The sequence below is a fragment of the Chanodichthys erythropterus genome, chromosome 16 (genome assembly GCF_024489055.1).
Source record: "Chanodichthys erythropterus isolate Z2021 chromosome 16, ASM2448905v1, whole genome shotgun sequence".
Classification (NCBI taxonomy): domain Eukaryota; kingdom Metazoa; phylum Chordata; class Actinopteri; order Cypriniformes; family Xenocyprididae; genus Chanodichthys; species Chanodichthys erythropterus.
Window position 1 is genome coordinate 6,693,043 of NC_090236.1, and position 144,179 is coordinate 6,837,221.

Consider the following 144,179-nt stretch of genomic DNA (forward strand, 5'->3'; position numbering starts at 1 on the left):
ACCCATGAAAGACTCTAAGCATTCATCGAGTTTGTGCACTGTCCATGTACTTCTGTGTTTATTATGTGCAGTACTTTTGTATGGCGAAAAAACATGTCAACCGTCAAATGACATAAAATCCAGTCTTCGATTTTTTTTTTTTTTTAACGTCATCTTTCTACAAATATCTCAGGATCCCAGAGTCTAATTAAAGATTCAACTGTTTAGATAATTCATATTTAGAACCATTGGTTTTTTGTCAGAGTGACTGTGCGTTTTTTATGTGTCATAACAGAGTTGTTATGTTGTGATGACCAGTCACATGAGTGGGCATGGATGAGTCAGCCCTCTCCAAAAGGCTTTGATCACATGACCGGACGAACCTGAACAAAGGTTCCAAACCACTGCAGTGGCTTTTCAGCTCTCAGAGGGCCTGACTCACTGAGAGCAAGCTGAACACACACAAAAATGCCACTAGGCAACCTTATCTGGTGCGAGACCAGTGTATGGGTCAAGACCAGCAAATCTGATGGACCTTTGGTAATAACTGCACCATGAAATTCAGCTCTGCTTAGTTGAGTTCTTCCTCTGTGGGAGAGTATATGTCACCGCTGTTGCTATTCTTGTTTAGATGAGCTGAATTTGCTCCCCTCGTTCTCTGAAATGGCATCTCGCTCTCTCTCAGGCTTGACAGAATACTCCATGTTTATGCATAGGCTGCCATATAAAACTGCATCAAGGCATTTGTTTTGTTTGCTCTGAGAAAATTATACAATGGTGGTGAAATGAGCCTGAATTTGAGAAGCAACATTTGTTTCGCTAATTATGAAGCTCTAATATTTAGATCTCAGCGTCATTTTATTTAAACAATTCATTTGATGGTAGCATCCTTGGTCTTGGTCATCGTTCTTCTTACATTACTACTTGCACAAAAAACCTAGGGGTTCTCTTTGATTACAACTTAAACTTTTGGAAAGCAAATCGAACTTTTTCCATATATGACATCTTGCCTCTCAGAAATCTCCTCTCACAAACCAAACAGGTCCTTGACATCTACTGTATCAATATTGACCTGCTTTCCATTCCCAGATCTAGACTTTACTATTAATTGTAGAGGCAATTAAGCCTTTACTTTTGCCAGTGTTGTAGCGAATTCTGACCCCTGCCAGATTATTACAACCCTAGTATACATGTGTGGTGTGGGGGTGTGGTTAGAATTAGGGAATTAGGCAATCAGGTATTGACTACAAGGAGGGGGGTAATAATTTGGCAGGTAGTCAAAATTCGGCACAACACCGGTCCTAGCCTCTGGGACAACTTAGCAGTTTCAATTAGAATGGCATCCTCCTTACCTAGTTTAATTTTTTTGCTTAAGAAACATTTATTTTCACTAGCTTTCAACCAGTTATAAATTCATTATTTATTGCATTGTCTATTTTGTATTGTCTTTCTACTCTGCGTGCACTTATGTGAATTGTATAGCACTTTGGGTCAACCATGAGTTGCAAATGTGCTGAAGGAAGTGTGTAAGGAAGGAAGTGCTTAAGGAAGGAAGGGCATAAGGAAGAAAGTGCGTAAGGAAGGAAGGAAGTGCGTTAGGAAGCGCGTAAGGAAGGAAGCGGCTAAGGAAGAGAGCGTGGAAGGAAGTGTGTGAAGAAGGAAGGAAGCATGTAAGGAAGGAAGTGCTTAAGGAAGGATGTAAGGAAGGAAGGAAGTGCTTAAGGAAGAAAGTGTGTAAGGAAGGAAGGAAGGAAGTGCGTAAAGAAGCGCGTAAGGAAGGAAGCGGCTAAGGAAGGGAGCGTGGAAGGAAGGAAGGAAGTGAGAAAGGAAGGAAGGAAGGAAGCATGTAAGGAAGGAAGTGCATTAGGAAGGAAGTGCGTAAGGAAGAAAGTGCGTAAAGAAGGAAGGAAGTGCGTAAGGAAGGAAGCAGCTAAAGAAGGGAGCACGGAAGGAAGGAAGTGCGTGAGGAAGAAAGGAAGTGTGTGACGAAGAAAGGAAGTGTGTGAAGAAGGAAGGAAGCACGTAAGGAAGGAAGTGCTTAAGGAAGAAAGTGCATAAGGAAGGAAGGAAGTGCGTAAGGAAGCGTGTAAGGAAGGAAGCGTGTAAGGAAGGAAGCGGCTAAGGAAGGGAGCACGGAAGGAAGGAAGTGCGGAAGGAAGTGCGTGAGGAAGGATGGAAGTGTGTGACGAAGGAAGGAAGCAAGTAAGTAAGGAAGGAAGTGTGTGAGGAAGGAAGGAAGCATGGAAGGAAGGAAGAAAGTGCATAAGGAAGGAAGGAAGGAAGTGCATAAGGAAACACGTAAGGAAGGAAGCGGCTAAGGAAGGGAGCACGGAAGGAAGGAAGTGCAGAAGGAAGTGCGTGAGGAAGGAAGGAAGTGTGTGACGAAGGAAGGAAGTGTGTGACGAAGGAAGGAAGCGCTTAAGGAAAAAAGTGCGTAAGGAAGGAAGGAAGTGCGTAAAGAAGAAAGTGCATAAGGAAGGAAGGAAGTGCGTAAGGAAGCGCATAAGGAAGGGAGCACGGAAGGAAGGAAGTGCGGAAGGAAGTGCGTGAGGAAGGATGGAAGTGTGTGACGAAGGAAGGAAGCATGTAAGGAAGGAAGGAAGTGTGTGAGGAAGGAAGGAAGCACATAAGGAAGGAAGGAAGCGTGGAAAGAAGGAAGGAAGGAAGGAAGGACAGTGAATTCAGTGTTGAAGCTGAAGTCTGATTCATTGGAGCAATTTGGTTCAATTAGACTCATTAAAATCATACATTTAAAAATGTAAATTTCAGTGCTTGATTAGTGTGTGTGTGTGTGTGTGTGTGTGTTTTTATTTTGCATTTTATTTGCAATGTGTGTTGCACTTTAATGGAGTCATCCTAATTGAGATTTTTGTTGAGTTTATTCCAAATTTGTAGTCTATTTGAACTAAAATATTTGATCATATAATGTACATTTCAACAAAACTGTGCACTGTAATTTTGCTCTTACACACACACACACACACAAACGTTTAATTTTAAAATATAATTTAAAAAATGAGAAAGTCGTTTGGCATTGTGCAGACGTACACATAATTTCTGCATCAACTGATAGAGATGCATTGGATTTTATTACTTTTACAAGAAGGTAAAGGAAGTCCAAAATGTTTTATTAGAAAACCAAATCAGATTTGTGTTCATATATATCATATATATATAAAATAATGCCAGAAACAACATTCTTTAAATCATTATCTTAACTGCTAGAGGAAATAAAGGGCACAGTATTTAACTAACTGTGTGCCTCTCTGTGAAACAGTTTTAACCGGCCACACCCCACTATTCACACACACAAATGTCCCTGGCAGCTCCGCTGAGTTGTTATGCAAGTGTAATGTCTTACTGCTCACCCATATAAGTGTGCCACTGTTTATCACTAACCTGTTCATATTCGCCCTCCTTTATTCTCTTTTCAGCACTACATTTCCTGGATTATCTTTGTAATATTCCACCGACTCTTGTTTGTGGCCCTGGGGCTGGTATTTTCTCTCAGTGTGAGGAGTGTTTCCTGTCAGATTTGTCAAACTTGCAGGCCGCAGACATGACTCAGAAAACACCGTGGCTGTCAGTAACTACGGGTGTGTGTATTGTCACAGGCGAGCTGCAGCCTGTTCAAAAATTTACTGCACCTTTGAAGCATGTCAAGATCTGGCCTGTCCACAGAGGGGTTGACAGTCTGGGACCGTAATAAATATGGCAGAGAATTACATGTAACATGAAATAGAGAGGCTGGGACTCAAACCTGTTATTTCACTTATAAATAATTCAATATAATCTTCCACCTCTCTTATTGAGAGGTGTTTTGTGACCAGTAGAAAGAAAGATGTTTCCCCTATAGTCCAGGAAAAAAAGGAATTCACTTTATACTGTAATGTTTTATTTGATAATGTTTAGCATAATCTCACAAATATTTTAGATTTTCTTGATTTTTATTATGTTGTTAATCAATGTATTCCACGATGCAACATGCTTGACCTGACTTACCATGTGTGACAAATAAACAGGAAGCTATTTTACTTTGTGATTTTTAGCTGTGATTTACGTGATCGGATCTTTAAAAGTTAGGTTTAGTTCACTATCAAATGAAAATCAGCCCAAGTTTTACTCACCCTCAAGCCATCCTAGGTGTATATGACTTTCTTCTTTCTGATGAACACAATCAGAGATATATTAATAAATATCCTGACAAATCCGAGCTTTATAATGGCAGTGAGTGATACCAACGAATCTGAACTGAAGAAAGTGCTTCCATTGACATCCATCCATCATAAACGTGTACTCCACACGGCTCTGGGGGGTTAATAAAGTCATTCTGAAGCGAAGTGATGCATTTGTGTAAAAACAAATATCCATATTTAACAAGTTATGATGTAAAATATCTAGCTTCCACCAGACCGCCTTCCGTATGCATCACTCTACTACACAGAGTCGGCGCCAGAGCAGATCTACTGGAGGGGCATTGGGTCATCGGCGGGGGGGGCACTGCCGTTTGAGAAATATTTTTATGCAGTGGCGACATCATAGTCCAACACAGCAGAAATGCAATAAAAAAGAGAAACACGTTTTATTATTATTATTATTATTATTAAAGGTGCCATCAAACGTTTTTTTACAAGATGTAATATAAGTCTAAGGTGTGAATTTGTCTGTGAAGTTTCAGCTCAAAATACCCCATAGATTTTTTTAATTAATGTTTTTAACTGCCTATTTTGGGGCATAATTAAAAATGCGCCAATTCAGGCTGCGGCCCCTTTAATTGCTCACGCTTTCCGCCCCCTCCAGGGCTCTCGACTCTATCATTGCATAAACAAAGTTCACACAGCTAATATAACCCTCAAAATGGATCTTTACAAAGTGTTCGTCATGCATGCTGCATGCATACATCAGATTATGTGAGTATTGTATTTATTTGGATGTTTACATTTGATTCTGAATGAGTTTGAGGCTGTGCTCCGTGGCTAACGGCTAATGCTACACTGTTGGGGAGATTTATAAAGAATGAAGTTGTGTTTATGAATTATACAGACTGCAAATGTTTAAAAATGAAAATAGCGACGGCTCTTGTCTTCATAAATACAGTAATAAACAATGGTAACTTTAACCACATTTAACAGTACATTAGCAACATGCTAATGAAACATTTAGAAAGACAGTTTACAAATATCACTAAAAATATCATGTATTCATGGATCATGTCAGTTATTTTTGCTCCATCTGCCATTTTTCATTATTGTTCTTGCTTGCTTACCTAGTCTGATGATTCAGCTGTACACAGATCCAGACATTAATACTGGCAGCCCTTGGTTAATGCCTTGAACATGGGCTGGCATATGCAAATATTGGGGGCGTACATATTAACGAGCCCGACTTTTACGTAACAGTCAGTGTTATGTTGAGATTCGCCTGTTCTTTGGAGGTCTTTTAAACAAATGAGATTTATATAAGAAGGAGGAAACAATGGTGTTGGAGACTCACTGTATGTCATTTCCATGTACTGAACTCTTGTTATTCAACTATGCCAAGGTAAATTCAATTTTTTATTCTAGGGCACCTTTAATTATTATTTGCGAGTTTCGTTTTTTTCTTGTTGTTGTTAATTTCTATATCATGTAGCCGTGTTTCCATTACAGATTTGCACAAAACTTTTGCGATATTTTTTTAACACTTCGTTATTTTGGCTTGAAACTTCATTTGTTGGAAATATGAACTGAATTTAGAAATGCCTTTGAAATTAAAAACGTTGCGTTTAATAAACAAAATGAAGGCAGCATTTGGAGTGGAGTCACATTAAAAGGCAGAAAGGGGGGGTGGGGTAAAGTTATTCCCTCTCTCTCTCGAGATCCAGCTCAGTCACACACAGCGTAGGGCTGTCGTGGAGGCTATATGCAAATAAATGCAGCTTACCCATCTCTTACATGTCAGAAATAGTTAATTCACCTCTCAACAGTTTATGCACTTCCAGAAAACCATTAAATAGGCCTATCACTGGTTATAAACATTAGACAACACCAGCCTCCACCATCATCAAAAACACCCCTGGACAACAGGACCGCTGACATAACTGAGGCACGCATTCGGGCAGCAAGTAGCCAATTGGACAAGCCACGCACCAGGCAGAAATGACATAAGCATATCTTACAGGCAGCCAAGTATAAAACACATAGACCCAGCAAACATTCATCAACAATTCTACTGCTTAGTAGGCCTTATCATCAAAGCCAGGGCTGTCATTAATAAGTGAAATGAACGAGTTACCTTCAGAAGAGTTGCAGGCGACGAGTGTTGCTGCTGAATGTCTATGATAAAGACAGACAAACTGAAATGGATTATGCGCGCAGCATGCTGAAAATCAAATGTAACAAGATTACTCAGCGACCAATAAGCATTGACCTATGATGACCAAGCCTAGTAACATGTCATGAACAAAATGTCATGTTTTACCCATTGATTTCATTTTATTTCATTTAAGTTACAGTTTGTACATTTAATATTAAATGAATATTTTTTTTTTTTTTTTTTTTTTTTTTTTAATGCCATGGCCTGTGGTAGGAGGGGCATCAATGACCGCTAGGGGGGGCACGGCCCTCGAATGCCCCACCACAGCGCCGACACTGGTACCAACAGAAGGCCTTTATTAACCCCCCGGAGCCGTGTGGAGTATGTTTATGATGGATGGTGGATGTGGATGGAGACACTTTCTTCAGCTCATACTCGTTGGTATGGCTCACTGCCATTATGAAGCTTGGATGCATTAAGATATTTATTAATATATCCGACTGTGTTCGTCAGAAAGAAGAAAGCCATATAGGCCTACAGCTAGGATGACTTGGGGGTGAGTAAAGCTTGGGCTAACTTTCATTTGAAAGTGAATTAATCCTTTAAATATGTGCCTTTCCATTATTTTCCTCGATTTTCTATTTTTAAACCACACATAACTGGAAAAGACCCGATTTGTCCTCGTGCTTATTTGGGGCGCATCAGAACAGATTAACATTTACACTACAGCTGCATTGAGGTCACGTGTTTTCGTCGTTGAAGTAGATGAATTTTAAAAACTCATTAGACCCCGTTTACCTGTATTAAGTGTCATTTTGCTTCCAGGTGTAAGCGAGGACAGGATGCACACTTTGTTTTTTAAATGTTTTAAAAATAGCAGGACATATGTTCAGTGTAGGCTACATTTCATTTTAACGTTATGTTGCAATCCTATAAGAAATTCCCTAGGATTGGTTCTAAAGTTTGATTCCAAACTGAATCCTATAAAGTTCTCACTGTATATCCCTTTGGACTACACAAAAATTCAGCATAATGACATGTCAAAGTCAGCTCAAAACCAGAATTTCACTAAATTACGTAAGGAATCTCAGAGATCCTTATCCTGTCCTAAAGGAGAGCCTGTGGGGAAATGGAATCCCGTCTTCATTGGCCAACGGGTTGATTTGATGCAACATCCTGTAGAGGATCGCGGCGGCAGCGGCAGACGAACCCGATGCCCTGCAGTTGGTGCCTTCGCTCGCTCGCGCGCCCTCCCGCCCCGCTCCGCCTCGCACTCGACCGAACCCGAGCGCACAGACGCGTCTCCGAACTGTGTGCTCCCGTGAGCTCATGTCATTCCTCCCTCTCCTCTCCGTCATCTCTCACACCGGACCGCGCTCTCCTTTTTAATTCAAGCTGTTGCCACTGAATAAGACACAGCGCGTGGGAGCGAACCGGTGCGCTTTTGGAAACGGGAGATTGATTTCGCTGTGGATGCGTTTATCCGCTGCTCTTCGCCATAGGATTTGATTCGCACATCACGCTTCTTTCTTCTGTCCAGGATGGGTTTTGTCGTGCTGGTGCTTCTGTGCGCTCTCACCGGGCTGGTGTTCGGGGACAGTAAACCCAAGACATGCTCGGACATCAGGCAGTTCTACAACAGCAAGGGGTTCAATCTGAACGGAGTCCCGCAAACAGAAATATCCGGTAGGTGAACCAGTCCTACTGTTGTTCCAGATTTCAGCGTGAATGACAGTTGTGAATGAAGACACTGGGCACAGAGGGAAACTTTAATGCAAGTAGCTACAGTGCGATTCAAATGTATTTTAATAAATATATCAAGTTTCATTCATACACAACACAATGAATTCAAAGTGCAATAATACAGATTTTAAAATGGTGGCAAAGTATACAATTATTCATAATTCCTACTGGTCAACTGTTGTCAAATGATATGATAACATGGTTTATATATATATATATATATATATATATATATATATATATATATATATATATATATATATATATATATATATATATATATATAAACATGTGAGTTTGACATTCCCACAGGTCTTTGGACTTTATCATTTTCCATGACCCAGAATTCCGTAACAATTTCCCAGACTGTTTCTTCTGCTGTCAGTCGGTTTGAGTGTGTGGCATGGTTACAGAGATTTACTGGTGATTATGAGCTTTCTGCAGTCGCTTCTGGTGTGTGTGTATGTGTGTGTGTGTCAGGGTGGAGTATCATCTCATCCAAAGTTGCTCCATGAGGGTACAGTTTTCACTTTTGATTTTTGAGACACAAAGTAAGTTGAAAAGCTGAAACCTCCGGATGTGCTGTGTGGTAAAAGTGCTTTCACACACAGAGAAGACCTTGATTTCTCTTTGTTTCATTGAATTTTTCTATCACCTTAGATACTGTGCTCAGCACTGCAGCCTGAATGTATTTTTACCCATCATCCTCTTGCACATGACGCACAAGCTGATCCCGGCCGGTATTCCCTAATGATCAGAAAGTGTTCTCCATTTAGAAGATTAATAGAGGTGAAAATCCGACGTTAGCGACTGTACGTTAATGTGATGGAGATATTATCCTCATAAACACGCACAGCATGTCCAGACGCATTCAATCAGAGTGATGCATCGTTACCATCGCTTTAATCGTGGTAACATCACCAGTGAGGGCTGTGTTTGGACAGCACACTCTTACACGTCTAAGTGATGGTGATCAAGCCCCTATCCCTAACATCTCAACTAATGAGATTTAATTGAAAGTAATTGTTTAAGAGTCAAGAGTTTCCCTCAGGAGATGTTCTGCTATTATACTGCAGCTTTTTATTAAGCACTGATGTTTCTCTGGCTCTCCACTCAAAGAGCTGACATACTTGTCCTCCCATGCGTAAAACTGCGGGAATCTGATTTTGGTTTTTGTGACTATTAAAGTTGCATGACTGTTGTCAGCTGTCTGAACAGGAAATCTGGACACAAACTCGGATCTTCTTTAGCAGTTTCTGTGACGTTAATGGATCCGCTCGTTCTCGCTCTTTTTCCATTCTTTCCTCTCCCGCTGCCAGTCGGTGATCGGCATTAACCTTAGATGGATGAATTTCATTCAGGCTGTGACTTTAATTTTTGATAGGAAAAGTCTTAAAAGCTTCATTTGAATTTCTAAGGCTGGATTTGAACATTCAGCTGGATTGTATATCATCTTTCGCTCTGACTCATTTGAGATGAACTTGACACCAACCCTGTGAGAGCAACGTTTGGCCCTTGGTCATGTTTGTGAGTGTGTGTGTTTATATTTACTGTGTTTTATCTAGTAGAACACCACAAAGCTCATATAAAAGCAGCTGTCTTCTATCAGTCCCCATGCATTCTCAGAAGTGAGTAATGATATTCCCCTGGTGATCCGAAGAGGGGATCCCACCTCGGCGAACTGTGGCACACCCTGCTAATAGCCCAAACAAGCCGAGCGGCCCACACCAGAGCTTGACTTTGACAATACACAACGATAATCTCTACCTGACCTCATTTCAAGAGTGATTCAGTGACATATCAGGTCAAGATGGCTCCTGTCAGTTCTTGTTAGGCTCATATCAGGAATCATTTTAGGAAGCCAAGCCAAGTTCAACTCATCTTTGTCACAGCGTACTTCTTATTTTCCTTTTTCTTGCTCTCACCCTCCTTGTTTAGTAGATGGAGTTACACCCAACGTAAAGGCTATCATCTTGTAAAATCTTTCAAATTGTTTTGATGCAGTTGAAAACAGTTAGGGAGCATATCATTGCCTAATATGCTCCAATCATAGATCACATTACTGGAATTGTACTTGCAAACACCCCTTATCAGATTAGCGGACAGTCTTATGTTTTTCAAGAACTGGACATTTTGGCGATTATAATATGTGATGACATAAAAAAAAAATCTAATTGGTTGGAGGTGTGGCATTGTAGTCAGTGCAGTTTCTGACATATTGAGCCACGGTTCTCATGTGGCCTACCAAGGTTTAAGCCCAGCCTGCATAAAATGTGGGAAAAGTTGATAATTTATCAAAATTTATCATATATAATAAATTAATTATATTAATCATGAAAATATATTTATATGTACATTTTATGTATAAATATAATCTATATAATGTATATTTTCTCTGTTGCTGGTCTTTATTAGTATTATTATTATTAAAATAATATATGAATTTGTAATTAAGAATTGATCATTTTTATGCTATATGATTATTTATTAATTTATTTATATGCCATCTGACTGAATTCACCTTCTGAACTCAATTCAGTTTCACTCAGATCTTTATTATTATTATTATATAATTTTAATATATATATATATATATATATATATATATATATATATATATATATATATATATATATATATATAATTAAAATATATATTAAAACTATATAATTATAATATATTAATATATAATTTAGAATTTATCTTTTTTTTTTTTGTATTTTTATAAGTTCCCCTTCTGAACTCTTATTATTATTTTAACATATAATTAAAATATATATTATTATAATATACTAATATATAATTTAAGAAATTATGTATTTTTTATATTGTATGAAAGTTTATTTATTTATTTGCCAACTGACCCCTTCTGAACTCAGTTCAATTTCATTCAGTTCTTTTATTATTATTATTATTATTATTATTACTATTTATAAGTTTTAATATTGTATGAAAACAAATTTATTAATTTATAATTTAATTACAAATTAATTTATAATTTATGTATTTACTCACACAGGATGTCACCTGTAGCCTCTCAAACCACATTCACCGTGATGATGACGTGTAGCGCCCCCTAGCTGTGACTCTAGAGTCGGCAGTGGTCGTAAAGCAGCTGTCATTAGTCATGTTTAAGTCATGGACACAGGCGAGCATGAAAGCACTAATGAGGTCCCTGAGCCGTGTCGGGCCCACTGGATGATGGCCGCTAGTGCATCTGCTGGAGGCAAATGATGGTTGCTCGAAAGCAAAATGGCCCATTGTAACATCATAAACTGCAGAAGTTCTTTGTGCATGAATATTTCAATATTTAAGTTGCATGAGTACATTTGCTATAGGGCATGGCACAGAATTCCCCTTTTTATTCATGCTGTGTGAGTGTGTGTGTGCATCCAGAATGCATTGTATTTTGTATTGATTTGTTGTAAGTGTGTACTGATTTGCATTCATTGATTTTAGGGGTCACGCAGCATGCTTTTACAATAAATTTGTGCACTTATCCTCCAAATCCATAGTAAGATGAATCGAGAATGGGGTATTCCTAGACTCACACACATACTCACAGACACAGAGTGAAGTGTTTATAGTGCTGATGCAGTAGATGTTGAAGGCATTAAGCCGTAATCTGCCCTCTGGAGCCTGAAACTCACCACATAGTGTTTGATGTCATGCAGAGCTGAGAAACTGCTCGGCACACTGCAGCAATGAAGGAGGAAGAGAAAACTGATATTGAGACTCTCATTCCAATCTGCCGCTTCTTCTGTGCTTTCTGTCTCTTAAAACAGAAAAAACAGATGGTTGGACTTTAGAAGTTTTAGTATTTTATTAAATTGTCTCTTGATGTTTTGTTCCCTTCCTGATGCTTTGCTGAAATGATTCTTATGGCTAGCAAGCATATGTTGTGTTTTGGATGCTGGTGTGCTGGATAGTTCATCCAAAAATTAAAAATGGTCATCATATACTTACTCTCATGTTGTTCATAACCTGCATGACATACTTTTAGTCGTTCTTTTCCATGCACTTACAATTAATGTAGACTAAAGCTTTCAAGCTTCAAAAAGGTAGCAAAACACCATAAAAGTAAAAAGGGTCCATGTGCAGTGATGGGGAAAGTTACTTTTAAAAGTTATGCATTACAATATTGCATTACTCCCTAAAAAGTTACTAATTATGTTACTTAGTTACTTGGAAAGTAATGCGTTACGTTACTTTTGCGTTACTTTTTCTCACCTGGGCTGAGGTCCATCTCAAAGTCACATGTTGTTTTTGATGCGCATCAAGGAATTTATTCGGTAAAAGTGTTTCCATCAGAGTTTATATGCATGTTTTTGTATCGTGTAAAAATGTATCTGACTCAGTTGAGCTCTTAAGTTTTTTATGCGCATAAAAATAGGTGGATGGAAACATAACTAATGAGTTCGAGAGGAGTTTGATTTATGAATGAATCATTCAGACCTGATTCATTGAAAAGATCCAACTAAAAAGAGTGATTCCCTTTTCATATGAGCGAGAACAGATGTTTTTAATTGAAGAAGGTCACATGTTTGGAATGATGAGGTGGAACAAGGGTGGGTAAAAAATCTTTTAGGATAAACTACATTTTTTAACTATAGCTTAACCAGCATGGCTATCTTTAACAAGGCTGGACCAGTTTGAATTAGCATTGTCCACTTGTCTTTTCAGCAGAGCTGATCTCTTATCATGGATTTGTCTTGAGTGTAATTGTCCGTTTTTAGGGAGACCCTGAGTTTCTTGGTAATTGGTAAAACATAAAACTATGTGTCTATACAAGACCTTGGCCTCTCTCCCAGGATGCAATCCACAGCTGAATATGATACTTCTGAAATCAGATAACACCAGGACAGGACCGTGATGTAAATCTGCAGTCCAGAGTGAGGCTTATTGAATTATCTAGCCACTAAATATGACAAACTGACTCAGATTGTAATACATGCAGTGTAATGTAGTTCTCAGCCTTCCTGTGAGTGAAGGACTTGCAGCCCTCCCAGAGGAGAGAGAGTCCAAGGTGACATTTAGACGAAGACATTTTTGATGGATTTGCTATTGTGTGACATCCTTTGAGGAGAGAGAGAGAGAGATAGAGAGAGAGGAAGGGTCACATTCTACTACCTGTATAAATACATGACATAGACTGAATGACATGGCACATACTGATAAACTCTGAACGTGGCATGGTTGTTGGTGCCAAACCAGCTGGTCTATGTCACTTATGTCACCTAATCATACTTAAAGGGGTGGTTCACTGTTTTTTTTCTTGGCTTGATTGTGTTTATGGGGCGCAGTTTAACATGTCTTAAGGCCTTTGCACAGTCCGAAATTCGCATGTGAAACTTTCGCACGTTAAAAAATAAATTCGACCTCACATTACGTCAATCGCGTTTGCACACTGCCTCCGAAACTTTCGTCCGTCAAAAAAATATTCGGATCAGATTCGATTTTTCTGCGTTTTTCGCATTCGTGGCACGCATTTTGAGAGACGTTTTGACAATTCAGAGCCACCGTACACGAACGCAAAAATCCAGAATGCCATCTGACAAGTTGATCCACATCATCTACAGCACAAAACAGCAGCACTGAATGACAAACAACGTGCGGAATACAAAGAGACTGAATATAAAGACAGATTGTGCTTTATCACGCAGCTCCTTGATGAGGGGAACTCTTCTTTCTCTCTATACAATCTCAGAATTGAATGGACCCAGTATTTTCTCTTTTTAAGAAGAGAGGAGACAACTAAATCATGCTCACTGCTTGAAGACTTCATTTGTATTGTTTTGCGATTTTTTCGCAACACATTTATTTTTACGCATCAGACTCAGTGTGCAAAGGCCTTTAATGCTTTGTTTTTGTTTTTTTAAACTGTATTTTTTATATATTTTACCTTTATTCTACACCGCTGTTTCCATTGTAATTTTAACGGCTGGATTGACTTCCTTCTTCTATGATACCACTCCCTCCGAAAGACGCAATGTGCTCAGATTGGTTAGCTCGCCCAGTGTATTTTGATTCGCTGAAGCATCCGGAAACACCACGCCCCTTACCATTAGTTGATACATGTGCTTCAGTGGAAATGTAAATAATGGCATCCATATTATCAAATTGAGCCCGAATCAGACCCAGATAGCAGTAATGATGAAAAGGGTCAAGCAGAACCTCTTAAAGCACGGTTTATTTCCGGTTGTATTTGTGTCCAAGTGTTTAGATATGCTGTCACTTGACTTGCTGTGATTTGAGTGACTTTGGCCAATTTGTGATGGCTAGAAGACTGGGTCAGAGCATCTACAAAACTGCAGCTCTTGTGGGGTGTTCCCAGTCTGCAGTAGTCAGTATATATCAAAAGTGGTCCAATCCAACAGATGAGCTACTGTAGCTCAAATTGCTCAAGAAGTGAATGCTGGTTCTGATAGAAAGGTGTCGGAATACACAGTGCATTGCCATTTGTTGTGTATGGGGCTGTATAGCCGCTGACCAGTCAGGGTGCCCATGCTGACCCCTCTCCACCGCTGAAAGCGCCAACGATGGACATGTGAACATCAGAACTGGACCACAGAGAAATGGAAGAAGGTGACCTGGTCTGATAAATCATGTTTTCTTTTACATCACATGGATGGCTAGGTGTGTGTGTCGCTTACCTGGGAAACACATGGCTCCAGGATGCACTATGGGAAGAAGGCAAGCCAATGTGGAGGCAATGTGATGCTTTGGCCAATGTTCTGTTGGGAAACCTTGGGTCCTGCCATCCATGTGGATGTTACTTGACACGTACCACCAACCTAAGCATTGTTGTAGATCATGTACACCCTTACAGGTAAATGGTATTCCCTGGTGGCTTTGGCCTCTTTCAGCAGGTTAATGCACCCTGCTACAAAGCAAAAATGGTTCATGAATGGTTTGAGGAGCACAATGAGTTTGAGGTGTTGACTTGGCCTCCAAATTCCCCAGATCTCAATCCAATCAAGCATCTGTGGGATGTGCTGAACAAACAAGTCCGATCCATGGAGGCCCCACCTCGCAACTTACAGGACTTAAGGATCTGCTACTAACATCTTGGTGCCAGATACCACAGCACACCTTCAGGGGTCTAGTGGAGTCCATGCTCACAGGTCAGGGCTGTTTTGGCAGCAAAAGGGGGACCAACACAATATTAGGAAGGTGGTCATAATGTTATGCCTGATCGGTGTAGTCTTTTTTCTTAATATAACATACTTAACTTAATTTAGTTGACTTTAAAGTTTATATATAACATTAGACACCTGTATAACATTAGACACTTGAATATTTTGACGGTTCGTTTCATCCCAATGAAGCTTAATTGGCCCTGACTCTGAGCAAGACTCACACAGTGTTCTCTGGAAAGCAGTTTAATCTTTATAATCTTAACCACATTTTCAGTTAGCCTCGATGATTCATTGTAAATTCATTGCAAAGTACTAAAACTTTACACTGCAAGTATGCACACATTGATCTGTTCAGACAAGGTGTTTGGCTGGTTAGCCTGGCTTAGTTAGCCCCTGCTGGTAGATGCTGTGACTACACCTACACTTTGTGCTTTTAATTAAAAGGGAGTACTTCCATTCCTACAGCTGCCATATTGCAGATTCGCCTATTCATTTTTCAATTAGTGGTCCATTACCTCCTCTTCGAAGCCTGTTTACACCTCAAAGAGAAAGAAATCAAAAACAAATCCACATTTTATGTATGTATATGTTTTTGTTTATGTATTTGAGATGAAACAGGCTGGCATATGGCTCATTTCATATTGTTTATGGAGGAAGTTAGCAAGACGCTTAATGTTACAGCAGTTACGTTATGAAACTGTGATTTGGATGACATTTGGCTGAGAACCTAAATTCAATCTATGACTCCTGATTGCTGTAAATTTTTGAGTTATGACTTAGAATAACACAGCACAGCCAGCACATGGGGTTCCTGTAACGACTTTCTGACAGAACAGCAAGTGTACGAGAGCTTGTGGATTCTTAGAAATTGTCGAGTCTTGTTTTAATTTTAGCATGCCTTAGTCTCTGGCCTGACACTCCTAACAGCAGCCTAACTTTAACCTCTGGAGACTAAGCGCAAAGCTTCTCCAGATTTAACGGACAAATTAAAAGAGTCATTACATGCTCTACAATCTGAAGGAAGTACAGCGAGAGCATTCTGGGGGATTTGGAAGAGCAGTGTAGTTTCAAATGTGAAACTCAATGGGGCTTCCTGTTAAAGCTGGGCCGAACTCCACTTTGGATATTCACAACAGCGAGCTTGCAGTGGGGAAAACGTGTTTGGTTTGGCTGGGCTAACAGCAGCTGTAGGGAGGTGTGGGAAAAGGAGAGAGATTTCACCCCATTCATTATGGGAACATCTGACGTAATAATGATCGCTAAAGGCGCTTATGAGAAACATTCAGCTTGTACAGCGACCTCATAAAAATCACCCAAGCACCAGTTCTGTGGAAAACCTGCAGGTGGAAGCTGGAAAATGACACTTCACAAAATTTTCTCACAGAAAAATGATAATTCTGTCATCATTTACTCACTTTCATATTGTTCCAAACCTGTATGACTCTTGTTTGGAACAAAAAAATAAGATATTTTGGAGAATGTTCTAGCTGTTGTTGGCCATAAAATAGACTGCCATGCCATATTTTGAATGGTTTTTCCATCTGTCATTGTTGTATCATTTTTTTTTTTATTTATTTATTTTTGGATTAAAATCAGAATGCATTTAAATGTGATAAACAAATAGTACATTTTATTCATTTATTTAAAACAGAATACATTTACATGTAGTACAACACATACTATCAGTGTATTGATTTACTTATATACACATACAAACAAAAGAAACTCTAGTTGGTTGCTCAACTCTTCCTATGTAAGTGGGCAGTTCTTGAACAGAAAAAGCTGCAAAGTGGACCAGACTTTGTCTCAAGTCTTGTTACACAACATTGTGTGGGCTGGTTTTCATTATCAGTCTGCAGAAGGAACCAGTGAGAAATAGAGAGATTGTGTGTATCTGTTAAATCCAGCTGACAAATTGGTTACTTAACCCAGAAAACAAAATGTTTTGCAGTTCATAATTTCGTAATGCCATAGTTGTGTAGTTTCCTTCTCCTTTGGCTCAAATATTAATTTATTATGACTCCGTATTTCCGTGCTTCAGAAGATGAAGTGTCTTTGAACAAACAGTGCGCTAATTGCAGGCTTTGTCCTCCCTGAGGCAAACGAGGGTTAAGTGCCGCGTTGACGGCTACGGTGGAGATGGAGAGGGATTTTCATGACTCTAGTTCATGGGTCAGAGTTACTTGGGAATTAACCAAAGGTCACGTTAACTGAATATTTTTCCATCATTGACTGGTTTCTTTTTTAGCAGTGACGGATAAATCTAAAGGCCGTCCGTGATTTTGAGAAATCACACTGAAGCAGAAAGTATACTTTATTTTTTTACGTGTACACACACAGTCAAACGCATAGCCTTGGAAAGTATACTTAATTTGACTCGTTCGCATACACAGGTGTTCAATGCATGCGCAGTTTTGAGCAATCTCTCGCCACGAGTAACATCCCATGTAAATATCTCTGTACTCTTTCATGCTAGAGTTGATAAATGAGGGTAATTTCTAACCTCTTCACACAATCTCTCGTCTATATAGGCCTCCATTTTCGCTGTATCTTTCATGCGTTCCGCTCTGTTCGGTTTATACAGTTTTTCTTCAACTACCCTGTGAAGCCTTCACATCACGGTTGCCACCTTGTGGATAAACTAATTACTGCAAAAAAAATTAAATGTGCTTTTATGGTTACTTAAATCCAGTGGAGCGTGTACAGTACGCACAAACCCTTCTGATGGTGAAATTGGGTAGTTTTTTAGTATTTAAAAAATAGAGATATGCTATTTACACTAAGCAGTTTAAGCAGTATTCTCTGCTCTCAAATGCTGGGGGCGTGTCCGCTGTCGGCGCTGAAACCACACCCACTCGCGAGAGCTGCCGTCGAGAATGAATCCAACATACTAATGTATAGAAACAAAAGAATCACGTTAGAAGGTTGCAAAATTTTAGTTACTGTGGACTACCTACGAATTATAACATAAGCACACAAGGCAATTTACACTCATTAGTGGGCACGTACTGCCGACTATTGTTGAGTCGACAGATGTCGGCGCTGCGAGATAGGAGGATGAAGGCCAGGACGGGAGAGACTCTGTGTGGCCCCATATCAACGGTTGTCGGTGAGACAGGAGGATAAAGGCCGAGGCGGGAGATAGTCTGTTCAGCCCCATTCACCAATAACAGCGGATTATCAGTGAATCCCAGTTGTCTCTGATGAAAGTTTGTAAAACTATCCAGTGTAAAATGATCACTGCAGAGACAAAAGTAATCCACCCCTTCTTCATATCATCATTTTTAGGAAATTTAAATATGGAGACTGAGCTGTTTTGTGTATTACCGCAACAAGGTAATATGCATTTGCGTGACGAAGGCATTACTAGCTAGCAAAATGTAGGCTGTATAACTAATGTTAATGACACTCGAGATTGAGCGGGCCAGCCGCTGTAGCGTTAGAGGCAGCGCCATGCTCAGTGCGTCATCGACAGTTATAGTTTTTTGAAAAAAAAAACAAAAAAATCCTGAACACAGAATTGATGAAAAACTGTATAACGCTCTAACTTTACAATTCAGTACTACATAGTTCACAGTCTTTGTAATGTGTTTCAGCAATACATTTGTAACATTTATAATGTGTTTTCTCAGAATTCTCAGATTTGACTTTACAGGGACTTGAGTGACCCAACCAGATATTGGTGGGTGGAGCTAGTGTACTGTAAATAGAGTTTGCCAACAAGGGATGCTATTTGCACTTAGTTTAAATAGACACTCCGATGTATTTTTTTAATGTATTTTTACATATTGAATTTTGTAATATATTGTGTTGTTCATTTTTGCCCGCACAAAAGCTATTAAAAGTCTTATTTTTATTAAAATATGAAAATTGATATGACAGGTAATAGATTATGACAGAATTTTTATGACCCTGTCCGTCAAAATGAAGTCTAACATGACCTCTGGAATGAACCTTCAACCTTTGTGTTGGCAGTCCAGATCTTTACCATTGAAACCACTGAAATGTGCAGGAGACATTAGATTGATGAAGCACATACTGTGGTTTTATGTCCCTGTTCATTTTCTTTATGGAAAATATTATTTCGTCCTTCCTCTTATTTTTTCTTTTTTTTGACAAAGCATTTCTTGACTGTCTTTTTTGTGAAATTCACCTTTGACCTTTGCAGGAGACCTGTAATTTATTGAGGCATCACAGTACTAGAATACTATTTGGCATAAATATAAAACTATATTTATCACAGTCATTTTTAGTAAAGATGCTCCAATAAATGATGCATTCTGCCAAAAAGTCTCTGAAGAACCAATAAAAGCAGCAACATTCTGCACACATGACATCAGTACAGGTACAGTTCTAAAGCAGGACAGATGCTGTCATCATCTTCATTTGTAATTTCTGCACTGCGCAGGGAATTTCATCACAAATCTTCAAATGCCGTCAGTTTTTTGCATCGTCTTTTAGAGACAGGCCCTCGAGAGAGGGGAGTGAGATATATTTTGTTCTCTGAGTTTGATGAGATTGATGTATTTTTAGATGTGCTAAAAGCTCTGGGCGATCCATTTATTTCTCTGATTCTCTGGGGAAACAGCTAACATTAAGATAACAGCACAAAAAGAAGTATAAACTGTCATCTCATGCAGCAGACTGTGTTTAATTAGAGACAAAGCTGGCGTGGAAATTCTCTCTTGTTTTCTCGTTTGCTATTTTTATTTCTCTCTTTCTCTATTTCTGTTCCTCTGAGCCAAAGTTGTTCATAAATAATACAGATAATCCAGCTTTGTTTTGATGTATATAGTTCATGCTCAGTTGAGTTTGTGTGTGTGTGCGTGTAGGTGTGTGTGTGTGTGCGTGTGTGTACGTGTGTACACAGGCCACAGAGTGTGTTGGACACTTAAGTCACACTTAAAAATGTTTGAGGCGAGCACTAACCCCCTCTGGCACGTCTACGCCAAAAAACAGCACTTGCAAGTTGAGCTGCGCCGACCCGACACAATCTCGCCTCATGTTCACGTTCATGCGAGAGTGACAAAATGCTTTACGGCAATTCAAAAACAATGTATATATTATGAGTTTATAAGACAATTTCGAAAATTACCCACTTCCATCGAGATTTCTTGTACTGTGTTTGCAAAACTACTGTGCTGGTGAGCGTTGTAGTCGTTGTAGTCCAGAGCTGCGCTTGGAGTATTTACGACAGTGTGATTCACTGAAGGAACCTGTAGGGGGAGCTTCGCAAATCTTACCGAGTTCCGCTTTTTTTATTGTTTTTTTATTGTTAGCACAGCTCTGTCTCTTTAAATCCCATGTTAAGTGAAATGACCCTGCTGGAGGGTGATGGCCCACTGGCTCTAAACTCTTTCCGTCTCTGTCTGCTGATTTATATAATATGCATGTTTCCAGTATGATGTCAGAATGAAGTGGTTTCCAGTGGAGGTAGTGCAGCGTGTCACCAGAGTGGATTAGTGGTTTTGTTCATTGGGCATATCAGGAGCAGCTTTCCAGCTTTCTATCTATCTATCTATCTATCTATCTATCTATCTATCTATCTATCTATCTATCTATCTATCTATCTATCTATCTATCTATCTATCTATCCATCCATCCATCCATCCATCCATCCATCCATCCATCCATCCATCCATCCATCCATCCATCCATCCATCCATCCATCCATCCATCCATCCATCCATCCATCCATCCATCCATCCATCCATCCATCTATCTATCTATCTATCTATCTATCTATCTATCTATCTATCTATCTATCTATCTATCTATCTATCTATCTATCTATCTATCTATCTATCTATCTATCTATCTATCTATCTATCTATCTATCTATCTATCTATCTATCTATCTATCTATCTATCTATCTATCTATCCATCCATCCATCCATCCATATAAATGGGACTACATATGTCATGTGGATGTTGAAATATGGATATTAGTTGACAGTAGCAGTTGTAGCTGATCAGGTTGCTCCCAGAGTTTTATGGCAGATGTAGCTGGTCAGTGTGAACCAAGCTTCTCTTAAATTAGTCCAGCATATAGAGGGAATCTGTTTGTCTGGCTATCACCAGACCAAGCTCAATTTTAAATTGAACATTGGTCTGGGGAGTCTGCTATGTTTTTTTAAATGCACAAGAGGCATGATCAACGAGCATTATTCACGCAATTGGATAGTCCTTCAACCAATCAGATCAACGATCCAGGTGACGTACTTTGCAGAGTGAGTACGTAACCTCCAGACAGGTTTAGTTTGTATTGGTTTGTAGCATTGATCAGCGGTTTGCAGAAGCAGCAATGGCTTCGAGCGATTTTTGCAGGTTGTGCAAAAAAACGAAAGTGAGTGGTATTTACACCCACTCGTGCGATTTGTTTGCTAAACTAAAGAAGTCATTCAGCATCGTTGAGAGGTTAAAAGGAATTGGATTGACGGTCGTGCTTGCCGTCGCTTCTCTATCGTCATCGTGTTATACCCGCCAATAGCGAGCAAGGTGGATAAGCCAGTCTGTGATCGGTTCCCGCAAAAGTGTAACAGACACAGTAGAAATGAATGTACAGGTTACCAGACTGGGTTGCCGGGCGAAATCAAATCGCTGGCAGATCAGGCTGGGTTTACCCAGTCTATGAATCTGTATCTTTGGCTGTGAAAGGAGGTGTTCTCCTCTGTGACCCAACCACATGGCATCACTCAACAAAATTGAATCACAAATCCACACGGGAGGAAAGAAAGAAGGGAGATGGATGGGATGGGGGAGAAAGACAGTAAGAAAGAGAGCAATGCTGACACATCAGTTTTATCAATGGTTCTCCTTAAAGTCATTACAGTACATTACATCTCACCACGACACAAGTCCATCTCTTTGTTGCTTTGTATAGAAATAGAGAGCTGATTTACAGTGTATTAGAAAACCTATCCCTGTTCTTTCAGCCTTGTGTTTGAACTTCAAATTTATCTGTAAATAGGTTTTCCATCCACTATAAGTAAGAATACACCTTGATAAGATGGAGGCATACTGTTAAAAATCGGAATGGTGCTGCCAACATGCTTGAGTGCATGTCTTCAATTTCCACGTCTTGGATGGGTCTAATTGACAATTAAGTTGTCAGCAGTTTAATAGAATTTGGATAATGGAAGTAGAAATACTATTTCACTAAAGAGAGATTAATTTTTAACAATTAAACATAAACATCTCTAAATCCATCAGACTAGACCAGCTGGGCCAGTGAAAACCAACTTATTGGCCAGATAAGACCTGCAAACCACTTACACTCTAAGAAGAGTCTGTAAAAAATAGGGTACAATATACTGTCTTATTGTGTTATGAAGGAATTTTCAGTATTGGTTTTGTCGGTTCAGTGTGTTACCGCTGTTGGTGTTTGTTGCCATTGGTCATGTTCAGTTGCGTTTGTTGGGTCTTGTAAGTGACATACTTTAATCTGGTGATTGCCCTTCTTACAGTGACAGGCGAAGACGTCCTGTGCTGCTCTCTCTCTTGTGTAAATGAGCCAGTCCAGCTGTTGGGAATCATAGTGATTAGCATTGTTACATAAGCAAAGTGATTTCTGACTGTTGTTGATTTTGTCTGACGTCAGGCATGACCTATTTTGTTTATGCTGGCTGGGTAGCAGGGTGTTGTGTTTGTAGATGAGAAAAGTAGGGAAAAGGACAAGGTGAAGTGAAATGAGAGAGTAGTGATATCACATACTTGCTCTTTCCAGCTCTGATATTGACCTGACTGCACACAGTATGTGTGCCTGGTGCACACTGTATGGTTCTGGCTCAAAATGATCACTCTTTGGCCCTGTATTAAGATGCGTTTTGATCGATGAGGTAGACTTAACACTGAAAATTCAACAATATTACTGATCTGCCTGCTTTGACACCATTGTATGAGAAATGAACTCAGCTGGATGATGACATCACTGTTTTCTCCAGAGCTGCTGTATAGATAAATGAACTAAACTAATAACTAATGTTTTTTACAGTGGAAATGATTCAATATTGACCTAACTTAAGCTGGACAATGAAGCTATTTTCTTCTAGAGCTAAACAAACTTTGTTACATTATTTTCCTACTATCACTGTGAGTGCTGCTTTGAAACAATCTGCATTGTAAAAAGCGCTATATGAATGAAGGTGACTTGACTTCTGTTTATACCTAGTGCTTTAATCCGTCTCTTTTGTCCACTTTCAACCACATCTGTCCTGATTTCTTCAAGGGGACGGTCAATGGGTGGGTAAATCTATAAGCTTTTCCAGATCTTTTGATTTAATGAACAAAATAAGCTTGAGCAATTTACATATGAACATGACTGGAGACGACGGAAAAACATACGGAGAGCATCAGCTTTTGTTTCTTCTCTGACAACCTCAAGACCACACCAAACGCTGTGAGTGTGTTAGAAATCAGGAATGGCGAGAGAACATTGTGCTTTGTATGTTTTTTGTCTTCAAACCAAACTTGGGTCTTGAGCCGAAAAGTTTAAATCCCGTCTGGCTTGCTTCCCGTAATGTTTACGCATTAGGTCAGTATGTGGAGAGTAAGCGGTCTTTTGTGGCTGTTCGAACACATTTGATCACATGAGCGTCTGCAATACGAAAGCAATCAAGTCTAATGTGTTTTCGACTACCTCTGGAAGTGGACAAGCTCAAAACGTTTTAGACCCTGTTTACACCTGTATTTAGAGTCTTAAACTTGTGATCCGAATGACCAAAATGCATCTTAATACCAGGTGGAAACAGGGCCTTAGTGTGACTTGCTCACAGATGGCCAATGAGTCACCATTGTTAACAATCATGGCATCTGAAAAGGTTGCCCTCCTGCAGTGACTGCTAATATAATATTTATTTATGTAATATTTTTTAAATTAAAATAATGTGTATTTATGTGTACTAAAATATTCAATAAATATATTAATATTATATCACAACATTTTTTATATTGTCCAATCAACTTAAATAATTAATGTGGTTCAGATAACATAATATTTTGAGTTTCTGTATTAACTCATTTTTTTAATTTCAGTGAACTCAAAATTTTAAGGCAGCCAGGTAACTTAGTGTTAAGTTAAACCAACAATTATTTTTTATTGTATATATATATATATATATATATATATATATATATATATATATATATATATATATATATATATATATATATATATATATAGGAAATAAGATAAAACACACTTTCTTTTTTTCCTATTTACATTTATGTTTGTCACTGGACATTAAGATGGGGGAAGAGGATGTTTTAACATGGAACACATTTAAACACATCATCTTTACAAACACTATTCCAGTCTCTTTGGCCAACATGCACACACACAGATCTTTATCTGATTTCTCTCACAATTATCAACATTCTGCAAAAATCAAGCTTGTGATTTGTTGCTTTGTGTTGAATACATGTAGCTCACACACTGAGTAGCTCACAGGTCTCTCTGTGGATGGGGAGTGTGTATTGATATAAATGCTGAAAGGTGGACACTGTCTGGCTTTTCTAGGCTTTAACTGAAGCAACAGATGTGACAGTTATTGATCCTCTTCAGGGATCAGCTAATCCGTACCTGGCTCTTTGAAGCTCATGCTAATGTTACATTTGTGCCATCATGTATGTGTGTGTGTTAGGCCTAGATTTTATCCAACATTGTGAGACCTTTTACCATACTTCGTAAGGTCTTGTCCACATAGTAATACCTGCATTGCCATTTAGACCAGAGGAGACATGTAAAGAGACCAACCACAGTTCATTTAGTTTTAATGCACTATTTTGAGGCTGTATTATCTGCAATTGTATCAGATAGTCAGTAGACAGTCTGTGGTTGTGCTGTCTGAGGCTGAGATTAGGGCTAGATCATTGTGAGAGTTTAGGGAAAGTCTGTGTGTGATTATTGTGTGTTCTGTGTTCCAGGTGTTTTGGGTTGTTTAGTCTAATCTATCATTACTTTCATAAATGATAAGTGTTGTGTGGTTATTGATACACTCGGCTCTGTTTGAAAGCTGACTCATTTCCAATAAGCTGTTTGTTGCATTAATTTGTGATTTTCTAATTTCCAGCCAGCTGAACAGATCCTTTACATCTGCACTGGAAAAATCACGGCTGTTAGATCCAGGTTTTGTAGTTTTTGCATTGATTCGATTCAGCACATCTGATGTGTTTCATGACCACTGATTAGGTTTGAATACAGCACTTTGTTCCTGATAAAGCAGCATAAACCTTAATAAATTCAGCATTTGTAGACCATACATTAAAATGACATCTTTACACTCTTTTTGGAGGCCAAAGATTATGTTGATGTGATATAATTATATCTTATATGAAAAGAGCCACTGTTGGCTGACACTGAGATTGTGAACAACAAAGAATCAAGTTTGGGAATCGAGAACCAAAAGTATTAATTAAAAAAAAAAAAAAAAAAAAAAAACAACTAGATGGTTTTATGAAGTTATTTTCCATTAATTTATGGATTTGTTTATGCATTTATTTACTTGTTCATTAATGATTTTTTTTTTTTTTTGTGATAACTGTAAAAATTATCTTATGATGTATTTATTCAAAGTACCTATAATATACACACAGTATATTTAAGTAGATGTCAGATTTTATTTCAGACCAAATGAGAATAATACACAAATTGGTGTTTAATCTTAATGAAATTCCCATGGTTCATAGAAATTTCCACACATTTCTATGGGATGTTCATCTAAAAGTGGCATGTAAAAAGTGAATAGTTGGATCAACTTAAAATTACTTCGATTGGTTTTCTCAACTTAATTTATTACTTTTTATCAACTCAATTTCACTAGGTCAACCACATTTATATTATTTGTGTTCGTTCAATCCTATTATTTACATTAGTCTTACTTAATTTTACTGCATTCCAACTTAAATGTTAATTTTTCCCAAATAATTTTTTTTTAAAATTGCCTGCAAGTAAAAACCTAAATTTCAAACATAAAATTGCTTAAATGTACTATTTTTCTTTAGCAAATGGTCCATTGTCATCCTACACTCTTAAAAAATAAAGGTTCCAAAAGAGGGTTTTTGAAGTGATGCCATAGAAAAAACATTTTTGGTTCCCCAAAGAACCATTTACTTAACAGCTCTTTAAAGGAACACTCCACTTTTTTTTGAAAATAGGCTAATTTTCCAACTCCCCTAGAGTTCAACAGTTGAGTTTTACCGTTTTCGAATCCATTCAGCCGATCTCCGGTTCTGGCGGTACCACTTTTAGCATAGCTTAGCATGGTTCATTGAATCTGATTAGACCGTTAGCATCGCGCTTAAAAATGACAAAAGAGTTTTGATATTTTTCCTATTTAAAACTTGACTCTTCTGTAGTTAAATCGTGTACTAAGACCGACGGAAAATAAAGAGTTGTGATTTTCTAGGCTGATATGGCTAGGAACTATACTCTCATTCAGGCGTAATAATCAAGGAACTTTGCTGCCGTTCCATGGCTGCAGCAGTGCAATGATATTACGCAGCGCCCGTGAGCCCCTGCTTGCACAGGGAACGTGCCTTGCAACCATGGAGACGTTTGTGAGAGACGCTGCGTAATATCATTGCGCCTGCTGCAGCCATGGAACGGCATCAAAGTTCCTTGATTATTACGCTGGAATGAGAGTATAGTTCCTAGCCATATCAGCCTAGAAAATCGCAACTTTTCATTTTCCGCTGGTCTTAGTACACGATTTAACTACAGAACAGTCAAGTTTTAAATAGGAAAAATATCAAAACTCTTTTGTCATTTTTAAGCGCAATGCTAACGGTCTAATCAGATTCAATGAACTATGTTAAGCTATGCTAAAAGTGGTACCGCCAGAACCAGAGATCGGCTGAATGGATTCGAAAACGGTAAAACTCAACTGTTTAACTCTAGGGGAGTTGGAAAATTAGCCTATTTTCAAAAAAAGTGGAGTGTTCCTTTAAAGAAGCAGTGTGAAGAATATTTTTATAATCTAATGAACCTTTTTTCCACTATAATGAACCTTTTGTCCAGTGGAGAGGTTCCATGGATGGTTAAAGATTCTTTATGGAATAGTCAATGCCAATAAAGAACCTTTATTAGAAGTACTAAATTCCTTTGATAGTGATCCTTACTTGAAAGTGAACTGTCTATCATTTTGGAAGACATTTTTGGAATGATAGTTAACATGTTTGCCATTACTGCTCATGCAGTCCTAAGCTTAGGCTTCATTTATAATGTTTGGTTTATGGATCTTTTTGCATGCAGGGTGCTGGTTGGGTGACAGTGTTCACATTCAGAGGCACAACCGCTGTGCTGTAGTGTTTCACTCTATGTGTAATCCCTCTCTGCTGGGAATCATGGGTTAGATTATCACAGACTTGTATTAATAGACCGTTCCGATACATGCTGGGAGTCTAATGACATCATGTTGTGACTGAGCAGAGATGCGCCATGATACAGCTTGTTAAAGCGGTCTCAGATTAAAGCGTTTCACCAGTGATGAGATGACAATGAATGTGTAGACAGAAACTCAATGGGCCGCGCGTTTGAAAGAAATTCAACTACACAAAGACAACCACACAAAATTCTGACATCACAGTCAGCAGTCAAAGGAAACAGCTGATCTTTGTTTTATAATCTCTGTCTGGGTTTCTTTAGTGTGTATGACAGGTTCTGTAAGGTTCTTAAAAGTTTTAAATATAAACTCTAAAGAAAAATACAACTGGAAAGTGATTGGAAAACAACTGACCCTTCATATACTATTTTAATATAATATATAATATTGTATTGTATTGTATTATATTTATTAGAGTTGTCAAAATTACACACTTCGGTACCAAGTCGGTACAGAAATTTTAAAAATGTGACGCTTTGAGCGTTGTTGAGCGGATTTGTGAACACCTCTGATTGGTCATTGTGTTCACTCCCTCATCAGATATGTCTGTGATTGGCTTCAATGATCAACGCTTGAAAATCATGTTGTAAATAGTCATCAATGAGACTCTTCACTGAGCGCTTACAGAGATGCATACAAGAGCATTTGAAAGCAGGCGTCTATCGCGGACCAGTCCGTTGATAGATGCCTGCTTTCAACCACTCCCGTAGCCAATCACAGACATACATGTTGAGCGCGCGAACACAATGGCCAATCAGAGGTGCTTACGAATCTGCTCAACAGCACTCAAAGCGTTACATTTTTACAATTTCAGTACCGACTTGATACCAAAATTGGTACTTTTGCCAACTCTAGTATTTATTTATTTATTGGTACAACTGAGTACAAAGCTCCTACCCAATAATATGTATTTATTTATTTGTTTGTTTAATTCATTTTTTTAAATTATTATTTTAGGAAAATATTAAGTACAGGGTTTCCACCCTTTTTGATCAATGAATTTTCATGATATTTTTTAATGTTTTGCTTTTTTTCTTTTTTTTTTATGGATTACTGTGGACATTTTCTGTTGTATGTCATGTTCCATGTCCTGGGAATTAAACAATTTGAACAATTGTACTTATTAGTGCACAAAATGTCCTGAAATTTGAATACAAAAAAGAATTTTGAAGAATGTTTTTGAAGAATATTTTCATTCATACAATGAAAAACAATGGGAAACTGACCCACTGACTTCCATTGTACACACAAAAAACAGTGAGACATTTAAACAAAATAGCTTTGTTTGTGTTCCATGGAAGAAAGAAAGTCATACAGGCTTGTAATGACATTTAAAGTGAAGAAATGACAGAATTTGAATGTCTCTTTAAGGAAAAATTCTACAAAAGTAAATATGGCCTTTTTAAAGCTAAACTCTTAACTGCATGACACAGCCTCTTCTGCTTCTCTTGGCATCTGTGTTGATCATGTCAGATTCAGATTCATTCGTTATTGTCCTCGATAGAGGAAATTTGTTTTCACTGACTGTACCAAGAACAACATCCGGCATGCATAATATGCACATACTGCACAAAATACACATGTACATATTGTACACATAAATACACACATAAATGGCAACGGCAATAAAATAGTATGAATTTAAAAATTACGCATTCTATAAATTTAACGCTTATTACGGAGCCTGACACACAAGAAATAAAATTAAATCGTGCACACGATTTACTATTTCGTTCCCTCGATTTATAAATCATTGTGCGCACGATTTAGCCTACTATTTTTTTCCCTGCATGTCATGTCTGGGGCTCCGTAGCTTATAGCTCAGAGTATAAAATTTTTCCCAAGGCGTGATTTTTTTATGGGGTAGCTGTCTGCGGCCTGAGGGCAGAAGGGTGAAACATGAGTTGAGAGGGTGGCTGGGATTTTGTATTATGGTGTTTGATCTATGAATGGTAGCAGTGTCAGTGAGAGCCAACAAGTTGGGAGTGGGAAGACCAATTATTTTATGGTTCAATGTGAAAGTGAGGACAGTTCATGCAGAAGTCAATCCCAGTGTGATGGTGTGTGGTTTGTTAGTGGAGGTGAGGGTTGCGTGAGGGAAGTGTTTGGCCTCTGTTGGGTTTTTGGCAACGACGTGGTGTTTCGTACTGCTTGATGTATTCTGTGTTTTTCTTCATTCTAAGTAAAGACAGAAACGCATAAGAAGAGACACAAAACACAAACAGAGAGAGAGAGAGAAAGATATTGCAGGGTTTGTTTTCCCGTGGGATTAAAATGCCTCTGAGAAATTGAATATCTGAGGAACATCAAGGCCGTAATCCTGTTCTTAGCGGAACACAGAAGCTTCTTCCCGCCCTCTGTTTTTCCTTTGCTCATCTCTCTCTCTCTCTGCATCCATCATCTATCCATCATTCTCTCTCTTTGTCCTTGTGTCACTCTTGTTTTCCTCCATCTGTCCCTCTCATCCTCCTCTTTCTGCTTCTCACTTGTCATCTCACTTTCGTCACTGTCCCTCTTGATTTTTATGCATCATTCTTTATCTAACAATCGTGCAAATTTAATTGAAATAATTTGAATTTAATAAATTATAATCAATTAAATTAATTTAAGTATTAATAATTAAATTCAATTTGTTTTTAAATTTAATAATATAAAATATTAATTAAAAAATATTTAATTAATGCTGCAGAAAAAAAGCAACAAATAAAATCAACAAAATTCAATAATTTAGTTGATATTGATAGAAATGTATATAGCGCAAAATAGAATAAAATTATATAAGAAAAAAAAGTGTATTCTAAGAGAGTAGCAATCAAAAAAAAAATACCAAAAAGGAATAAATATCTGTAATAAATTTAGAAAGTAACATTAATTCTCTCAATTAAATTAAAATGTTCATGTGAATGACTTTCTAGCCCTGTGAAAAGCACTGCATCTACAGTATATTATATATCTGTGTGTATATATGGATTTATGTGTGTGTTTTCAAAAGCAGAGCTGACGTGAGTGGACTTTATTTACATCCTGCACTTAAGCAGGGAAAGAATTCACGCCGTGTTTATCAAACATCTCCTAATCGTGGCCTTTGGCATCCTTCAGCCTCATTGAGGACATAAGCGATCTGTCCTACACACTCCACTGGAGGACGGACAGAAACCGAGGATGGTGTGTTTCTGTGTGCGTTTTCTTTCTCTTTATCTCTCTCACTCAGTGCGTGATTAACTTGAACGATGTACAGTATTTGCACAATGATATATTGCTCAAGCAAATCAGGCTATTGTGATAATACAAACTAAATCAGAATTTTATATGTTCTAAAGAAAATGGGAGGGGTGCTTGTCCATACAAAAGAAAATTCTATTCTTGTCAGGACATTTAGATCCACACAATTTAGACAAACGCAGACCCGCACATAGAAACAGGCAGAAAGCACCTTGTTGTTTACCATGAGCAGATTCAGTCTGGCAGCCGGTAAAGTGTGTTTGTGTGTCATGTACGTTCAGATTAAACTGCCAGAGAACATCAGCTTCATCTCTGACAGCCTGTAATTTTGAACTGAGCTTGTCCAGACAGGCAAGTGTGTGTGGACCTTGTTCTGAAATATGAGCAAGTGCCACTTGCTAAGGCTCAGTGTGACTGTAGTAGTGCTCACACTTAAAGGGATAGTTCATCCAAAAATGAAAATTCTTGTCATTATCTATTTCATCAATTACTCACCCTTGTGTCTTTCCAAACCTGTATGACTTTCATTTATCTTCTGAACACAAATGAAGTTATTTTTAATAAAATCTGAGAGATTTCTGTCCCTCTGTTGAAAGTCTATTCACCCATGCTCAACTGTACTTGCTTGATGTGCGAGATTTCAGCAGTGGCGTGTGACACAATAACTCTTACTTGCCACTTTGGTTGGTAGAATTTTATATATAATATATGCATTTTTCACTTGTAGTCTTTTAAAAAGGCACCTGAATCGAAGTGCAATGTATAGTGTCAAAAATATTGATTTTTCGATACTTATTAATACTGAAATGCTTCCAATACTCATTTTCCACTGAATAGATACACGGTACTAGCTGTACTTTCTCTCTCTCTCATCTCTCCAACAGAGATTTGACACATAAACCCACTTACCCTCACTCACTCATTTCATTTGCTCCGGATGAATATTGTTGGCTTTAGAGGACTTGAATTTCAGCGTGGGATTGCACGTATTGCGTATAATTTTACTCATTCCTGCAGATTTTGTGCTCACACCCAAAGTATTGTGGTAGATTTTCCCCTACGCACCTGATTTAACTTTACCTGTTTACGTGGGGCGTCTCCTAATCGACTCCCGAGCGTCTCCTAATCGACACTCAATATTATACCTGATCTTTTGGAGCGTCTCCTAATCAACACTCAATAATATCCTCCAGAGCATTTCCTAATTGACACTCAATAATACACCTGATCTTACGGAGCATCTACTAATCGACACTCAATAATATTTCGGTCAGCATCTTGACCCCTAACTTGCTGCACAGCAATAACCAGACAGACTCCAGACTATACCTTAGAATATGCTTTATTCACGGCCGGAGGACATCGTATCAATCACAGAGAATCTCACCAGCAAGAAGAATACAACAGTTTATATAGGATGGGAGCATGGCAAAGCATTCTACAATATGATTGGTTCTTCATATCTCAAACCCTCATGTTACTAGGTAAAGCAAGATCTGCCCAAAGCATGTGTTTATTAGTTCCTTGGTTACTCAATATCATGGGGCTATTATATTTAGATAGTTGTCTAGCTGTCTGTTTCATTTCCCCTTTTCTTATATTTGGACATGATTCAGACACACACTGACTTAGGCTTATACAAGGTTTCAAAAGCATATGTTATTCCTGCAAGGAAAAAGAAATGTTAGTTATGATTAATTAAAAAAAAAATTCCATCACAGTATGCACACATAAAGCTGACTCTCAGTACTAAATTGAATTCTTTTACACTGCTTATTGTGCTTAAATTAGTCTAATACACACAAAATAATGTCAAAATGCCGGTCGAGAATTCATGTAAACTTGAGAAAACTTGAGTGAACGTAAACAGAGAAAGAAAAGAGAAAGAAAACCTGTGTAACAATGTAATGGATCTGTGCGTTAGGTCTTAAAGTGACGGCAGCCTAATATACCTGCTGCCAAATTATGAGATAATATTAAAAATATCTATATGGCAGTTTTCCCCCATGGTATTGATGTCATAATTGTGGCCAGTGAAAATGCTGAGTGGCTAGTAACTTTGGAAAACCACTAGCCACAGTGGCTGGTGAGCAAAAAAGTAAATGTCAAGCCTTGGCTGGAACCAATGAGGTCTGTTCTTGTGCATCAAGCTAGTACGGTTGAGTTTGCTTATCAATGTTTGAATGTGAATCCAAAGATAAATGAAAGTCTTATGGATTTGGAACAACATGTAGGTGAGTAACTGATGACAGAATTTTCATTTTTGGGTGAACTATCCCTTTAAGATGCGGTCACATTTACCATTTTTCTGTGAATTTTCACAAGCAAAAATGTAAAAGGAATCCATATGATATGGAATTTTGCATGAGGGCAAACAATTTCCCTATAGCCAGACTTTGCATCAAGTTCAAGTTGGTCACACAAACTTGACACCTTTAACAACAGAATGCTTCTTGATTTGAAAATGACTACTTTGTGAGCTGTGCTTCTCATCGTTACACAATTGACAGTGGACGATTGATATTTTTGCTCCCCAAATTTCTCTAATGTTGACCACATCTTTAGGGTTGGGACATGATTGAACACTTTATAGCATTAATAATATTATAGAAGCTTGGAGTGTGCTCTTTTGAAATGGGCCAATAAGGAACTACCCTACAGACCACCATAGCAACCTGAACACCTTAGAAACAGCATTCTAGCATTTTGGCGGGATTTTTGCACAAACAAGCGCCACCTACACTGTCAGATGATGGAAAAATCTAGTTGGTTTAAATGTTTTAAGTGTTGCTCATGTGTTTGAGTGATGCCGTTTGCCATTTAAAGGCCCTCCAGAAAATCTCAGTTCATTTTGAATTGTTGCCCCTCCAAGACATGTTCTTTATGTAACCTTTGCCTTTCTTCTGACAGATGACTTAAAGAGTCTGACTCACATGTGAGGTCATTCGTTTTTAATGAGCTGTTCGGTTTCTGGAAGGAAATCAGAGCGTTGACGTGTCTGATTTGAAAGCATCACCACCATCTTCTCCATACTCTGAACTTTAGCTTATGTTTTCTGTTTTGGGCGGTTCTATTTTGCGCATGGATCAATATTCAATGGCCAGGGACTTTAGTTGAGTTATTTGAGAATGAGCACTAAACTCTTAAAAACACTCTGCATGCTCAATACTCTTTTGTTTGCATGTTAGATTCAACATACAGAAGTCTTGTTTTTGTACAGTTTATGGAATTTTTAAGTTGATGATTTTGTGCTTTGGAGATTAAAAAAATATGTTCTTCAGATCAGTGTTTTGGTTTTTGGGTTCTTTAAAGCACCAGTAAATGGTTTTCTGAAATACTACAGAATAAAATGTTCCTTATATGGAGTTTAAAAAGGTTCTTCTTTGGCATACGGCTTTAAACCTGAAAGACTTTTTCTTTCTTTTAAAGGTAAAGTGTGTATTTCTTGCCACTAGCGGCACTGAATCAAACCTGTTTGTTTAAACAGCATGACATAGCAACTTTGACTCATCCAATGCCATGATTCGGGATAGAGCTGGACGAGGTAGTCATTGAAACTTGTTTGAAAGCAATAATTATTTATGCAATTTTGTGGCATATAAATGACACACTGTGCTTTTAACATGAAGTCAGAAGGTAAACTGGCAACCACAAACTTTCCAAATTACTGCAAAATGTATAATTGGAACAATGAAGAAATCTCAACCTTCCCATCTGCCCTTGCTAATGAACACCTGCACTGTAATGTCTATTTGCATCATCTTTTTGGTGTATGTTTTGTATAATTTAGTAATGGACATAAACTCTGTGAACTCTTCCATTGTTCATGACGTTCTCCAATGCCCATGAGCGCTGCTGTTTTTCCATCCAATACTGGTCCCGTATTGATTGGCTGCTTTGGAAATATTATATGGAAAAGAGAGGAAGAGATCGTCTCCCGTGTTCCCGTGGCACATGATCTGACATGCTTTTGGCACAACACACATTAGTCAGATTTCAGCTGAGTTAAAAGTGAACTTTTCATCCATTCACTCAGCCAGCTCTTTATGATGAGAGAAAGAGGGAGGGATAAATAGAAAGAGTTGGACAATACATGCTTTGTACACCTCTATGATGGAGGGTAAAGGGTAAAATGATGTAAGTGTGGTCACCTCTGAAATATTCCAAACAGCAGTCTTTATGCAAAAACACACACATGTGTAGTCATACTGATGCTTTTTAGCTAATATTTGAATGACAGAAAACTGTTATCCAGACTGAGAAATTTCACCAATAAGTCCTGGCAGGTTTTCAACTCCTCAGCAAATCAGGAAACAGCCTGGGGTTTCAGAACAGGAAGTCTGTTGATGATCAGATGTACATGGTCTGGCTGTCAGTTTTTGATCTTATTTACACAGAAGGAGAATCAACTTTAGGGCTGAGCTACGGTTAGTTTGATTGACAGGCTTTCCAGCCCATTTTGTAAAGAAATCTGTGGCTTTTCTACCTAGCTCGGGACTTTTTAGTACTGACTAAAGCTTTATAGTATTAAAAACAGATTATAATTTCCAGTGTTGGGGAAAGTTATTTTTAAAAGTAATGCATTTCAATATTGTGCCACTCCTTAAAAAAGTAACTAATTGCGTTACCTAGTTACTTTTTATGGAAAGTAATGTTACGTTACTTTTGCATTACTTTTTCTCACATGGGCTGGGCATGCTTTTGTTTTTTAATAACAACACAAAAAAGTTCAATTTTTGGCAAATGTAAAGGCCCTTTCACACCAAAAGTGAAATAAGCCTTAGGCTGAAGGAAATGCAAATTCATATCTGTACAGTAGAGGGCGCAGCTCAAACAAACCTTTCAGCTGTGCAGCTATTTTGGATTGCATAAAGGCCCCGATATACTTCAAACAAAGTTCTTTTTCATTCTTCGTTTAGGGGTAAAACGAAGTTCGAAATGCGTGACCAGCGACTGTAAACGAACATCTGACGCCACCCACACTGCTGAGATCCACGTTTAGATGATTATGTAAATATGTGCCATGCACTTTCTTCTCAGTAACAAAATAAACACAACAAAAATGAGAAAACAGCAAGCATTTATTATAGAAAGCATAAGAAAAGCGTCTGATCATAACAGCATGGGAATGTTAGCACGAGCTCTGCAAATTAGCACTCCAGTCACGTCACGTCTTCATATAGCACTTTATTCAATAGATTGCTTAAAATCAAACAGCTTTACAGTATCAAACATGAAAAACAATGTCAGTGCCTCATTTTTTTACAAGCACAACTTCATTTTGTACTATAAAGCGGCTATCCAGCGTGTTCATGTTTTCACCCGCGGAGATCTTACCTCACCGAACTCAAAACACACTAAATGAGTCAAAGACGCATCCCATGTGAATGAAGGTGGAGCCTCAGCGCACACCTGTTACGTTATCGTCACGGACCAATGGTAGTACGAAGGTGTTTTGCAGCTGAACTTTTCATGAAAGTTCGCTTTGGCAAGCAGTTTCGAACTTCCAAAAAGAACACAAAATGTTTTGGCCTGATTTTGTTCGAAATGACGTCACATCAGTTCGTTCTTAGATTTCGTTTGAAGTATACTGGGGCCTTAAGAATAGGATACAGGAAGAGAAAGTTCAGCACGCTTACTTAGCAATACATTAAAAAATAAAATAAAACAAATGTGGTTTAACTGAAGTCATTTTTGCCTATTAGTATTGTTGTGCCATCTCTCGGAAATTAGTTTTTGCTAGGTGGGAAGTCATGAAGTCATAAAATCAGGTTTGTAGAACATACACAAATATAATATGTTTTTTTGACACTTATGACTGCCAGAATTCAAATTTGAAGTTTTTTGTTTGTTAGCTGTTTTGACTAGTTTGATAATGCATTTAGTGAAAAATAACAATGTAACAATGTCCTGGTAGCAACCTCAGCATTGTGCTCAGGTGAGTACCACTCATGTTTTTCAGATGTTCAAATCTAATCGAGATTATTTGCTTCTCTCTATAGATGCTGTGTAAAATTAATTTGCAATAAGACTTGTGATTTTACACATACTTTACCAATTTAAGTAGAGTCCTGCTGGCAATACAGAAATGTGGTTGGGATTAGTTTGGTTAGGAATTTTTGTTTCCAACAAGGGCAAGACGCAATCTCTCTAAAATTTGTGGCCATCGAGAAAGAGAGAGAGATGGAAAAAGGGGTTGGAACAAAAGAACAGTACCTGAACACTGGAGCAGGAATGTGGTTTTTAAAATGAAAGTGGGATAAAAAGAGATACACTGGGAGAGACGGCAAGAGAGATGGGCATTCATGCCTTTCAACCTTCTTTTGATGAAAAGCTTCCTTTCAGTGTGACTGTGAAAGAGGGATTAGGGAGAAGTGGATGGTGAGAAAGAACAGTGCATTCCTCCAAACGCCGCTCCCATTCATCCGTCAAAACACCTTAATTCACTCTCCGTCTCTCACCGCTGTGTGTGCGCTCATGTAAAAAAATATTAAGAAAGCTGATATTGAACTTGTAGCCATTCCTTGCCTTTTTTAACTCTTTCTCTTTGCTTTGGTCTCCATGTAGCTCGGTTAACGTGAGTGGTGCCATGCGTGAAAAGACCCAGTGTAGCCATGAATGAAAGAGTGAATCTGCAGGTAGAACAGTGGCTGAAGTGGGAGTTAGGGTTAAAAAGTAAAAAATACTTGTCATAATAGTATCTCCTTATCAAGTCACATGATTTGAGGTATTGTTCACATCCATAGTGTAAATGGTTAAAAAAGTGGAATACTTATGGTCAGGGTTTTGTTCAGATCCCTAACTCAAAGTGTGAGCAGTAGTCGTAATGGTAGACTGCAGTTACAGACCGCAGACTTTTCAATGCTTCAGCTATCTAATACAACTCTCCCGAGGATTTTCTTGAGAATAGCTTCGTTCATCAATATCAACCTCATTTCCTTTTAATGAACTCATCTTGCCTTGAGGATAATACTAGTGTAGTGGCTCCTCATTAATCATTTCAGGCAAATACACAAATGTGAATCTACAGCATTCCAAAAGATTGAATCTCAGCTGAGGCCTAACACCATCATGAACTGACTGTCTGCTACAATGACCTTTGACCCTCCCCCGTGTATCTCAAAAATGTGGAGTTTGGAATTCTCGGATCCATGCTAGAGGTCTGCAAATGCTTTAGTTTGACACTCGTACCCAAGACCTGAACCCAACCTGTATATGTCAGTGTCGATGCGGTTGGCATCTGTAAGAGAGTGTGAATGATGTGTGTTAGAGGAATTTGAAAACTTTAAATTGGATTGTACTCAGGCAGAGACGGGGACAGATGAACTCTTGTGGACCCGCGTGCGAGTGCATGTTGTCGCGTGTGTCGGCCTGATAGGACAGGCTGGCATGATGCCCAGCTATGGGCTGCCCAGTCAAGCAGCGTTTCAGGCTGAATGCGGCCAATCTTCCCCCTTGACGTATGCTCTCATTCACATCTTAATTTGTGATGTTATGCCAGCTGACTAGTCAATCAAAATATTAGATTTGATATCTCACTGTGTAAAAGGTGCTGTTGTTTATTCACTAAAATTTGATTTAATTGATATTTTGTTGTTCGCAAATCACATCAGGCGAATGGAATTTAAAGAACTGGGTGACTGAATTCCTGGATGCTCAAGGATGCGTCTGCCAGGAGTTCATCAGGTTTCTGAAGCTAATCCTCATGCTTTCTGATTGCTCTGTACCAGCGCTCATGCCAGCGCTTGTACGATATCACTCAAAGGCGCACATTGTGCTGAAATATCACATTATGGCCTCACATGAGTCAGCAGCATGGGTCCAATGACTGTGTCCCAGACTCCTTTGTGTCAGATACACATGTGACGGTGAGACACTGTTATGGGTCAGTGTGGGCATTGGATACAATGCAAGGCCTTGAAAAAATAAGGAGTGTGACATCACTTCCTGTGAAGTATGACGTTTGAAGTAGTGCTGGGCGGGATACCGGTTCATATGGTATACCGGTTTCACCCTTTAGGCCCGATATACTTCAAACAAAGTTCTTTTTCGTTCTCCGTTTAGGAGTAAAACGAAGTTCGAAATGCGTGAGCTGCGATATACTGTAAACGAACATCTGACGCCGCACACACTGCTGAGAGCGACGGTTAGATGAATATGTAAATACATGCTGTACACTTTCTTCTAAGTAACAAAATAAACACAACAACAAAATTGAGAAAACAGCAAGCATTTTTTATAGAAAGCATAAGAAAAGCGTCTGATCATAACAATATGGGTATGGTAGCACGAGTTCTGCAAATTAGCACTCCAGTCACGTTTATTTATAGAGCACTTTATTCAATAGATTACTGAAAAGCAAGCAGCTTTACAGTATCAAACATGAAAAACAGTCAGAAGCACAACTTAATTTTCTACTATAAAGCGGCTATCCAGTGTGTTCATGTTTTCACCCGTGAAAATCTTACCTCAACGAACTCAAACACACGAAATTAGTCAAAGACGCATTCCACGCGAGTGAAGGCGGAGACCTGGCGCACACCTCCTGTTACGTTATCGTCACGGACCAATGGTAATAGGAAGGTGTTTTGCTGCTGGAGCGAACTTTTCCTGGAAGTTTACTTTGGCAAGCAGTTTCAAACTTCCAAAAAGAACACAAAACGAACTTCATTTTGGCCTGATTTTGTTCGAAATGACGTCACATCAGTTTGTTCTTCGGTTTCGTTTGAAGTATACCGGGGCCTTTACAAAAAAGAACTGCAGTATATTGAAGATCATCTGCAAAAGTGCAGTTGTATTGCAGTTTTCTATGTGTAAAAACTGGAGTAATCTTTTATAAAGGCAATTTCAAGACCGATATGTATTTTTCAAAAACCACCATACTGGTGCGTAGCTGAAACAGCTGCTGTATCTACTCAAGGGCCATAAAGTGCTATGTAGAGTGTATAGAGAGCGGATTTCTATTAACTACATGCCCTTCTTACACTAATAGAAACAACTTTATAACACAACAATAAATAACTCACAAAACGAACTCTCTTTAATACTGCAAATACCATGTAGAGGCATAGAATTTCCGCGATGCTGAAAACACGAATGAAATCACGGAATCCAGTCACAAATTGAACTTACTGTATAAAGCAGAACATCACAGAATTTGACAATTTTTGGATGAATAAATCAAAATTAGGGCTGTACAATGGATCAGATATCAATATGGACTAGTCACTTTATGAACATTTCACTGTTTGATTAATTTGAGAAAACTATCGACATTTGTCGTATCATATACGCCTGAAGTCAAACGTCTTCACCACCCTGTCAAAATAAAAGTTTGGTATAACTTGAAATAACAGAAATATACTATTGTACAATTGAGTGTACTTTGATTAATAGAGATAATAATAATCAATAATAATAATAAAACCATTTATTAAAACACAAACTCAAAGGTCTTCATTGAAAAAGTCTTTAAAAAGTTTTTTTTTTTTTTTTATTGGTCAATAACTTTATGATGTAACTGCTGACACTACTGATCAAAAGTTTAGGGTTAAAAAGATAAAAAATAATACTTTCATTTAGCAAGGTTGCATTGAATTGATCAAACTTGAGAGTAAATAGGCTTACATTATAATGTTACAAACATTTTTTATTCAAATAGAAAACCATTAAAAATATTTTACAATATTACAGTTTTTACTATATTGTTTGGTCAAAAAAAAAAAAAAAAAAAACCTTGGTGAGCATAACAGACTTCATTCATAAACATTAAAAAAATCTTACTGATCCCAAACTTTTGAACAGTAATATACTTGTATTACATTCAGTACCATTTTTTTTTATATATATATATATATATATATATATATATAAGTAATAATAACACTGTTTATTAAAATACACTCAAAGGTCTTCACTGAAAAATCTTGTAACTGGTGGCACTACTGCTCAAAAGTGTAGGGTTAAAAAGATAAAAAATAATACTTTCATTTAGCAAGGTTGCATTAAATTGATCAAAATTGACAGTAAAAAGGCCTACATTTGTAATGCTACAAACATGTTTTATTTCAAATAAATGCTGTTTTTAACTCTCCTTAAAGATTATGAAAAAACTATTAAGGTTTCCACAAAAAAATATTAAGCAGCACAATTTTTTTTCAATATTGATAATAAGAAGAAATGTTTCTTTAGCGAATCAGTATTAGAATGATTTCTGAAGAATCATGTGACACTGAAGACTGGAGTAATGATGCTGGAAATTCAGCTTTGCATCACAGAAATAATGAAAAAAAATATTTCAAAATATATTCAAATAGAAACTATTAAAAATATTTTACAATTTGCCAATAATGCCATTTTTGTGCTGTACATAGTTGATATGCTACCAATATGCTAATACTAAACAATATGATAAAATACCTTACTTTATTAAAAAATGAAAAGGTTGAATTTATGTTGTAGATGTTGTAGCTGAAAGAAAAGCTCTTAACAGTTATGATGTGTTAAGGCCTGTCCAGTTAGCGCTCCCACGCTGCTGGACACATTTTGATTCCTCCGCAGACTAGCAGAACCCCAGCACTACTCCGTCCTGACAGCTAAATTATATTTGCCTTCACCTCTCATTCATATCTCCTGAGGTGATATGATGAATATTTCAGTTTTCCAGAGTGTATTTAAGTCTTGCTGGATGAACTTGATTCTTGCCCGCTGGGTGTTAAATGTTGGAATGGAGTTGTTTCTGTATCAGGGAAACAAAGGCTAGTCAATGTTACTTGAACTTTCTGCATATGAACAGACATGTAACCCTCAGGACACAGAGATTGCTGTTGATACTCACACACGCACATGCACACACACGCACATTTAACAGGACCTCACCTTAGGCTAGCAATGAGATGGAGTGTATCCCACCCACATGGGCACAAAGGAGTGTGTGTGAGTGTATTTTGAGATTTCATCTCTATGTGAATGTCAAAATCACCTCATTTGACCTGTGCTTTCTGCTCTGAACCTCTTCCTCTAAAGTTGAGTCTAGTTCTAGTTAGTTTGGGGCGACTCTGCATCTGCACTCTTGAGAATAGGCTGACAGCTGGCCAGAGGCAGATTTTATTGCAGAAGCCCAGGAGACTCAATTTAGTTCTTATTTATGAATCCTCGTATATGTTCACATGTTTCTCTTTTCCAAAATTAAAATTAATAAATTAATAAAACCTAAAATAAAAAAAATAAAAAAAAGATACATTATGATACAACTGTTGTTACATTTTATAGTACCCATGTTCATTTTATTCCTCATTTGAAATATGACTCCTGATTTTAATATATATTTATATACAGTAAAATGTTTGGGAGCAGTTCAATTTTTTTTTTTAAATATTTTTAAAATTAGATTTTTATGTTCCAGGGCATTTATTTGATCGAAAATACAGTCAAAAACAGTAATATTATGAAATATTATTACAGTTTAAACTAACTGCATAAGAAATCATTTGAAGAACGTTTGAAATAGAAATCTTTTGTAACATTATGAATGTATGTATATAATCTATTCATTTTTATTCAGTAGGATGCATGAAATTAATCCAAAAAATATTTTTTGAACACAAAATCAGCGTATTAGGATTGAAGAGATCTAAAGGATTGTATGATATTGAAGTTCAGCTTTGCCATCACAAAATAAATTACTTTTTAAAATATATTAAAATAGAAAACAGTTGTTTTAAATTTGAATAATATTTCACAATTTTACTGTTTTTACTGTATTTTTGATCAAATAAATGCAGCCTTGGTAAGCATTTTAAAGAGACTTCTTTAAAAAATGTTCAAAAATCTTACTGATCCCAAACTTTTGAACAGTATAGTCTGTAAACACTGCCCTCCAAAAGTTTGGAAACACCCCTGGCAAAGTGTGGTTTTGGACAATGTCAGCAAAAATCCTTATAATTTTTTGGTGCAAATACATTAAAGTAACTTGACATTATCATTGAAGACCAGCAATAATAATTTTCATTTTGATTACATAATAATGGCAATATACATGCCCCTTTGCCAGCTGTGATGCCTGGTTACTGGTTTAAACTTGGCCCAGGTTTGTAAACGATTTTTGGGTCAGCACACCTTAATAGCTTCAACAATTGATTGCCAATTAAGTTTAGAATACAATGAACCAATTAGAATCGAGTTTAGGTCAGATAGCTGCTAATGGTGGATATTTTGATGAAGTTTTTTCTATGTATAAACTGTTTATGTAATAAAATATGTTTTTGTAGTTTGTGTTGTCCCTTATCAGTGCAAAATTATCACAAATTAAAAAGGATTCATGCCAATATTGTCCAAAACCCCACTTTTCTAGGGCGTTTCCAAACTTTTGGAGGGCAGTGTATATATATAGACACCACACTGATGTTGACTGATTTTTCCTGATTTAAGTGGAAAGTGAAATGACATGTAACATAAAACAGTGATTTCGTGTTTTGTCACGCTATACCTCTACTTGCTAAAGTAGCTTGTTGCTGGAAATGCTACACTATTACGGAAAAATGTATGCTAATGAATGCTTATTAAAGATGTAGTTACTTTAGCTAAAGCTAAAAGTCACTTAAAGACATTTTTCAGTAAATATCCTGTTTCACACATTACATTTAGTGAAATGCATCTGTTCATTCTTATCGCTGTTTCAATGAAATAATGAGATATATTCTCATTAAAATGATTTAATTTCATTTTCCTTTCAGGTCATCTCTGTGGGTGTCAGATTTGACTCAATCGACCCTTTGCTCATTGCATTGCTTTTCTTCCACTAAAATCTCAGTCTATTTCCTAGTTCAAACACACTCATAGTCAAGCTAGCTGTTGGCGTTTGGGGCGTCTGTGAATCTGCTCTCTTGAGAAAGAGCTGACAGATTTCAACAGGAGAGAGAGAGAAAGAGAGAGAGAGCAAACAAGAGAACGAAACAGACACACAGACTGATGCATAAAAAAAAAAAAAAACTGTGTTAAACAAGAAGAGGTTTGCACTTGCTCTGATCCAGCCTGAGGTGCTGAGATATTCCAGACAAACACAGATCTGTGCATGTGTGTGATTCATCAGTCGCTGGTGACTGATGTGGGTGTTGTGTTGAAAGAGTGAAGAACAGAAAGACAGCTGAATTGTGTTTTTTGTGCCCTTACTTCATGAAGGGAACACAGTGTCTGCTGATTCATGGACAGCTGCTCAAGGCTTTACAGAGTGTGCAGAAAGTTTTGTGACTAGTGCCGTCTCATTTCAAACACACTTTGAGGTGAATTCACACTACAGCGCGCAATATTTGAATGTAAAACCCTGTGTTGTATTCATATACAACCTACTGTCCAACTTATTATATGTATAATCTTTATATTTCAATCAAGTTATAGTCACATTCTACGCAAATAAATTTAATTATAGAACATGCCAAATTTAGAAATATTAGTACTAATTATTCAGATTTTGTAACTACACCATCTGCAATTTTGCCATTTTATTTGTATAGCACATTTCATACACAATGGTAATTCAAAGTGCTTTACATAAAGAAGAACAATAAAAATAGAACATAAGGAATAGAAATAACAGTAAAAACAGAATTTTGCTATCTGGATGGCTAGGACATTGGAAGAGCTAGGACATTTCAGGGAGTTTTATTTGTTGTTGTTGTTGTTGTTGTTGTTGTCCCTCAGAGTGGATATAAACGGATCTATCCATCAGAGCGGATCTAAATGGATCTTCCTCACACGACAGGACCGTTGTCTAGCTCTACCTGTTAAGGCACTTCAAACTGATAAACAAAGTTTCAATCTCCCCTTTTGCCAAGACATCTCAAACTGTGCCACACAGGCCCAATCCCCCTTCTGGAGATATCTTATCTATGCAACGCAGTTCAAAAAATTATAATTTTACATACATAGCCATTCCAAATTAGTGTATTAGTGTATCTTAGAAATAATAATAATAATAATAATAATATATATATATATACATATTTTATGTATAACTTATATTTGAAAATTGAAACACACACACACACAAACACACACACACACACACACACACACACACACACACACACACACACACACACACACACACACACACACACACACACACACACACACACACACACACACACACACACACACACACACACACACACACACATCCTGTATATAAAACATAATTTTATTTTATAATAAGATTCCAGATTATATAACTATATAGAGTTTATTATATTGATTATATAGGCTAATTAATTATAAATACATTTCATAACCAATAATGTGTATTTATATATTTTTAAAATTAAAACTAGTTTTATATGTATCTATATCTATATTATTTATTTATTTATTAATTAAGGCAAATTGTTTTTAGAAATTTCACAATTTATTCTCCATTGATGGCATATATACAGTATTTTTTATTTTTTTATAATCTATATCATTTACTTGTTAAATTTATTACATTATATTTCTATATTAATTATTTTCTAAATTATTATACTGTAGACACACATCATGCTGCAACTGGCTCTTTGTATTATATGGTTGTATTTTATTATTTGCATTTAGCATTGTCTATGATGCTTGTGGTAGTCTGTTGCATCCTCTTCAACCTACCACCTAGAATTGCCTTGCAAGCTGGGCAGTTGCACCATGCAAATTGAGATAAACAGTAATTTTGTGGGTGTGTTTGCACCATTACCCGATTTACATTCGTCCTTGATGAATACTTCCTTTGTATCTCAGCAACAAGGTTCACTAAACAGCGCACTGTTCTCTCTCTCTCTCTCTCTCTCTCTCTCTCTCTCTCTCTCTCTCTCACACACACACACCAAATTACAAAAGTCCAAAATATCTCATGCTGTCAAAACACACAAAGATACAGAGGAGATTGACTTTTCCAGTAGACTTTGTCCATAATGAATGTTAAAACAAAAGCAGAGGGAACGGATTAACCAAAGCCCATCTGGAGAACAGGTCAAGGACTGAGTCTTCTCTTGTACATTTTTTTTTCAGCCACTAAACAAGGTTTTTCTTGCTCATTTGAAGTAAGAGAGTTCAGTGTACTGTGTAGACTACTGTTTGCAGCCCACCGAGAACATTTGTTGAAATTGTTCAAAATGTAAAAAAAACTGAAATTGCCATGATTTCATTGCAGTTACTGTATGTGCACTGTAACATATGACCACCCTCATTTGCATATATGTGACCAATCACGGAAAGTAGGGACACAAGTCGGTTCTGGGGCATTTTGAGATTCTGAAAGTGTAGTCTCCAAGCTTTCCAACGATGTGTAACATATGGAAATCTGATAATATTTGGAGAAGTTGTGGCCATTTGAAGGTAGGCACTCAAAAAAGCTCTAAAGAGAGAAAATGCCTCTAAAACTTGTGCAGTTCTCGCCTGTTCTCACCTGCTGGGAGTGACAATAGGGCTCATTTACATCTCATTTAGATAAGCCATACCCCCTGTAAAGCTGCATGGTTGCATAGCAACGACAGACGCAACGGGAAAAATCGGACCGCATACTATTAATAATAAAAGATAATGTACATTGTAAATGTCAGTAATTTATCTTTTAATTTATCTTTCCTGGTTTAGACCTCAATTAGTGGTTAGACCTGGTTTGAGTCAAAGGATTAAAAAAATCCTGTACATTAAGCTCTTCATACTTTTACTTTTGACTTAATAACGCACATTTTACGGCTACGGATACTTTATACTTTTACTTAAGTAGGAATGTAATCTGATACAATTACTATTACGTTAGTAAATCCTTGTTAAGAATATTAAGTAGCACTTTCTCCACCACGGGCTAAAATTATTAGCATCACATTCAATTCAAGAATGCTAACAGGCAGGTTTACGTGGGCTAAGTCATTCACACCAGTCACTTCAAGCAACTGAAGTGTTATTCAAATTAATAGCAGATGCTAACATTACCATCTAAAAGCACGTTATAGTAATTAAATTAAAACAACAGTCCTGAGCTAGGTAATAACAGTAGACACATGAGAAAACGTGTACGTGTTCTTAGAATGAACACAAAACTTTGATGTTTATGGAAACTCACCCCATAAGAAACAGAAAAGTATTCTTGCAGATCTTGTTGCCTCCAATGAAATAAGTCGTTCAGGCACACTTTCTCTTTGTCGGGGTCTTCTTCGTGGATGTAACCATCTGTTTGCCTCTAAATGTCCAATAATTCGCCACTTTTTTCCGCAGCTAAAGAATCCAGCAGAGCTGGCGCTGCATACTAAGTAGCCATGCTTCCCTTGGAGGGTGGGGGCAATAACAAAAGAAACAAAAGCCGGCGTATCCGATTCCAGTAAAGAAATACAAACAGACAATGACACGCCCCTACTGCGAGATAGAATCTCAGAAAAACAAGCCGATTTCAAACTTAAAATGTACGCTTTTAAATATACCAATACTGCTATCTCAAACACGGAGATGCTTCTTCGTGATCTCAACTAACAGATTCTGCAAAAAAACGAAAATCACCCATTTTGAAAAAAAAAAAACCACTTCTTTCTCATTTTGCGCGAATGTTGTGCTGCCGACTTGTGTCCCTGGTTTCCGTGACGGGTCACATATCTACATATTGTATACATGTTTTACAGATCAACACCTATACACTGACATCACAACAATGTGAACTCTTGATTGGCTAACAGAGGCTACTACATGTATTTACATATAGAAGTCTTAAAGGTGCAATAGAAAACCGCCTGTTTAAAACTATAGATCAGCAAGAGAGCTGAAAATATTGAATTGAAATAGACTATTGAATATTTGTGCAAGAAACCTTGACTATGCTATGAAAATCAAAGAGAAACTGATGAGAAGTGTGAAAATTATCAGAATTATGAGAAGCAAATGGACATGCATACTCAAAAGCGGGTTAGTGTGCGGATTTAGGGCGCTGACGCTCACCTGCTTGGTGGCAGTCGGCCTGACAGTCGAGCGGATTAGACACTGATTTAGATCCATGTCAGTGTCCCTGAAGAACTCTCCCACAGGGAGCAGAACGCGCTGCACCACGGGCCACAGAGCCCAGCTGCTTCTCAGCTCACTTTCACTGCTAATACCCTAGAGCAGTAAAGATAGCTTGTAGTTAGCATTCAGGACTCCATCTGCTATAAGCAAAGAGTGCTCTACAGCATTGGAGGTGACACATGACAAGTAACGTGCATTACGTAATCAGATTACTTTTTTGATGTAGCGAGTAGCATTACTTTCTAAATTTACACATTCATTTTATTTTAAAGTAATGCACATTAAAATGAAAATTGAAATGAAAATTGAAAATTTTCATCAAAAATTAAAATTACCCCATTACTTACTCACCCTCAAGCCATCCTAGGTGTATATATACGTATGGGTGTCGTGCCTGAAGCTTGTTATTTTACTTAAAAAAGTTTTAAATAAGGATATTTTGCTTACTCTAATGCATCGATTTGCTTCAGAAGGCCTTTATTATCCCCCCCCCAGAGCCACGTGGAGTATGTTTTATGATTGATGGATGCACTTTTTTGGACTTCAAAATCTCAGCCAGGATATTTTTAATATAACTCTGATTGAGGTTGGCTAAAAGAAGAATTTGCTGTTGGGAAATATTTTATTTGGGGTGTGATAATCCACTTAGCTCACTATGAAACACAATATTGGGTTCACGAGAATGAGACAAAATTATATTTTAACACTACTTATAAGAAATCTTCAATGACGAAATATATGACTTAATTTCACTGCAAGTCACAAAATGCAAAACAATGCAGGTGCATTTTGAAATGTTTTAAATAGGGCTGCCATTATAATGAATATTTTGGCAAGTGAGTTTGGCAAGTGAGCTATATTGATGATTAATCGAGTAATCTGATAATATTGGCATTTTTGTGGTATAAGAATAGACCTAAGTGAACAGTAGCCTTTAAAATGACTTAAAATTCATATATAATAAAAATGAGGCAATAATAATTGGTTCAAATAAAGTATCAAAAGCAAGTAATCATTCAGTCTTATTAAGCAACACTGTAAAAATACATAATATACATTATATATTATAACAAATACTTGCAGAGGGTGCCAATGGCCTGGTGATTGTTGTTGTTACACTTTACAACATGATCAAATCCTTGTTTAATATTGGCCAAACAACATTTAATTCAACTGTCCACCTAATCTTTAATATTCAGCCACTGTAATTTCTTGAACAAGGACATGTGGAAATCAAAACATGCCAACTCAGAGATAGGGTTAAAACCTTTATTTTGAAATCAACAATTCACATATATAGAAACATATTGATGTATTCTCCTGTGTTGGCGTATGTTTATACATGATTTAACATTATATACATGATGAAATGGTGCACGTTGTGTTGTGACTAACTTCAAGCTGGCTTTACTGTTATTAGGCTACCTATGCTGAAAGCATAGTGTCAGACACTGTAGATATTTAATATTGTTGGCTATAATACTGATTTTCAAGCAACTGTAAAGTGATAGTGAAAATTGGTAAATGAATGACTTTCGTATCATCATGCAGTGTTGAATTACACCACATCTGACAGTATTTCCCCCCTCGTTTTCTCAACTTTCATATTTTTCGCATGGTTCATTTCTCAAATCCCTCATTTACACCAATAAATGCCTGCTGATGAGGCTGCGTGTGAAAAACTGTCCAGTCAGCTCTGCTACAGTGATTTTTTGCTTGTGATTCTAGACGGGGGAGACAGATGCGGGCGGCTCAGATTTCCAGATTCCTCTCGGCAAAACTTGATCATCTGAATGAAATCTCAGCATTACCTGTCTGTTTAACAGGGCCTCCTGTCAGTGGCATGTTGTCCTGTTTTTTATTGAGCTGAAACAGCAAAAAGTGAAGGAAAAGGTTTTTTTTTTTTTTTTCCTGTTTAAGCAGCGAGCGACTAAACTGAACATGTTCCACTCTGCCATTACTTTTGAATGAAATATGGTGGCTATTGCACAGCTGGATGTCAGTGACATGAAATATTGATTAAATCATGTTTCATAACCATCACTTACACTCCGAACAACACATATTTGTTTTGAGAGCAACAGCAGAGGGGAAGATTTTCAGTGAATAATGAAGGTTAGTTCATCACATGGGGCTGCCACTTTTACATAGTTTGCGCTTGCTGTTTAATAATCATTTGAAACTTAGCAAACTGGTGTGGTAGATTTTCCCCTACGCACCTGACTGTTTACCTGAGGCGCCTCCTAATCGACACTCAACAATACACCTGATCTTTCGGAGCGTCTTCTAATTGACACTCAATAATATTTCGGTCAACGTCTTGACCCCTAACTTTCTGCGCAGCAATAACCAGACAGACTCCAGACTATACCTTAGAATATGCTTTATTCACGGCCGGAGGACATCGTATCAATCACAGAGAATCTCACCAGCAAGAAGAATACAACAGTTTATATAGGATGGGAGCATGGCAAAGCATTCTACAATATGATTGGTTCTTCATATGTCAAACCTCATGTTACTAGGTAAAACACGATCTGCCCAAATCATGTGTTTATTAGTTCCTTGGTTACTCAATATCATGGTGCTATTATATTTAGATAGTTGTCTAGCTGTCTTTTTCATTTCCACTTTTCTTATATTTGGACATGATTCAGACACACACTGACTTAGGCCCATGCAAGGTTTCTGGACATTTAATTTTCAAAAGCATATAAATGTTATTCCTGCATACAATTTTACAAAATACAATTTAAAAAAATTCCATCACACTGTAGTAAGATGAAGATATTTGTCTTTAACTCTGTCTTGGAAACTATGTATAAACCTTAATTAAACAATTTACAGCTGCAGTCCGTAAGTTTTGCTTCTTTGTCGCCATCTCTGCTTGAAACCTGCAATTGCAGTTATTTGTGGAATTATCATCTTTACATGGGTTGTGCATCAGCATGGCTCCTCAGTGTGGATGAATCTAATGTTTGCTGTGCATCACAGATTCTATGTCTTGGAAGTACATTTACATTTACATTTATGCATTTGGCAGACGCTTTTATCCAAAGCGACTTACATTGCATTATGCTATACATTTGTATCTGAGTATGTGTAGTAGTATCTGAAGTATGACCAAAATAAGAATTTTCACCGGAAAATGTCATCTGAACAACTAAATAACGTCTGCCACTTTTGTTCTGACCAACTGAGAAAAAAGCATTACAATAAATTGCTCTGCTAATGGTGATTAAATCTAACGATCGCTTAGCTCGGTTCACGTCAAACCCTGATGATTGAGCTGCAGGCGCCATCTTCTGGCGAGACCCAGGAATTCATTCGGTGTGCGACTCTCACAGTGCGTTATGGGTATTCTCTAGTTGTTGAGTGTGCGTCAGTTGTATACTTGTTGTTGCGGTGCATTGTGGGATTGAATGAGTGCACTCGATGTCATCCACCTTGGTTTCGGACACCACAACAAATGGCTGCCCCCTCAAACAGTGCCCTATTTAAGGGTATAGGGGGTGATTTCAGACAGAGCACTTGATTAGCTGATTCAGGTGTGTATAATTAGGGTTGGAGCTAAGCTCTGCTGGACAGTGGCCCTCCAGGAATTGAGTTTGACACCCCTGGCCTAGAGAAAGCTGGACGTTTGTGTACATTTACTACTGATCAGCATTAATTCATCAAATGATATACAGTAAAAGACTGTAATAATCTGTATGCATGATCAAGTAGTAATTTGGTGGGTGTATTTGCAGCATACTCTATTTGCATAATATATTTTTGTGAATTGGGTGCTAAAACAATGCAGACGTGCAAAAATTACATTCAAAAAACCCTGTGAGTGCATTGGTTTAATTTGTAGGAAATAATCACAGTGAGATAAACACTGATCCAGCGGAAGACAGGAGGATGTTACAGTGATAATCCTGTGTTGAGTTTTACACACCGGATCATCTGTCCTGTCTCTCTGCCCACAACGCTGTACAGCTCAGTGATACTGAACGCCACCGTGTGTGTGTGTGTGTGTGTGTGTGTGTGTGTGTCTCTCTGTTCAGGCTTCATTTCTAAAATGCGCTGTAATCCATCATGTTCCTGATAACTCTCTCTCTCTCTCTCTCTCTCTCTCTGTGACAGGAACGGTGTGTGGGTGGGATTTCTGTCTGGGATTTATTTAACGAGGCATCTCACTAGAATGGGTCACATTTTTCAACTTCCTATGATATCTCTACTTCCTTTCATCTGATGCAAGTGACATTAATAAAGCCAGAACACTATGATGTACTACTGAGCTCTGATAAGATTTCATAATTTCTGAGATGCTTATACAAATCTGAGATTCGCTGATTTGAGAACAAGTGCGTTTTTGTGCATTTTTGATGTATTGACAGCCATTCAGAAGTTGTAAAAACCAGGGTTGCCAGGTTTTCACAACCAAATCCAACCAATTGCTACTCAAAACTATCCCAATCACATTTCAGAGGGGGGTCCCCCAGTAAAAGTCATGTTCTGGGGGGTAAAATCCACATTTTTGGTGGGGTTCCCCTGGTAAGATTCGCATCCCAGTGGTAAATATGTTATTTGGGGTAGCTTCAACCCACGGACATGAAAAACAACCCGCAGCAACGGTGTTAAAGTAACCCAATTCCGCGGGAAAACTGCAGACTTGGCAACACTGGTAAAAACTGAATATGCTGTTTAAAAGTTTGGGGTCAGTAAGATTTTATTTTATTTTTAGAATAAATTAATACTTTTATTAAGTCAGGATGCATTAAATTGATCAAAATTGACAGTAAAGACTTCAAAAGATTCCTATTTCAAATACATTTTTATGCACCCTGCTGATCATAAGAAACCTATTTAAAAATATGACCAACCTCAAACATCTGAACGGTATACTTGCCAAATGCATTCTGGGAATCTCATGTCATAAATGTCCTCTTCCAAGGGGTTTCTTTTCTCTGCTTTTTATTATAAAAACATTTAAAAATCTTACCCATCCAAAACTTTTGAACGTTACCTTGTATTACTGATACCACCATTTTACCTTGGTACAGCCAGAGTACTTCTGTGTAACGATTTGTTACAGTGCCAATAAGTTTGTGTATGTGAATGAGTGATGCTATTAGAGGATGTTTTCATCTTTCCCTGACTTCAAATGCTCTCATTAATGCAAGACATGCATCTTCACAATCGTAGTTGTTTGCAGTGGATCGTTAGGAGAAATGCATGCCACTGGCAAACTCATTCATCAACTACCTCAGAAAAGCGATTGTGTTTTAGTATGAGGGCTCTTGTGTTGTATTGATTGGGTGGTGAAGAGCTAGTGTGTTAAATGTTTCATATCAAATCACTCAGATGTAGTGTCCCTGCTGCTAACTTGCACTCTTCTATATGTGAGGAATAAATGTGAAGTTTTCAAGTCTGACATGCTAATGAATGTCATCTGCTTTTTCACACACACTATTTCTCAAGCATGCATTAACCCTAGCATTAATCATGACGCTCCTGCAATCTCAGCTAAACGTGCTGAAATTAATTGCTAACATGTCTCCCTTATAGATTGAAAACAATCTATTTTACATTTAGAAACAGCAAAGTGGACAACGTCTGCTTGCTTCTCTGCTTTGTAACAGCATTAAGCAGCTTCCTCAGAATGAGTCGATAGGCTAATTGCTAGGCTAACTGTCTATGTATTACACTTCTAGATATACCATGAAGGAAACGGTTGGGAAATACAATGTAATAACAGTGTTTACTGTAAAATAAAAACTGTTTGGATGGCTGGTGATGGTAAAAAGGATTACAGTAACATAGGAAGTCATGTGTTTAGCGCGTATGTAAAGATTTTAGCAGTGGTGTAGCAAACAAGCATACGCTGGTAAGGTAAGTTTTGAAGCTGGTATGCAGGTTTGAGCGGGTCTATGCTGGTCCATGCTGGTCCTAAGCTGGTCCAGGACCAGCATGGACCAGCATAGGACCAGCTCAGGACCAGCACTTGACCAGCATAAACCAGCATACCAGCTCCAAAACCTACCTTACCAGCGTATGCTTGTTTTTTTCAGCAGCTGGCCAAATTGCCAAAACTAGAAATTACCTCAGAGCCTGGTTAAGGTTGATAAAGATTTATTTTGCAGATCATTGACATAAAGCGACTTATTGTTTACATTTGCGGCTTATAAATGTTTTCCCTGGTGCAACCTGTCTTGAGAAAAAAAAATCTGCAAAGTTAGTTGGAAGTTCCTAGTCGGAAATTGGACATGAAAGCCCTCTCAAGTCGTATTTATTACTGGGAAACTCTGAGATAATTTTGATACCCTAATTTCCAAGTTGGGCGTGCCATAAATCTTAAACATGTCGGAGGGGAGAACGACTGCTGCTTTGACTGGTATTCTTTATTAGTTTTTTTCCACAACTGCTACATCGCCTTGTCATTAAAGTAGTGCATATTTACATATATGAAAACAAAAACATTTGAAGCATATTGTATGTTTTATACACAACCAAAATAGCATGTAATTGACCTAAATTCCAGAATCGCCAGCAAGCTGACTATCTATATATGTTTATGTGGTTGTCAACAAATGGGACGCTACAACTTATTAAAAAAAAATATATATTTTCAATACATTTTGGCTTTAATAAGATTTCCCAAATAAATAGGCAAGAATAAACATAGTGTCTTCTTTGATCCCTGTTCTTGCCGAAAATAAAGGACTTCATGGGACAGGTTTGTAATCACGACTTCAGAAGTGGGAAGTAGTAAATAGCCAATAGTACATGTGCAGCAAGTTTGGGGTCAATATTATTATTATTTTTTTTTTTATAAGAAATTGTTACATTTATTCTGCAAGGACGCATTAAATTGATTAAAAGTGACAGCAAAGACATATATTATTTCCTTTTCAAAAAATGCTATTATTTTGAACTTTATATTCATCAGAGAATCCTGCAAAAAAAAAAACTAATCCTAAATCCTAAAAAACTTCTTTCAAAATAGACAACCTCTGAACAACCAAACTTCTGAACAGTAGCGTACTCCACATGCCAAAAAGGCATGGAGGAAATGCATTCTGGGAATCTCATGTCATAAATGTCTTCTTCCAAGGGGTTTCTTTAAGATAGATATCCATAATCACTTCCTCCTGAATGTGGTGATGCTATATAGTTACCGCTACACATCCAGGCTGCTGACTGTGTGTGTTAATTTGATGCTTTATCTGTGTAACTGCTTTTGAGCTGAACAGATTAAAGTGAACATTTCCTTCCTCTCCCTGGTAAAATAACATTAACTCACTCATCTCTTTCTGTTTCTCTCTCTCTCTCACACACACACACACACACACACACACTCACACCAGAGTTAGAGGGGTTTTTTTGGATTCTCATTCTGTGGTCTAATTGGATCCTAATAGGAGTTTTCCTCCCTAGAGTTCTCTGATAAGTTAATGGTCTGTGAATTGGTCCTTCGTCAATCTCCAATCTTACGATGTGTGTGTGTTAGTGGGCCATGAGAGACCTTAGAGGGAAAATAGCACTGGCTTAACTCACTACTTTAAATGCTTTTATTAGGGGTCACATAAGGTCTCTCTCTCTTTAGTTTGTACTAGGCAGAAACCATAAGATGTTTACAAGATGTTTGTGTTTCCAGTTTTACAAACAGAGAAATCTGTTTTATATTAACTCTAATTTATCAAGGCTGAATAGAACTCCAGCCCAGCCCAGCCCAGCCCAGCCTAGCCCAGTTCACTTTACAGAGAAATGTGATTTATTGATCTCTGAGGGATAATTTAGCAACCACACCATGAGTCAGAATCGAACAGGGGTTACGGCCAAAACACTGAATATTAGCCACCAAAAGATCACAACAAATTGCTTGGCACCTCTGTGTGTGTGTGTGTGTGTATCAGAGGTCGCGTTAACCAAAAATTATCCGTCATTGATGGAATTTTTTTATCAATGACGGAAAAATCTGAAGGCCGTCCGTCACGTTGACAGATTACACTGAGGGTGATCTACTGTAAATTGTAACTGTAATTCCCACCCCTGTCCAGTTGGTGGCGAGTGCACTCCAATGTAGCAGCAGAGCACTGGATCCAGAACAAAAATTAAACTGGCACAAATCTTTTGCTATGCGTTTGATAATGCACAGGCGAGTACCCAGAAGCTACAACGATCTATCACGCCACATTAAAGAGCGCCAGAACGGTATTTATTGCTTGAATTTCTTAATGAAATGGACAGAATTTGAAATCTAAGACTTTGTTCCATAACAAAAGCAACACAAAGCTTTAAGCCTATTGCGATTTATTGGATGGGAGGCGCACTGACTATGTACTGTTTATTCATCAACTGAAAAGATTGACTGGGATTTACGAATCGATATCGGTCTTATGAATGTGACCAAAACAGACATTTTAATTGTTTATTAATAAAGTAATGTTTTCTGAATCAGTGTCGGCTGCAAAGATGAAGTTGACATTGACTCTCATCATTTCATAGTGGCACGTTTCGAGAGGGTATGCACATTGAATTTGGTTTAGTCTACATAATCAGAGTAGCCTATTTCTTTTCGTTTTGAATTCTTTAGTTTTCGTTAAAGTAGATATTTAATGCTTTCTATAGAGATATTTCTCATGTCTCTGAGGCAAGCAGCCTATACGCTGAGTTTCGGTTAATTTAGCCTGTAAGACGCGCTCCAGTTCTCACGCCAGTGATCGCGCCGGCGCCTCCATGTCATGATTATATTTTCTCCTATATTTGCTTCTTATTTATTAAATACAGGCAATTGGTTAATGAAACATTGATTAAAATTAAGATACAATTTTTACAAAAACGAAATTGACTTTAAAGAAAGGCTTTCTACAAAACAAAACTTAATGAAGTGGTCAAAATCATGTCTGGCACACTCCATGTCTCCCGATATATTACACATCTTATAATGCATCTTACTCATGCTGTTCACTTTTCATAATCAAATAGATGAATTTAAAACATAACATGGGACTATTTAAACATAAATATGAAACTAAGTTATCTTTAATGACGACCAACACGTAGCCTATTAGTACAGCACAGAGAAATTTCATGCGTGAATTACCAGTCATTTTAATTTTCATCTTTTAATTATAATAACACATTTAATTGCTTTTATTTTTATTCAAATGTGAACGGTTAGTTCCTGTCCTTGATTCTGATTGGTCAATAGCTGTGTTTTATTCACGATAAAACCACTGCACCCAACGATTCTGTGTATCACTACACAACACTCTTAGCAACGTAAACTGTTTGTTCTCAGTTGATAGTCTTCATTGAAGCTTACTGTATTATGTAGAAGAATATTGTGAGAAAAGTTTATTACCTACATTGATATTTAGCATTTTCCTTCAGGTCAGTCCTATGTTCATAATAAAAAATCTGTTTAAATGTCAGCTGTATTATCTTGTCCTTTTAACAGTTAAGGGGTTTTCCCATGACTGACAGCATTTGTCAGTTGCGTCTTGTTCCGTGTTCACAACAATTCAGTCTTTTCAATATAAAAGTCTTCGCTACTGACTGACACACTCATAAAGACAGTCTTTGCTGCCATCTAATGGCGTAATGATGTAACTTCTGTTGCTGTTCACAGTCAGGGACTATTTTTTCCAGCGGAAGGAAGGCTTTTAGTGAAAGTTGGCTTTAATATTTGTATTGTGTGGTAACCGTTTTATAAAAGCAATAAGGTACTCAAGGTTGCTGTATCGTGAATAAATCAAAATTCCCAAAAACATAAAGCAAAGTTTCCAAACAAGCAGGTCAAATATCTGAGTAAAATGTCTTTCAAATTAATCCAAATATGGGCCAAAAAATCTGTCTGAACAAAAATGCAGGTCTTATATATGCCCACACACACACACTAACAAGCCAGGCACAGGTGATATCATTGAGCTAATAATGAACAGGAAATCAGGAGAAAGTTGTGGAAGGTCTTGTGCTCTCTGTTTCCCTCTGCTGGACAGACCGTGGTGTGACAGTGACTTATTCACGACACAGCACAGCTTCTCCTACCTTATTGCTTACATAACTATACTAAATTTCGCTACCGATAACCATTCAGAGTAATATCTTCCGATAACGATACCAATTTGGGGTTCTGCCTTTTATACCTTCCTTTAAATGAATGACAATTTCATTATAATTAATTATTAATCATTATATTTTTAATTATTATATTTTAAAAAGAAATGCAAAATTTTAAAAAGAAATCCATTTCATCAACTTGTTTCAGAGTAACTGGTCAGTTATAGTTATAATCAATAACACATATAAACAAACACATTACTCAGATTAATATGAACACACATGAACTAAAATCTGAAGATTAAATTAATATTTCTTAACTTTCTGAATGTTATTATTTCATTTAATTACTATTAATATTGATCATTAAACTGGTTTCTTACCATTTCCTCTGTACACACACTACAATTTCGGATAGTGTGAAAATTTGCTTTTATCGGCTGATACCGATTATTGGCCGATATATCGGTGCATCTTTATAAAATATTAAAGGGTAAATGATAATGATTAGCTCAGTCTGAGTTTATAGTGGATAAATATAGTGTATCAATTCATAAAAGAAATATTTTCTGTGATCGAATACCTTTTTTTTTTTTTTTTTCCTTCTATGGAAAAAATGAGAATCTGAATCCTCTTTCTGACTACTGAACCCAAAGCCTCACAAAATAAATGACAATGAATCACATCCTTTCCATATTTATCTCATTTTTTCTAACCAGCCATGTTCACAGCAGCACATTTTGTCCGTTACCTTGGTTTCTGTTTTCATTGTGTTGCACTGGATGTTGGAGGCCAAACACATTGGTTGTGAGGGTTTAATCAAGTGTTATGCTGTTCAAGGGCCTGTAAACCTTCTTGAGCAGTAGCATTAAGCTCAGATAAGAGTGCATTAAATTCCATCTGTTTTCAGTGTGCTTTTATATATGAGAGTGGGAAATGAACTGTGCTGCTGGAGTCTCTCCCTCTCTTCCTCTGTCCTTGGATTGGAGAATAGGCCCAGGATAGAAATGGCTGACAGCCCAGCTCTTTAGAAAAAGAATCCTGTCTCTGACAGTGTGTACTCTCACCCACTGACAAACACACATGTGCTCAGACACATAAGTCACAGGTAGACACTTGCTTTATTTGACACTGACACACCACACAAGATAGACACACTACACTGACACACAAATACACACATCACTATGGCCCAAGATGGCAATATATAAGAATGATGTGGATTTCTATTTGATAAAATTATAAATGACAGAATACTAATACAGAATACTCTGACTGATACATGAGAGAGGGATATAATAATTTATTTTTCAAGAATTTGTTTTGTATCATTAAATAGCTATAACCATTAAATAGCCATTATCATTAAATAATAATAATAATAATTATTATTATTATTATTACATTTATTTTGCACTATTCTTTTTGTATGTAATTAGGCTGCAAACTGTTATAAAAATGCATTTGTCATGCTAGGAAAGAACATCACAAATTGAAAACTGGAAAGGACAGAGAGAGAGAGAGAGAGAGAGAGAGAGAGAGAGAGGGTCCTTTAATAACGACTGACGTGTCATCACTTCTGTAGTACAATATTTGACCAAACACAGGGGTGAACACCAGTCGATTGAGTGGAAACTTTCAATTACTGTTCAGCCCCCTCCTTTCCCCCCTCCCCCCCATCATAAAAATCATTTGTACTCCGTTATATAACTGTGCTGTGATGTTCAGCTGTCAGTCAATGACACATTCAGAGATTCACCACTGGGGGTCTGCTTGCATTTGTATACACATTTTGAAATATTTATTTCTCAAGAGATTTATTGTTTGTAACATGCAGTTTGAAAATATTTACTAGAAAAACACTCAACTCATATATATATAAAATGTACCACATAATACTAGAAATCTCGTCTTGTGGGGACATTTTTTGGTCCCCATGAAGAAAACAGATGGATGAATGATGTTTGTTTTGTTTTTTTAAATGTAAAAATGCAAAAGGTTTTCTGTGATGGGTAGATTTATATATATATATATATATATATATATATATATATATATATATATATATATATATATATATATACAGCTCTGGAAAAAATTAAGAGACCACTTAAAATTGATTTCTGAACTTGGAGTGGTCTCTAAATTTTTTCCAGAGCTGTATATATATATAATATATAGTATCTCACAGCAGTGAGTACTCCCTTCGCATTTTTGTAAATATTTTATTATGTCTTTTCATGTGACAACACTGAAGAAATGACACTTTGCTACAATGTAAAGTAGTGAGTGTACAGCTTGTATAAAAGTATAAATTTGCTGTCCCCTCAAAATAACTCAAAACACAGCCATTAATGTCTAAACCGCTGGCCACAGAGATGAGTACACCCTTCAGTAAAAATGTCCAAATTGGGCCCAATTAGCCATTTTCTCTCCCCGGTGTCATGTGACTCATTAGTGTTACAAGGTCTCAGGTGTGAATGGGGAGCAGGTGTGTTTAATTTGGTGTTATTGCTCTCACTCTCTCATACTGGTCACTGGAAGTTCAACATGGCACCTCGTGGCAAAGAACTCTCTGAGGATCTGAAAAAAAGAATTGTTGCTCTACATAAAGATGGCGTAGGCTATAAGAAGATTGCCAAGACCCTGAAACCGAATTGCAGCACGGTGGCCAAGACCATACAGCGGTTTAACAGGACAGGTTTCACTCAGAACAGGCCTCGCCATGGTCGACCAAAGAAGTTCCAGAGGTTCCATATCCAGAGGTTGTGTTTGGGTAATAGATGTATGAGTGCTGTCAGCATTGCTGCAGAGGTTGAAGGGGTGGGGGTCAGCCTGTCAGTGCTGTCCCCTCAAACGGAAGGTGGAGGAGCGCAAGGTCTCTAACATCCACCAGCTCCGTGATGTCGTCATGGAGGAGTGGAAGAGGACTCCATTGGCAACCTATGAAGCTCTGGTGAACTCCATGCCCAAGAGGGTTAAGGCAGTGCGGGAAAATAATGGTGGCCACACAAAATATTGACACTTTGGCCCAATTTGGACATTTTCACTTAGGAGTGTACTCACTTTTGTGGCCAGTGGTTTAGACATTAATGGCTGTGTGTTGAGTTATTTTAAGGGGTCAAGTGTCATTTCTTCAGTTTTGTCACATGAAAAGATATAATAAAATATTTACAAAAATGTGAGGGGTGTACTCACTTCTGTGAGATACTGTGTAAATACACACACGTACACATATTAGGGCTGCACTATTTATCTCAGTTAAATCAGCTCTGTGATCAGTAGTAAGTGCTTCTCCATCTGAAAGCCAGAGGGCGCTCTTGCGCAGAAACTCTAAACATGCCCAGCCACAGAAGAAGATAACATGCATCATATCACTGTAGCTGAATAAACAGAAGATTGAAACGCTCTGATTAAACATGACTAATAAACACACGACCAGTAGCGTGTTTACCCACCACACAAAGCACGTATTTCTGTGGAGCCCCGTGGGCCTGGGAAATTATTTTCTTGAGAAAATTTGCCATGTACTGTAGCCTACCTGATATACAGTATATCCAAAGTAACTGATATGGACTCGAATTGCAAGCTTGTGAATCAAAATGCATAACTATGATGACAGACTAGCAGGAAACGGTGCAAAACAGAGTCCAAGGGTGATATTGTGACATATTGATAAGCCTCATCTTTCCATTATTATTAATAATGGTTTTAAATTGCACTCTTAAATGTGTATTGAAAATTGCCAGCTTATAAAACCTATGATCCAGGGACCATATTCATATAACATCTAAAGCTAAATGTACATCTTAACTGGCTAAGTTAGATGGTGATTGACACTAAACAGTAGAACATCAGTCCAGTCTCTCCAGCTGTAAATGTCATTGGCTGTTAAAGTCTTGTGTTGCTTATAATAAATTGACATGTTGCATTGTTTCAGAATTCTCTCAATTACATGTAGCTTAGATCAGATGCATACTATGCATTAGTGAGTGTGGTGGTGCTTATGGGGTGTTACTCTGGGACAGGAGTATAAGGCTGGGAGCGAAAAAAGGAAAAATCACAGCATACTCACTACAGGCCCCCAATAACCTGTGGTGGATGGATGGATGGATGGATGGATGGATGGATGGATGGATGGATGGATGGATGGATGGATGGATGGATGGAGAAAGTGAAATGCATATAGTGACGTCCTGATAATGTTGTTAATTGTCTCTCTCAGGTGAGCACCTGCGGGTGTGTCCTCAGGGTTACACCTGCTGCACGTCTGGAATGGAGGAGAACCTCCTGAACCTGAGCAAACAAGAGTTTGAGACGCAGGTGAAGGAGTCTGGACGCACGTTACAGGTCTCTCTCAACGGCCAGTACAAGAGCTTTGATGGTAAGTTACTGTCTGGGAGCTCTTTCCATTATACAGTTTATGAGGTTGAGAAGAATTGTTTGATGAAGAAATATACCAGTCTTTGAAAAAAATGTTCTAACCTTAAAGGGTTTTGTCAGGCACTTCATATTTAGAACCTTTTATGGGTTCCCATAATGGGATCATGTTATGGATTTAATTGATTTAATTAAAATTTAATTGGATTTTAATTGTTAATTATTAGGGCCCGAGCACCGATGGTGTGAGGACCCTACTGGAATTGCTCAGCCAATTATTCTTCTTCTCCAAAATGAATCGCATTTTTGAGGGCCTAAACATTATCAAAAACTCATAAAATGTTGCACAAGCGTCAGAAGTGGTGAAAATTTACATCTGATATGGGTTTCAGAATTAGGTGTGGTAAAATGGCTCGATAGCGGCACCTACAAAATTTCAATTAAGCGCCCTTCGTGCTACGTTTCACGTACAGTTATGAAATTCAGTAGACAGATGTAACAGCCCAATACCTACAAAAAAGCCCCTGGGTGCAAAGTTTGTAAACCCAACAGGAAGTGAGATATTTTGAATTTTCTTTGCAAAATTTGTGCAGTTTTTGCCATTTCCAGACGTTGTACTTTAACGAACTCCTCCTAGAGCTTTAATCAGATCAACATCATATTTGGTCAGTCTAATCTAAAGGCCTTTGAGACGTTAAATTGCGAAGATCTAGAGTTTTCGCTGAGGGGCGTGTCCATGGCGGCCTGGCAAAGTTCGATGTTTCGCCATGAAACAGGAAGATGTTGTAACTCGGGCATAAAATGTCTGATCTGCCCCAAACTTCAAATGTTTTATTAGAGTCCTGACCTGAAGACATTTATATGACAATATTCAGTTACAGTCATAGCGCCACCTGGGGGCAACAGGAAATTACATGTTTTACACTGTGATCAACTCCTCATAGAGATTAAACCAGAAGCACATTATATATGGCCAGTCTAATCTTAAGGCCTTTGAGATGTTAAATATCAAAGATCTTGAGTTTTCGCTGTCAGGTCGCTGTGGCGGCCTGACAAAGTCTGATGTTTCGCCATGAAAGAGGAAGCTGTTGTTACTCAGGCATACTATGTCTGATCTGCTCCAAACTTCACATGAGTGATAAGAGTCCTGGCCTAAAGACATCTATATGACAATATTCAGTTAGCTATAGCGCCACCTGTTGGCAGCAGGAAATGTGGCACTTTTACATGATTTTGCCATTATTCTCCTGTATTTACTTGCTCACATGCATGTCGCCCACTGTTCGCTGTTTTCCTAAGGCCAACGGGTGGCGGTGAGCCCGGGTGCGAGGGCCCTTTCATCGCTGCTTGCAGCTTTAATTAATTGTTGTAATTTGTTTTAATGCATTTTTTTTTTTTTTTGATGAATTCAACATACTTAATCACTACAGTAGAACAAAACTGAAATAACCAGTTAAGCATTAAAATATTACGCAATCATCTAGTTTTTCTTTTTTTTTTACAATCACTAGGATGCATTTCTCAATACTTGGGTCAGTTTTTCAAAACTCTTCAAACGCTGAGCACAACAGCAGTCTATCTGGGTTAAACTGTGGATTATTTTTCATTGCTTTGGCACAAAATGCATTCAGTGACTACATTTTTCAAATTACATAAATATATTCTCACTTCTACACAAACACAGCCAAAACTCTATATATCTACAGGCCAATTTGCATGTTTGCATACTCTTTTCAAAACTAAAGTTCAAAACGTAATATAATACAAAAATGAATAAGACAGCAATTTGCTACATTTCTACAGTAATACCATGTTGAAAGCATTAGAGAGTGTCATTCTTGATTTCTAAAGGCATTTTACAAAAGAAAAATGCTATCTGATGTTAGTGTTTTTAGGTCAGTGTTTTATGAATGATAAAGTGTGTTTGTTAGATTACAACTTTTGCTAGCGTTACGGAAGGATGACTTGATTTGAGACTGAAGTGTTTTGGTAGTTTTAGTGCATTTTAAATGTGAAATTAACTGCTGTGTGAAGAGTTTTGAAAGTGACCTTTGAAAACACTGAGAAATGTGTCCTAGCCATTGTCAAAAACTGTATGATATTTATCCTATAGAACCTTTTTGGCATAAAGTGTTCTTTAAAAGTAAGTCAAGAACCCTAGGATTCTCTATAGAACCCAACTGAACCCTTTTTTCTAAGAGTGTAGTTTGTTTGCCTAACAAACCTGGGCTTGATATCTCAGAGCAGCACTGATAAAACCTCCTAGTGGCATTAGACAGATGGTGTGTGTGTGTATAGTACAAGTGTGGATTTCTCACTTACACACAAGCCTGCTGAATACTGTGAGTGCGGATGTTATTCACACTGTTTACCTGAGTGATTGTGTTTGGAGAGACAGAGATCGAGGCCTACTACCAAATGTTTTGACAGCAATACACTCACACTTTTCTTACAATAATGTGTATACTGTCTGTATATATATATATATATATATATATATATATATATATATATATATATATATATATATATATATATATATATATATATATATATATATATTATGTATATAATTCTCTCCCTCTATCTTTCTCTAGCTTCATAATCCTATCCTTTTCTCTCCCTGTGTGTAGGCGTTTTAATCAGTGTTTTTGCTTTTTGTGTAGATTGGTGTGTGTGGGTGTGATTTATTTTGATTAGTTCTGTCTGTAAGAGACAAACAACTTCTCAATCACATAAAGGCATGCTTTATTCAATTACATGCATTATATGCGTGTGTTTTGCTGTTTTGGATAGGGGATTCTCACAAAGAATAAAAAAGACATATTTTGCATTAAGACAAATGAAAGCCTGCTTTTTTGCATTGTGACATTATTTTCATTCAAGTGCATTTTTTCCCCCTAAATTCTCATTGCTATAAAGAAATTAAAATGTCATTATTGTGATACGGTGATTAAAAAATCAATCTCTGACCTAAAAAAAAAAAAGAAAAAAAAAATACAGGCATTGCAATAATAGTACCGTATTGTGGTTTACATTATACTTACTAGAGATGAGTATTTCAGTTAGTATTAAATTAATTAAAATAATGTCATAATGCAAAAAATGCACTTGATTTTCTTGAATTTATATTAATATTTAATATAAAAGCAATATTTATATATTTATTTAGAATGTTAAATATGTAAAACATGACCAGGGAATTTCATGACATAGCCTAATAAATAAATAAAATAAATAAAAATAAAAAAGGTCAGCAGATGGTTTGGGTAGGCCTGGCACCCTAATCGTGATCTTGGCCAAATGTCGCAGCTGCTTAATTTTATTGTTGGGAAAGCAGAACAAATAAAGTAGACGAGAACAGGCAGAGTAGCGCTTTTCAAAGATTTAATAATCTCTAGAATCATTTGTTGAAATTGAATGTTAAAACCCGAAGCAATATATATAGAATCTCTCTCTCTCTTTGTGGGTTTTTGTGCAGTTGGTACTTTGGTACTTAAAGCTGAAAAAAGTCAGTGTCTCTGTCATTCTGGAGTTCATAAGTGCCAATTGTGGGGTTTATAGCATGTCTCTGCCAGCTTACCTCCAGGAATCCTGTGTGTGTACAAACACTCTCTCACACACACATCATGTAGTGTGTTTGTGGTGAGAATGCTTGAACTGTGATTATTTCCCAAGTGCTGTGGCACAGGGAGGAGATCTGGTCAGTGTGTGTTTCCCAGCATGAATTATGCTTGGCACAGTAAGCAGCGATAGTGGATTATACCCAGGGTGTGTGTGTGTGTGTGTGTGTGTGCAGCTATTGATGTAAGATTTAAAAGACTAAAGGCATTAACAGTGCAAAATGTGACAATATTTATTATAAACATAATAAAACAGCCTCTCTGAATCATACGTGCTGTCAAAGATGCAGACATTTGTTTCCAGTTTTCGTTCCTTACTAACTGGAAACAAGATCAATTTACAGCAACCTGGGGCTAAGTCTCTTAAATCATAAATCTCAGGGGCTGTTGTCATTTCTACATTGATTTCATTTCTCTCACATTTTTCTAGTTTAGTTTAATAGCTTTGTAAAAAAAAAAAAAAAAAAAAAAAAAAATATATATATATATATATATATATATATATATATATATATATAAAGACAAAACTGGCAGTAAAGAGTGGTATCTATCTATCTATCTATCTATCTATCTATCTATCTATCTATCTATCTATCTATCTATCTATCTATCTATCTATCTATCTATCTATCTATCTATCTATCTATCATACTGTCTGTTGTACTGTCTGTTGGTCTGTCTTTCTATCTGTTGTTCTATCTATCTATCTATCTATCTATCTATCTATCTATCTATCTATCTATCTATCTATCTATCTATCTATCTATCTATCTATCTATCTATCTATCTATCTATCTATCTATCTATCCTACTGTCTGTTGTACTGTCTGTTGGTCTGTCGTTCTATCTGTTGTTCTATCTATCTATCTATCTATCTATCTATCTATCTATCTATCTATCTATCTATCTATCTATCTATCTATCTATCTATCTATCTATCTATCTATCTATCTATCTATCTATCTATCTATCTATCTATCTCTCCATCTATCACGTCTGTCGTTCTATCCGTCGTTCTATCTATCTATCTATCTATCTATCTATCTATCTATCTATCTATCTATCTATCTATCTATCTATCTATCTATCTATCTATCTATCTATCTATCTATCTATCTATCTATCACGTCTGTCTGTCATTCTATCTATCTATCTATCTTGTCTGTCTATTCTATATTTTAGTTCTGTCTTTCTGTCTATCTTTCATCCACCCATTATCTTTCTATCCTTAGGTCATGTAAATCTTGTAATCCTTTCATACACCCCTCCTCATATTTGACTGTCTGTGTAGTTGCATCTGTCGTCAGGTATGTGTATGATTGAATTGGTTTCTTCATGTGTTGAAAGGTTTGTCTCTAAGAGAGTTTGTTTTGTCTTCTTAGAATCACTGCTAAAAGTATGTTAGAGCATAATGAGCTGTTATGAGTCTGTTTTAGGAGGTTAAGTATGGCTCTCGGTGTGTGTGTGTGTGTGTGTGTGTGTGTGTGTGTGTGTGTGTGTGTATGTTGGGTGCTGGATTCTCTGTAAGGATGAGGAGATTCTCAGTGTTTATGAATTCATAAGGAGTGGCTTTTTCGCTGTAGGCACCATTTCTGAACGTGCCAGACACAGACACACATGTTGTAAACATTTGGTCACATTTAGATATAAAGCTAAACAGAAGTGGAAGAAAAAGACAATTAAATTCTAGTTTCAGGCCAGAAGATTCACGTGTCTGTGTTAAAGACAACTAAATTGAATCAAACCGCAGCATAGAAGATAATAAATCTCTTTTATCAGATCACATTGTTTAATTTGCGACTTGTTCACAAGTTCACACTTTGTCTGAATCACCGCAGATTTAATCGACAATGTTTTCTTAGCTGAATATATTTATTATAGTCCTGTGTGTGAATAGCAACTGAGCAATTCAAGTGCTGATATATTGAAAGAATATTTTCAATTATACTGAGTCATCCATGAAAACAATTTCCTGTTGAAGGTCACCTCTGATGATGTCATTTGCGACAAGGACAGCTGCTCTGTCGCGCATCCTTATTGGCCGTTTCATGTTGACATGCAAATCATGTTGAGGAAAGACCTACTGTGACACAGACCTTTGATCCCAGAGACATTTCTCTCTATGTCTGTATCTCTCCCTCACACACAGACTGGCAGTTTTTATGTTATGATCCTGTTTCTCTTTTCATTATACTCTTGGGATTTTCAAATGTTTTTGAAAGAAGTCTTTTATGCTCACCAAGGCTAACAAATACAGTTAAACAGCAATCTAGAATAACAGTTTTCTCTTTTAATATGTTTTAAAAAGTAATTTATTCCTGTGATGGCTGAATAGAATTTTCAGCAGGTTTTCAGTGTCACAGGATTACGGAAGAGGATTAGGGCCAAGCAATAATAAAAAAATAATACTATCTCAAGTTTAAAGTTGTTAAATTTCGAGAAAAAAGTCGAGATAAAATGTTGAGAATAAACTCGTTAAATTACGAGAAAAAACTCTTTAAATTGAGAGAAAAAAGTCGAGATAAAATGTTGAGAATAAACTCGTTAAATTACGAGAAAAAACACGTTAAATTTCTAGAAAAAAGTCGAGATAAAATGTTGAGAATAAACTCATTAAATTCTGAGAAAAAAGCCGTTAAATTACGAGAACAAATTTTTTAAATTACGAGAAAAAAATTATTAAATTTCAAGAAAAAAGTCGAGATAAAATGTTGAGAATAAACTCATTAAATTATGAGAAAAAAGTTGTTAAATTATGAGAACAAATTCGTTAAATTACGAATTTGTTCTCATAATTTAACAACTTTTTTCTCAATGATTTTTCATGATTTTTAATTAATAGAAAGTTCAAAAGAGCAGCATTTATTTTAATTTTTTTTTGTAACAATGCAGATGTCTTAACTGTCACTTTTGATCATTTTCAGGGCAAATCCTTAGCGTCACTGGCGTTCACTGGCCCCTCAATAAAAAAAATAAAGTAAAATAAAAGAAAATGGGCATAGTTAATTGTTTTTGTTGTTTTTGATACATTAATAAATAAAGTTATTACACCAAAAGCTACTAGATTAACTCACTTAAATTTTAAATATTGTTAGACAAGTAAACAGTTAGTAATAAAAAAAAGTAATAGCACAAATAAATACAACAGAATAAACATATATGAAATAAACAGTGCTTTTCAGGTTTTTATGTAGGCTTAAACAGGAGATTTTCAGGTACAGAAATTGTAATCTAATATATAACTATATAATGATTGATTAAACTTTATTAAAGTTAATCAGTCAAGAGCAGTTACAGATGAATAAATACTGTTTTTGAAATGTTAAAAATATAAAACGTTAAATACTGTTATTTGAAATTATTTATACAATGAAAAGACACTTTAAATGTGAAATTAAACCTACAAGGAGGTGAGTGAGTCATTGAGATTCAACCGATTCATTCAAACAGCTGATTCATTCAGGAAGTGTTGCTCAGAGATGCAAAACAATTCTGTGGACTTTGGAACTATTTTTGTTAGCGAAAACAAGTGAAACGAGCGATTTGGTGTTTAAAATGTAAGTCACTTAAGATTGCTTATTAAAATGTACGTTGTATAAAATTAATATCACATTTGTAATTATGCTTGTATTTGGATAAAAATTGCGCTCTTCGTGTAATATTGGATAACTATGTTAACTATCAAACTGCCAAAGTCACATGATTTCAGTAAAGGAGGCTTCAATACATAATTCGAAATTTCAATGGTTCACCACTGGGGGGCGTGATTTTGGTAGTTTAATACACGCTCCGAACTACTGATTTGTAAAGATTCATGAAGCAGTGTTTTGAAATTGCCCATCACTTGATATTATTGAATAAAGTTGTTATTTTGTTTTTTGGCGCACAAAAAGTATTCTTGTCGCATCATAACATTAAGGTTGAATCTCTGCAGTCACATGAACTGTTTTAAATATGTTTTTAGTAGTGTTTTGGGCAATGAAAGTGTTAAGGAGGCTTCACTGAGCGATCAGATTTTTATCAAAAATATCTTAATTTGTGTTTCGAAGATTACTGGTGTGGAACTACATGAGGGTGAGTAATTAATGACAGAATTTTCATTTTTGGGTGAACTAACCTTTTACTGAATAAAAGAATTAAAAAACAAACCTTGCTGACCCCAAACTTTTGAGCGTTAGTGTATAGTACCGTAGGTTCTTTGACATGTAGGTACACCTGTGTGTGCACCTGTGGAAACTCAAGTTGTGCAGTTGACATGCATGTTATCAGGAGGAGATTCAGGCCACAGCTGGTGTACTGTCTGATTTAAGACCCTTCAGACAGGAACTGCAGAGTTTACGAGCTCCTCTGAAGGAGGCTTTAAAGAGCTCATTTGTGACCATAAAGTTCCTGAAATTCATGTACTTTCCAAATGCATGATCTCTGATACTAGGTGTAGACAGACCTGCAGGTGAAGAACATGACCTTTCGGCTGCCGCGCTGCTCGGCAGTATGTGGGTTTAAGCCCCAATCAGACCTCTTCGGATTATGTGACGGAGCCTGCAGTCTTTCACATGACGAGTGGAAAAAGTGTGTGTTTGTGCACGCTTGTGTGGTATGTGTAAGGGGCAAATTTGATTCATTTCTGTTCCATTTTATCCGTTTTGCTTCAACTTGTTTTGTTGTTGTTGGTTTTTAGCTTTACAGAATATAGTACTCTTGTGGCTAGCATATATATATATATATATATATATATATATATATATATATATATATATATATATATATATTAAAAAAAGTTGTCACAAATGCATTAAAACCTTTTAAAACACACTTTTGAGGACCTCAAACAAACCCATCCATCCATCCATCCATCCATCCATCCATCCATCCATCCATCCATCCATCCATCCATCCATCCATCCATCCATCCATCCATCCATCCATCCATCCATCCATCCATCCACCTACCCACTCATCCAGTATTGGGATTCAAGATTAATGTACTTGTAATTCACTTTACATTTAAGCAGAAGATATGTCTATAGTCTGCTGTACAACTTGTCCTCGTTCACTATTTAACCATGTTTATGCTCACCTAAACATTACTGATTAGTTGTTGTTTTTGGATCAGATTTACAATAATAAAATATGGAAAAAAGAGCCAATGATTCTTAAGAGGAAGCCATATAAACAATAAACATATTAAATTCTTAATTTAATGGGGGTTAAATTTGGGGTTAAGGGATAGATGGTCTCGTTAGCTTAATATAAACACAATAGAAGGCAATGGAAAGTCCCCCATTAAGATAAAAACAGATTTGGTATATTTGTGAAGGCCAAATTTTGTGAAAATGTCTTAAGAAATATAGTGAAAAATGCAGAAAACTGACATTTAAAGTGGTCCTCTCTATTTGAAAAGCTCATAAATTGGGCTCATAAATAGTTTGGCCATGGGACCCACAGTTTCCCGAGGTCATTAAGCCACGCTCCAAATTATTAGCAATTTGAACCAAGCAAGTTTACTTCTCAAAAATGGTTGCCACACATACAATTACCATCCCACTTTAATTAACATACACAGAAACTGTAACAATATCACTAACACTGATGAATAAAAGTAATTCGTAGTTTATTGGTAATTTGGACATTTCATAACTTACTAATTGACAACATAACTATGACGTTGACTGCTTTTACTTTTGCTTTCAATATATAGTAAAGTGATACAGTATACAGCAATTGAAGAGTGTGAACTATGAGCACAGTATAACATCTGACAGGACAGGAAAGTTTTTTGTTTTGTTTTTTTTTTCTTCTGGGGGGAGAGACATTTCATAGAAAGTTAATAACTTTAGAATAATGGCACTTAAATATAGGCTGACAACATCTCATGGCATCGGCAATGAAACAATTGCTAATGTGTACATTAGCCAGTCAACTTACAGTGTAAGACTCATCACTTTCCATTGTCAATTGTGCTCGTTCCTGTTGCGTGTCCTCAATCTGGCAACCCGTGTGAGCGTTGAGTGTTAGGGGGCAGGGAAATCGACTCTCTCCAGTATTTTGAAGTTGGAGTAGAGTACACATTTCAACAGCTAGCCCTCAATATTACATACTGCAACTTTAAACTGAATAATGTCTACTAGGGGTGTAAGGGTTCAAATTACTCATGGTCACAGTTTCGGTACAGTTCAGTATATGCTATGTTCAGGGAAAAAAGGACTACTGTCAAATAAAAATAAAGGCAAATCATCAGGCCTGCTACTTATGATCCTGCTGTTTGTTCAAATCCCAGTGCTACCTTTAGCCAGTTCAGTACTGTTTCCTTTTCTTTTTTACATGAGACTGTTAATCAGCTAAAACCATGTGGGTCTCCCTGTGATATCATGTCTCCTCGTCTTTTCAAAGAGGTTTTTGATGTAGTTGGCCCTGTTTTTCTGGTTTTTATTAATAAATGCCTGGAATCAGGAATTGTGCCTGACTGTTTGAAGCATGCAATTGTTAAACCTCTTTTAAAAAGTCCAAATTTGGATCCATCAGTTTTATCTAATTTCAGGCCCATCTCTAATATTTCTTTTTTCTCCAAAAGTTTGGAGAAAGTGGTTTTTCATCAGCTGCAGATATTTTTGAATGACAATAAGATTTTTGATGTTTTTCAATCAGGTTTTAGAAAGTTTCATTCTACAGAGACAGCACTTGTAAAAGTTTTAAATTATATTTTAGTGGCCACTGACTCAGGTGACTCTGTTGTGCTGGTATTATTAGATTTAAGTGCAGCATTTGATACAGTGGACCATGAGGTCTTGCTTGCTCGTTTAGAACAAGTTGTGGGCATTAGAGGAACTGCATTAAGTTGGTTTCAGTCATATCTTAAAAATAGAAGCTTTTCAATCAATATTGGTCGTTATTATTCTGGAGCAGTCCCCCTGACCTGTGGGGTCCCCCAAGGCTCTATTTTGGCCCCTTTATTGTTTTCATTATATATGCTTCCTTTAGCCTCTATTTTTGCAAAGCATGGCTTGTACTATCACTGCTATGCAGATGATACTCAACTTTACTTGCCTTTGAAGCATAGAAATGGTGTTGACTCCCTTAGTGCTTGCCTTTCTGACGTCAAAGCCTGGATGTCTTTGAATTTCTTAGATCTAAACGAGAGTAAAACGGAGATCATTGTGTTTGGATCTTCTGAAGTCCCAAACATTTCTCATGGAAAGTCTGGTGTTTTATCCTGTTCAGTAAAATCAGGTGTAAAAAACTTGGGTGTCTTTTTTGACAGTGCAATTAAATTTGATAGACAAATAAATTCAGTTGTTAAATCTAGTTTTTACCACTTAAGAATGTTGGCTAAAGTAAAGACCTTTCTTTCTTTTAAGCACTTTGAAATTGCAATTCATGCTTTTATTTCCTCTAGGATTGACTATTGTAATTCCCTATATTTGGGAATAAACAGTTCCTTAATTTCTAGACTACAAATGGTCCAAAATGCGGCTGCACGTCTTTTAACCGGTGTTCGAAAACACGAACATATTACTCCTGTGTTAATGTCGTTACATTGGCTCCCAGTACGCTTTAGAATTGACTTCAAAGTGCTTTTGCTTGTTTTTAAATGTTTAAATGGCCTCGCTCCCCTTTATTTCTCAGATCTGTTATATGAATATCGTCCAGAAAGAACTCTTAGGTCCACCAACCAGAGTCTGTTAACGGTTCCAAAGTCTAGATTAAAATCTAGGGGTGATCGAGCTTTTGCCATAGCCGCACCTAAACTTTGGAACACGTTACCGATCCACATTAGAACTGCACCAACATTGCATATTTTCAAATCAAAGTTAAAAACGTATTATTTCACTAAGGCCTTTGACTATGACTTATGATGTTGTTTTTTGTCTGATGTTTGTTGGTTTGTATACATGTTCATGTATCATTGTACAGCACATTGGTCAACTGTAGTTGTTTTTAATTGTGCTTTATAAATAAATTGAGACTTGAAATAAAAATAAAGAAAATAAGAACAAATAATCAAACTACAAGCAACAGCACAAATAAATACAATAGAGCAAAGATACAAAAACAATTTTTCAGGATTTTCAGGTATCTAACAGTATTTTTCTGGTACAGAAATTGAAGTATTCAAATGGAAAACAGCATAACATATAATCTTCACATAAATTTAATAAATATTCATCATTATTAAAGTTAAAAAAGCTATTCAGTCAAGCAGTGAGTGATTTTCTTGTCTTGTTTTGTTTGATTAACATTAAAGGTGCCGAAGAACATGTTTTCAAAAGATGTAATATAAGTCTTAAGTGTCCCCTCAATGTGTCTGTGAAGTTTCAGCTCAAAATACCACATAGTTTTTTTTAATTAATTTTTTTAACTGCCTATCATTATAAATGCACCGATTCAGGGTACGTGGCCCCTTTAAATCTCGTGCTCCATGCCCCAAGAGCTTGCGCTTGTCTTAAACACCATAAACAAAGTTCACACAGCTAATATAACCCTCAAAATGGATCTTTACAAAGTGTTCATCATGCAACATGTCTAATCGTGTAAGTACAGTGTTTATTTGGATGTTTACATTTGATTCTGAATGAGTTTGATAGTGCTCCGTGGCTAAAGCTAACATTACACACTGTTGGAGAGATGAACAATGAAGTTGTGTTTATTAATTATACAGACTGCAAGTGTTTAAAAAATGAAAATAGCGACAGTCTTGTCTCTGTGAATACAGTAAGAAACGATGGTAACTTTAACCACATTTAACAGTACATTAGCAACATGCTAACGAAACATTTAGAAAGACAATTTACAAACATCACTAAAAATATCATGATATCATGGATCATGTCAGTTATTATTGCTCCATCTGCCATTTTTCACTATTGTCCTTGCTTGCTTACCTAGTCTGAGGATTCAGCTGTGCACATCCAGACGTCCTGCCCTTGTCTAATGCATTGAACATGGGCTGGCATATGCAAATATTTGGGGCATACACCCCGACTGTTACATAACGAGGCAATTTAAACAAATGAGATTTATATAAGAAGGAGGAAACAATAGAGTTTGAGACACACTGTATGTCATTTCCATGTAATGAACTCTTGTTATTCAACTATGCTGAGGTAAATTCAATTTTTGAATCTAGGGCACCTTTAAAAATACAGATAGCAGGAATATTAGGCTGCTTTCACTTTAAGACATAATGTACAGATCCAGTACACTAATACTGTCTTTCACAACTGTTTACGTTCACTTAAGACATAACCTAATGTTTGTTAGACATAATTTTTGTGTGAATTTGTTTGTTCAAGAGCAAGACCTGAATGAGAACTCAATATTTGCGCACTGTCTGAGACCCGTCTTAAATGTTTAAATTGGCGAGGCTTAAATTAGTTTAGTTTAAACGTGCTGTTCAGGTCTCACCTGCGCTCACGCACTATCAACACCCAGGTGATGATGGTACGGTTTGATTTTTAACCGAGAACTGTTACATGTCTACAGGTGTTTGTGAGGGTTAAGGCCCGATCACACCAAGGATGGTAACTATAACCACTATCAGGTTTTAATAATTGTTCTAATTCTATGAGAATAGTGTCCATACCACCATTATTTTGATAACAACACAGAGGAATGACTTAGTGAATGATTTTGTCCAGATGATGAATAATAAAAACATCAGAATCCACCTGGCATTAAAGAGCTTGAGCATTTAAAGTGGCGGACGATAAAGTGCAGAGTGCACTCACAATAGTTATCAACCATTGAACTGTCCTTTAGTAGTAGTAGGGTAGATAAATATCATCATTTTTGAATGGAAAATATTGTTTCTGTGAAAGGTCGTCACCAATCCAGCTCAAATGGCTCAAATGTGTGTGCATTAATTTAAAATACTGAATAAAATGGGGGAGGGCTGGTACTCCTTCAATTCAGTCATTCAGCACTTTGTCAGAATGCACAAATACAATTACATGTAATCACATTCAAATCCCTCTCTTCCTTTCATCCCTTCCCTTCTCTTTCTCCTCTCATTCCATCACTCTGTGGTCCCCAGCTGCTTGTCCCTCCATCACGAGCTCAGTCGCAAATTAACAGCCCGACGTGTTCTGTTACGATGCCGCTGATATCATTACACCCGTACGCCTGTCAGAGAGATAGATGGAGGAGAGAGAGAACGAGAGAGGGGTGTAGTGAGGGGGTGGAGGGTCAGATGAGTGTGACAGGAATATAAAGAACTGGCAATCTACGTTTCATGGCCTTCCTTTTTTCTTTTTTTTCTTTTTTTTGATATCAGTTTCTCTTCATTTAAAATCAGGATGTTTCCTCACCACAAGTACATTTTGGAAGTTCATTTTTAGTTCATCTCCTATCCTGAAAAGTCCGTCTTGCAGAGATGGACTAAAAAGGATCTTCCAAAACTTTCTGCCAGATACTGCAAGATAAATTCTTCAAACAGTGGTACAAGTTCAATTTCTCATTAATGCAATTATCTAATCAACTAATCACATGGCAGTTGCTTCAATGCATTTAGGGGTATGGTACTGGTCAAGACAATCTCCTGAACTCCAAACTGAATGTCAGAATGGGAAAGAAAGGTGATTTAAGCAATTTTGAGCTTGGCATGGTTGTTGGTGCCAGATGGGCCGGTCTGAGTATTTCACAATCTGTTCAGTTACTGGGATTTTCACGCACAACCATTTCTAGGTTTTACAAAGAATGGTGTGAAAAGGGAAAAACATCCAGTATGTGGCAGTCCTGTGGGCGAAAATGCCTTGTTGATGCTAGAGGTCAGAGGAGAATGGGCCGACTGATTCAAGCTGATAGAAAAGCAACTTTGACTGAAATAACCACTCGTTACAACCGAGGTAGCAAAGCATTTGTGAAGCCACCATGTCCATCCCTTTATGACCACCATGTACCCATCTTCTGATGGCTACTTCCAGCAGGATAATGCACCATGTCACAAAGCTTGAATCATTTCAAACTGGTTTCTTGAACATGACAATAAGTTCACTGTACTAAAATGGCCCCCACAGTCACCAGATCTCAACCCAATAGAGCATCTTTGGGATGTGGTGGAACGGGAGCTTCGTGCCCTGGATGTGCATCCCACAAATTTCCATCAACTGCACGATGCTATCCTATCAATATGGGCCAACATTTCTAAAGAATGCTTTCAGCACCTTGTTGAATCAATGCCACGTAGAATTAAGGCAGTTCTGAAGGCGAAAGGGGGTCAAACACAGTATTAACATGGTGTTCCTAATAATCCTTTAGGTGAGTGTGTATATATGTATATATATATAAAACAATCTTCATGTATTTCACAACATTTGTGATTCTTATTAAGTTGGGATCATTTTTTAGGATTCTTAAGCTAACCTAAGTCTTTGAGATCCTGACACCTTGCACTTCTGGAAACTGCAGGTAGGTTGCAGTTCTGGAAAATGGTGGCGCTGGAGACTAAAGAGTTTGTGATGGTTTCACATTTAATTCTTCACCTTAAAGGTACACTCTACTTTTTTTTTTAAATAGGCTCATTTTCCAACTCCCCTAGAGTTTAACAGTTGAGTTTTACCGTTTTCGAATCCATTCAGCCGATCTCTGGTTCTGACGGTACCACTTTTAGCATAGCTTAGCATAGTTCATTGAATCTAATTAGACTGTTAGCATTGCACTTAAAAATGACCAAAGAGTTTTGATATTTTTCCTATTTAAAACTTGACTCTTCTGTAGTTACATCGTGTACTAAGACCGACAGAAAATAAAAAGTTGTGATTTTCTAGGCTGATATGGCTAGGAACTATACTCTCATTCAGGCATAATAATCAAGGAACTTTGCTGCCGTATCATGGCTGCAGCAGGCGCAATGATATTACGCAGCGTCTCTCACAAACGTCTCCATGGTTGCAAGGCACGTTCCCTGTGCAAGCAGGGGCTCACGGGCGCTGCGTAATATCATTGCACTGCTGCAGCCATGGAACGGCAGCAAAGTTCCTTGATTCTTACGCCTGAATGAGAGTATAGTTCCTAGCCATATCAGCCTAGAAAATCACAACTTTTTATTTTCCGTCGGTCTTAGTACACGATGTAACTACAGAAGAGTCAAGTTTTAAATAGGAAAAATATCAAAACTCTTTGGTCATTTTTAAGCGCGATGCTAACGGTCTAATCAGATTCAATGAACTATGCTAAAAGTGGTACCGCCAGAACCGGAGATCGGCTGAATGGATTCGAAAACGGTAAAACTCAACTGTTTAACTCTAGGGGAGCTGGAAAATTAGCCTATTTTCAAAAAAAGTGGAGTGTTCCTTTAATTCTTAATTCTTTTGCAGTTAACATGTCTTTTCTTCTCCATCTGTTTTTGTCTGACCCTTCTGACCCAATGAGCATTTCGCTGTCCATTGGTAATGCTTTAACTTTGCAATTTCTAGTATTGTATTAGTATTGCATACTTCTCATGGGCATTTAATAATTCTTGACTTTTCAGTCTAAGTTAAATCTCTTTTTTGGCTCATTTTATCTGTAAAAGAAAACCTGCCTAATAATTAGGCACATCGGAATATAAGGCGTTTTTCACTAATAGTAGTTTCATTAATAGTAGTTATTAAAGGGATAGTTCACCCAAAAATTTACCAATTTGCATTTTGAAGCCAAAAATAATGCATCTTTTGCATATTTGAATCCTTTCCAGCAGTGACTGAATAATTTTGAGATCTGTCTTTTCACACTGAGGACAATTGAGGGACTCAAATATAACTATTAAAAAAGGTTCAAACATTCACTGATGCTCCAGAAGGAAACATGACGCATTAAGAGTCAGGGGGTGAAAACTTTTGAACTGGTTGAAGATGTCCAATTTTTTCTTATTTCGTTTAAATATCATTGTTTTTCATTTAGTACTGCCCTTCAGAAGCAACAGAAGATACTTGCATGTTTCCTGGAAGAAAGATTAAATACAATTGACCTTGATCTTCAAATTCCAAACGTTTTCACCCCTATCTCTTAATGTGTCGTGTTTCCTTCTGGAGCATCAGTGAATGTTTGAACCTTTTTTTAATAGTTGAGTCATATATATATATATATATATATATATATATATATATATATATATATATATATATATATATATATATATATATACATACACACACATTAAGTGTTGCATTTTAAGCTTTAATTTAATAATGTGAATTAAAATATCACATTAATATATTTACACTTTACTTTATGATACTAACCCTGACAAGCCATTAAAATAATCAATATTGATGTGTCATATTTGTACATTTACATTTGAATTCAACTCAATACATCTTAATGTGGGAGGTACAATGAAACATTCAACTTTAGTTGTGGTTGAAGTGAATCTTTTTCTATTTTCTTTTTCTTTTTTATTAGTTTGAGATCAAGACTATTGCTATGCATTTATAATGAAGAACGAACAAATATGCAAGGGTTTCTTGCAGATTTCTGCCCTGCATGCTGACATGTTGTTAATCAGACCCTAAAAACATGTGTTCGGAGTGAGGGGGAGTGAAGATACACTCACCTGGATCAGTGTAACACACTGAGGTTTTTAAATGAAAATAAGAAAGGTGAGAAAAGTGTCCATTGAAGCGTGAAGAGAGATAATGAATGTGGGATCCTCACAGTGCAGGGGACATGAATATGGTGGGATTTAGAGTCCAGTAACTGAGTCATTTCAACAAAAAAGGGCAGCTGGAAAAAACAAATGGTCAGTGATCTGTTTAATGTGTTTTCAAATGCTTCATCAAGTCTGTGTGCAGTATCCTTTATATAGCACTTGCAGATTTCTGCCCTGCATGCTGACATGTTGTTAATCAGACCCTAAAAACATGTGTTCGGAGTGAGGGGGAGTGAAGATACACTCACCTGGATCAGTGTAACACACTGAGGTTTTTAAATGAAAATAAGAAAGGTGAGAAAAGTGTCCATTGAAGCGTGAAGAGAGATAATGAATGTGGGATCCTCACAGTGCAGGGGACATGAATATGGTGGGATTTAGAGTCCAGTAACTGAGTCATTTCAACAAAAAAGGGCAGCTGGGATCAGTGTAACACACTGAGGTTTTTAAATGAAAATAAGAAAGGTGAGAAAAGTGTCCATTGAAGCGTGAAGAGAGATAATGAATGTGGGATCCTCACAGTGCAGGGGACATGAATATGGTGGGATTTAGAGTCCAGTAACTGAGTCATTTCAACAAAAAAGGGCAGCTGGAAAAAACAAATGGTCAGTGATCTGTTTAATGTGTTTTCAAATGCTTCATCAAGTCTGTGTGCAGTATCCTTTATATAGCACTTGCAGATTTCTGCCCTGCATGCTGACATGTTGTTAATCAGACCCTAAAAACATGTGTTCGGAGTGAGGGGGAGTGAAGATACACTCACCTGGATCAGTGTAACACACTGAGGTTTTTAAATGAAAATAAGAAAGGTGAGAAAAGTGTCCATTGAAGCGTGAAGAGAGATAATGAATGTGGGATCCTCACAGTGCAGGGGACATGAATATGGTGGGATTTAGAGTCCAGTAACTGAGTCATTTCAACAAAAAAGGGCAGCTGGAAAAAACAAATGGTCAGTGATCTGTTTAATGTGTTTTCAAATGCTTCATCAAGTCTGTGTGCAGTATCCTTTATATAGCATTTGTTTGGCCATTACAAAAGTATGACTAATGTGAACTTAATCAGATGTAGGGCACAAAAAGGTCTTATTTACAGCACACTGCTCTTTATTTCATCATGAAAGTATTTGTACAGACATAATCCCATTTGGTGCAATGTGGGGAAGATCTCTGAACACACACACATAAGATGTAGGAATAGAAATGGTATAGGATTTAGAAAGATTAATTTTGACCTTGTTTGAGTTCATCATTATGAATTGTTGCATATCTTGTGTGTGTGTGTGTGTTATAAAAGTACAGACAAGCATGGCTGAATTTATACACTTGTATCAGTGGCTCCAGACCATAAATGTAGGTAGATTCTGGTTTCTAGGCACTAGTTTATGGTGAACATTTTGTAGGCTTTTTATTCTAATCGCTGAACACATGCAGACACACTTTTGACAGAAGCCTAATGTCTTTGTGTTATTCAGCCTGAGGACGGCACCCTATTGTTGATTGACAGGCTTTAAAGGGTTAGTTCACCCCCAAATGAAAATTCTGTCATTATTTACTCACCCTCATGTCGTTCCACACCTGTGAGACCTTCGTTGATCTTCGGAACACAAAGTAAGATATTTTTGATAAAATCTGATGGTTCAGTGAGGCCTGCATTGCCACATCAACAGTTCATGTGACTACAGTGGTTCAGCCTTAATGTTATGAAGCGATGAGAATATTTTTTGTGTGCCAAAAATACAAAATAACGACTTTATTCAACGATATCTAGTGATGGGTGATTTCAAAACACTGCTTCATGAAACTTTGAAGCTTTACAAATCTTTTGTTTCAAATCAATGGTTCGGAACGAGAAAGTCATGGATTTCAGTAAACAAGGCTTTATTACGTCATAAGTGTTTCGAAATTTCAATGGTTCACGTGACTTTGGCAGTTTGATTCACGCTCCAATCCACTGATTAGAAACAAAAGATTAGTAAAGCTTCAAAGCTTCATGAAGCAGTTTTTTTAAATCGCCCACTACTAGATATTGTTGAATAAAGTTGTTATTATGTTTTTTGGCACACAAAAAGTATCCTCATCGCTTTATAACATTAAGGTTGAACCACTGTAGTCACATGAACTATTTTAAATATGTTTTTAGTAGCTTTCTGGGCACTGAAGTGTAAATTAACTTGCTGTCAATGGAGGCCTCACTGAGCCATCTGAATTTATCAAAAATTTCTTAATTTGTGTTCTGAAGATGACCGAAGGTCTTACGGGTGTGGAACGACATGAAGGTTAGTAATTAATGACAGAATTTTCATTTTTGCGTGAATTAACCCTTTAATAGTACACACGACACACGCACATCATAGAATTGCCTTAATGTAGTATTTATTGCCTTTGAATGTTGTTTTAGAGTGTTACAAGTTATGTTGGAATTCCGGCGAGGAAAAAAAAATCAAATCTGTTCTCAGATCAGACATGTTGTGCTTTTAATCACGATCTTACAAATTACTCTAATTCAAACTTTCAGGGAAAATTTTTTAGATAAAAACGGAAAGAGTTGTTGAAAGCTTAGTTGTGGTGACGTTGAAGTCGTGGGACCATAGTGAAGTTCGTTTATAGCCTGCCTTTAGCTTTTTACTTCTGGTGATTGTATTTAGGCTTCAAAATTTGTAAAAATGATCTTGATGAACAAAACATGCAAGTATCATAAACTGTTCATTGATTCATTATGTTTATTGTGTTGAATAGACAGTGGTGATCAAAATTATTGGCACCCTTGGTAAATATGATTGTAACACAGTTCGTAAATGTGGGAAGAAGGAGGCGGGAACCGGTGAACGTTCAACAAAAGTTTTAATTCCAAAAATAAACAAAGAACAAAACGAAAGTAATGCCGGCAGACCCTCGCGGACGTCTGCCGGCCACACAAACATAATAAAACATAAAATAAAGTCCAGGCCTGGTCCTCTCTCGTCCTTCACTGTAGTCGCTCCTCCTTTTATGCTCCCGGAGCTCCTCCGTGAGGGACTCACGGCTCTCGTTCCCTCACGGCTCTCGCCCGCCCTGGTCGCCACAATGATCAAAGAAAAATAAATCTGCATTGTTTATCCTTTTGATCTTTAATTCATAAAATTAAAAAAAATCTAACCTTTCATTGAAGGAAAAGAATTGAAAGTGGGGGTAAAATCACATTATGAAATAAATGTTTTTCTCCAAAACACATTGGCCACAATTATTGGCACCCCTAGAATTTTTATAAATATCTCTGAAATAAAATATCTCTGAAGTATATTCCCATTCATATTAACATTTTTTTTAGCACACCAGGGTGATCATGAACATAAAACTGTCCAGCCATGACTTCCTGTTCCACAGGAGTATAAACATGAAGAAACACAAAGGCCAAATCATTCATCACAATGAGTAAAACCAAAGAATATAGTTTTGATGGGCAACAAAAGATTGTTGAGCTTCAAAAAATAGAAAGTGGCTGTAAGAAAATAGCTAAAGCATTGAAAAACCCCATTTCCACTATCAGTGGAATAATTAAGAAGTTCCAATCAACTAAAGATGTTACAAACCTGCCTGGAAGAGGACGAGTGTCTAAATCGTCCTAATGCACAGTGAGGAGGAAAGTTTGAGTGGCCAAAGACCACAGCTGGAGAATTGCAGAGAATAGTTGTGTCTTCAGTCTCAGAAAGCCTAAAAAATGATCAAACAGCACCTACATCACCACAAGTTGTTCGGGAGGGTTTCGAGAAAAATCCTCTGCTCTCATCCAGAATCAATCTCCAGCATATTCAGTTGTTAGGCAAGACTGGAACTTCAAACACAATTGGCTTCTTTGGTCAGATGAAACTAAAAAAAGAGCTTTTTGGCAGCAAACCCACCAGTTGGGTTTGCTGCACACATGGATAAAAAGTACCCCATGCCCACAGTTAAATATACTGCTGGATCTTTAATGTTGTGGGCCTATTTTTCTGTTGGAGGCCCTGGACATCTTGTTCAGATACATGGTATCATGGATTCTATCAAATACCTACAGATAAAAAAAATCAAAACCTGACCGCTTCTGCTAGAAATTCAATAATGGGCTGTGGTTGGATCTTCTATCAGGACAATGATCCAAAACAAACATCAAAACCAGCACAAAAATGAGTCACTGAGCACAAAATGAAGCTTGTCCCGACCTGAACCCTAAAGAAATTGAGTGGAGTGAACTGAAGAGAAGAAGCACCAACATGAAGCTGGGAATCTGAAGGATCTGGAGAGATTCTGTATGAAGGAATGGTCTCTGATCTTTTGTCAGGAGTTCTCCAAACTCATCAGGCATTAACGAATCAGAGCTGTTTTCTTGGCAAAAGGAGGTTGCAAGACGTATTGAATAAAAGGGTGCCAATAATTGTGGCCAATTGTTTTGGAGAAAAACATTTATTTCATAATGTGATTTTCCCCCCATTTTCAATTCTTTCCCTTCAATGAATGGTTAGATTTTTGCTAATTTTATGAATTAAAGATCAAAAGGATAAACAATGGAGACTTATTTTTACAGTCATCTTTGATCATATTTACCAAGGGGGCCAATAATTCTGACCACCACTGTATTATGTTATTTTTGTGATAATCCAAAAGTATATGTGAAAATCCTGGGTTTTTGTCGAGGGAACCAGTGTGATGCTAATTTCCAGGGTTGGCCTACAAATTTACATCATTCCTGCACCGCTCTATATCCAGTTTCTATCGTTGCGTCTGAAATCACATTCTGTCTGAGTAGGTACTACATTTAAATTTGAATTTACCTCACACCCAAAGTGCATGCACATAAAGCCGCCTTAGTACTAACAGTATAATGGATCTGTGCGTTAGGTCTTAAAGTGACAGCAGGCTAATACATCTGCTGACAAACTTTGAGATAATATTAAAATATCTATGTGGCAGTTTTTCCCCATGGTACTGATGTCAAAATTGTAACGAGTGAAAATGCTGAATGGCTAGTAACTTTGGAAAACCACTAGCCACAGTGGCTGGTGAGCAAAAAAGTTAATGTCAAGCCCTGTTCATGACTGTTAAAAAGTATGTTCTATAGTATGAATATGGGTAGTATGAATGAAATTCAGACCTGCTACATCCGCAATGTTGTTATTGTCACGTGACCTACCTGTGTCAGTTGCTTCGCTTCACTGCCATTCATAAATCCCCTCCTGTGGCCTCATGGGATAGTAAAGTGTCCATCGAATGCGCACTTCAGAATCTCAGCAGAAGTAGTAGGTCACCTACTGTGTTTCAAATACTATGTATTTGGACATACTACTCTTTTGGCATTCTGTTTTTCACATACTATACAGTAGGGAAGTATGTGATTTCAGATGCAGACTATCTTTCTGTCCTTCAACACTCTCTCTAGGGTAATGTGGGATTGATTGATGTGTGACCGGGTTATTGTGAGCTTATGATATCACTGGGTTACATAACACAATTCATTCTTATCGACTTTCTCTCTGAACATTTTTGCATGTGAGTAAGTGTGTGTGTGTGTGTTGAAATGTTTTTTTTTTCTTTTTCATTATTGCCTCTCATTGTGTTGGTACACAAACTACACAACTGACTATTGTCTAACTATTGACTTAGGATTCAATTTAACCTATAGACGTGTTTCAACGTGTCTTAAAAAATCTAAAGGAATTAATGATTCTGGTGAATGATTTCTCATTTATTATAATTCACAAATAATTACAAAGAAGCAGCAAGTAACATATTCAATTAAACTTTACATTTTTAAAGAAAGACTGAAATCTTGTAAAACACTCCATTAATCCTACAGTCTCATTTCATTTGGTTCATTTGTTGTGAACAATCTTATCTTTTGGGTGCATCCATTAAATTCCCAATAAAAATGAAATAATCAAATGAGATGAAGTGCCTTACTTTTGTAAAATATTTAATTCAAAAATAGACAATACTGCATTATTATGTAATTTATTTTACTTATGAGTGGTTAAATTAATGTATCTATTAAAGGACAACACACACATATAATTTAAAATATACATATACATATTGATGAGATATATACTGTCATATAAAAATTTTTTGCAAAATATTGCACTGTCTACTCACTTCATTAATTAAAAATAATTCTTTAACATTTAACGTTTTAGTATTGTGGCCCTTGAGCATTAATGTTGCACTAATGTTGTTCTTGTGTGTGTGTGTTTCCAGATTATTTCTTGGAGCTGTTGAATCGTTCTGAAGCATCACTCCAGACTTCCTTCCAGAGTGGGTTTGGACCTCTCTTCTCCCAAATCACAAAGGTGTTTCAGGATCTGTACACAGACCTTCGGCGCTACTACCGAGGGTCCAACCTCAATCTCGAGGAGGCGCTGAACGAATTCTGGGCCCGTCTGCTGGAAAGACTCTTTAAAGCTTTAAACCCTCAGTACAGTATCGGAGAGGAGTATCTGGAGTGTGTAGCCAAGCAGTCAGAAACGCTGAAGCCGTTTGGAGACACTCCCAGAGAGCTCAAGACCAAAATCACACGCACGGTTATTGCAGCCAGAACATTTGCGCAGGGTCTGGTTATCAGCGGAGAAGCGGTCCGGAAGGTTTCACAGGTAGGTTACTTTCACTCTCTGTGTCTTCAAATATCTTTTCTATGATAATCTAACGTTTTGTCCCAACCAGCCATGACCTTGATGTACATGAAGACATTTTGCCTGTCACTTGGCTGCTTTTACTATCACATTGCACTGATTAGCCAATTTTATATCATGATATCTCATTGGTCCACTTCACACACTGTACATTACCGTTTAAAAGTTTAGGGTCGTTTTAAGTTTTTAGATTTTTAAATTTTTTTTGAAAAAAGTCTCTTTTTACTGCATTTATTTGACAAAAAAATATAGTAAAAACAGCAACATTGTGAAATATTATTACAATTTAAAATAACTGTTTTCTATTTGAATATCTTTCAAAATGTAATTTATTCATGATGCAAAGCCAATTTATGATCGATGCAAAGCCAATTTTCAGCATCATTACTCCAGTCTTCAGTGTCACATGATATGCGTAAACAGCCAGCCTATAATGTTAAAAATCCACACACTCCTTTTTTTTATAATCCCCATAAATCATAAACGGTCTCTACGAACGTGCGTTTTGGCTGTGTGAGATTCTCCAGCTTTGTTGTTGTTGAGCAACCAAAGCGCGAACTCTTAAAGCTCCACCCTCTTCTGGAAAAAGTCCAACAAACTCCTCTTCATTTAAAAGTCCCTTTAAAAGCAGCTCATTTGCATTTAAAGGGACACACAAACTGCGTTTTTTTTTTTTTGCTCACACCCGAATAGAGGCAAATTTGACAAGCTATAATAAATGATCTGTGGGGTATTTTGAGCTGAAACTTCACAGACACATTCTGGGGAGACTTATATTACATCTTGATAAAAGGGGCATTATAAGTCCCCTTTAATTTAAATGATTACCCTTTTTTTTTTTTTTTTTTTTTTATTATTTACCCTCATGTCATTCCCATATGCAGTTATTTCTTCTCTGGAACACAACGTTAGAAATGATATAAGAATCATTACACATCTCTTGCAATAAATCAAGCTTATATTGTATGTCAACACTAAAAGTATCATAAAAGTGATCCATATAACTTCTGCACTATATTCTATGGTTTCTGAAGCCAAATGATAGCTTTGTATGAGGGACAGACTATGGTAGTGAACAAGTATGGACAACATTTTTGACAGCCTCTGGTCACTGTAATAACAGCATGCAGGTTTGAAATAGCATGAGATTGAGTAAATAATTATAAAATTCACATTTTGGTGTGAACTATTCCTTTAAACATCAAATATGTTGGGATTTGCTCTGATTTCTTTACTTTATGCAGGATTTCAGATTTCATGAAGGACAGAACAATGTCTTGATACTGGAAACATCTTGTTTTGCGAATGGTTATAGATTTCAGAAAGATGTCCTTATTTCATTATTCATTGTGTTCGTACTTTATACCTGTGGCAATGCACAAACCCAATACCTCCTACTACAATTGAGACACATAGACGCAGGTGCATGTAGAAACATTGCGGGAAACCGCGTAGGATCAATGCATGAGGAAAACAAGACAAAATGGATATCCCTGAGGCTGCGGCAATCAATGTACATATAAACACACCCACACACACAAACACACTGCAACAAAAGTATTGCATCTATCCAATTAATGCTGACATTAGACAGAGAAATGCTCTCAACTGCAACCTTTACAGGTTCATTCTAACTGTTCTTAGTTTCTTGTAAAAACCATTCATTGTTGTTTAAAATCCTTGGAGACAAAACCCCATTTCCATACACAATAAAAGTGCCTGTATATTCTGATATATAAAAGTTAAAAATGTAAATGAAACCTTAAATGTACCACAGACATACCCTGTTACATTGCAGGGAGACAGTAAGTGTAGTGACCAAACCTACCTGACCTCATTTATTGATATTTTGGAGGTTACTCAGGAGTGTTGGGGAGGAATTGGCAAATTACTTATACTGTATATTTAAAGTAGTTCAACAACAGTTGGTGATTAACAAAGCGTATCTATCTCAGATCTTTTCAATTATATGACTAAAGGTTATATGCCTATAGTGAGAATATAGATTTGTTTTTCATCCACACAATTATTAGGATCTCACTAAACAGCATTTGAACAGATTTATTAGTAACATTAATTAATTAACTATACGACATAGTTTTCTAATATATTATGTAAAATAATATATTTTATCAAAAGTTTCTGTGGACTACATGTTTCATATATAATAATAAAAAGTAAGTTGTACTCTGTCTTTCAACATACCTTCTGATGTTCATTCATGTTTATTTTGCGCTGTAGTAGTAAAATCATGCCACATTAAAGAGTGCCAAAGCAGTATTTATTTTTTGAATTTCATAATAAAATAATAAGCTGAGACTTGATTTATTGGATGGGAGGCATGCCATACATTTTTGTTCTTTCATCAAATGAAAACAGCATAAACTAAAAGATCGATTCTTGGAATTTAAGAATCAATATCAGTTCATATCAATGTCAGGTATTTTTTTTTTTTTTTTTTTTTTGTTTTTTGAGTGATTCACTAAGTTGAGAATCAGAATTCTCAATGCTTTATATGTGAGAGAATACACATTTAGTGTGTTTGAATTCTGGTCAAGGCCTTCTCTCAACCCCTTGAAACTTGTATTAGCAAGGAATACTTCAGCCAAAAATGAACAATCTGTCATTATTTACTCACTGCCATGTCGTTCCAAACCCGAGGTAAGCCTTCCAAACCATGTTGAACCATCCTGCTTGTTTCCATTCTAGGAAAACTGACAATGATTCAGACAGTTCCACAAAAGGTTAAATATATGTTACATTATCACTGATAAAGGTTAGAAAAACCTTTGATTTCTTTTTATTGTTGTTGTCCACTTTGGTTCATCTGTTGTTTACTTCTCATTCTTTTCCTCCACTTTTCTTCTCCCCTTCTCAATTCTCTCCTCTCCTGAAATCTAAATGAGTAGTGAAGGGAACCTAACTCTGTGTCTGACCTCTTCAAAGTAAGTCAAGGTTGACAACACAGAGAAACTGCCAGCACTGCATATTGAAAAGGGCAGTGTGTGTGTGTGTGTGTGTGTGTGTGTGTGTGTGTGTGTGTGTGTGTGTGTGTGTGTGTGTGTGTGTGTGTGTGTGTGTGTGTGTGTGTGTGTGTGTGTGTGTGTGTGTGTGTGTGTGTGTGTGTGTGTGTGTATGTGTGTTTGTGTACTAAGGTGGGAAAGCGATTGATTTGGCAGTTCCAGACTGTTTTGTCTGACCAAGAGATGTTTTTTTAACCCCAGCATGTAAGAGGGAAATACACAGAGAAGAAAATCCCAGAATGGTATTTTGAATATACACTCTTAAAAAAACATTGGGTTAAAAACAACCCAGATTTTTAACCCAAGGGCTGGGTAAATATAGGACAGAACACATGTTGAGTTAATTTAACCAAGCATAATGGGTTGATACATTTTTACAGTAATACCAGATTATTTTTTTACTTCATAGAATTAATGATTAACTTAAATCCTCTACATTTTTTTTTTATTATTATTTTTTATGAATACTCCACACAACCACTGGTTGATAATATGATAATTCCTTTGTTTTCAATCATATTTTACAGTAAAAGCCTGTGATAAATAACTCAACCCTTGGGTTATGTCTGACCCAATATCTGGATAACACAAAAACTACCCAAACACTGGGTTGCTACATCTGACTCAGGATCTGGGTAACACATAAAATACCCGAACACTGGAAAAATCACCCAAAAAATCACCCAAAAGGCTCAACCCAGGATTTGGGTGGAAAAATAGTCTGTGTGTGTCAAAATTCTGAAAAGTTCTAAAAATTCACTAGCCAATGGTAATTCTATTGCCAATGTGAACGTAGAGGGTTGCTGCACCAAGCTCAGTGGAAAAAAAAAAGGAAAAAAAAAATCACCCATGATGCCAGACAAGGTGAGAATAACTTTAAATATACTTATATTTCATTCAATGCCAAAAAAATATTGATTAAAAATAGTTAATTCTAAGTTAAAATGCAGTAGGGGAGCATGGGGTAAGTTGACCCACCCCCAGTATCTTGGCAACCGTACCATTTCATTGTCATGTGACCATATATTTTAGAACCACCCATAATTTCTGCCAGACCGTGAAAAGAAGAAACACATGGGAGGAGTGGAAGTTGCTTATTTACTTTAAAAACTGTTTTTGGCTTGTCAAAGTAAAATTTTAACATTACAGATGTAATGGCTGTTTCATCAAAGCAAATTTGTCCAGGTCTAAAACTATTTATGATGCATATTGGTAATTTAGCAACATATAAAACCATGCAATTCATTTAGCTAAATATTAGCCTGAATTGGTAAGCTAGCTAGCTTTTCCTAAAATGGCAGCTATGGGGCAAAGTGAGCCAAATGCTGTGGGGTAAATTGAGCCAGCATTTTAACTTACCCCACCCTTAGGCACTAACATTCAGTTAAATCTGAAGGATAAACTGTTGTCATTTCAGTGCAATATTACGCAACTGGTTTAGTTTATCTTTATTTTTGAGTTTATTTGATCTGTTTATTTGATAGGGACATTGTACAAGTACACCAAATCCTTCTCTGAAACGAACCTGAGGATGTTTAATCATATATATATATATATTTCCACCTGTAGTCTCTAATGGCCTAACATGGTTGGCATTGCAGAAAAACTACCATGTTAAGAACCTTTTGACTAAAATGTTTATTAGTTTCAGTGACATTTATTCATTCTTATTTAGTTTTTATTTAGTTTTACTCAACAAACTCTCTGTTTAGTCTGTTTATGGGAAGGTTACAACTTTGATGTTCAACATATTGTTTCAGAAAAGCAAACAATTAAAGATACTGAAATTTCAACTAAATTTGGTTGGTTTTATGTTGTTTAATTTAGCTTAAAAAAATAAAATAAATATATATATATATATATATATATATATATATATATATATATATATATATATATATATATATATATATATATATACATATATATTTATGTGTGTGTGTGTGTGTGTGTGTGTGTAAAATATTTTTACAAAGAAAATTTGTAAAAGGAAATTTGATTATTAAATTAGTTTTTAAAATAGGTACATTATTTTTACAATTTCACATGGGTTTGATTCAGTTAGATGGTCAGTTTACACCCACCTACTGACTTGGCTCAACTTACCCCTAACCTGGGGTAAATTGAGCCAGAGGAACACTTTTTTATAAGAAGCCATATTTTTAGAACCCTTTGTCATAAAGGTATTCTGATCATTTAAAATGATAGGAAATATCCTGAAATACTTTATTGTACTTCTGCCTCATTTTCCCTTATCTTGAGGACCACATAAGTAAAAAAATGGCTCATCTTACCCCACTCTCCCCTATATTTATAATAATCACCTCGTCTGCCATCATGAATGTTTTTTTATACACCACTGAGCTTCTCATGCATTCTGGGATTTTCTGGGATTTTATTTTACCAAAATATTTGAAGTATTTTTATGTTTATTAGACTATTATGTTGTTAGCTTAGCAACATGCTAATGTCAAACTTGCACTTCCACTATTTGTGTGAAATGCAGTGTTGCTGCCTGTGTAGAGTTTTCCAAATCTACCTTAGAAGGCAGTATACAGCAAGACAACTAACTAAGTTTTGGAATGAAACTATTTTGTGTGCGTGTACTGAAGGGAGTTGAGCGTTCTACTTTTGCTTTGTTCTCTTCTTCTGAGGGTTTGGTTAAACATACTGTCTTATCTCTTGCTCTCTGTCTGTCTTATCCAACTCAATCTGGAAGTGATTGTTTAGCAATGAGACTGACATCCCTGTTTCTTTTATATTAGAAAGTTGATCTCCAGTAGTGCCCTCTTTCCCTTATACATGCCTCCAACCCCTTTATGTTAAATAATTCTTCATTCTATTCTGTTACACTCATTCATAATTGTATCATTCATTATGTTCATCAATTCTCTTAATGGATTGTTCTGGCTTCGATACACTTAAGATCTATCAACAGCATTTGTGGCATAATGAAATTAATTTAGACTCATCCTGCGGTTAGAGTGAAACACTTAGGATGGAAGTAAACCAGGCCAACATTCCAAAGGGTTTAAAAGAAGAAATGTGAAGCACATGAATTATTCAGTAAAACCTTATTAATTACGCTGTAAAATCATCTGAATTGTATGCTTTTTGAGGTGAGACTACTTTTATTAGGTGGATGAATGTCTGGTTGTTGACATAATTCCTATATGGAGCTTGCTTTAAAGATAGTTACATGAACTTGACAGTAGTAAGTATTAACAGAAAGTAATGTATTTATTAAATATTACTATTTAGGTTTAATTTATTTATATTTTAGTTGAATTTTAGTTTAATTTCAGTTTTAGTTTTTATTTAGTTCCAGTTTGGAGCTTATTTTGGTGCTTTAGCTTAAATGTATTCAGTTATTTCTCCAAGGCAATATTACTAATTTTGGTTTAGTTTAAGTGTTTTATCTAACATTTAAAATCGAATGTTATTTCTACTTTATTTCTATTGACAACTTTTTTTTAAAAAATTAGTTTTAGTTTTAGTTAATGATAACAACCTTGATTTGAATCTTATGAAAGCTTGTTTCCGGCACGGAATAAGAAAAATGTAAAAGATAAGTGCGACTTTTTTTCTCAGAATTGTGTGATATAAGCTCGCAATTATGAGTTATAAAGTCAGAATTGCGGGATGTACTGTAAACTCACAATTGCAAGAATTCAAGTCAGAATTGTGCAATATAAACTCGCAATTCTGACTTTTTTTCCCCTCAGAATTCAGAATGCAAAAGTCAGCTCACAATTCTGACATTTTCTTACAATTATGAGTTTGTCTTGCAAATCTGAGAAAAAAAGTCAGAATTGTGAGATTTTAGTCACAATTGCCTCTTTTATTTTGTTATTCGGTGGTGGAAACAAGCTTCTATAGAATATCTTTCTGTATTCTTGCACATTGAAAGGAGGTACTAGTTAATATCGCAGATATCTTGCTTTTACTGGTTCCTTGTAGTATAAATGTATCATGCAAAAGCAATAGTTTTTGGTCACCAAAGCCATTGTAGAAATGCTCTATTAGCAGCTGGCTAGCTTTTTTATGTATTCAGTGAGCAAAAGTGTCCTATATAATAAAGTGAGTAGCATTTAAGTGGTCATGTGATCTAAACATGTCTGTCGCCATGAGGCAACCCACTCCGTGTAGAATAAGACAGCTTCTTTTAGATTGTGGATTCTCAATCCCAAAATGAATGATTTAAAATATTCATGAGTCAAAATGATTTTCAGTGATATTCAACATTATGGCACACAAGCTTTTACCTTGTTTGGGGTCATTCAGGTTGACTACGAAGATGAAAGAGGAATGAAGAGTTTTAGAGGAAAGAAATTGTATTAGGGGAGTATTAGCCTGAAATAAAGGAAGGAAATGAAAGAATAAAAGAGCTATGAGCACAGCTGGTCTTCCCTTCTTTCCTCTCTAGTCGTTCCTGTGTTTTATTCATTTTTATTAAGGACGACTTGTGCTCCTCGTGACTTCAGAAGTAGGCCAGTCGCCGCACATCTTTCTCCGCACACTGGGAGGAGCGCAGCCATCTTTCTTTCTAATTACTTAAGAGAAGATCATCTATAAAGAAAGCACATCTAGACTGCGCCGTGACCCCAACCACATGCGTACATCCCTTATCAGACGTGCCATTTAAGGACAGAAGAACAAGTAGAGCCTTATAAAACAGACGAGAGATGGGAAAACATTGGCAAGAACTTTAAGCATATGTTAATGAATGAATAAATCAAACAAAGGTGGAAACTCTTTAAAGGAACACTCCACTTTTTTTGAAAATAGGCTCGTTTTCCAACTCCCCTAGAGTTAAACAGTTGAGTTTTACCGCTTTCAAATCCATTCAGCCGATCTCCGGTTCTGGCGGTACCACTTTTAGCATAGCTTAGCATAGTTCATTGAATCTGATTAGACCGTTAGCATTGCGCTTAAAAATGACAAAAGAGTTTTGATATTTTTCCTATTTAAAACTTGACTCTTCTGTAGTTACATCGTGTACTAAGATCGGTGGAAAATAAAAAGTTGCGATTTTCTAGGCTGATATGGCTAGGAACTATACTCTCATTCAGGCGTAATAATCAAGGAACTTTGCTGCCGTTCCATGGCTGCAGCAGTGCAATGATATTTCGCAGAGTCTCTCACATACGTCTCCATGGTTGCAAGGCACGTTCCCTGTGCAAGCAGGGGCTCACGGGCACTGCGTAATATCATTGCACTGCTGCAGCCATGGAACGGCAGCAAAGTTCCTTGATTATTACGCCTGAATGAGAGTATAGTTCCTAGCCATATCAGCCTAGAAAATCACAACTTTTTATTTTCCGTCGGTCTTAGTACACGATTTAACTACAGAAGAGTCAAGTTTTAAATAGGAAAAATATCAAAACTCTTTGGTCATTTTTAAGCGCGATGCTAATGGTCTAATCAGATTCAATGAACTATGATAAGCTATGCTAAAAGTGGTACCGCCAGAACCGGAGATCGGCTGAATGGATTCGAAAACGGTAAAACTCAACTGTTTAACTCTAGGGGAGATGGAAAACGAGCCTATTTTCAAAAAAAGTGGAGTGTTCCTTTAAAGAGGACCTATTGTGTTTGTTTTTTTACATTTTCAACTTTCTTTAGTGTGTGATGTTGCTGTTTGAGCATGAAAAAGGTCTGCAGAGTTACAAAGCACAAAGTCCACTTCAAAGGGAATTATTCTCTATATCAGTAAGCACTGTTTCTGAACTCCAGAAATGACTCGATTGAAGTCTTGAGTTTTCTTTAGGCAATGAACTCATCACAATATTCCTCATTTAAATAATGCTCACCCAAGGCATCTGAAAAAAGGGACGAGGCCTGGTTGAGTTGAGTTAGTCGTGTGTTGAAATTTCTGAAACAAGCACAAAGCGTACCATAACTATAACTAAACAGAGCTTTAACTGGGAAAAGTGGTGCTGCAGTAATATAAAAAAATAATGTGGTTTTTGAACATTCAAGCAAGATAACTTATTCTAGTAGACCCTAAAAACAAACTCAAGACTTTATAAAAGTGCATAATATATAGGTCCTCTTTAAAAATACAGTGGTATTTTTTGGGTGGTGATACCATGGTAGTCTTTGAAGCACGTTACAGTACAATATTTAACTTTGCGAAAAACATACTCTGGTGGTATCATAGTACAGTGATGGTATCAGATGGTAATACTGTGGTATTCTGAAATGGACCATGGTACTAGAATTCATGTATCCGCATGGTATTAGCATAGTACTCCATACTGTACTTCCAAGAATACAGTACCATGATTTTCCCATTTTGCGTCTAAAAAACATGATAGTATGGTACTTTTTTTGTAAGTGTACATAACATTGCACAAGTAAAATAGGTTGTGAATGCCATTTTATGTTGATGTGAATTACTATAGCATTTGAAAATGGTAATCAAACAGCAATATTTTGCAAATATTGTCTCTGTTGAATTGATTATACAGCTGTAGTTGAATAAATAGCTTGAGAATCCTCTGAAACACAGGGCTTTTGTGGGATAGGGTGAGTCCAGGCTAAAGAGCTAACAAACTAGAGCAGACAAACACAGTGGACCTCACAGGACCAGGCCTTCTGCTTTCGAACACAGATCCATCACAGCTGGGAATGTGGAAACAAGGCATCATGACGCAATTGTTTTGGCTTAAAGGGTCCATTGAATTCGGAAAGCTGTGAGAGAGTGGCTCAGGTTGAGATGTGTGTGTTAACATTGCTAATTTCACTGCAAAAAAAAATAAAAAAAATCATCTAAACATCATCAATTTTGAGGTCAGCATGATTTTTCTTCTTTTTGAATAAAATTTATACTTTTTTCAGCAAGGGCTAATTACAATTATCAAAAGCCACAGTAAAGACATTTATAATGTTACAAAAGATTTATCTTTTTTTATGCTTTCTATTTTTCTCTTCATTTACCAAGACATCGACAAATATTGTTTTCAGCATTGATGATAATCAGAAATGTTTCTTGAGCAGCAAATCAGCGTATTAGAATGATTTCTGAAGGATCATGTGACACTGAAGACTGGAGTAATGATGCTGATAATTCAACTTTGCCAACACAAGAAAAAGTTACTTTTTAAAATATATTCAAAATAAATTGTAATAATATTACTGTTTTTACTATATTTTACTATATTACAATATATTTCACTATATTTTTTGAATGTATTAAATATCTTACAGGCCTCAAAGTTTTGAACAGTAGTGTATCTTGAATTGAGCTTATCTTTTGTAATACATTGTCTGTTTCACATCATTAATGGATTAGTCCACTTTTAAATAAACTTTTCCTGATAATTTACTCACCCCCATGTCATCCAAGATGTCAATGTCTTTCTTTCTTCAGTCGAAAAGAAATTAAAGTTTTTGATGAAAACATTCCAGGATTTTTTTCCATATAGTGGACTTCAATGGGCACCAAACAGTTGAAGGTCAAAATTTGTTTCACTGCAGCTTCAAATTGTTCTACATGATCACAGACGAGAAATAATGGTCTTATCTAGAGAAACAATCACTCATTTTCTAAAAAAATAAATAAATAAAATTTTATAAATTTTAACCAGAAATGCTCATCTTGAACTAGCTCTCTTCTTCTTCTTCTTCTTCTCTATTAGAATTCTGGCAGTGTAGACACTGCTAAGTGTATTACTGCCCTCCACAGGTCAAAGTTTGAACTAATTTTTATATGCATATAATCCTGGAATGTTTTCATCAAAAACTTTAATTTCTTTTCGACTGAGGAAAAAGAAAGACATGGACATCTTGGATGACATGGGGGTGAGTAAATTATCAGGAAAAGTTTATTTAAAAGTGGACTAATCCTTTAATGTCACTAATTTGTGTATTTTATTAGAGTATTGTAAAAACTGCAGAATCATAAATATTTCTTTATTCTTCTGCTTCATGTGGATTTTACTAATTTCCCCAAAGCAGAACATAACTATGGATTGTTCACAAATAGCGTAATGAGAGCAATAAGCTCTGGTGATATTTTTAACCTGTCTGAGCTCTCGAGAGAACAAGTTATCTTCTCTGAAATTGTCATCCAGTATTGTGAAATAGCTCAGTGGTACTCTGACTTTTTTATGATTGGATTTTGTCCTTGCAGATGTTGCAAGACTTTTTAAAAAAAGACAAGGTGATGATCTCATGTATAAATTGAATGTGAAACTCCATTCACAACCCATTTTAATGTTTATTGTAACATATTTCACACAGCCTTTTCTCAATATCTTGACTGTAAAAAGGCAAGTTGTTTAAGGGCTCGTTGTATGTTTATGCTAATATATATACCGATCAGGCATAACATTATAACCACCTTCCTAATATTGTGATGGTCCCGGTTTTGCTGCTAAAACAGCCCTGACTCATCAAGGCATGGACTCCACTAGACCCCTGAAGGTGTGGTATCTGGCACCAAGATGTTAGCAGCAGATCCTTTAAGTCCTGCAAGTTGCGAGGTGGAGCCTCCATGGATCGGAGTTGTTTGTTCAGCACATCCCACAGATGCTCCATTGGATTGAGATCTGGGGAATTTGGAGGCCAAGTCAACACCTCAAACTCATTGTGCTCCTCGAACCATTCCTGAACCATTTTTGCTTTGTGGCAGTGCGCATTATCCTGCTGAAAGAGACCACAGCCACCAGGGGAATACTGTTTCCATGAAAGGGTGTACATGGTCTGCAACAATGCTTAGGTAGGTGGTACGTGTCAAGTAACATCCAAATGGATGGCAGAACCCAAGGTTTCCCAGCAGAACATTGCCCAAAGAGTCACACTGCCTCCGCCAGCTTGCCTTCTTCCCATAGTGCATCATGGTGCCATGTGTTCCCCAGGTAAGCGATGCACATGCACCCGGCCATCGAAGTGATGTAAAAGAAAACATGATTCATCAGACCAGGCCACCTTCTTCCATTGCTCCGTGGTCCAGTTCTGATGCTCACATGCCCACTGTTGGTGCTTTCAGGTTTGGACAGGGGTCAGCATGGGCACCCTGACTGGTCTGCGGTTATGCAGCACCATATGCAACAAACTGTGATGAACTGTGTTTTCTGACACCGTTCTATCAGAACCAGCATGAACTTCTTGAGCAATTTTAGCTACAGTAGCTCGTCTGTTGGAACAGACCACACGGGTCAGCCTTCGCTCCCCACGTGCATCAATGAGACTTGGCAGCCCATGACCCTGTCGCCGGTTCTCCACTGTTCCTTCCTTGGACCACTCTTGGACCCCACAAGAGCTGCAGTTTTGGAGATGCTCTGACCCAGTCTTCTAGCCATCACAATTTGGCCTTTGTCAAACTCGCTCAAATCCTTACACTTGCCCATTTTTCCTGCTTCTAACACATCAACTTTGAGGACAAAATGTTCACTTGCTGCCTAATATATCCCACCCACTAACAGGTGCCGTGATGAAGAGATAATCAGTGTTATTCACTTCACCTGTCAGTGCTCATAATGTTGTGCCTGATCTGTGTATGTATGTATAAGATGCATTAAACTGATCAAAAGTGACAAATAAGATTTTGAAAATAATTTCAAATAAATGCTGTTCTTTTGAACTGTCTATTCAACAAAGAATCCTGAAATTAACATCACGATTTCCACAATTTTCTTTTAATCAAAACCAAATCTAAGCTCCAAAACAACGTATTACAGTAACTTCCTGAAGGTTCATTCAGCTTTGCCATCACAGGAATAAATTGCATTAAAATAGAAAACAGTAAACTATTTTTCACAATATTACCGTTTTACTGTTTTTTTCCCCCATCAAATAAATGCAGCCTTGACGAGAATATGAGACTTATTTCAAAAACTATATGTGACTATAAAACTATAAAATATGTAAAATACAATAAAACCAGTACATTTGTCCACATCAACAACCCTGTTAAAAGCACATAAAATGTCATGTGATGTCTGGGAATATATGATGTGAAGAACAAAAGATCAGCTTCACAAAAATCAGTCAAACGTCTCAAGATTAGTAAAGCCCCCTTGAGAAAGATAACTTTGTATCTCATAGGAAACAGTTTGCCGCCCAATGGCATGACCTCAGCTTGATTTAAAGGGTTTTCCCATGCAAACAGCATACTTCCTCAGCCACTTTAGATAAACAGATACGACAGTAGCCTATTTAAGCTTAATTAAGTCTAATTTAGTCTGGACTATACTCTGAACTACTTTTGATGAGGGAGGGTTGGTCCAAGAATTTTTCATTTCTATCCAAGAAAAATGTCCCAAATATGTTTCAGTTGGTTTCTGTTTTGTTACTCCAAAGCTCTTGATCAGATTTGCCGTGGTCTGTTTGGTATGTTTTCCTGACACATATTCCAGCTGTTCCTTCTAATTATCAGGAATCAAGGATACGTGTGTAATATGTTCCCTGGGGTGTCTGATTCAGAGCTGAAATTAATAACGTGAGGCGATAAGATGAGAACAGATAAAAGGATTACATTAGATACTGTTGCCGACATTAACCTCTAGCTATCGTAGCATTAGCTAAACCGCTAATTCTATTAAGCCCTTTGTTTTGGGATTTTGGTGCCAAATAGATTCTGGCATATATGCGGTGGAGTCCTCATTAGGATGCAAAGGCTGGATGGCAAGTAAAATACAGGCCTAGAGATTCTGGGAGTGCTTGGTTTGAGAGACATGGCTGTTAAACTCAAATGTACCTATACTTGAAGGATGAGCTCATTTCACACCATTCTTTCCTCCATCATGCTGTCATTTTTTAAATCACTACAGTAGGAAACTCAGTCTTTCTGCAAGTTTCAAAGGTCTAAAATCTTAAACCTACAATGTTCAGAATCTCTGGGAACAAATTATAGTGTTTGGAAAGTATGACTCATTTCTACGAATTTGGTTCCTTCGGACAGTTCCATAAACGATTCAGTTATTCTCATGTGTTCCAGTTCAGTCTAACTGAGATTAATGTCACATAAGGTCACACTGTTGCCTACAGCGCTTTACTTACACGTTAAATAAGCATATTAAATATGAGACTCTGCTCAAGCACTTAGATCTCCCTTTGAACTAAAGCAAAAATATAATAGATAAAGAATTTACTAATAATAAATAACATAGATCCTATCAAGTTCAGTACACTCTCAGAAAAAAAAGGTACCCTTTCAGAAGGTACTAATATGCACCCTTGAGGGAATAGTTCACCTAAAAATGAAAATGATCCTATAATTTACTCACCCTCAAGCCATCCTATGTGTATATGACTTTCTTCTTTCAGCCGAACACAATCAGAGTTATATTAAATAATATCCTGGCTCTTCCCAGCTTTTTGAAGCCCAAAAAAGCTCATCCAACCATCATAAAAGTAATCCATATGGCTCCAGTGAGTAAATAAGTGCCTTCTGAAGAGAAGCGATGGGTTTTTGTAAGAAAAATATCCATATTTAACACTTAACTGGCTTTCAGCAATAGCCACACGTGCGTTCATGAGAGAGTCGAGTAGTTCCGGTGGAAGGGTGACCTTTGACCCCACTAATGACTGGACGTAGCTCCTCTTATATCGAAATCCTCCGACATTTTCCTTTAAAACTTATTCGTTTGTCAATTCTCAACTAAACTTATTCTACCCTTATGTCATACGTCCTACGTCATAAATATGGATTACTTATAGATTTTTTTGGAGCTTCTAAAACTCGGACACTATTCAATGCCATTACAAAGCTTGGAAGAGCCAGAATATTATTTAATATAACTCCAAATGTGTTCAACTGAAAGAAGAAAGTCATATACTCCTAGGATGGCTTGAAGGGGAGTACATTTTGGTATAATTTTCATTTTTGGTTAAACTATTCCTTTAAGGTGGCAGCTTTTGTACCTTTTTTCCTGAGGGTGTATGAAATGCCCAATTCAATGAGTAAATAACACATTTGCAAATCGGTTCGATCAATTCATTTGATTAATAAAAATACATTTTGAATCACTAGTTTGAGATTGCTGAATGTCCAACCTGGCATTGCACAAGGCTCAAGTCCAAGTGTGGGTCCAATGTCCAAACTGAATCCGAGCCATAGACTGGGCAGCAAACTCTGATGAATCACAGATGCTCAGAGGCTTTGATGTGCCATATTATCCTCCCTCTACTTGTTCTATATTTTCCCTCTCTCACACTCTCTCTCTCTTCTTCTGTCCTCGCTTTCCCTCCTCCCCGTAGCTTCCTGTGCATCTTCACACATCCTTCTCACATTCACTCCATTTGTCTATTCTCTGAATTTCTCTCTCATCATATTTTCTCTCATTCTTCTCTTCTCTCCTCATTAAAGAGTTTGTGCTTGAGTCATCCTTCAGGTAACAAGCACTGCCAGGTCTCCCTGAAGGGTGGTGTGTTTGTGTGTGTAAGGTGTGTAGGAGTCTGAATCAAGTCTTTTTACATCAGTCCAGTCCAGTTATTTATATCTCAATGTGTGACAAAAATTTCTTCCTCCCTTGATGCTGCTAGTTTTCACTTTAAAGTGAAGTATGCAAATATCTAGAGCGAAGTGAATCTGCTACCCATGTGGCACCTTTCCCAATCACATTACTACAGTTTATCAAACAAAAAGTTAATATTGAGTAACTTAAATGTTAGATATTGCCATTTTCACTGTCTATTTTTGGTCCACTGACGAAACCACAGCAGAACATTGTGTTTCCTTCCTGAATTAATTATTTGAATAAATAAACACAATAAATGGGCTGCGTCCGAAATGTAATACTCTCTTAAGTAGGTACTTATTTTGAGCAAGAAATTACTGTAAGACTGCTAAAAAAGCATGTTCTATAAAGTATTAATGTGTGACATGGGGCATTGACAAATGAGGTTTTTAAAAGTGTAAAAAAAAAAAAAGTTTTATTAAGTGTTAACAATGACATTGTGGTTTTTATAATCAATTAACACAACTTTTGTCATTTTTTACAAGATGGACAAAATTTGTCTCCAAAAATGTCATTCGGTTTAACCAAAATTTCGGTTTTACTGAATGACATTTTTGGTTATACCGAATGACGATATTTTCAAACAATGCTAACAGGCTGATATCTAGCTAGCTAGCAAAAGGACAATCAAACATTTTGTATTTAGTACAAGTTTTTAAAATATTACAACATTTTCCATGTTTTATAGCGGTTGTACCGAATAACCTGATGTTACGGAACATGTGTATGAGCAAGTGAGCAACATGAATTTTTCAAAAAGAGAGTTAGTTACTTTGCTTCATGACCATGTGGTCCTTTGCAGGTGTCTGAATGATGTCACATCCTATCACATGATACTGATCGCATGACCATCCAAAATGGTCCCTTCATATTGGTTACTCCTAATAACATCAATGAAATTAATTTTTCCGGATATTTTTTCTCATAACAAAGCAACAACTTACACATAATTCTAATACCATTTTGCACTATGTTGATATATGATGTTATAAAATCAGGCCAGAATAAAAAAAATATATACATTTATTACATTTATTACACTTTAAGATATTTCCTCTCGTAAAAGAGTAGGGGTGTAACCCCGGTGTCCTGGCCAAATTCCCTCCATAGGCCCTACCAATCATGGCCTCCTAATAATCCCCAACCCCAATTGGCTCTTTCACTCTCTCTCCTCTCCACCTTCAGCTGGTGTGTGGTGAGCGTACTGGCGCCGTTGTACTGTGGCTGCCGTCGCATCATCCAAGTGGATGCTGCACACTGGTGGTGGATGAGGAGAGACCCCTGATATGATTGTAAAGCGCTTCGGGTGTACAGTAGTACATATGAATGCGCTATATAAATAAATAAAAAAAATATATATATATATTTTAATTACTAATAAAGTGGCTGTATTGACCTTTGGATGGTTAAACCGAATGCCCTTTTGACACTTCAAAATCTTTAAAATACCTTTATATGTAGCAAAATATAATTAAAACCTTTTGGATTCAATAAAAGATATCTAGTTGTATTACTTTGGATGTCATATATTTGTTTTGTATTATTATTAAGGCCTTTGGACCAAAAAAAAAAAAAAAGAAGACCCGTCACTGACCCACATGCTACTCTTGTCACATACTGTTGAAGTATGCAGCCATAGTTCCGTTTCTAAATGAATCGGCATGTTTGACTCATTTGAGTGGATAATTCAATTACTCGTTTATAAAGTAGGTCTGGTATTTTGTCCTATACAGTGAATCTGTGTTCTTTGATTGAGTGAATGATTCAATGACTCACTTTTTCAGTGATTCATGACAGTTTTTTTTTTTTTAGTTTCTGCATGAATCAGTGGGTTTGAATGAATGAATCAGTTGAGTGATTCAATGACCTAAAGACAGTGACTTGTCACACCTACTGGTGTAACCTGAAGAAAGTCATCTGTTGTTATTGTAATTAGTAATAAAGTGAACCTCTAGGCTCAAATGACATCTGCAAAAAGCTTCAGTCATATTGAAATGCATTGGAAATTAGATCTTTGTTCTTACATTTTTTTTTTTCTATAGACATTATTTTTACAGCCTTTATACAGTATCATGAGGAAAGATGACAATATATGCAGATTCATCCTTGTCCAGAATTCGTCCAGAACTTTTTTTTGTGAAAACTAGTTTTCGTGCAGGTTTAATATAATGGACAATGGAGTCTCCTCTTATCAGGCTGATCACATACAGTATGACAGAACTGCAGCTCAGCATTAACCGCACTGATGTCATCTGGGGTTACTTGTCTATTTCGATTTGACTTGAAAGGTATAATTTTCAGTGAAATACAAATTTATTCTCACCACTTTCTGAACGACTCCCAGTTGATAATAAAATAATGCATGTGATTTGCAAGTGTTTCATCATCTGATCGCATTGAAGGTTTTGACTGAAGATTGTTCAGAGCCGGTTACTTCACATAAGTCATTGCAATATACAGTTACTGACATTCAGCTTTGTGAAACTGTGTCAAAGTTGTATGATGCAGCTGCGACAATGTTTCGTGCAGCCTAATGCAGTTAGGACAGAAAGAATGCAGTTACATTTACAGAAATCAAATGTCATACTGACTGTATTACATTTACACCTAAACAAAAACTAGTTTTGCCTTCCAATATCCATGAAATTAGATTCATTTAAACATCTATACAAGCAAATGTCAAGTTTTCTTTCCTTTCTGAATTGCATTACTTTTCCCTATGGGGCCCTAAATAAATCCCATGCTTTGACATCAGAGGAGTGGAGGTTTCTGATAAAAAGTGGGAATATTGTGAAAGTTGTCTTCAACCTCATGGGGTTACTGTCTGTAGAAAAGCATGATGGGTGTTATGCAATAATCTTATCAAAATGTAGCATCCCACATCTCTGGACCTCATGGGAAACTGTAAGAACTGACAAAGACTTATTTGTAGAATGTAATTATCACTTTTTTTTTTTTTTTTCATTATGTGTGACAACACAATTCAGGGCATTTTCTGTGGTTACATGAGTCAGTATAAATATGCTTCTTTCATTTCTTGTCCCTCTCTTGCAGGTGTCCCTGAGCACTGAATGTGTGCGTGCCATGATGAAGCTGACGTACTGTCCTCTCTGTAGCGGCGTTGCCTTTGCCAAGCCCTGCTCAAACTACTGTAAGAATGTCATGAAGGGCTGCCTCGCCAATCAAGCGGATCTGGACTCTGAGTGGAGGAACCTGGCAGGTGTGCAGAGCTAAGATAGACCCTTATAGGCCCTATCCCAAATTGCACCCTAAACACTTGCGGTCTTCCTACGAGTCTGTACTTTCATGACGTAACACTGCTTTGATTGTTGGGTAGAAGACTGCTGCAGAGCTCGCTTCAGTGCGGGCTGGGCAAAAGTGCACATTTCAACCAGGGCACTCGCGAGCACCCTTCTAAAATCTAAAATGACAAATGGTATACCCTACGGTCTTGTGGACTTATAGTGGCCGCCATGTGCGCATGTCCGTTAAGTCTACAAGACCATAGGGTGTCCCATTTGTCATTTTAGATTTTAGAAGAGTACTCGTGAGCGCCCCTTTGTGGTTGATATGCACACTTTTGCCCAGTCCGAACTGAATGTGCTGCTAAATGCATATGAAGTGTGCCATAAAATGCTACAGTCAGTTCCCGGAAGTAAAAATTCAATTAATTTTATTCAGGTCAACTTATAAACTTTTGAAGACAGACCTGCGTTGAGCAAATTTGCACCATGAGTCTGTCTCAATATGCTTCAATATACAATCTCTCAATATATGGGTCATTGACGAATAAGGTTTTTAGAAGTGTTAAAAAACATAATGGAGATATAATTAATTTTGAAGTTTTATTAAGTGTTAACAATCAGATTATGTGGTTTTTATAATCAATTAACATTTTTTACAAGATGGACAAATTTTCGGTTTAACCATAATTTTGGTTTTACCGAATGACACTTTTGGTTATATCGAATGACGATATTTGCAAACAAAGCTAACAGGCTAAAATCTAGCTAGCTATTAATAATAACTTTAGTACAAGTTTTTAAAATATTACAACATTTTCCATGTTTTATAGCGGTTGTACCGAAGAACCTGATGTTTTTCGGGACATGCGTATGAGCAAGTGAGCAACATGAATTTTTCAAATAGTTAAAAGAGAGTTAGTTACTTTGCTTCATGACCATGTGGTCCTTTGCAGGTGTCTGAATGATGTCACATCCTGTCACATGATACTGACCGCATGACTTGATCCAAAATGGTCTCTTTATATTGGTTACTCTGAATAACATCGATAAAATTATTTTTTCTGGACATTCTTTCTCATTACAAAGCAATGACTTCAATGCATAATTTTAATACAGTTTTGCACTATATTGATATAAGATGTTATAAAATCATTCCAGAATAAAAATATATACATTTATTAAATTTTAAGATATTTTAATCACTAATGAAGTGGCTGTATTGGCCTTTGGACGGTTAAACCGAATTACCTTTTTACACTTCAAAATCTTTAAAATACCTTTATATGTAGCAAAATATAACTAAAACCTTTTGGATTCAATAAAAGTGATCGAGTCATACTACCTTACGTACTTTGGATGTCATATCTTTGTTTTTTATTATTATTAAGGCCTTTGGACAAAAAATGACCCGTCACGTCACTGATCCATATATAGATATAATCAGCAAATTTACATGAATGATTTTATATTTATTTTTATTTGATTGTCATTCGCGACTGTTGTTCTTTTCCTCATTAAAGCTGTTAAGTACACATTCTTTAAAGGGTTAGTTCACCCAAAAATGAAACTGCTGTCATTAATACTCACCCTCGTGCTGTTCCAAACCCGTCAGACCTTTGTTCATCTTCTGTACACAAATTAAGATATTTTTGATGAAATCCAAGATTAAAAAAACAAAAAAACAAATTGTATGCCCCATAGAAAGCAACATAACTACCACATTCAAGGTCCAGAAATGTAGTAAAGACATTGTTAAAATAGTCAACATGAGAGTGGTTCAACCTTAATGTTATGAAGTGACAAGAATAGTTTTTGTGTGCAAAAACAATACAAAAATAACAAATTTATTCAACAATTTCGTCTCTCCCCTGTCAATCTCCTATGCTGTATAGACAGTGCAGGCTTCCATGCTCTACGACAGAACGCCGACTCATTATGTAGTAATTATGTTGCTTTCTATGGGGGATAACAAAAAGTCTTGGATTTCATCAAAAATATCTTAATTTGTGTTCCAAAGATGAATGAAGGTCTTACGGATGTGGAACAACATGAGGGCAAGTAATTAATGTAATGAAATAATGTATGAAATTTCATTTTTTTTTTTTTGTTTCAAAATTTATAATATTGTGATTCACCTTGTAGTTGTTTGGTTTGGTTCAAGGTTTTTAATGCTTCAACAAAGATTTAAAATCTGTCTTAAAAATTGATGGAAAAATTGAAAAAATTGATGGAAAACCTTAACAAAGACTATTATAAATATTTCCGGAACCAACGCCATAGAAAAGTGAGTGGGCACTTAATGCAAATGACAAGACAGATTGTCAAACGTGTGCTGAAAGTCATCTGACAACATGTCAACATGATATAAAGACTTTTGTCTGTGTTTTTGTGTAGATGCTATGCTGGAGGTAGTTGACAAACTGAGTCGGCCTTACAGTGTGGATTCGGTGGTTCTGTCTCTGCCAAAACGCATTGCTGAAGCTATTCTCTACATGCAAGACAACCTCAACACATTCAACAATAAGGTCAGTGCTGAACTGTAAACCTTTCTTTAAAGACTTAACCTTTTATATACACTATAATGCCAAAAGTATTGGGACATCCCTCCAAATCATTGAATTCAAGTGTTGCAATCACTTCCATGGCCACAGATGTATAAAATCAAGCACCTAGGCCTGCAGACTGCTTCTACAAACATTTGTGAAAGAATGTGTCGCTCTCTCAGTGAATTCAAGCATGGTATCGTGATAGGTTGCCATCTGTGCAATAAGTCCATTCGTGAAATTTACTCACTACTAAATATTCCATGGTCAACTGTTAGTGGTATCATAACAAAGTGGAAGCAATTGGGAACAACAGCAACTACGTAAAATCACAGAGTGGGGTCAGCGCGTGCTGAGGCACACAGAGCGCAGAAGTCACCGACTTTCTGCAGAATCAATAGCTATAGACCTCCAAACTTTGTGTGGCCTTCAGATTAGCTCAAGAACAGTGCATAGAGAGCTTCATGGAATGGGTTTCCATAGCCGAGCAGCTGCATCCAAGCCTTCCCCCAGTGCAATGCAAAGCGTCGGATGCAGTGGTGTAAAGCACGCCAACACTGGACTCTAGAGCAGTGAAGACGTGTTCTCTGGAGTGACGAATCACGCCTCTCTGTCTGGCAATCCAATGGACGAGTCTGGGTTTGGCGGTTGCCAGGAGAATGGTACTTGCCTGACTGCATTGTGCCAAGTGTAAAGTTTGGTGGAGGGGGATTATGGTGTGGGGCTTTTTTTCAGGGATTGGGCTTGGCCCCTTAGTTCCAGTGAAAGGAACTCTTAATGTTTCAGCATACCAAGACATTTTGGACAATTTCATGCTCCCAGCTTTGGGGATTGCCCCTTCCTGTTTCAACATGACTGCACACCAGCGCACAAAGCAAGGTCCATAAAGACATGGATGAGCGAATTTGGTGTGGAGGAACTTGACTGTCCTGCAACCCGATAGAACACCTTTGGGATGAATTAGAGTGCAGACTGCGAGCCAGGCCTTCTCGTCCAACATCAGTGCCTGACCTCACAAATGTGCTCCTAGAAGAATGGTCAAAGATTCCCATAAACACACTCCTAAACCTTGTGGAAAGCCTTCCCAGAACAGTTGAAGCTGTTATAGCTGCAAAGGGTTGGCCAACTCCATATTAAACCCTACAGATTAAGAATGGGATGTCATTAAAGTTCATGTGCACATAAAGGCAGGCGTCCCAAAACTTTTGGCAATATAGTGTATCATTAATTCATAAATAAATCTTGAACCAAAGTTAACCAGAACCATGTGCCAAACCCATGCCATGATTTCTTGTTCTTTAGGTGTTTCAGGCATGTGGTTCTCCTGCTCAGAGCTCCGACACTGAGGACCAGATCAAGCGAGGGAGAAACACAGCAGAAGAAGTCAGCAGCACCCCTGGAGCCCAGCTGGAGAAACTGGTGAGTGTGTTTATATAGTGTACTGTAGCAGTTTTTGCTTTAGGACCCAGGTTTTACTTTGAACATAAAGTGGCAGCCCATCACAGTAACAAAATAGTTCATTATACAAAATGTACACAAAAATATAATTTAAACACTTATTGTATTAACCATTTTAAGCATAACATATGAAATAATAGTCAGAAAAAAATCGTAATAATATTTATTATCAGCAGTATCACAGGCAAGGCAGAATCGTAACGAAGGAACAGGCACAGGGTTGGGGCAGGCAGCAAACAGATAAACAGGCAGAAGGTCAATTGGGCAGGCAGCAGAAAGTCAAAACAGTATAAACAATCCAAGGTCATACAAGAAGAAACAATACACATCAAAGAACGCTCAGAAATGTTAGCCGTGGCAAAACAAGACTTGGCAGTGTGTGAGTGTGTGTGTTTATAGTCCATGGGATGAGGATCAGGTGAGGGAGTAATCAGCGCCAGGCAATGGGTGATGGGAAATGAAGTCCAAATAGAGTTAGTACTCAGGTGGCGATCGGAGGTAGGCCCAATTCGTGACAGATAGCTTGTAATGTAAATCAAATAAATCTTTATGATAGTATAGCACATAAAATGCCTATTAATATCCATTTTCACTCTATACTGAACATTGACAACCAAGGAAATTTACTAGGGAACACATGCAAACCAGAACAGGGAAAACAGAACCAAAACACAATGACACTAAACCTAAACAAAACATACGTTACAATCAAGTAAAGTTGCTTAAGGTGTTAATCTTGAAATATTACTAACAATATAAGTCTTTTTTTAACATTTACTTTATAAAAATAGTAAAGATTTCACAAAAAAGATGCACACCACGACCTGAAGGTGGACCTTTTAAGAATCATATAAAAAGGCTTTATAGTTGCAAAAAAAGTATGAACTATAAATCAGATGACAGAAGGCATGAAATAGATTGCATACAACAGATTTTCTGCAAAGTTTTGATTATGTTGATAATTTAGAGGCCTTAAAAAATATGATACAGCAGGTTTTATGGGGTTAATATTACCTTGAACTGCAGGCTCAATAATGTGCAAAATGATTAATGTTAGCATATGTTGATTAGAAACATTTTGTAAATGCATAAACAACAGCAGAAGTGTTATTTATTTTATTATCTGTAATTGTAAATATTTTTTCATTGCCATATGCCATATTTGTGAGATCACATTTTCTTTCTCTCAGTTATCCGATGTGTCCAGAATGTTGAGGGATATGATGCAATACTGGGTCCATTTGCCCAGAAAACTGTGTGTGGATCGTGAGTCTGGACCCAGTGAAATAGACAGATGTTGGAATGGAATGAGTGTGGACAGGTAAATGCACATGAACAGCTCACTCAACCTCAGTTTTAATAGAAACACAACTGTCTTGTACAGTGACTACAAAATGGCTCTCTGTTTTATAGCATTTTTAGTACAAAATCTGCAGATTTTTAAAAGCTTGGGAGCACCGATATTATTATCAATGGCAAAATGTGTACTCAGATTTTAGTCAGTCTGTGATATTGCCTCTCAAACAGATCACATGCTTCTTTCTTATTGTGTTGTGTTCTGTCAGGTATCTGCCAGAAGTGATGGGAGACGGGCTGGCCAGTCAGATCAATAATCCTGAGGTGGAGATTGACATCACCAAACCAGACATGACTGTACGCAAACAGATCATGCAGCTTAAGATAATGATCAACCGACTGAAGTATGCCATCAATGGAAATGATGTGGACTTCCAGGACACCAGTAAGTACTGTATACACATAAACTACCGTTCAAATGTTTGAGGTCAGTAAGAATAAAAAAAGTATACTTAATTATTACTTTTATTTAGCAAGTAACAGACAATACAGTTATAATATTACAAAAAAAAAATCTAAATAATTTTTGTTGTTGTTGTTGTTTTACTTTTTATTCATCAAAGACTCCTGAAAAATAACAGTATCAGTTTCCACAAAAATATTAAGCAGCACAACTGTTTTCAACATTGATAAGAAGATTTTTTTTGAGCACCAAAACATCATATTAGAATGATTTCTGAAGGATCATGTGACAAGTGGCTGCAGAAATTTATTTTAAATTGTAATAATATTTCACAATATTAATATTTTTTTACTATATTTTTGATTAATTCACTTTATTTTTTATTTTTTTTAAATCATATTTAAAAATCCCAGACTTTTGAATGGTAAATGGTGAAATGTTTAAAGAAAGCTGCAGTGGATTTCACTATAGAAAATAGCTGATTATTTAAGAGTCAAGAGTTTTACAGTGTATTTTGTAAAGTGTATCACTTGCCATTGGTTTCTGAAAAGTGTTTTTTCACAGATCAAGAATTTTCGACAACCCCTACTTTGAGAAACAGCAAGTTAAACAACTGTACAGTCAAAACTACAGCTACCTTTCTTGAAAAAAAAAGCTACAAATAGCTACAAATTAATAGCTAAATCATTTATGCCATAAAAGCAATGCCTTTTAATTTATATCATTTAAATTAAATTATTTATATTTATATTAACAATTATTATTATTATCTAGCACCAAACAAAACTAGGGTGATAGCATTAATGTTAAAGACATAATTACGGAAGAGGATTAGGGCCAAGCAATAATAAAAAAATAAACCCATCTCGAGATTAAAGTTGTTAAATTTCAAGAAAAAAAACTCGTTAAATTTCGAGAAAAAAGTTGAGATAAAATGTTGAGAATAAAGTCATTAAATTCTGAGAGAAAAGTCGTTAAATTTCGAGAACAAATTTTCTAATTTAATGAATTTGTTCTCGTAATTTAACTACTTTTTTCTCAACATTTTATCTCGACTTTTTTCTCAAAATATAAAATTTTTCTCATAATTTAACGAATTTGTTCTCGTAATTTAACGACTTTTTTCTCGTAATTTAATAAAGTTTATTCTCAACATTTTATCTCGACTTTTCTTGAAATGTAACAAGTTTTTTCTCATAATTTAACGAGTTTATTCTCAACATTTTATCTCGACTTTTTTCTTGAAATTTAACGATTTTTTTCTCGTAATTTAACGAGTTTATTCTCAACTTTTTATCTCGACTTTTTTCTCGTAATTTAACAACTTCAGTCTCGAGATGGTTTTATTTTTTTTTTATTGCTTGGCCCTAATCCTCTTCCATACATAATCTTAAACTAATAATAAAAAATAAAAAAAGGATAATTTAATTTATCCTAATTTAACAGAATTTAAAACTGCTTCTATTGCTACAAAAGAAGGGATAATTGATCGACTCCTGGTGATTGACAGCATTTTTTTTTTTTAAACTGGTTCATTAAAATGAACTGAATGGACTTTTTTACCCTTTTCCACCAAGGTAGTTTGAGTGCTGGTTCAGAGTCAGAGCCTATTTTCAAATCAGTTCTTTCGACACCCAAAGCACCAGCTGTGAACCAGGAAAAATGGTTAATGAGTAGCACCAAAACATTGCTGGTCTAGAAGTAAGAACCGCTTGCGTCAGGGGCTGGGGGCAGGGTTAGCATGACCAACAAGACAAACAGAAACTTGTGACCATCAATAGCAATGGCAAGCTGCATGGATTCGCCGTGTTTAGATGCCGATGTAGGTTCGCAAAAAGCCATGAGCATCAATAGTAACGCAACATCCGCCATTGTTGATGGAAGGCTTGTTCGAGAGGCATCAATGCTGTGAAGACTGATCGGTGTATGACATCATAGTACCACATTTGGAGAGCATACGACTCCTTATGCTTTTGAATCGTTCTTGCGGTACTTTGATGTCATACGCCGATCCATATTGAACAAGCCTGGTGTCTTTGTGTTTGGCACTGCCATGCTAGCGTTGCTGGGAAAGATTAGACGTATACAGTGACGTAAGACCTGGCTCTGTGGTGGCTCTCTAGCCCATGGAAAGGCAAACCAGTTCTTAGAAGGCTCGTCAGTCGAACCAACTCCGAACAGGCAATAGCACTATCTCTGAACTAGCACCCAGTTCATGCTGGTGGAAAAGGTGTACGATTCACTAATATGAATCAAATTCCAAACTAAGTTAAAAAACGGTCTACTGTCAGGCTCCAAAAAATGTAGTTAACTTAAAACCATTGCTACTTTTAGTTAGTTACTCTCCAACCCTGGAATGTAGCTTCGTCATTACTTTGGAACGTTCCTGAACTCTGTCTGACTTTAGCTTATGAATCTCTTTGTTGTTTTCTCATCTTTAAAGAAAAGAAAAGTCGAGATAAAATGTTGAGAATAAACTTTATTAAATTACGAGAAAAAAGTTGTTAAATTACGAGAACAAATTTGTTAAATTATGAGAAAAATTTTATATTTTGAGAAAAAAGTCGAGATAAAATGTTGAGAAAAAAGTAGTTAAATTACAAGAACAAATTCATTAAATTAGAAAATTTGTTCACGAAATTTAACGACTTTTCTCTCAGAATTTAATGACTTTATTCTCAACATTTTATCTCAACTTTTTTCTCGAAATTTAACGAGTTTTTTTTCTTGAAATTTAACAACTTTAATCTCGAGATGGGTTTATTTTTTAATTATTGCTTGGCCCTAATCCTCTTCCGTAATTATGTCTTTAACATTAATGCTATCACCCTAGTTTTGTTTGGTGCTAGATAATAATAATAATTGTTAATATAAATATAAATAATTTAATTTAAATGATATAAATTAAAAGGCATTGTAGCTTCGTCATTACTTTGGAACGTTCCTGAACTCTGTCTGACTTTAGCTTATGAATCTCTTTGTTGTTTTCTCATCTTTAGGTGATGATATAAGCGGTTCAGGAAGTGGAACGTGTGCCGATGATCAGTGTTCCCGTGGTCCGCGTTTAATGGCCCCAAACACGGACAAACCCAAAGTGTACGCCTATCAGCCGGAGAACAAGAAGGTGGTGATTGGAAGAAGCAGCCAGAACCTTCCTTGCATCAGCCTCTACCTTCTCTCATTGGTCACAGTCTTGCTTAGGCGATAATTGACAGGCATTTCCACCAACTGGGACTGAGTACAGGACTGGGTTGGATTGTGGAGGGGCGGGGTTAGTCACATTGCCAAAACAAACATGCAAACATCATCGGAAACCGGCGAATGCATCACTTTTTTGTCTTGAATAAGAACACCATGGAATAATATTCTTAGATCTGTGTACTTTTTTGTCTCTTATTTGATATACGACACCCCTAGAGCTGGTCTTTTGCTTGTCTTTATGTCTGTGGTGAAAAAGGTCTCTGAGAATGCTTCAATGATATCTATAACAATAGCTATGAAAATCCACCCCAACAAACAAAACATGCTGGTTTTTCCTTGTTCAATTATTTATTAATTAAGACCCATGAAGATAAGATAAGTCTCAAACCTTGAGAATGTCCTTCAACACTCGATCTAAGCAAATGAAAGAACCTTGTGTTCTCCTTTGTTTTAAAGCTTTTCTAATCATGAAAACAAGACTCAGTAGAGCCTTGTTTTGTGAAGACCAGCTGTCTCACTCTTTCTCTGTCTCTCTCTATCTTGTTTATTGTAAAATTTTCCGCACTCCGCTTCACAAATGGGTTTCAGGGCCATCCTAATGAAAACCCAACATGTATTTACTCTGGATGTAAATAAACGTGTACTAACCACAGTCACATTTTCAGTATATCCTTGAAGACCCTCAACAGCACTAGAGCAATATATGGGATGAAACGCTAATGCACCAGCAATGAGAACGAGACGGGCACATTTTACGAAATTATGTGCTCTAATCCGTGGGACAGATATGTAATAACCATCATCTCAGAAAGGGATTTTACACACGGGAAAGGACAAGCCGGAGAATAAAAGACTCAAAACCAGAGGGATGTGGAGGGGTTTCTGGACATTGTTAATTTGATATTGATTCAAACCTCATAGCGATGTGTGTGTTATGTGTGAGTGTACTTCAGAGAAAGCGTTGTAAGAACTCACTATACGAATATACACGTGTACTCAATACATGCTGCATCCACATCAGATCAGATTAGCTCAGTGAGTCGCATATGTGTGTCTCAAATATTTCCCAGCCCCACACCCTGCCCTTCATTAGCGGACGAGTTGGATTGTTTATGGTACGCACACAATGTTGATGTGAAAAACGGTGTTGCGTAACACTGAGCAACATTTTACCAATGAAAGTCTGTCAGTAGTTGGCAAGAATCACACTCTATGCAAGTATGTAAATGCAAATAACAAGCCATCATGGATACTAATGTGTGTTTTTACACTTTAGTACTCAAGGGGGCGATAGAGTTACCTTCAAATATTTGCATTTCTAGGTAGCTATAACTATTAACATGTTGAGAGTTTGACTACCTTTTAGGAATTCGCTGTTTAAGGACAACAACAAACTGGGATTTATTTTACGGCGGACTGATTCACAGACGAGGTTCAATTCAACGCTGGATTTGCACAAAAGATTAACATGACGGCATATGCTAGTCGATGAGTTGAATCAACGCCACAGCAACTACATAAATTTATCCACTAACTGTTCAGAAACGTAACTTGTAACTTCTTCCTGATTTTCTCCATCAGTGTCCAACTCCAGTTTGAACAATTACTGACATTCGTCATTTTGGCTGCGTGAGATTCTCCAGCTTTGTTGTTGTTGAGCAACCGAAGCGTGAGCTGTTAAAGCCCCACCCCCTTTTGGAAAGTGGGTCGGGAGCAGCCGCTCATTTGCATTTAAAGAGACACACACAAAAATGGCGTGTTTTTGCCCACACCCAAATAGGGGCAAATAATAAATGATCTGTGGGGTATTTTGAGCTGAAACTTCACAGATACATTCTGGGGACACCAGACACTTATATTACATCTTGTAAAATGAGCAATAAAGGTCCCCTGTAAATACATTGAGATTCATTTCAAAAAACAACTTAAAATTGAGCATAGCTAGAAGCATTTGCTTTCTCGTACTTGCATAGAGTGTCGGGCCTAAGAGAGGATGACACATTTTGACCAAACCTGAGAAGAGTGTATTTTTTAACTCTATTAATGAACGTTGTGTTTGTAGAGGTTACAGGAAGTGATGTAACTGTCCTGAATGAGGATTAAGTTTGCCATTGGCTCAGCAGATAAAGTGCTGCAGTTTTAGTCACTATATACAGTGGCGGACAGATCTGACCGGATCATTAAGTTGGAGAGACAACACCATCCTTACAGTTAGAAATGCTGCACTTTGCATGATGCACGCGGCCACGTCCGCATGACTACATCATGATCAGGGGTCGATAACAGAGAAATATCCCACAGGCGGTGTTATGGATTGTTTTGTTGATCGATTGAATCAGATGTTTTTGAAGAAATGGACCCGTGCCGTGGCACAATTCATTAACTATCTGTAGAGTGATATGATTTGAAATCAGTCTCAACTGTCTTTAGCATGTTTGTTAAATGTTTGACAGTTAGTGGTCTGACTCCAGGTCAGGAAAACAGTCCCACCTCTAGGTGCAGTGGTGGCACTGCCACTCTCTCCTTACTGATGAATGTGGCTGATATTGTCAAAATGTGCTGAGATGAAAAAAAAAAAAAAAAAAATGCATTCTGGTATATAGTTTATTATTTTTGTTAGTTTGTTTTTAAATAAACAATAATGGGGAGTTTGTGTTTAAGGTTGAAAGTTGAACATTTTGAAGAGACTGAAGAAATTATCTGTCCATTGTTGTTGTATGTTCTTTAAAAAGAAAGAGAAAAACCCTTGTGTCAATTATATAGATCAAAAGATTTTGAAAATATCTGTCGTGTTTATTTTGTTCACACACACTCACACACTTATAACACACAGACAAGAGATGATAGCCAAGTGGTTTGAATCTTTCTCTAAAAACATTTTTCCTAAATTGGCCTGATTTCAAACCATTAAATATTAGTGCAAACCATTATATAATCAAATTATATAATCAAAACATCTTGGGTCAGTTTACTTTGGGTCAGTGTACTTTTATAAACACGGGGTGCAAATATCTTGAAACCTCAATGATATTTCAGTAACACTGCAATAAGGTTCATTAGTTGAACATTAGTTAATGTATGAACTAACAATGAGCAATACATTTGTTACTGTATTTCTTAATCTTTGTTAATGTTAGTTAATAAAAATACAGTTGTTCATTGTTTGTTCATGTTAGTTCACAGGGCATTAACTAATGTTAACAAGACTTTAATAATGTATTAGTAAATGTTGAAATTAACATTAATAAAGATTAATAAATGCTGTATAAGTGCAGTTCATTATTAGTTCATTTTAACTAATGTAGCTAACTAATGTACTAATTGTGTTACCAATATTTCTGTTTTACATTTTTATAATGTATATGTCAGCTATATTATTATCAATATAATTTAACCTGCTGGTGCTCTTTGTGTGGTGGTCAAAAATGCCAGATTTTTTTTAATTTTTATTTTTTTCAATGAAATGAATGTACTATATTTTAGTTTGATAAGTTTTTTTTTTATTTAATATTTTGAGTAGTTTATATTTTCAGTAGTTATAATCCATTTATTATTATTATTATCCAATTATTTATTTTGGAGCACATACTTAAGTTTGGTCTCTTGGCAAATAATTTTATTATATAAACTTGGCAGATTATTGCTCAAGTGAAAAAATAGTTAAGAAGTGAACTTAAAAAAAGTTAGAATTTTAAGTTTATTGTAATGGGAAAAAAACACAAAAATACTATTTTTAATTTTGATTGAAATGTATATTTTCCAAAAGACATTTTACTCTATAACTATGAGAAAATCAAAGCCAAGAATTTAAACAAGTTGTGTTCCAAATTTGAGGTTGATATCTCAAAAACTGAGCCTTCAGCAAGATTTTGTTTGGGTGCAGTACCAAAAGTTTCCACTAGATAACATTCGTTTTCCATTCATTTACAATGGATGGAGCACAAGTGTGACTATTTTTTCAGGACCATTTAACCTTTTCGAATCATGTCCTTTGTGTGTGTGTGTGTGTGTGTGTGTGTGTGTGTGTGTGTGTGTGTGTGTGTGTGTGTGTGTGTGTGTGTGTGTGTGTGTGAGCACCAAAGAGCACCAGAGGGTTAAGCTTTGTGGCCTTAAGTCTGTCTGATAACTTTGAGGTCATGTTCAGTATACAGACTTCTAAAAATTGACAACATGAACTTTGAGAAATTGTACTTTTCAGAAGAAAATATAAAAAATATCAACAATGAAAAAAGTTCTGTCCTATAAAATGCTCTCTAGATTGAAAATGTCCCCTCCTCTTAATTAAACATATCCCCAGCCACCAGAACAATAAGCAGAGTAGAGTAGATCAGAGATACAACATTGCAAGCAAAATTAAACAGTCTATAATGAGCAACCTCAAAAATCTCAGACCTCTCAGAAAGATGTGGCCTTATTTAAAAAATGAGCACGGATTAGTTTTCCTCTTCCTCACTCCTCATTTCAGACAGGTCTTCAGGTGCAGGTGGAAGTGACAAATGCTTTTCAATTGAATGTAAATGTAATTTATTATAGATCAAGTATGGTTTGACTATTTAAACAAATAGGTCCACACAGGAAAGATGACAAAATATTTATTCTCCTTCAATGAAATGTGATTCCAAAAGAATCCAAGGCTGTGTCCGACATTTTCCCCTATACACTTAAATAGGCCATTTGTAGTGGTGTCCAAAACCATAGTGGACATTATCAGGTGCACTCATTCAATCCCACAATGCACAACAATAATGAGTGTACAACCAATGTACACTCAATGGCTAGAAAATACCCATAATGCACTGTGAGAGTCATGCTGAATGAATTCCCGTGTCTGACCAGAAGATGGCAGCTGCAGCTGAATCATCCATCTATTTTCCAAAACGCTGGTCCAATGTGGCTACAGCGTAATATCATACAGGTATAAATTACTTTTTAATTTATTATTAAAAAGTATAAATTAAGGTTTATATAGTTTCCATGACAGAGTTCAAGATTAATCTTTTCATCTTACTACTGGAGCTGCCCGTTTGTCAAGTTTTAAATATTTTTTAAACAGCAAGCACAAACTATGCAAAAGCACGTCTGAAATCGCGTACTACTACAATTGAATTTAAATGTACTTTGTGACAGTTAAAAAGTATGCTCTATATAGAATGAATAGCATGAATGAATCCGCCATGTTGTACAATCAACACCATTCAAATTTAATTGCTTAATGTTAAATTGATTTGAAACAATTACTTTTTGACTTAACTTGATGTTGAGCTTGTGCTTGGGTTGAGGACCTGCTAACAAAATTTCAAAATTACTTTAAAGGTCATGTTCTTCGTGATCCCATGTTTCAAACTTTAGTTAGTGTGTAATGTTGTTGTTAGAGTATAAATAAAATCTGTACAATTTTAAAGCTAAAAGTTCAATGCCAAGCGAGATATTTTATTTAACAGAAGTCGCCTACATCGAACGGCCAGTTTGGACTACATCAAAAAAGGGGGCGTGGTCTTGTTGCGCTCCCACGTAGAAGAGCAAGAGTTGCGTTTGTAGAATGTGTTTGTCGCCATGTCGTCGAAACGCTGTTATTTTCATCCCGCAGTCCAATCACCTTTGTTTGGCCTTCCCAGGGACGCTGTACTTAGAGATCAATGGTTACAATTTATGTTTAACTCTGTTCCCGAAAATTATAATTGTGGTATCCTTACTGCAATAGTTAATGTTGGACTGCAGTGAACATAATGGCCACAAGAGGGGACTATGTTTATGTATATGGCTGTTTTCCGTATGAGGTACTCTTCTGAGTGAGTGCTAACATTGTACATTTCTGTCACTGCTTGTGGAGATTAAAGAGTCCAGTCTCTCGGGAATTATTGTCTTTTGTGCTCATTCGGCACAACACCACAATAATCCACATGTAAAACTATGTGCAGCACACGTTATAGTAAGAGGCGTGACTTTTTTTAACCGCGAAACATGAACACATGTTATATTGCATACTATAAAAACAATCAAAGCTTCAAAAAAACATGAAAAACGGGACCTTTAATAATAAAGTATTCACAATGGTAGTGATCTGGATGAAACCAGTATCACTTCTAAACTGCCAACACAGAACATCACATCACAAAAGTTATGTAAATCATAAGACTAAACAAGAAGCATTAATTGTAGGATTATTTGTAAAAAATCAATTTATATGAAAACTATTTATTTTATTTAAACTAAAACCTTTCATTGAAGTTAAATGAACACAATTGATTCTAGTTAGTTTAACATGGGTTTTACTTCATGTGGAACCACTGTTCATGATTGAATTGAGTTGGTTGGACATAACTATTCTACACAGATCCTTCTTTAGTCAGTTGTGTTGTCACAACACAATGATTTGCATACATTAAAAATAAATGTTGTTAATAAATGTAAAAACTAAGTTGGTTGTGTGGAACCACTGTCCATGATTGACTTGAGTTAGTTTAAAGTATCATTTTTTTGAGTGTAGTACAGTGTCCATTGAATGCGCACTTCAGAATCTCGAGGGAAATAGTAGATCATCCAGAGCCTTTTCGCCTATTGTTTTTCGAATACTATGCATTCGGACATACTATTTTGCTGTTTTTCACATACTATACAGTAGGGAAGTAGCCTATTTGATTTCGGATGCAGCGCCAGTGTTCGAATTCAGTCACTCGTTTTCATTCACTCAACAGTGGACTATACCAAAGTCCCTTTAAGTCATTTCACTCGGCGGCCATCTTTGAAACGCCTCTCGGGCATCCTGGGCATCATGCAGCTCCTATCTCTTTGAATGGGGAAACATCAAATTCTCCAAAACTGTTACGATTACATTTCATATTTGAAATCACCATTGAAATCTGACAACAACTGTCTCATAAATGTTTTTTCCAAACTCTCCAATCATGACAATAAACTGTCTATTTTTCCGGCTGGATCAAGCTAAATGCGCATGCGCAAACCTAAATGGGCGTCTCTTGTGCCTCATTTCGGCGGCGCGCGTCTGACTGTTTCTATAGAAACCAGTGCTTCTAACGGCCGCTGCAATTACGCGATGACTTTACCAGTCGGCGATTGGCTCTTATTTAGAAGGCGGGACTTATTCCGCCATATTGCGCGTTACACTTTCATTCAAAACAATACGAGTGACACGTCTTGTGTTATTCTATAGTCTTTGACTATACTAGTGGAGTAATGTAGGGAATATATAAAACCGATCAATCCGTATTTTAAAACCACAGACACACTTGTCCAGGCCTCCTGACAGTTGAAACACATAATATTTTTATAATACATAAACTAATCCATAACTCTTTTGTAAATGGCTCACAGCTCTGGCAAGATATTCCCACTGCAATATGTTGTGATGTCATGAAGCTGTCTATAAATGTATTGTATACGTGGGACTGTGACGTACATACTACGAACAGTCCTGACTGAAATTTAAGACTAAACCACTCCATTCTGCACCTTTATTCATAATATTATTTAGCTTATTCAATACACTAAGAAGTGTGAGAACCAATTAGACTGGTGTTTCAGTTATGACATTGTTTTCACTCTTTTAGCCATAAACTAACACACATCAACCTTTTTAAGCTGTTTTCATCTCAGCTATGAAGGTCTGTTCCAATGTTTTCTTCCCTCTCACCTTCTTGTCTCCTGGGTAGAGCCCATCTGTGCCCTCTACACAACTGATGATGTCAACAGCCATTTCCTGTCTAATTGTGCCAATCTGTTCAAGCCAATGAATTTGCTCAGGGATCAGTATCAGTGTCTCATTGATTATTCTGCCTAATCTCATTTGTTCTACATCTCTCTCTCTCTCTCTCTCTCTCTGTCTCTGTCTTTCTCGACATGTTTGGCTCATGCTGTTTTTCTCTCTTTCCCTGCTGATCAGGTGGGTATGTTTTAATTCCACCCAATTGTGGAGGTTGATTACTGAAACAGACATCATTTATATTGTGAGCTCCTCTGTATGGCTCTGCAGAGAGAGAGAGAGAGAGAGAGAGAGAGAAAAGTCTTATCTCTCATTCTGGAGCTAAAGTACCATCCCAAAACATACACACGCACCCCACGCTCGGTGTAGCAGATGGACAATTTCTACATTAAGAAACATAGGGTTTTATCCATTCATTTTGTTTCCATGAAACACAGCCTGGACCAAATTAAACTGGCAAATACACAAACAGGGACTGAATATAGAAAATTGCATTTGGTTTTCCCTATAATTTTGCTTTATTTCTTTAGTTTTAGTTTAAGTTTTCTGATTTTTAGGTACATAATTAGTCTGTTTTTCTAACTGTTTCTGGCTGTTCCTTACCAAAAAAAGTATTCTTGTACTACCATGGTTATTTCGGACTGTGCTACTGCCATAGTATTTTAGACATGAACATTAGAAGATTGCCAGCGTGGTATTAGAAGATTTTAGTACCATCATATATTTCAAAGTATTAAAGTACTACAACCAGATTATAATCAGGAAAAATAAAAAATGTTAGAAATGCTTGCAAACAGTTTTTCATAAAAACATAGCAATGAATGAGAAAACACAAAAATGTACATTATTTTCCTTTTTTTTTATATATTCTTTTAATAACTGACTATTTTTATATAGTAAGTTTATTTAGTATGCTAAGTTTTATTTCTTAATGCAATTGCATTGCATTAAGTGATTAATATTGTCTTCTTGTTTTATGCAGATGTAAGTCCTTTTCACCTTTCGCAAATAATTTGCTTCAGATTAAAAATGTCAACGCAATGTACACACTTACTATATATTTTCGGAGACCAGCAATTATTAATTTCTCATCCGTTTTGTTCTGTTCTCTGCTTGTTGATGTCATTATACAGCAAGAATGTTGTAACCAAGCATCAGCTTGCCGCACGAGTCCCCGTGAACTGGAAGTTGTAAGTGACTTTTCTCCAGTGTTGTGACGTATTTCCAAATGAAACGGAATATTTTATAGAGGGCGGGGTTTTACTTTAGCGCTCCTCCTCTCCATCTCTTGCTCATAGCAGACTAACGGTTGGAGGGGAGTGGTTTAACCATTTTCAACCCAAGCCGTCAAACTGACGTCATCATGAGGAACGCCATTTCAGATTTTGATTAAAGATTACCACGCCAAACATTTTTTTTCTGTGTATTAACTTGCACAGATTAATTGTTCATCACAAGACTAGTAATATGCACTAACAAAGTAAATAGGGTCAATTTTGATTTGTATTGATGCCGACTTTAAAAGTGAAGCGAAAGCGCCTTGATCGCCCCCAGGTGGCTGGATGCAGTATAGCTCATAAACCCCGCCCTCTACATGTATTCCAATGGGACGTTAGACAAACTAAACAATTAAATTACACTTAAAATATTTTTTCTCCAAAGACAATTTCTGTCATTTTAGGCAGTTTTTATCACACTGGTGTAAGTTCAAGTGTCGTGCTTTAAAAAAGTTTGGTTTTATTTGATGCTATAAAAAAGGTCAATCAAAAAATTGACAGCTGAGATTGACAGCTTCTCTGAGTGAAGTAGTCACTGAGGCACCAACGGACTTTTTTCTGGATCTTCGTAAGGTGATTGGAGCTTTATCTTTAATTTTTACATTTCCATAACGTTTATTTCACACCGACATGACGAGTTTTTCTGAGTTTGGGCGGGACAATGATATCGCGGCTCCACTTCGTGCCCACTATTGCGAAGACTCAGGCTCCAAGTTGACTACGCACAGATTCGAAACTCAAGATGTCAGCGCCATATTGGCACACTGGCGGCTTCAGTTACTACAATGGAAGAGATTGAAGTTGCATCATCCATCTTTTTTTTTTTTTTTAACAGTCTATGGTTGTAACAGTTGGTCGTTGTTGTATTTGTCCTGCCCCTCCTCCACTCTGATTGGATGGCTGGCAAAAAAAACAAATGAGCAGTCACCACTTAAGCGTGAAAAAGACGCTCAGTGCCACATTAAGCCCTGGGTATATTTTTATTACGTGTCCGCTAGTGTAAACGCACAGTCAAATGCACAGCCTTGGAAAGTATACTTCATTTGACTCGTACGCATAGACAGGCGTTCGACACATGCACAGTTTTGAGCAATCTCTCGCAATGAGTTACATCCCATGTAAACATCTTTGTATTCTTTCATGCTAGAGTTGATAAATGAGGGTACTTTCTTACCTCTTCGCACAATCTCTCGTCTATGTAAGCCTCCATTGTCGTTGTAGCTTGCATGCGTTCTGCTCTGTTCTGTTTATCTGTTTATGCAGTTTTTTTTTTACTGCCTTGTGAATTGACGGGCCCAGGGAACGGATGCCATCTTGTGGATAAACTAGATACTGCAAAAAAATTAAATGCGCATGTGCGGTTAGAAAAATCTGACGGTGCACATATATATATATATACAGTTGTGGCACTCCCTTTGAAAACAATTGGAAAAGAACGCTAAAAAATACTTTGGTGGACACATGGCCTTATTGTCTGCACTTGCATCACATACCAATGGATTTGGACACTACCATAGTATTCCTACCCTGTAAATAGCACAGTAAATATAACCCTGTAAATATGAATATGATAATCAAAACAGTATCAAGCTTTATGTCAAAGTAAATTATTACTTGTCTGATTCCACCACTGAACCACCACAGTAATGTTCGAACTTTATCCATCACTGTATATCAAGCTCTACAGAGAAATGTATGCCTGCTTCATCGTTTGAACCTGACGTTCCACACACCCCACATGGAGGCCTGCAGCCCAGCTTCAGATTGGTCTGTTTGAAGCGTATCTCTTTTATGTGATATAAAGGCTCTGCTGCTCATCCCTCACTTTGATGAAATCTGGTCAGCAGGCAATGCGACGTGCATCCTCTTTGTCCTGTGTGCTCAGAACGCCCCGCATCCGCTTCCGCTGTCTTCCTCCAACAGATTGATACCAGCCAGATTCCCCATAAAACAAAAGCTTCAATGCGACAACGTGTCATCCTGTGTATTTATTTTTCAGAGAAATGATGGCTGTAGGAAGATCTGAAGCGTATCTCTTCCCACCTCCAGACGGATGGTGGTTAATAGTGTGACAATGCGGTCCTCCAACGTCAACAGCACTATATTCCACATCTGAGATTCCTCTTGTGTTTGTGGAGCCACCGTCCAGAAATAAAATGTCATACGGTTCTTATTTGTGCTCTTAAGAGCGAGTCCAAATGTTATTTTATTGTATCTGTGGTTCAGGCGCTGCATATCTTTCAGACATTCTTCTGTCTCCGTTAAACATTCCTTTCTCGCTAGACTAAATTGAGCATTGGTGTTATTTATCCACATCAGCGAACTCTTCACTGATTCATAGCGTTTCACATTAAGAGGGCCTTGACCCTGCTGACAGAATGAAAATCCCTTAATGTATTTTGTGCAGTGTCTTCAGGAACACTGTGAAATGCAAGTTTCTTGCTTACTTTGACTGTTCCACCTTCCAGTAATATGTCACCGAGACAAAATGAGTGGTGCATGTGTTTCCCACAATGCTACAGTGTTTTGTATAGTTTTTGCTGTGGCTAAGGTGTTTTATTGCATGTTTCTATGTGTTGATGGGGTTTTGGGTGGTAGTCTAAGTGGTGACCAAAGTCAAAAGAGTCTATCCTCAAATATCTATGCCATTCTGGTCCATGCCGACTTCAATGTAAATCTACGGGATTTTTTTGCATGTTTTTCAGTATAGCACCTCCTCAACAAGGTAGTAAGGTAGGCCTATCATGATCGTAGCACAAATATTCAGGGCAAGCTATGGCAGAGTTTAATACTAGGCAATCCTAATAATCAGGGTTGAGTGATTTGAACAAACCTCCCCTGAGAATCTCTTTCATGAATGAGGATCTTCTAATAAATGACCAAACTAAATAATCGATCACACAGTTCGGCATGTGAGTCTTTGTCGTTTGTCTGTATGGCTGTATTATAAAGTTAGCAGTTCACACAATGGATGGAATATAGATCTAAAAACTACAAAAACTACTTTTAAAAAAAAAGACGATTTAGTTCGGTCTTCGATGACTCAATTCAATTATTAAAGGTATAATATGTAATAACTTCGTCCGCTAGAGGTCACTAGAAGCCTATTCAAAACAAAGGTGTAACTTGATGATGCCAAGTTTTAGAGCGGAATCTTGGGACATGTGGTCTCCATTTCAACGGATGGTGCAAAAGAATAGGGATTGGAGTCGGGAAGAACTCGTGTTCATGGATGAGATTATCGTTATATTATCGTTAGATATTAACGTTACTGTAGTATGAAGCAGAGCAGGACCGAGTGTTGTGAGATCTGAACGAGGCCGCTGGAGCGAATGCGCAACACACGCCTCACGAGCAGAACTTTTATTATGACACAGTCGCCGGCGCCACTTCCGCTTTTCAGGTCATGAGGTAACGCAGCTCTGTTTATTTTTAGATACTTTTGAGAGTGTTGAAAATTATGTTATAATCTGACTATGTGCGTTTGCTCTAAACGTGTTGAGCTATATAACAAAATTCATTTTCTGTCTATAAATATATCAAAACAGATGTTTGGTGTTTTCATGGTTTCTACAAAATAAAACCAGAAACCGAGGGTAACGCGGGTATGATGCAATTGACAGGCGACTCCTCACACGTCCCGGAGCCTTGGTTAAAATTGCAATTTTCTCACGATTTACAAATAGTTGGAAACATTTGGGATATTGTAAGTACTCAAGTGAACAAAATATATAACACTGGCCTAGTGGTCTTTGGATATTTTACTGAAAAATATTACATATTGCAATATTAACGCTCCCAACACGTGAAAGACGATCGTTTTCCGCCACCTGCTGGCGAAATATGTCATTTGAAACCGTCACTGAACGAATCTGTACGTTCATATTTTGGTGAACAGCTTCAAACGACTCTGGATAAATCCCAAGTGAGTTATACTTGCTTTAGCTTAGCTAGTAGCCTACGACTAGGCTTATTCAAGACATTTATTAATCCTATTTATTAACTTTTTTTTTTTTTCTATTTGTGAGAATATTTCCAACTAACGGTTACCCACGCACAGTTTGTTCTTAAATGTCTTACTGTCATCTATATCTTTATACAATTCCTTTGTTCATTGTTGCATCACTTGTATTCATAACAAACCTGTCATGTTTAAACAAAAGTTCAGCTGGTTTTCATCCCAGTAACATCTGATGTAGGCTATTTCAAGCCTCAGAGCTGACTGCAACGAGTTTATGTAGCCTTTGACAATAAAATACATGTGTGGCGAACCACTGGAACATTTTAGCAATTATTTTGCTATGTTTTATGCCATAACTTTGTCTGTGAGTATAAAAATATCAAAGGTCTGCTTATCTTGTTAATTACAAAAATAAAATGCGGCGTTGTTGAGAAACAAATGTAGATTTGAAGCTGTTGGATATTCTGATGGGAATTTTTCAATATTAGCCAAGCTTTTGCTTCCATCTAGTGGCGGTTCACAAGGAATTGTAACTAAGGTCTGCTGACAGTATTAATAATAATAAAAATAGACTTCCATGAGTCTAAATTATTTACTAGGTATTCGACAGGTGCTGTTCATAGTGCTGTCCTTTCAAGGAACATTCTGGATTACAACTTGAGAATGATCAATATTAGAGTGCTTGTAAGAAAACATGTTTATAGTAAGGTACTTTAGAGAGTGTTTTGAGATCATTCTACCTCTCTCTCCCACACTTTTCTCAGAACCGAGCCTCTCCTGGCTTTAACGCTTTAAAATCTCACCTCTTAAAGACATCTGGAGGAGAATATATACCCCCAAAATGATAGAAAGAAAGCTGGACAAGGAGAGAGAGTCTGAACTTCTCAGATAATTGCCAGGTTGGCCTACATACCAGCTCACTTGCTTGGTTGGTCTGGTACTGGGTCAGTTCACACAAAGATAATCAATTCCACCGGCTCTGATGGAGTGGGGCAGGTTATAGTCTAGTATATATTTTAACACCAGACAGAAAAGCCTGAAAACTGATGTTTTCTTTTTTTCTGTGGCCCATATAGGCTACAGAGAGAAACAAAAAGGTCTCAGTGTTGCAGTGACCATCTTTTTAAGTTTTAAAAAGACTGAGTTACACATCACATGCAAATCAAACTCTATCATACAGAGTATATGATTTGACATTGTATTTGTCTTTCTACATCATTTCAGACTAGATCAATTAACTGATTCATTCAAAAGATTAAGCTCAAAAGGAGGATTTACTCATCAATACTCTTGTGAATGCACCATGGAGACATTTTCAGTAAATGGCAAATTTAATCTGTTTCTTTCACAAATCCGTAGTTTGAGCTAGTGAATGAGTCATAGGGACTACATTTATGTTGCTTGAGTCCTTTTTGAAGCTTGACAGGATCCAGTCTTCGTTGTAAACGCATGAAACATTGATACGTGTCTGTTCCTAGGCAGAAAATAGTGCATTTGTGGAATTCAAAGAAGTTAATTTTCAGATCTAGTGTGCAAGTGCTTACAGTTTCAGGGGCTGCAATTCACCTCCTGTCCATTGGTAGGCAGTACAGCACATGACTTATGATAAAGGTCTCATTGTCTAAGTTTTGCGGGACTGATGCAATAGAAAACAATGAAAATATTTTTTTAAGTTTTTATGTAGCCTAAATATGGTACACTACCGTTTGGGGTCTCTATAAGACTGTCAAATCTCTTATGCTCAACAAGGCTGCATTCATTTGATAAAAAATACAATCAAAACAGTAGTATTGTGAAATATTATTAAAATGTTAGATGTCTGTTTCTTATTTTAATATATATTAAAATGTAATTTATCTTTGTGATGACAAAGCTGAATTTTCAGCATCATTACTCCAGTCTTCAGTGTCACATGATCCTTCAGAAATCATTCTAATATGCTGAAAATGTTTTGTTGAAACCATGATACATTCTGAAGAGGTTGATGAATAGAAAGTTCAAAAGAACAGCATTTATTTGAAACGGAAATCTTTTGCAACATAAAAGTCTACTGTCAGTTTTTATCAATTGCTGAATAAAAGTATTATTAACTTTTTATTTTATATTTATTTCTATTACAGTATTACCACCACAGTACTTTTTTTTACAGTTTTTTACAGACGCTAGGACACATTTCTCAATACTTAGGTCACTTTTGCAAAACTCTTCACACAGTGAGCACAACAGAAGTCTATGTGGGCTAAACTGAGGATCAATTATCATTGCTTTGGCACAAAATGCATTCAGTGACTACATCTCTCAAATTTCATCAATTCTTTTCTCACTCAGACACAACAACTGCCAAAACTCTTTGTACGTACAGGCCAATTTGCGCATGCTTACATACTGTTTTCAAAACTGTTAAACTTATGTTCAAAACAATAACATCATACAAAACTGAATAAGACAGAAATATGCTGCATTTCTATAGTAATATTGTAATGAAATATATTCTAAATATAAAAATTCAAATACTATCAGAGGAATTAGATGAAACTGAACACCTACACAAGCATTGGTTTTTTAGTTTCATTACCATCCATTCAAAAGGGGAAACTTAGGAATAATTTTGTTCTGTAATGTAAACATCGACCATGTAACATGTACTGCGGTGAATTATAAGCAGTAGAGAGTGTCATTCTTGTTTTATAAAGAAATTTTAAAAAAGAAAACAGTGTATAATGCTAACTGATGTTAGTGTTTTTAAGGTCGATGTTTTATGACTGACAAAGTGTGTTTGTCAGCTGTCAACCTTTGCTAGTGTTCTGGAAGAATGAGTTGATTTGAGACATGAATGAAGTGTTTTGGTAGATTTAGTGCATTTTGAATGTGAAATGAACTGCTGTGCCAAGATGAAAGTTGGTTATGAGAACTGTGTGAAGAGTTTTGAAAAAGTGACCTAAGTATTGAGAAATGTGTCCTAGCGATTGTAAAAAACTGTAAAGAGTGCATAAATCCTGAGAGACTCACTCAACCTGAGATCGTCTAATTCAGAAGAGGAAATCATGTCATATTTTAATATTATTAGATACAATTTCCAAATCCAATTATATGTGAGGGTGTTTGAGGGCACTGTACCAGGGGGACATGATTCCATCGAAGATCCTGATGTAATTCTCAGCAATCCAGAGAACTTCCTGAACTTCCAGACCATTTTAGCCAGGCTAAAGTGTGTGTGTGTGTGTGTGTGTGTGTGTGTGTGTGTGTGTGTGTGTGTGTGTGTGTGTGTGTGTGTGTGTGTGTGTGTGTGTGTGAGTGAGTGAGTGAGTGAGTGAGTGAGTGAGTGAGTGAGTGAGTGAGTGAGTGTGTGTGTGTGAGAGAGAGAGAGAGTGAGACAGAGAAATTGTTTGTCCCTCAGGATAAATCTACAGGTTTAAACAGTGCTGAGACCGACTGAGCAAAGTCTTGAAACTTAATCTGAAATAAATAAATAAATAAATAAAAACAAGCCCTGGTGGCTTCCCTTAAGCCACATTTTATATCATACATCCCAAAATGCTGCCCAAGTGTAAACAACCTGACAGATTCATTACCATACTGCTGATACAGGTTCAGTTTTTTTCAAGTGTCCATGACTCCTTAAAACTAAATTTCAACTAAAAACTTTCTCTCATTCTTTTTGACTCTCTGTCAGTAGAAGTTCTTCAGGCTACTAGAAAGCATCAAGGACAACATTTTCTAGCCTAGAATGGAAGAGGGCATCATTCTCCAAAATATGACACTACGTTGTTCCCAGCGGAGACAGCTTTAGCAGTCTTATTATTATCATAGTTACTGAAGAGCAGGGCCTATTTCCACTGAAAATGGCTGGTCATTATGGAAGGGAATCTGTACTATATTGAAATAAAGTCATTATAGAGGAGCATTGTTAAATACACTCATAAAATTGCTTTTTATTAGCGCCCTGCAGAAATTGTTCTGAAATGAAGCAAAACATAGTTAATCTTTAATGCTACTTAAATCTTGACTGAAAAACAAAGCATGGGGCTTTGTAGAAAATAAACTGCTAGAATGAAAACATTTAGTCTAAATTAGGCAGAAATTGTTAGTCAAATACTGGCATGAGGTGGGACAACCTGTCACTTACAAGAGATCAACCAATAGCAATCCTCAAAAATGTTGGGACACTGTATAAATTGAGAATAAAAAAGGAATGCAATAATTTACAAATCTCATAAACTTATATTTTATTCACAATAGAATATAGATAACATATCAAATGTTGAAAGTGAGACATTTTAAAAAATGTCATGCCAAATATTGGCTCATTTTGGATTTCATGAGAGCTACACATTCCAAAAAAGTTGGGACAGGTAGCAATAAGAGGCCGGAAATGTTAAATGTACATATAAGGAACAGCTGGAGGACCAATTTGCAACTTATTAGGTCAATTGGCAACATGATTGGGTATAAAAAGAGCCTCTCAGAGTGGCAGTGTCTCTCAGAAGTCTAGTTGGGCAGAGGATCACCAATTCCCCCAATGCTGCAGCGAAAAATAGTAGACCAATATCAGAAAGGAGTTTCTCAGAGAAAAATTGCAAAGAGTTTGAAGATATCATCATCTACAGTGCATAATATCATCCAAAGATTCAGAGAATCTGGAACAATCTCTGTGCGTAAGGGTCAAGGCCGGAAAACCATACTGGATGCCTGTGATTTTTTGGCCCCTTAAACGGCACTGCATCACATACAGGAATGCTACTGTAATGGAAATCACAACTGGGCTCAGGAATACTTCCAGAAAACATTGTCGGTGAACACAATCCACCGTGCCATTCGCCGTTGCCGGCTAAAACTCTATAGGTCAAAAAAGAAGCCATATCTAAACATGATCCAGAAGCGCAGGTGTTTTCTCTGGGCCAAGGCTCATCTAAAATGGACTGTGGCAAAGTGGAAAACTGTGCAATCTGTGGTCAGATTCAAAATTTGAAGTTCTTTTTGGAAAACTGGGACACCATGTCATCCGGACTAAAGAGCACAAGGACAACCCAAGTTGTTTTCAGCGCTCAGTTCAGAAGCCTGCATCTCTGATGGTATGGGGTTGCATGAGTGCGTGTGGAATGGACAGCTTACACATCTGGAAAGGCACCATCAATGCTGAAAGGTATATCCAAGTTCTAGAACAACATATGCTCCCATCCAGATGTCGTCTCTTTCAGGTGAAGACCTTGCATTTTCCAACATGACAATGCCAGACCGCATACTGCATCAATTACAACATCATGGCTGCATAGAAGGATCCGGGAACTGAAATGGCCAGCCTGCAGTCCACATCTTTCACCCATAGAAAACATTTGGCGCATCATAAAGAGGAAGATGCGACAAAGAAGACCTAAGATAGTTGAGCAACTAGAAGCCTGTTTTAAACAAGAATGGGACAACATTCCTGTTCTGAAACTTGAGCAACTTGTCTCCTCAGTCCCCAGACGTTTGCAGACTGTTATAAAAAGAGGGGATGCCACACAGTGGTAAACATGGCCTTGTCCCAACTTTTTTGAGATGTGTTGATGCCATGAAATTTAAAATCCACTTATTTTTCTCTTAAAATGATACATTTTCTCCGTTTAAACATTTGATATGTCATCTATGTTGTATTCTGAATAAAATATTGAAATTTGAAACTTCCACATCATTGCATTCTGTTTTTATTCACAATTTGTACAGTGTCCCAACTTTTTTGGAATCGGGTTTGTAGATACCGCCCTGAGTGAGCCGCAGCAGTGTGCCATTTCTGTTTCCTCGCTGTAGCAGCTGGAGGAATACAATGTCTGTGCCAAAAAACATTACAAATGTTCTGTTATTGGATGTACCAACGAACATAAGAGTCTCCGTAGACTCTGAGCCACTGAGGACACTGTGGTTGAATTTAATTTATGAAGGAAATGTGCAGAAGAAAGTGCTATATATTTACACAAATCATTTTATGCCAGACTGCTTCACAAATGAGGGTCAGTTCAACGCTGGATTTGCACAAAAGATTAACATGCTGGGACATGCTAGTCGATGAGTTGAACAACTACATAAATACATAAACAAACCATTCAGAATTGTCTTCCTGAGTTTCTCCATCAGTGTCCGACTATTGACAATCGGCCATTTTGACTGCGATTTGACAAGCTAAAATAAATGATCTGTGGGGTATTTTGAGCTGAAACTTCACAGACACATTCTTGAGACACCAGAGACTTATATTACAACTTGTGAAAATGGATATAATAGGCCCCCTTTAAAATCCATTAAACTTGCACACAAACTCTCTAAGAAGATAATTACAGTGCAAATACACTTTCATACTGATTCATATGTTCATATGTGACCATGTACACACACGCACGCACACACATTTAATGGGCTAATCTGAAATGAGCTTGGTTCCATTTAGCAGCTTATATTAATTTAAAAATTCCATTACACCCCAGTATTCTTTATTTCAGGAGTGATTCAGTTTTCTTTTTATTTACAAAATTAAGGATATATAGGAGTGTGCAGAATAACTCCGTCATGCGCTCATGGTTTCCATAAACTCTCCAAATTTATTGTTTAATCAACCTGGTGGAGCCCAACAGGACCAAGCCAATATTTCATATTCAAATCCAAATCTATCCAGACTTCCTCATTTGTCTAGTAAAAAAGAGAAAGAAAAGAAAATAACTTTTTTGGTGAATCTCATGTGAGTCAGAAACGGTCTGGTGCATTGAGGGAGCCACAGCTCTGTCCAGCTGTTTTGCTGTGAACATTGAAACTTTCGAGGCCTAGTGTACACATGGATAATGTAAAAGTATTGCTTTGTAAATTGCATGTAAAGTAGTGCTTTTCCTCATATAAAATCTTATACTGTATTTGAATTATTATTTTACCAAATACAATTCTATGTTGTATTTTTACACTTATGTATTAATGTTTTTGTTTTAAACGCATTTTTAAATTTTTTCCAAAATAATAACTAAAGGTAGTTACAATTTAAACAATATATTTTATTTGTGAACTGATGTTCAGCTGTTTTTTTTAATAGTCTTATTAACTTATATTCATCCGCCATCAAGAGGTAAACATTGGTCACAAAAACAAAGATAGGCCTACATTTACAGTAGCTGATTGCTCACTAAAACCCTCCACAGTCATCATGTTTATATGCCATTTCAAGTTTGATTTTGACGTGACATAAAGCAGTGATATCTAAGTAGCTGAGTTATTTACTTACTTTTTAATTAGTCTTCCCATTAACAGTAACTTTTTTATCATTTGTCGCACAAAGCAATCATATCCAATCATAGTATGATGGAGGCATTGCCTCCTCTCAGGTTACATTCCCCCATTCATTCTCAATTACCCCGACTAAACCCACCACACACTTTAGGGGGTTTGTTAAAAATCAGTGGGCTCAGGGGAGGCAAGCGTGTGTGTGTTCTTAACTTTATTTGGTGACATATGCGCTTAGCGTAAATGAGTACACCCCCTTTGAAAAGTAACATTTTAAACAATATCTCAATGAACACAAAAACAATTTCCAAAATGTTGACAAACCTGAGTTTAATAAACATCTGTTTAACTTATAACATGAAAGTAAGGTTAATAATACAACTTAGATTACACATTTTTCAGTTTTACTCAAATTAGGGTGAGGTAAAAATGAGTACACCCCACAACAAACACAACTACATCTAGTACTTAGTACGGCCTCCATGATTTTTAATGACAGCACCAATCTTCTAGTCATGGAATGAACAAGTTGGCGACATTTTGCAACATCTATCTTTTTCCATTCTTCAAGAATGACCTCTTTTAGAGGCTGGATGCTGGATGGAGAGTGATGCTCAACTTGTCTCTTCCCCATTGGTGTTCAGTTGGGTTCAGATCAGGAGCCACTGAATCATTTTCACCCTGTTCTTCTTCAGAAATCCAACAGTGGCCTTAGATGTGTGTTTAGGATCATTGTCATGTTGGAAAAGTGCACGACGACCAAGGGCACGGAGTGATGATAGCATCTTCTCTTTACGTATAGAGCAGTACATCTGAGAATTCATGATGCCATCAATGAAACGCAGCTCCCCGACGCCAGCAGCACTCATGCAGCCCCACATGAGGACAATGCCACCACCATGTTTCACTGTAGGCACCGTGCATTTTTCTTTGTATTCTTCACCTTTGCGACGCCATACAGTTTTGAAGCCATCAGTTCCAAAAACATTTATCTTGGTCTCATCACTCCAGAGTAGAGAGTCCCAGTAGTCTTCATCTTTGTCAGCATGGGCCCTGGCAAACTGTAGGTGGGCTTTTTTGTGCCTCGGCTTTAGGAAAGGCTTATTTCATGGACGGCACCCATGCATGCCGTTCCTCTGCAGCGTACGCAGTATTGTGTCACGGGAAATAGTCACCACAGTTAGGTTTTCTACTTCTTTAGACAACTGCAGTGAACTTGCATGCCGATTTTCTTCAACCCTTCTCATCAGAAGACACTCTCCGTGGACGACCTGGACTTCTCTGTGAGATTTTTGCAGTTCCATCTTTTTAAAATTTTTGTACCACATTTGCTACAGTATTCTGACTGATAAATAAAGCTTTTGTGATCTTCTTGTAGCCTTCACCTTTCTGGTGTAAATAAATTATTTTCTTATGACATTTCTCTTCCATGTGGTGCCATTGCTGACAGCATGAAATGGGGAGGGGTTTTAACACCCTTGTATAGTCAACTGTCGAATAATTCGACTCACCTGTGGTTGAATTCTTGTTAAATTAGACATTTGTAGTTTAAAATTTAGCTTTGCTCCAGAGACTTTCAGTGGGGTGTACTCATTTTTGCATCAACCTAATTTGAGTAAAACTGAAAATGTTGTTCTCTAAGTTATATTATTAACTTTACTTTCATGTTATAAGTTGAAGAGATGTTATATTAAACTTAGTCCTTTCAACATTTTGGAAATTGTTTTTGTGTTCATTGAGATATTGTTTAAAATGTTACTTTTCAAAGGGGGTGTACTCATTTATGCTGAACACTGTATGAATAAATATAGACAATGTTCTCTCTTTCAAATACCAATCATTTATTGACTTCATTGCTCCAGACAGTATTTGTGGCCAACTGAAAGCAAGATTTGAAAATGAGAGGCAAATGCTGTATTTACATTTGATTGACATAACAAATTATACTCCGAGGGCTATGAGCTGAGCAACAGGTAATATATCTGCAGTCACTCACAGGAGCGAATTGTGTTTTCGCTGAATATTCACTGGCACAGATATGGATTATGCCACGCAGGTTATTCGTGATGCTAAACATCCCTTAAGGCAAAGTGTTTGCTGATATATTTCAATAAGGAGACAAGGATGTGCTACATTTCCATCTGGGATCGAGCCTTTCCAGCTTGTCCGCAGTTTCAATTTGCATTCCCTAATGCTGTTGTTTGCTTTCCAGATGCCTGGAGCACCCACCCGCCCCCTCCCACCATTGTCAGCTGACAGGCCACGGATCCCTCCCTCTCCTAGACTGAACCCCACTGTCTCCCACCACACACATACATACATTCTGATTGGCCCATCCATCAGCTCTCCAACAAGCACTGAATCCAGGGACTTTGGGGAAAATGAAAAATCATTGACTGGGAAATTGGCAAGTAACAGGACCTCACTGCAGTTTAACAGGATCTCAACACAATTTGATAGCGAGTCAGGGTCTATGGGATGGAAAATGGAAATATGGGGGGAGAGAGACAGTTTAATCGAGTCTGCTCTCTGTGGCCCTGTTTTGAATATCAGATTAAGTATGAAAATGAGCAGCTGTCTTTTAAATATTTAGAAGATAAAAACAAAGAGAGAGATGACCGACCAAGAGCTGACTCTGTGGTGCGTTAATAAAAAGATGCAAATAGTACAGTGCTTTTCATCAATGCATGTAATTTCTTCATAACATTTGATATATGCTTTAAAAGCATCCAAACAAAAACGTTTCCTGTAATTGTGAGAAATAATAGTTTATATTATATTGCTCCTTTTATTGTCTGCATGTGAAAATCATGAGCCCATTTGCTTAAAAAGAAATAGCACATCTCTCCTCAACATGCCGTGTGATTTGAGGTACCATGCATGCCCGTAGTACACATGATGCAGGAATAATCACATGCTAACCATTAATAAGAGTCAAGAGGTTTGTTGAAATCTCTATCCCCAGATATGAGCAATAGTAAAAGCGTTGTGTGCCCTAGCTAAGACCTTTTCAAACTGAAACAAACTTATTACGGACATTTTACAAAGACAGAATATTTTGGCAAGGTATTGTAAATGGCCAATTACTGTTTCTCTCCAGACCCGGCAATGCAAAATCTTAAGAGACACAACTCCGGCTTGACTGAACAACATTCACAGAGCCAACAGAATTTTCTTTGAATTGCTAATCAGAAACTGGCTTGGACAGTGTCCCAGTTCTTTGTTCTCCTCTGATTGGTGGACCCACAGGGTCATGTGCAGCGGGTGACATATTCTGTATCTCTGAGAAATAGGAACATTTTTATGAGCAAAGCGTTTAATATCAGGCTGCTCCAGAGGGACTTTCAATGCAATTAGTTTTTGGTGTCAAAAAGTCACTTTGGAAAAGGTGTCTGCAAAATGACAGGTAACCAAGATACTAAAAGTAATCTATGTATTTCAGTAGTGAAGCTTGAAATGTCTAGGTCAAAGAGACAAAATTTTAATTTTAGAATATTATCCTTTTAGCACAGCATGATTGTCACTGATTGTAAACTTAGTTGTTTATGGACTTCAGACTGTTAACGCTAATTTAAACCTACTGAGTGAGCAAGCTTTGTTTAGTTTCGCTAACAATAAATAAAAAAAAAAAATACACTTTTTGGTGACATTTGCACACACCTGTAACTCTCTTAATATTAAAATGGACATTTAAAATGTCTCTCCGATGCTGTTCAAAAGTATACTTTTTTTTTTATATGACTCTGATGTATCATCCACTAGAGATCTTTTCATCTAAAAACTGAAAACTTTGATGTGATTTGGCCATTCATTTACATGACAACTGAATTTTGGGGACCTGAAAATGCAAAAAAAACTATTAAAAACGTGTTTCAAAGTGCACGTTTTTGAAAACTATACCGTTATCGTCTCTGTGTATACAACAAAAACACGAATTTGTGAAAACAGTGACGTCGTGCACATGCGTACTACGTATTCAGTCTATAGGCGAATAGTTTTTCTTTACAAAGTAACTGCCATCTACTGGCCTGAAATGCATTATACAGCATTTGTAGTCGTTTTCACAGATCTGTGTGAACGGAGATCATTTTGACAACGCTGTTGTCTGTATGCGAAAAATGCAAAGGAGCAGTTTTTTCTGTTTTTATTACATTGTTGCCATTTAAATGCAGATTTACCCATAGATTGCTTTAGGGCTGTTTACATGACACCATTTTCAACTAAAAATGGAAAACTTTTCATGTGTTTTGCATTTTGGGGACTTGAAAATGAAAACTTTTTAAAACTGGTTTTAAAATGCAAGTTTTTGAATGCAATACCATTATCGTCTATGTGTAAAATACAAAAATGCGAATTTGCGAAAATGGTGATGTCATATGCATGCGTAATACATGCAGTATTGTACTGTATTGTATTGTAAAACTTTATTGTCCCCCTTAGGGACAATTTGTTCTGCAGCATGCATAGCACCCTGTACAAGACAAACAAATACACAACATTAAAGGTGCCATCGAACGTTTTTTTACAATATGTAATATAAGTCTAAGGTGTCCCCTGAATGTGTCTGTGAAGTTTCAGCTCAAAATACCCCCCCAAAAAAAAAAATAATTAAAAAATAAATTTTTTTAACTGCCTATTTTGGGACATAATTAGAAATGTGCCGATTCATGCTGCGGCCCCTTTAAATGCTTGCGCTTTCCGCCCCCGGAGCTCGCGCTTGCCTTAAACAGTGCATAAACAAAGATAACACAGCTAATATAACCCTCAAAATGGATCTTTACAAAGTGTTCGTCATGCATACTGCATGCATGCCTCGGATTATGTGAGTATTGTACTTATTTGGATGTTTACATTTGATTCTGGATGAGTTTGAGTTTTTGCTCCGTGGGTAAAGCTAACATTACACACTGTTGGAGAGATTTATAAAGAATGAAATTGTGTTTATGAATTATACAGACTGCAAGTGTTTAAAAATGAAAATAGCGACGGCTCTTGTCTCCGTGAATACAGTAAGAAACGATGGTAACTTTAACCACATTTAACAGTACTTTAGCAACATGCTAACAAAACTGTTAGAAAGACAATTTACAAATATCACTAAAAATATCATGATATCATGGATCATGTCAGTTATTATTGCTCCATCTGCCATTTTTCGCTGTTGCCCCTGCTTGCTTACCTAGTCTGATGATTCAGCTGTGCACATCCAGACGTTAATACTAGCTGCCCTTGTGTAATGCCTCAATCATGGGCTGGCATATGCAAATATTGGGGGCGCACATATTAATGAGCCTGACTGTTACGTAACAGTCGGTGTTATGTTGAGATTCGCCTGTTCTTCGGAGGTCTTTTAAACAAATGAGATTTATATAAGGAGGAAACAAAGGAGTTTGAGACTCACTGTATGTCATTTCCATGTACTGAACTCTTGTTATTTAACTATGCCGAGATAAATTCAATTTTTAATTCTAGGGCACCTTTAATAGCACATAAAAAAACAACAAAAAAACCCCACAAAAAACCCCAAACAAACCCCAAAAAAAAAAAAAAACTGCCTCTTAAGCAAGTTGATAGCATATGGAACAAACAAAATTTTAATCTGTTTGTCTTAGCTAGAGGGACCCTATACAAAGATCCTGAGGGGAGGGTCTGAAATGAATCATAAAGAGGGTTAAATATGTCAGATATGATGTGCTTTGATGATGTGCTTTCTTTATCACCTGAATATCAAACAAATCTGACAACCCAGGCAATTTCACACCCAATACTTTACTGCAGTTATTTACAACCTTTGATAGAGAATTCGTCTGTTTGACCTTTAAAGAGGCAAACCAACAAATCAATGAAAAGGTTAAAATCAATTCAGTATATGCCTTATAAAAAGCAGTCATCAATGTCCTATCAATATTAAATTTAGCTAATTTCTGCAAACAATTAAGTCTTTGTTGGCTCATCATACACAATCTATCGGTATTCTCTGCAAAATTTAGTTTATTATCAATAACAGTACCTAGGCACTTATAACTGGGGGTAACACATTACAAGTAATTTAAATTATGTACTGTAATCAGATTACTTTTTCAAGTAACTAGTAAAGTAATGCATTACTTTTTCAATTTACAACAAAATATCTAAGTTTCTTTTTCAAATAAGTAAGTCCAGAGGTGTTGTGTGAACATGATGGTTATTGTAGTTCTAGACTAAATGTGAACATGCATTTATTCATCTCTCTTGCATGAAAACATTCAGTATTCCTCAAAATGAATAAAAACAGTGAAATGCTTTCCTGTAGCTCAGTGGTTAGAGCATGGCACTAGCAATGCCAAGGTCATGGGTTCGATCCCAGGGATTGCACATACTCAGATACAAAAAAAAAAATGTGTAGTATAATGCAATGTAAGTCGCTTTGGATAAAAGCGTCTGCCAAATGCGTAAATGTAATAGTTAACTATATTAAATTACACAAATATACTTTATGTATTTAATATCACTTTAGTAACCAATGTCTTTGCTGCTGACCTTCAATTATCTAATTCAACCATACTAATAAGCAAAAATGACTTTAAATTAGATTTAGAAATAAGAGTGTTGAACATTCTTCTTTAATCCAGAATGAAAGCACAACTGAAATGTTTGTTTGAGCTGCGCCCTCTACTGTTTAGGCATAAATATGCATTTCCTTCATCCTGAGGCTTATTTATCTCACTTTTGGTGTGAAAGGGCGTTAACATTTGCCAAAAATGTAACGTTTTTTGTTGTTGTTATTAAAAAACAAACAAGCAAGCCCAGCCCAGGAGAGAAAAAGTAACAAAAAAGTAACACATTACTTTTCACAAAAAGTAAGTAACTCAAAAGAGGCTGCTCGCTGCAGAGTCAAAGGGTGGAGCTTGACATCCAGCCACACCCTAACCTTACCCATAATCCTACCCTAAACATAATTAGATGAAACTCCACCCATTAGGTCCAGAGGTGGGGCTGGACTAGGTCAAGTTTTACCCATTACATCCAGAGAGTGGGAGCTGGACATCATTTGGCTCTGCATTGAGCACCACTTGGTTTGTTCAAGAGAAAAGAGTTCAGCTTCTTCCAATTGAATAAATTACCCTTTATACAACTGTGCAAAATTTGTTAAATGCAGCCCAGGCTATATGGACACCTGCCTGCGGTCTGCCCTGCAGGCTTGTTTCAGGCTTACAGCAAAGATAAAAGCAACGCTTGCAGAAGTATTTAATTTTTAAGCATTCCTTTAAAAGCTAAACATTTTTTTGGGGAAATAAAACAGTCTTTTTGAAATCATTGTCAGAATCTGTCACTGGTATCTTCATAGATCAATATTTCATTTCACCACAACAGTATCAAGTCTGATCCCCAGGCTCACTCGGGAATATTTCAGCTGTTTGCAAAATGACGTCTGGTGTCAAGCTCTGACATTTAGTGGCGTGCTCCTGTCCTCGAGCCCTTTTGCATGCTGTCATGGAGATAACAGGATGATTATGGGATGGCCAAGTGGTGAACGTAGCGATGTGAAGCTAGTGCGAGCGAGGAGCCAGTCACCAGTAAAGGTCTCAGCCAAAATTAGAAGGTCAGTGCGCTGGCTATCAGCCTGCCTGTCTATTCTGTGTATGTGTCACTGGCTAATTTAGTACTCTCCGCATTTGTGTTTTCCACAGAGCATACTGAAAACACTTAAAATTTCTATATGTAGCTACAGCTCTACTGTATACAAAAAATACACCATACAACCAGGGGCGGAGCCAGAGGGTGGCCAGGGGTGGGCGTGGCCACCCTTGGCCTAAGCTTGGCAATGGCCACCCTGCTCACAACTGTTGTTTCTGTCTGCATTTTTTGTTGACAAGAATTGTGTTTATTTAAACGCAGAACCGTCTTTTTAAGACCACAAAAACACAACTTCGTCTCAGCGCCAGGCGCAAGTCAAACGCATGCAGAAATGATACAGGTGCCGAATGAGCTTCAGCAGAACAATAGTGAACGGCGAACATTATATATAGCTTAAATGTTTTTCAAATGGTGGGTTGCAACACCGCGCACTATTCAATCACGCAAATATGGCGCGCTGTATATTACTCACTATAAATAAAGCGCAAAAGAAACTACGAGCATGCAACGTCGTAGTTCTGTCATCTATTAAGTCATGAAATAACCAATCATATGCGTCACATGTTTCTGGACTAAAATATTCTGACTAATTGTTATATACTTGCACTAGCATATTGTATATGACAATTTAGTTCAAACTTTGACCTGTGGAGGGCAGTAATACACTTAGCAGTGTCTACATTGCCAGAATTCTAATAGAGAAGAAGTAGAAGAAGAAGAAGAGAGCTAGTTCAAGATGAGCATTTATGATTAAAATGTATAAAAATTGTATTTATTTTTTTAGAAAATGAGCGATGGTTTCTCTAGACAAGACCCTTATTTCTTGTCTGGGATCGTGTAGAATGCTTTGAAGCTGCACTGAAACTGTAATTTTGACCTTGAACTGTTTGGGTTCCATTGAAGTCCACTATATGGAGAAAAATCCTAGAATGTTTTCATTGAAAACCTTCATTTCTTTTCGACTGAAGAAAGAAATACATGAACATCTTGGATGACATGGGGGTGAGTAAATTATCAGGAAATTTTAATTTGAAAGTGAACTAATCCTTTAACTTGCCTTTTATTATTTGGCATATTTTTATGTACTTTAATTTAGTGAATGTTGCTTAACGCATTTGCTTATATATGGTACAAATTCGTTTGTTTCATCCATTTCAGAGTCGATTTTCATATTGTATAATAATATGTTTGCATATATGAATATGTATGTGACATCATTAATGTGCAGAGTGTTTTTATAAGTGCCACTGCATTGCATGGATTTTGAAGAGGATTTTAAGTGACAGATTTTTGTGTTGAAATTGTATTTGCGCTGTTATGGGCTAGTTTCATGTTTATGGATGTCGAAAACAAAAGTGGAATAGTACACTACCTTGTAATACTACTGCTTATAGCCAGTGAACATTTTTTACTGGTCTCCAAAACACTGATAGTTAGTCGCTAGTTTAAACCACCCAGGGTTAATAAACATTAAGTTATAATTCCACCTATTTTATCTTATAAAATCTAAATTCAGCTGTAGTTCTTGTTTTAAAATCATCAGTAGCCAGTTTCAACCAGTCATCAGTTTAGTTTCAGCTGTGCTGTATATAGTACATTGGCTTTTTTGAAAATATGCTTGCTTGGATGTAAAATGTAATAGGTTAGCAAAGTCTGGCCTTATTGAGCAAAACCTGATTCTTTAAATCTATTCTAGTATCTTCTTTGTTCAGTGTATCCCTCAATATCTCTCTCGTCAGCCCCTCATTTCCCAGTACTGGCAGCTCCACTCTTCAGCCTAATGACACTGTAATTGAACGTTACCTAGATAGCCGTGGCGTGATAATGGAACAGCTCTGTGCTGCCGGAGCAATCTTGGGCTGAAATGATTTGTTTGTCTAAATGCTCATCCCTCTTCTTGTGCCCTGTGAATGAGACCGTCTGCTCCTGTGGCACAGCAGTGCTAGGCCTCTTCTCTCTAGATCACACTTATCTTTATGTGCTACAGGAGATGGACTGTTACCTACTGTACTGCAAAGTCAAAGATTATGGATCATATCTTAGACATGGTTTTTGAGATGTATACATATGGAAAATTCTAGTCATTTATGTTCCAATGCTGTTCCAAGATGGTCTGTCAGTTGGACTACCTGTCATTAGGGCTTTAGTTCACCCAAAAATAACTTCCAAAACCCATAAGACTTTTGTTCATCTTCGGAACTCAAATGAAGATCTTTTTAATGAAATCTGAGAGCTTTCTCTATTGACAGCCTATACAATTACCACTTTCAAGCCCTAGAAAAGTAGTAAAGACCTCATAAAAGTAATCCATTGGCACATTTTTGCTGCAGGAACTTTCCCCAGGAACTAGGGACTTTGAGGTGTTACTCGGTGTGTTTTGACCGCAGGGACAGGGGTGTAAACGAAGTTCCGGATAAAAAATTTCCACCTGCTTATGAGTTAGTACTTTTTAAAAGTTCAGGAACTTTTGGGGGGTGGGACTTGCATGCTGAACATGCTGATTGGTTGAGTTCACGCAGCATTTTCATTGGTTGACTCCACGCAGCATTTTATTTAAAAAAACATTTTGTAAAAGTGTGTT

The 144,179-nt window shown here is 36.9% G+C and overlaps 1 protein-coding gene across 1 annotated transcript; it reads left to right on the plus strand.

Moving 5' to 3' along the window:
- The first annotated feature begins 7,467 nt into the window (after positions 1 to 7,467).
- Positions 7,468 to 116,816, plus strand: gpc1b (glypican 1b). Its single transcript, XM_067363519.1, has 9 exons — positions 7,468 to 7,959; positions 62,050 to 62,208; positions 85,658 to 86,049; positions 104,633 to 104,798; positions 107,218 to 107,348; positions 108,669 to 108,785; positions 110,015 to 110,145; positions 110,390 to 110,565; positions 113,583 to 116,816. Exons 1-9 carry the CDS (start codon positions 7,815 to 7,817, stop codon positions 113,789 to 113,791), a joined length of 1,626 nt encoding a protein of 541 aa, XP_067219620.1. The 5' UTR covers positions 7,468 to 7,814; the 3' UTR covers positions 113,792 to 116,816.
- Positions 116,817 to 144,179: the final 27,363 nt, after the last annotated feature.

Coding starts and splice junctions, on each gene's coding strand:
- gpc1b (XM_067363519.1), top strand. CDS start 7,815: ATGGGTTTTGTCGTGCTGGTGCTTCTGTGCGCTCTCACCGGGCTGGTG. Junction 62,209..85,657: donor CCAGTACAAGAGCTTTGATG/GTAAGTTACTGT, acceptor GTGTGTTTCCAG/ATTATTTCTTGGAGCTGTTG. Junction 108,786..110,014: donor GAGCCCAGCTGGAGAAACTG/GTGAGTGTGTTT, acceptor TCTTTCTCTCAG/TTATCCGATGTGTCCAGAAT.